General features: G+C 37.1%; 1 long non-coding RNA gene across 1 annotated transcript; it reads left to right on the top strand.

Moving 5' to 3' along the window:
• Window positions 1–70347: 70347 nt before the first annotated feature.
• LOC145526719 (uncharacterized) lies at window positions 70348–136073 on the top strand. The gene is made up of 5 exons (XR_014069120.1): window positions 70348–70444; window positions 84553–84646; window positions 93223–93334; window positions 125810–127254; window positions 135885–136073. It is a non-coding gene; the product is annotated as an uncharacterized LOC145526719 (long non-coding RNA).
• Window positions 136074–144179: the final 8106 nt, after the last annotated feature.

The raw sequence follows: 144179 nt of genomic DNA, 5'->3' as shown, positions 1-144179 counted from the left end.
AATCAGCCATGGGTTTACATGTGTTCCCCTTCCTGGACCCCCCTCCCACATCCCTCCCCATCCCATCCCTCTGGGTCATCCCATTGCGCCGGCCCTGAGCATTTGTCTCATGCATCGAACATGGAATGGTGTTCTGTTTCACATATGATAATATACATGTTTCAATGCTATTCTCCCAGATCGTCCCCCCCCTCACCTTCTCCCTCAGAGTCCATAAGACTGTTCTATGCATCTGTGTCTCTTATTCTGTCTCGCATATAGGGTTATCGTTACCATCTTTCAAATTCCATATATATGCATTAGTATACTGTATTGGTGTTTTTCTTTCTGGCTTACTTCACTCTGTATAATGGGCTCCAGTTTCATCCATCTCAATAGAACTGATTCAAATGTATTTTTTTTAATGGCTGAGTAATATTCCATTGTGTATATGTACCACGGCTTCCTTATCCATTTGTCTGCTGATGGACATCTAGGTTGCTTCCACGTCCTGGCTATTGTAAACAGTGCTGCGATGAACATTGGGGGTACACGCGTCTCTTTCAATTCTGGTTTCCTCAGTGTGTATGTCCAGCAGTGGGATTGCTGGGTCATATGGCAGTTCTATTCCCAGTTTTTTAAGGAATCTCCACACTGTTCTCCATAGTGGCTGTACTGGTTTGCATTCCCACCAACAGTGTACGAGGGTTCCCTTTTCACCACACCCTCTCCAGCATTTATTGCTTGTAGACTTTTGGATAGCAGCCATTCTGACTGGTGTGAAATGATACCTCATTGTGGTTTTGATTTGCATTTCTCTAATAATGAGTGATGTTGAGCATCTTTTCATGTGTTTGTTAGCCATCTGTATGTCTTCTTTGGAGAAATGTCTGTTTAGTTCTTTGGCCCATTTTTTGATTGGGTCGTTTATTTTTCTGGAATTCAGCTGCAGGAGTTGCTTGTCTATTTTTGAGATTAATTGTTTGTCTGTTACTTCGTTTGCTATTATTTTCTCCCATTCTGAAGGCTGTCTTTTCACCTTACTTATAGTTTCCTTTGTTGTGCAAAAGCTTTTAATTTTAATTAGGTCCCATTTGTTTATTTTTGCTTTTATTTCCAATATTCTGGGAGGTGGGTCATGGAGGATTCTGCTGTGATTTATGTCGGAGAGTGTTTTGCCTATGTTTTCCTCTAGGAGTTTTATAGTTTCTGGTTTTACATTTAGATCTTTAATCCATTTTGAGTTTATTTTTGTGTATGGTGTTAGGAAGTGTTCTAGTTTCATTCTTTTACAGGTGGTTGACCAGTTTTCCCAGCACCACTTGTTAAAGAGATTGTCTTTTCTCCATTGTATATTCTTGACTCCTTTGTCGAAGATAAGGTGTCCATAGGTGCGTGGGTTTATCTCTGGGCTTTCTATTTTGTTCCATTGATCTATATTTCTATCTTTGTGCCAGTACCATACTGTCTTGATGACTGTGGCTTTGTAGTAGAGCCTGAAGTCAGGCAGGTTGATTCCTCCAGTTCCATTCTTCTTTCTCAAGATTGCTTTGGCTATTCGAGGTTTCTTATATTTCCATACAAATTGTGAAATGATTTGTTCTAGTTCTGTGAAAAATACTATTGGTAGCTTGATAGGGATTACACTGAATCTATAGACTGCTTTGGGTAGTATACTCATTTTCACTATATTAATTCTTCCAATCCATGAACACAGTATATTTCTCCATCTGTTTGTGTCCTCTTTGATTTCTTTCATCAGTGTTTTATAGTTTTCTATATATAAGTCTTTTGTTTCTTTAGGTAGATATATTCCTAAGTATTTTATTCTTTTTGTTGCAGTGGTGAATGGTATTGCTTCCTTAATTTCTCTTTCTGTTTTCTCATTATTGGAGTATAGGAATGCAAGGGATTTCTGTGTGTTAATTTTATATCCTGCAACTTTACTATATTCATTGATTAGCTCTAGTAATTTTTCTGGTAGAATCTTTAGGGTTTTCTATGTAGAGGATCATGTCATCTGCAAACAGTGAGAGTTTTACTTCTTCTTTTCCTATCTGTATTCCTTTTATTTCTTTTTCAGCTCTGATTGCTATGGCCAAAACTTCCAAAACTATGTTGAATAGTAGTGGTGAAAGTGGGCATCCTTGCCTTGTTCCTGACTTTAGGGGAAATGCTTTCAATTTTTCACCATTGAGGATAATGTTTGCTGTGGGTTTGTCATATACAGCTTTTATTATGTTGAGGTATGTTCCTTCTATTCCTGCTTTCTGGAGGGTTTTTTTTATCATAAATGGATGTTGAATTTTGTCAAAGGCTTTTTCTGCATCTATTGAGATAATCATATGGTTTTTATCTTTCAATTTGTTAATGTGGTGTATTACACTGATTGATTTGCGGATGTTAAAGAAACCTTGCATTTGTGGGATAAAGCCCACTTGGTCATGATGTATGATCTTTTTAATATGATGTTGGATTCTGTTTGCTAGAATTTTATTAAGGATTTTTGCATCTATGTTCATCAGTGATATTGGCCTGTAGTTTTCTTTTTTTGTGGCATCTTTGTCTGGTTTTGGAATTAGGGTGATGGCGGCCTCACAGAATGAGTTTGGAAGTTTACCATCTTCTGCAATTTTCTGGAAGAGTTTGAGTAGGATAGGTGTTAGCTCTTCTCTAAATTTTTGGTAGAATTCCACTGTGAAGCCATCTGGTCCTGGGCTTTTGTTTGCTGGAAGATTTCTGATTACAGTTTCGATTTCCCTGCTTGTGATGGGTCTGTTAAGATCTTCTATTTCTTCATGGTTCAGTTTTGGAAAGTTATACTTTTCTAAGAATTTGTCCATTTCTTCCAAGTCGTCCATTTTATTGGCATATAGCTGTTGGTAGTAGTCTCTTATGATCCTTTGTATTTCTGTGGAGTCTGTTGTGATCTCTCCATTTTCATTTCTAATTTTGTTGATTTGATTCTTCTCCCTTTGTTTCTTGATGAGTCTGGCTAATGGCTTGTCAATTTTGTTTATCTTCTCAAAAAACCAGCTTTTAGTTTTTGTTGATTTTTGCTATGGTCTCTTTTGTTTCTTTTGCATTTATTTCTGCCCTAATTTTTAAGATTTCTTTCCTTCTACTGACCCTGGGGTCTTCATTTCTTCCTTCTCTAGTTGCTTTAGGTGTAGAGTTAGTTTATTTATTTGATTTTTTTCTTGTTTCTTGAGGTACACCTGTATTGCTATGAACCTTCCCCTTAGCATTGCTTTTACAGTGTCCCATAGGTTTTGGGTTGTTGTGTTTTCATTTTCATTCGTTTCTATGCATAATTTGATTTCTTTTTTGATTTCTTCTGTGATTTGTTGGTTATTCAGAAGCGTGTTGTTTAGCCTCCATATGTTGGAATTTTTGATAGTTTTTTTTCCTGTGATTGAGGTCTAATCTTACTGCATTGTGGTCAGAGAAGATGGCTGGGATGATTTCAATTTTTTGGAATTTACCAAGGCTAGATTTATGGCCCAGGATGTGATCTATCCTGGAGAAAGTTCCGTGTGCACTTGAGAAAAAGTTGAAATTGATTGTTTTGGGGTGGAAAGTCCTGTAAATATCAATTAAATCTAATTTGTCTATTGTATCATTTAAAGTTTGTGTTTCCTTGTTAATTTTCTGTTTAGTTGATCTATCCATATGTGTGAGTGGAGTATTAAAGTCTCCCACTATTATTGTGTTATTGTTAATTTCCTCTTTCATACTTGTTAGTATTTGCCTTATATATTGTGGTGCTCCTATGTTGGGTGCATATATATTTATGATTGTTACATCTTCTTCTTGGATTGATCCTTTGATCATTATGTAGTGTCCTTCTTTGTCCCTTTTCACAGCCTTTATTTTAAAGTCTATTTTATCTGAAATGAGTATTGCGACTCCTGCTTTCTTTTGGTCTCCGTTTGCATGAAATATGTTTTTCCATCCCTTCACTTTCAGTCTGTATGTGTCCCTAGTTTTGAGGTGGGTCTCTTGTAGACAGCATATATAGGGGTCTTGTTTTTGTATCCATTCAGCCAGCCTTTGTCTTTTGGTTGGGGCATTCAACCCATTTACATTTAAGGAAATTATTGATAAGTATGATCCTGTTGCCATTTACTTTGTTGTTTTGAGTTCGTGTTTAAACATCCTTTCTGTGTTTCCTGTTTAGAGAAGATCCTTTAGCATTTGTTGGAGAGCTGGTTTGGTGGTGCTGAATTCCCTCAGCTCTTGCTTGTCTGTAAAGCTTTTGAATTCTCCTTCATATCTGAATGAGATCCTTGCTGGGTACAGTAATCTGGGTTGTAGATTATTCTCTTTCATTACTTGAAGTATGTCCTGCCATTCCCTTCTAGCCTGAAGAGTTTCTATTGAAAGATCAGCTGTTATCCTTATGGGGATCCCCTCGTGTGTGTTATTTGTTGCTTTTCCCTTGCTGCTTTTAATATTTGTTCTTTGTGTTTGATCTTTGTTAATTTGATTAATATGTGTCTTGGGGTGTTTCGCCTTGGGTTTATCCTGCTTGGGACTCTCTGAGTTTCTTGGACTTCTGTGACTATTTCTTTCCTCATTTTAGGGAAATTTTCAACTATTATCTCCTCGAGTATTTTTTCATGGCCTTTCCTTTTATCTTCTTCTTCTGGGACTCCTATGATTCGAATGTTGGGGTGTTTCATATTGTCCCAGAAGTCCCTGAGGTTCTCCTCATTTCTTTTGATTCTTTTTTCTTTTTTCCTCTCTGCTTCGTTTATTTCCACCATTCTATCTTCTACCTCACTTATCCTATCTTCTGCCTCCGTTATTCTACTGTTGGTTCCCTCCAGAGTGTCTTTTATCTCCTTTATTTCATTATTCATTCTATATTGACTCCTTTTTATTTCTTCTAGGTCCTTGATAAACATTTCTTGCATCTTCTCAATCCTTGTCTCCAGGCTATTTATCTGTAATTCCATTTTGTTTTCAAGATTTTGGATCATTTTTATTATCATTATTCTAAATTCTTTTTCAGATAGATTCCCTATCTCGTCCTCTTTTGTTTGGTTTGGTGGGCATTTCTCATTTTCCTTTACTTGCTGAGTATTTCTCTGCCTTTTCATCTTGTTTAGATTGCTGTGTTAGGCGTGGCCTTTCTGTATTCTGGTAGTTTGAAGTTCCTCTTTATTGTGGAGGTTCCTCACTGTGGGTGGGGTTGGACGGGTGGCCTGTCAAGGTTTCCTGGTTAAGGGAGCTTGTGTCGGTGTTCTAGTGGGTGGAGCTGGATTTCTTCTCTCTAGAGTGCAATGGAGTGTCCAGTATTGAGTTTTGAGATGTCTATGGATTTGGTGTGCCTCTGGGCAGCCTGTATATTGATGCTCAGGGCTATGTTCCTGCATTGCTGGAGAATTTGTGTGGTATGTCTTGCTCTGGAACTTATTGGCTCTTGGGCGGAGCTTGGTTTCAGTGTATACGTGGAGGCTACTGGATGATCTCTTATTAATTAATGTTTCTCTTGGCTTTCAGTCTTATTCTTGCAGTAGCCTCAAGACTTCTCCATCCATACAGCATCAATAATAAAACTTTTAGGTTAATGGTGAAAAGATTCTTCACAGTGAGGGATACCCAGAAAGGTTCACTGAGTTACATGGAGAGGTGAAGTTGGGGGGGGGGAGTTTGAGGTGACCAGGAGAAGAAGGGGACTCAAACGTGGAGAGAGCAGTCTAGCCAGTAAGCACTTCCCTCTGTGCTCTCCACAGTCTGGAACCCTCAGAGCGCTTCACAGAGATACAAAGACAGTGGGGAGGAAGGTAATAGAGGTGAGCATGAGTAGAAAGGGAGGAATCAAGAGGGGAGAGAGAGATCTGGGCAGTATTCTGTTCCCGAAGTGTTCTCCGGTACCCAGAACACCCTCAGAGATTCACAGAATTGGGTTGAGAAGAGAAGGAGGAAGGTGGGAGATAGAGGTTCCCTGGGGGAGAAGAAAGAGTGTCAATAGGGGGAGAGAGTAATCAAGCCAGTAATCACACTCCTGAGTAAAAATGGGTACTAAAGACTGGATTCTTAAATGAACAAAATTGATATCAAATATGTAAAATAAAGATTAAAAATCTAGAGTAGAGGTTAGACTCTTATAAAACATACAATATAAAAAAAAAGAAAACAGTGTAAAAAGAAAAAAAACAGTAATACAGTAAAAAAAGAAACAGTAAAAAAAAGTAAAACAGGAAAAAAACAGTAAAAAAAAAAGAAAACACAAAAGGTATAAGATATATGTATGCAGTTTGCTTTAAAAATAGGGTTTTTTTTTTGCAAGGTAATAGTGGGTTATGAAAATGAAAATTAAAGATGTAATAGAGGACTTAAAGAAAAAAGAAAGAAAAAAAATTAAAAAAAAATGATAATAGTAAAAATATATATCCCGGACTTTCTCTGGAGCTGTTGTGACCAGTGTGGGGTCTGTTCAGTTTCAGATAGATCCTTGTTCCTGCTTATACTTTTCAAGATCTATAGGCCCCTTTCAATGCAGTCGGTGTTAACTACAGGGATTTTAATCTGTTGGCCTGTCGCTTCCAACGCGCTTCCCTCTGTTTATTTGGCTTCTGTTTGGAGGTCTCTTCAGTGTCTAATTTCCGCCCTGCCACAAAGGGGCGGAGGTGGTCTCTTTAGGTTCACTTGTTCAGTCGTGCTGTGGGGAGGGAGGAACACTGCAAACCTATATCACTGGTGTGTGTGTGGAGAGCTCGCGGTGTCTCGGCCGCACTGGGTTTGCCCTCACTCACGGCGTGTGTGCTTTCCCCGTCTACTCTGCTCAGGCTTCAGGTTACTCAGCCGGGGAGTGGGCCCTGAGATGCGTGCACTTCCCAGGTCTAAGCCGCTCAGGTTCAGGTTCCCGGGTACTCCACAAAGGCGCAGACGCGGCTGTGCCCGCGGTTTGTGCCGTTCCCGGTCGGAGCAGCTCAGGCAGCCAGGAGTTTGGCGAGCGCACTCTGCCCTGTTGGGGCGGTGCGGCTTATCACCTCCCTGGTCCCCGCCTCTGTTTACGGGCGCGCCCGGCTCCGGTGTGCTTTGTGTCGGTTCTGGGGAGCTGGTCTCTGGCTGTGACCCTCCTGGCGGCTGTCGACCCTCCGTGATCTCAGGTAGTCTTTGCTTAGAAACTGGGAGCCTGTTTGCAGTTTGGTAGGGGGTGCCCTCTCAGGGGCCGAGTTTGCCCCTTTCCGGCTCTGGCTGGCCCCGCCTGCCTGCTGTGTCCGGCGGGGGATGGGGCGGTCCGCAGCCGGCTAGCTCTCCTCTGGTATCGCTCAGTCCTTTGTTCTGTGAGCGGGCCGGCAGTGCGTTAGATTTGGGCTTTTCGTGGGATAGTTCTCTCTCTCTGGCTGTCCCACAGTTTAGGTTACTATCTCACGTTAGCTCCCTCAGATCGCCCTCAGGGCGTTCGGGCCCAGTCCTTACCCTAAGCAGTGCCACTCGCTCCTCTCCGTTCAGCCCCCACTTGCTGGTGGCGGATGCGAGCGTCTGGGGTTCTTTGCTGGGAGTTGCCTTTAGGCACGTAATCTGTGGGTTTTATTTATTTTTTATCCCAGTTATGTTGCCCTCCAAGATTCGAAATCTTCCCCCAAACCCGCCGGTGAGAGGGTTTCCTGGTGTTTGGAAATTTCTCCTCTTTTACGACTCCCTCCCCGGGACGGGTCTCCGTCCCTAACTCTTTTGTCTCTCTTTTTATCTTTTATAATTTCTCCTACCTGCTTTCGAAGATAATGCGCTGTATTTCTGGATGCCTGACGTCCTCTGCCAGCGTTCAGAAGTAGTTTTGTGAAGTTTGCTCAGCGTTCAGATGTTCTTTCGATAAATTTGTGGAGGAGAGAGTGGTCTCCCCGTCCTATTCCTCCGCCATCTTAGTCCCGCTCTCTTCTTACCTTTAAAAAATACATTTCCCAACCATCCCTTTTTATCCCAATTTTCACAGATCAATTCCAAATTTTAAATCATTCAAAAGTTAGTTTTATTAAATTTATTCTTAAAAAAGTATTGTGAGAATATTACTCCTCTCTCAGTGAGAAGGTAACCTTGAAGAATATCTGTGCACATGAGTAAGAGGAGCTGAGTTTGAGCAGGTAAGAGTGAAAACCCATGACTTCACTTGTTATTAAAAAATACCTGTCGGCCCAATGTCATGCCACTTTCTCACTTTTCATTTCTTCAAAATGTTTCTTCCAGAAAAATCACAGCAAAAGCTGTTATACTTCTTCTTCATCTATGGTTATTGCTGGATTAATCAAAAAAGAGTGGCACACTATTGATTATAACTGAATTCTGAACTTTTTATGAGCCCAAACTTACATTTACTTTAAAAACTCCATGTCAAATAAAATGAACTAGAAAAAATTATACACTTGACATTATTTGCATGTTGTAGCAAATATAGAACTTGTTATGCCTGGCAAATTGACTAAGCATATTTACATAGAGATGATTTTCAAAGACTTTCAATGTAATGTTGCATACTTTAATTTATATTTCATAAGATATATTCTCTGGTATTTTATCTTTTATAAACATAAGCAACTTTTATATAACTATCCAAGAATGTTCTCATTATCTGATAACAGATATACATAGATGGATAAGTATATATAGGTATCATGATTCGTTTTGTGCATTCTCTAATATAGTTTATAAATCATTTTTTTAAACTGCAACAACAGAATGGAAATAAATTAGCTTTATCTTTTCCAAATGCCAATTTGAAGAGAATTTATGTTTTCCATTATAAAGGCAATGACATTCATTTATGGTTTTTAAAGTAATTCTAATAAACTTGTAAAATCAGTTAATTTTTCTTGAGTTTTACCAAGTTTATCATGCTGAGTACTGAACTATTTCATTAACAAAGCAATAATTATACTAATGTTGAATTATTTTACTTGCATTCATGTATTTCAAAGCACTTAGTAAACATAAAGATATTTCTCCTTTTCATAAAATATGTAGAAATAGGTAAATCTGTTGACTTATTGAGAATAAGACACTGCCTCTGAAAGAGAAAAAGATCACTAAAATGGACTACTCATTCATTTATCCACTGACCTGCTATCTTCACAATAACAAGAGTGATAGCATATAATTGTGCACAAGTACTCATTAAGAAAAATGCTTCATATCCTAAAAGTACATCTGACTATTATACATATCCTGATAGAAGAGATTTCAAAGACTTCTATAAAACTGCCTTGTCACAATAAGTGAAACCATCTTTAAAGTATATTTACCAAATGGTGTGAGGCAAATTGTACCCAGATATGAAAAGTCTCCACCATTTGAAAAGTGTGTCTGGGGCCTTGTAAAGTACAGAACCATAAGAAAAGGTAGCTTACTTTTATTCCTTTGGAAAACTAAGATTGAACTTTAATGAAGGCTGCAGAGAAAAATAGTGAAAGCCTTCATTAACAGTTTCTGCTACCCTGAAGAACATATAATCCTTCCGGAGATGGAGCAAATGACTACAATCAAAATGAATACTTAGAATCAGTTCAAATAGAATCACTAAAAATGAATATTCTCAGATTTTCAATTGAGAAAAAAATGAAAACTGTAGCAAATATTACATGCCTAAAAATAAAGCACAGATTAACCTGTTGCCACAGAAGAAGTTACACATAATCATAAACATTCTCACTATGCTATAAGTTTAAGAGCTTACTAAATGGTAATTATATTCAAGGAGTGTCACATATTATGCATTTTTCAAACATCTAGAACAGAGCAAAAGTAATGCTGTATAAATGAGCAAGAACGTGTATTATTAGCATCATTAATATCAGTGTCAACTATCTGATGCTGCTGCTGCTGCTGCAAAGTCGCTTCAGCTGTGTCCGACTCTGTACGACCCCATAGATGGCAGCCCACCAGGCTCTTCTGTCCCTGGGTTTCTCCAGGCAAGAATACTGGAGTCGGTTGCCATTTCCTTCTCCAATGCATGCATGCATGCTAAGTCGCTTCACTCGTGTCCGACTCTGTGCGACTCTATGGACAACAGCCCACCAGGCTCCTCTGTCCACAGGATTCTCTAGGCAAGAATATTGGAGTGGGTTGCCATTTCCTTCTCCAAGATATACTAGTGTGAAAGAAGCTAATTCATGACATTTACATTCTAGGTAGTCTTTGAACTTATTAGTTATTGCCAAGAGAAAAAAAAATTGTGTTGCAAAACCTAATTTTTTTAAATTTAAAATTTTAAACCTTAAAATGTTGCAAAGCAAACTATAGAGTCTATAAGAAGTGTTAGTATATGCTTCCACATCAATATATTTTGATAATCTGAGTTTGGGAAGGGAAAAAGAGTAAACTGAGAGGCCCTGAAATCTGTCCTCATTCCCACAGCCCACCTTTCTGCAGACCTCAATTATCAGGGAGAGATTATAGAGCAAGTCGACGTGTTTGAATATCTAAACACAAAAAGAATGTACATCTCGCTTCCTTGGGGAGTCCATGGAGTAAGTGTCCAAAGCAATCTTCTCCAAAAAAAGACTACCCAACAACCTCATTGATGTTCTAGGAGTGTACAGACCTTGTGGCATGGAGTGTCTAGATAATGAGATCAAAAATATCCCCTTATGTTTTTGAGGATCCCAGAGTGACATGAGCCAGAATCTAATTATTTCCAAAAATAAATGAAAAACTCAAGACAAAAATGAATCCTTGACATGGGAAAATGATGAGAGCTAAAGTTGTTGCCTTCTTCAGCTTGTGACATGAGAAATGTATGTTCTTTGTGTGTAGTGTGTGTTTTTGTGTGTATTATTAGAAAGCCAAAATGGCTACTGGAAGACAAACACTGAGATATGAACAGTAGTATTCTCTGGGTAGGTGATCATGTATGCTTTTTATCTTCTACTTGTTTATATATACATATGCATATATATAAAAATTATTTTATATGTCTCACAGTGATTATAAATTTATAGGAAGCTTAAGGGAGAGCTGTGAAGATTGCCTGCTTTGTCCCCCTTGTTATTACATATTTCTTTCTTAGTAAATATGAATTTACAATGAAAATTAAGAGGAGAAGCTGCAATTGACATCAAGAATTAAAGGAGAACAAAAGGAATAGTCTTCTTTTCTCATAGTAACTTGCCAGAGCTTAGATAAGACTATTGTTTCTTATGTTGGGGGGGGGGGGGAGTATCTACAGTATGTCTTTAGTTAGAGTTAAGAAGGGAAAGGGTTTCTTTTGTGGGAAAGTTGGAAAGAATCTGCCTGCAATGTGGGAGACCTGGGTTCCATCTCTGGGTTGAGAAGATCCCCTGGAGAAGGAAAAGGCTACTCACTCCAGTATTCTGGCCTGGAGAATTCCATGGGGTCACAAAGAGTCAGACAGGACTGAGTGACTTTCACTTTCAATTTCAAGAAGGAAAAAATGTAGGGAGTTTACCCAATAAACTAACCTGTTCTTTGACGTGGTCTTTAGAAAGTTGTCAATGAATAGATAGTATCTGTTATTCTCTTTTGTTTTTAAATATCTCTTTTAGTTGGGCTTCCCTGGTAGTTCAGCTGGTAAATAACCTGCCTGCAATGCAGAGAACTGGGTTCAATCCCTTGGTTGTGAAGATACCCTGGAGAAGGGAAAGGCTACCCACTCCAGTGTCCTGACCTGAAGAATTCCATGGACTGCATAGTCCATGGGGTCACAAAGAGTAGCATAACTAACTTTCACCTTCATCTTTTTTAGTAATTCCTGAAAAGTTCATGTTTTCACTGAATAAAGAGGTTAATATTCCTCTACATTAAAGTAGGGACCATCAGAAAATCATATGGAACACATAGTTTTTATAAGGCTATTATTGATCAAAAGTAAAAGCATTAAAAAATGCAGAACTCTGTTATTTCACCCTATTATATAGTATCTCTCTTGTGGTTCAGCTGGTAAAGAATCTGCCTGCACTGCAGGAGAGCTGGATTCTATCCCTGGGTTGGGGAGATCCCCTGGAGAAGGAAAAGGCTACTCACTTCAGTATTCTGGCCTGGAGAATTCCATGGACTGTATGGTCCGTGGGGTCGCAAAGAGTCGGACAGAACTGAGTGAGTTTCATTCACTTGCTTTCTATTGCAGTTAAGATATAAAATTGAGTATTCATACACTTTTGGTGGAAATAGTTTAAATTACTTTGTAAAGATAAGCTTGGACATAATAAATAGAGCAAATATAGTATGGAATTTAGGGCTTCACTCTTTATTTTTGTGAAGATAATTTTTCTCTTTCTCAAGCAGATGTAATGTAAATCACAAAAAATGTTGGTGTCCTTAAAGATTCCCTTAGATTTAATACAAAGCAATAAATATGGACAACATAAATAGAAACACACAGATTATTTCTACTAAATGTCCTCTATTCTAAAATGTATAGACCAAGTATGTTGAAACACTGAATGAAACCCACTGAGAGCCAAAAATAGTAATTATCATTAGTTCTCTTTTTAATCAAGTCACTATGCATGTGTTCTTTGCAGAGAAGACATAGAAGGCTGTTCTCAGATTATCCTAAAGTCATAAGGAAATAAGAACCAGAAATCCCACCAGAATGTCTGCTTTATAAGGAAGCTCTGGGGCTCAGTTTTTCTCACTTGGCAGCTTTGTTGTAGATAAGCTTTAACTAAGTTATTCAACATTTTATTTGGCTGCACTGAATTTAACCCAGCCTATAGATTGCTATGTCCTACTTGAAGTTTGTTTATTTAGTAGACAAACTTTAAACAGAATATAGAAAGAAGAATATCAATTAAGAAGCTGTCCAGAATTATTTGTCTCAAGGTAGAATGTGTCCCATATGGCTGTTTTGTTCTGTCTAATATGTTAGGATGGAATCAAATCTTTGTCCAATAAAATAGAAAGTCAAGATAGGCTTGTGAAGAATTATTGTTTGGTGAAGTGTGGGAAAGAATAGTGACAGTCTAAATCACACTTGTTTACTTTTAAGAATAATAATAGAAGACCAACCTGAGATTCTAAGACAAATCAATGTAATGATTTTAATATCATTTTTAATAGTGCCTACTCATGTTTGAAAATTCTTTCCACCCCATGAAAATCACCATTTGCTTCCCAACAGTGTATATAGTTTGAATATAGGAACATATAAAATAAAAAGTGGGTGATAAAACATAGGATAAAATCTCTTACAAGATTAATGTTAGCCATCAAATATCATATAGAAAATTATAATATGATTGTGTGCATCTATTGACAGTAATTAAATAGTTATCTTTACTAGAGACACCATTAGAGATAATGGTGGCTGAAATGAATTCTATTTCACAGACTATGGCTGTCAAACTTTATGAAATTTAGAGATCAAGTCTCTAAATCTCTCAGGAAATACTTATACACATTTCTAAAATGAAAAACTAAATAGAATAATCAGGCAACTGACTACTTTCATGGAAGTGCCTCTGTACTTAACATGAATATAAGTGAAATACATTCTATTTTATGTTAAACCTGGTAGACTAATATGATACTTGGCCAGTAACTAACCCACTGGGACAATTGTTTTCTCTTCTGCCAATTTCATAAGCATACCAATATCCATCTGGTAATCTAGACACATTCCTTAAAGTGAACACATAAAAACTGAACTCCTCGTATTTTACACAAACCTGTATGTGAGAGTTAACCTTATGTATCAGCTTGACAGGCCATGGGATACTCAGATTAAACATCATGTCCATATGAGTCTGTGATGATGTTTCTGGATGAAATAAGCATTTAAATTGATGGGCTCTGTAAAGCAGATTGTCTTTTCCATCTGGTAGGGCATCATCCAACCCACTGAAGAACTGAATAGAACAAAAGGCAGAGAATGAAGGATTTTGCCTCTTTTTTCTGCCTCAGATAGTTGAGCTGAGACATCTTATCACATTTTCTCCAATTCACTGGAGCTTACACTCACCTTCAGTTCCTCTGGTTCTCAAGTCTTCACACTATTATATTTCAGGCATTAGTAATATATTTAATATTATATATATATATACACACATACACACACACACACACACACACACACACACACACATATCTTTATTGGCTCTATTTTTCAGGAAAACCCTCATACACTTTTCCCATATTTTTCTACCTTTCTGCTGATGATCATTGTGTCCTTTAAGATGCCCAGATCAAAAAACCTGGGAGCCATTCTTGACACAGCATTTTGTCTCAGTGAAAGTGAAAGTTTCTCAGCTGTATCTGACTCTTTATGACCTCATGGACAGTAGCCCATCAGGCTCCTCTGTCAGTGGAGATTCTCCAGACAAGAGTACTGGAATGGTTAACCATTCCCTACCCCAGGGAATCTTCCTGGCCCAGGGATCAAACTCTGGTCTCCTACTTTGCAGGCGAGTTCTTTACCATCTGAGCCATCAGGGAAGCCCGTTTTGTCTCAGGCTCTGAATCTAATCTCTCAGGCAGTCCTCTTGTTTCTACTCCCAAAATATATGTAAAATCAGGTGACATGTATATACTCCCGTTGTTAACTATACTTTCACCTGACTCTGCAATAGCATCCTACAGGTCTTCATGTTTAGATCTTACTCCTTTCAGCATGTTCTCCCCACAGCAAGAGTATTTAAAAATACAAAACCTATAAATCCTCTATTTGAGCTTTTCAGTCTTTTCCCATTTCCTTTGAAGTGAAACTAAAGTTTTTAACATGACCTACAAGGCTTCACATGAACCTTATTTCCTATTATATGTTCATATTGTTACAACAATATTGAAATCTTTGGTTCCAGTCCCTTGGATTTACACACTTTCTTATATCTATGACACCCATTTTCACATTTTCAATCATGGCTTCATCCCTGAGCTCTAGACTCCATACTTGGTATTTTTCTTGCAACTATAAGAGATATCCTCAAACCTCAAATATCCAAAACAGTTTTTATTTACTAACTTTCCAATTCATCTCTTCTCCTAGGTTTCACCATCTCAGAAAATGGCATCATCAGCTCCCAAATTTCTCAAGACATGATACTAGGAATCATCTTTGACCAGTCTTTGAATCTCATCCCTATTGATGCATTCCTCATGGCATATCTGTCATCCATGCTTCTTCCTCCATTCCACTACTGTCACACTTTTCTGAACTGTCTTTCACCTCAAATGGATGACGAGTCTTTGCTTTAACACTTACCTCACACAGTCAGTGTGATATAGTCAAAATATGAATCAGGCTGTATTATTATCTCCTACTTAAAATCCTCAAAGGGCTTCCTGTTCCCTGAAAATAAAATCTGAGCTCATCTGTTGTGTTTAGACCCTATATGTCCTGGTCCTGCTGACCACTCTAACCTCATCTCTGGTCATGTTAGCTATGTTTACTTTATTTCAAATTAGCCACACTCACTGTCACTTCAGGGATGGTACAGCCCATGTTATTTGTATGAAACTTATGTCTCCAAATAATCATATGCCTAGTTTCCTTGCACTTGTATATTGCTCAGATCATCCCTGCCATCTCAGTAGAGATTCCTCATCACATATTATGTAGCATTCCTTCCTTCCTTTATTTTATTTCACTTTTCTTTCTTCAGAGCATTTATTGTATTTGTACTTATTCTTTTTTTTAACTCCTGTCTTTACTATTAGTTCCAAGAGAACAGAGTCTGTGTCTTTCTTGCTCACTAATGTGTATCAACACCATATTTGTGCCTGGCACAGAGCAGATGCTTGGTGAATGTTGTTGACATCAAAAAGAAGACCTCAAAATATTGTTTAAATGCCATCATAGCTTGATTTTAAAGGTCTAAACCTTAAACCAGCAGCAACTAATTGCAAATTTGTTGATTCTGAGCATCAAATTTTGTAAGAAGTATTTTAATCTTTTAGTGGGAAAGACATTTGTAGTAGAGCTGACTTATAATGACAAGGTTAATATTTTGTCATTCTTTTAGGTTAAGAGTAACTGAACTTCATGAATACTGGATGAGACAACATAAGTATACTCCCTACAGTGCATGTTTTATTTCTGAAAGCCCGGGGAAGAGCGCTTTGTAGTTAATGATTATTTTGTCCTTCCAATTATACCATCTGTTGTAATTGATAATATAGTACATAAGAGTATGATATTGTGCAGAGCACTGTTGGTCTGGACAGTGCTTTCTATTTGGCTGAAAAATATTGTCTCTTTTAGCTTTTCCCAACAGACTTGTTCCCAACATCATTCTTATATGACTTCAATAACAGCGGGGAAAGCAGCTTGTAGTATTAACTGCTTTCAATTTATCTACTTATTTTAATAAAATTAATTGTTAAAACACAAGATCCTCTTCAACTGCTTTCACATCGTGTGTAGTAGATCTTGCTTAAGACAACTGGCAAAGGTCAACTTTTACGACAACTGAGGGCATGGCTACCTACTCCGGTATTCTTGTCTGGAGAATCTCATCGACAGAGGCGTCTGGTAGTCTACAGTCCATAGGGACACAAGGAATCAGATACAACCGAAGTGACTTAGCATGCACACACACAGCATCGGAAGTCTTTGTTTTACAAGTAAAAATACACATGCAGAAATTTAAATATTATCTATCATAGGTAGGTGGATTAATATCTATAAATTTTGTAAGAATTAGTAGAAATACTTAGCATTAATTTTTATTCCTGTAATATATCAATTCAACAGTTCCTTGGTTTTGCAACTATTCCCATGACCCGATGCTCCCGATGTGCTGCAAATGTAGCTCTATAAGAGATACTTATATTTTCACAAATGTTCATGTACATAAATAGCCAATGATTTTAAAATATAATCTTTTGATTTTATTATTTATGAACCTCAAATAAGACTCTCAAAAGGAGGCATTGAGTTTATATATTTGAATGAAACCCACAGAATATCATTTCAGTACTAATACCTACTAAATTCACAATCTGTTAACACAGATTCAATGTTTTATAGACTAGTATCAGTATATCATGGAGATCCAACCAGTCAATCCTAAAGGAAATCAGTCCTGAATATTCATTGGAAGGACTGATGCTGAAGCTAAAACTCCAATGCTTTGGCCACCTGATGCGAAGAGCTGACTCATTGGAAAAGACCCTGATGCTGGGAAAGATTGAAGGTGGGAGGAGAAGGGGACGACAGAGGATGAGATGGTTGGATGGCATCACCGATGCGATGGACATGAGTTTGAGTAGGCTCCAGGAGTTGGTGATGGGCAGGGAAGCCTGGCGTGCTGCAGTCCATGGGGTCGCAAAGAGTTGGACACGACTGAGCAGCTGAACTGACTGACCAGTATATCATAATAGTGATCATCGTCATTATCATCTTCTTACTTAAAGAGCCCAATTCTTCAAATTGGCATGCAGTTGTAGGCCATTGAAAATACAGCAGTAAAACGTCATGTTATTCATTCAGAACTGGGGACTTCTTAGTGTTTAGAGTTTGTTTGTCCAGGTAAAAGGACTTGGAGTAATGTTTTTAAAAGAAGAATATGGTAGAGGTTTGATTTTCAGACTATTACCGAACCAAAGTTAAGTTTGCTTGCCCATGCACAGTAAAGCCATTCCACTGGCACCTGCTTGTAGAGAGGAAAATTACAGCTTTTACTGTAATGTGGAGCCAAGTAAGGAGAATGGGTAACTTCTGTTCAAAAGACTCAAACTCTCCCATGGCTTTTAGGAAAGGGTTTTTAAACATAAAGTGAGGGAGAGGGTCACCAGTACAGTGATCAGCTCATACACAGTTCTCTGATTGGTTGGTGGTGAGGTAACCATATGAGGTCACTGGGGTCAGCTTTATCAACCCTCAGGCTCCACCCCTCTGGGGGCTAGTCTTCATGGTCATCATGCAGTTAGTTTCTTCCATCTGGTGGGAGTTTTAGTATCTGTAAAACACAAAAATATGGCTCAGGATACTATCTATAATCCTTGAGGAGGAACAAAATGTCCTTGCCTTGCCTTTGTTTTATGGTGTGTGTGCACTCAGTCATGTCCAACTATTTTGTGACCCCATGGACTGTAGCCCGCCAGACTCCTCTGCCCATGGAATTTTCCAGGAAGAATACTGGAGTGGGTTGCTATTTCCTCCTCCAGGGGATCTTCCCAACCCAGGGATTGAACATGTGTTTCTTGCATCTCTTGTATTCCAGACAAATTGTTTACCACTGCTCCACCTGGGAAGCCTTTATTTTATGGTTAAACTATTATTATGTTGTCTTACTGACTGTTTTCCTTTGTTTCTGCTTTTTCTTACTCCTCTGATTAAATTTGTGCTTTGGAACTCGGAAAAGGCCTAGGAGGCTAAAGTTTTCTTTCTTTCTTTCTTTTTTTTTTAAACAAACAAGAGGCAGAGGACATGGAGCAGGGAGTAGATGTGGTGTTTCTATCCCCAGGAAGGCCCCACAGTATCCTGCTTAGTTTCAAGATCATCTCTTCAAAGTCAGAGAAAAGAAGTTCTAATTTGGAATATCAGGTTTTGTTTGCATTAATACATAGACTCATTTTGTAGGATCTGCAATTCCATATTTGTACAAGAATGTTCAGAACCCCCCAGACCTTAAAACACAATAGAAATAAGTTAAACTGGTAGTAATTAAATTGTTGGAAATTGATAAAGATCCATTTGCTTAGAAAGACATTTGCCTGGTATTGTTAGGCCAAAAATAACAAAAAATCACAAAACTGTAAAATAGGGGTTTTTATGTCTTAGATCTATATGAATATGTATATGAATAACATTAATAATGATTATTTCTGAGTGAAGAGATTGTAGCTTTTAGAAATAGATACAGATATAGACATGGATATGCTTAAGCACATTACAGTTTTTCTAAAATGAATATATGTTTGTGTGCATAATTTCAAGACAGAAATTTAAAAAAGGAAATAGCACTGTAAATACATGGAGAGCTAGTTCCCAATTTCTGTCTTCTTTATTGTGCCACTAGTGTAATTATGTTTAAAATTTGCTCAGCTTCTTCCATCAGTCACAAGAATCATGCAGAAGGGACCAGAGTCTAACATTATGACTGAAAGATGACATGGCACTGCTCACTCTTCCTGCTTCTATAAAGGTTCTGCTGTGTTAGATAAGAATAACAGAGCAAGGATTGAAAACAGAGGGGACCTGATGTGCCGTTCTGATATCATATTCTACACAACCCTTACCCGTATAAAATTGCTTTAATCTTTGAAACATAACCACACTGTAAACTGAAAATATAGTGAAATCATTGCATATGTGACAGTAGCTTGAATATTTTTTCTGTTCTTATGGAAACAAATGCTCTTTCAAGCATAGAGAAAGAACATTTGTGTGATTTGGGTTTCTCACTTTGCATGTGTTTGTTTTCATTATTCCCACTTTAATGCTCATATTCCCAGTAAAAACATTTTTAATTTTAAGTAAAAAGTGTTTATAGATCCTCTATGTTTAATCTTTTTTTTTATAATTGTGTGGGTAAAGTTTGAATCTGGAGCAGCTGGTTTACAAATGTCTCTTGAAATGACCCTTAGTAGAATATGTATCAGTTCTGAAATTCTTAGACTCTCTGGAACCACAGTTTCAGTTCCTGGCAAGACTGATATAGCTCCCTAATTTTCTGAGAGATAAGGTACATTCCTTGTAGTTCAGCTTATTTAGGTTTTGGGGAAAAACTTTTTCTATTCCCAAAAATCTGTGTAACCACCTAATTAATGAAGAATTCTCCATAGTATTTTCTCTTAAGAACTGTCTTTTGTAAAATATTAAATCTCATAAGGGCTCAATGATTAAATTTTTTAAAATACTTTAAATGCACAGGAAAGAGTATAACATATCCTTGTGCACCAACAACTACCAATCAACTGATATTACTATTTTGCTATGTTGGCTTCAGTTCCTTTTTTAAATTATTTTTTCAAAAGGCATAAAATATTTGAGATATAACTTAAATCTCATACCCCCTTCACCTATACTAAATCCAGTGTATATTATTTCCAAATATGGATTTAAACTTTGTCTCACATTTATATCTCTAAACTGTATGAATAAAAATGAAAAGAGGAGTTTCTCCCTTTACTTTTTGTTTATAAACAGTTGTTTAGCACAGTTTTAAATTTATATGACTGGAGTCAACACTAGATGAGCCCTTTTGATACTTTTGTTTTAATTCAACAGGCATGTTTTGGAAATGCATTCATATTAATATTTACTGTGCTACTTATATATTATAAACTGTTCTGTTTGCATTAAATTTTTGTTTATATCTTATGTGGTATAGTTATTGAATATGAAGATTCACTTTATTTCATCACTTCAGTCTTACATTTATTCATCATCTCAATCTTTATTCTAATTATTTCCCTTCACTATATTACCCCAATTCTCCTTATTTCCTTATTATGGAAATCTTACTAGACATCTGTTAGACCTTCCTCTCTTATTTCCCATACCTCTCAGCCTCATCTCTTTACTTATCATTATCCTTTTGGTTGTGTACATGGTAATTCTCTCCTCAGCTGTATCTATCTTGCCTTTAAATTCATCATTGTGTTTTTATTATATATATGTACTGGTATGATAGGGCTTCCTAGATGGTGCAGTGGTAAAGAATCTGCCTGCCAAAGCAGGAGATACAAGAGACACAGGTTTGATCCCAGGGTCAGAAAGATCCCATGGAGTAGGAAATGGCTACCTGCTCCCTGTTCCTGCCTGGAAAATGACAGAGGAGCCTGGCAGGCTACAGTCCATGGGGATCTCAAAGAGTCAGACCTGGCTGAGCACACATATTAGTATAATAATGTACTGGTTTTATATGTATTATATCAGTACTTCATTACGTATTTGTATATACATACATTTAATAAATGGCTTCCCTGGTGGCTCAGTGGTAAAGAATCCGCCTGCCACTGACAGAGGCATGGGCTTGATCCCTGGCTGGGGACGATCTCCTGGAGAAGAAAGTGGCAAGCCCCTCCAGTTTTCATGCCTGGGAAATTCCATGAACAGAGGAGCCTCTTATGGGATCACAAAAGAATCGGACACGATTTAACAGCATAGCAACTAAACAGCTTATTTAATAAAATGAATATTTTTACTTTCATTTCCTCTATCTTTTCTATATTTTAATGGTTTTGATTTATTTTTATGCATTTTAAACAAACACTTTATTGTCTCTAGCACTTTGGATTCCCATCAGGGCTCATTTTATTCTTTGCTTCTCCAGCATGGAGTTATAAGAATAATGATAGTGATAATATTAATGAGTGGTATCAGTTTATTTTTATTGGTCACCGGGTCTATGCCAGGTATTCTAAGTAGTTTATATGCATATTCAACCTTTACAACTCCATGTGGTGGCTCCAAAATCCAATTTCACAGATAAGGAACTGGAGTTAAGGAGACCACACAACTGACAAACAGATGTGAAATATATCTTTAAAGTTCAAAGTCCTTACTCTTCATCAGTATGCTATAGCCTCTCTTAATAAACGTATATATGCAGATTGTATTAGATAATTTAATAGCTCTATCTTGGCTTTTAAGGATTGAACCATTGATTAAAAAAAATCATTCAAACCAGATAAAAGTACTGTGTGTGTATGTATAAATTGTATTATATAAATATAAAATTATATCTCTATATACACGTATACAAAAATTATTGTGTGGCATATTATGAAACTATTTTGCTCCATACCTTAGACTTTAAGTTGACTAGGGCTAGAAGAAACATTATGTACACCAAAGACCAAGGTAAAATTATGTGATATTTCTATCCAATTTTTATTCACTATGTAAAACTGTATGTAGACATCAGATATATACAGATTTAGGAACGTAATTTGCATTACACTTCTGCTGAAAATGGCAACGTATCTGTGAATGTCTCTTAGACAAGATGTTTGTACTGACCTAGTAGCAGCAGATATTAACCACATATAAATCGCTATTTTTGTTACAATGTACTTTCTGCTGATGATGACTTTGGGCAGAATCTTAATTGTAATACACATCATTCAGGAAAATTAACCCATAAAACTGTGTCGAAGAGAAAACCTTCACTTTCTTAAATTCATGTGTTAAAGTTATTCTCTTTCACCCCTAAGAGAATAAAATGTAAATAGAAAAATAAATAAAATAGGTTTTGACCCAAGAGGAAACCAGAATAGTACCTTGACTGTCTGAAATTCATTCTTGAGGAAAATCATGGTTAAAAATTTTATAGAAAGAATTAGAAGCTGTAAACATTTAGACCATTTATTTTTTGAGAAATATATGTATGCATACATATGAATATGACTCATTTGCCTATTTTACTAAAAGAGAATGCTCTGAGGCAAGCTCACAGTTTGAAGTTTAGATGACTCCTAAGAAGCTTTATTTTATAGGCAGTGTGGAAGGAATATGACCTAATTCTCTCAGAGAGCACTTTGTGAAATGAATGCAAGTTTGACCCAACATATTCAAGAGTACAGAGACTTGTATGATTGGATTTGCACATCATTCATAGAGACTCAACTGAAGGCAGGTACCAAAATCACATGAATAATTTGAGGACAAGATGAAAAAATTGGATAGTTCCTTCATGCTCACACCATTCATCCAAAGGGAAAGTTGGAAAGTTGAAGTCATGTGTTAAGAATATAGCACATGTTATCACGTTTTCACTTTACACAAACAGATTAAGGATGACACTATGACCATTTGACAGATAAGTTTACCATAGCTAGTTATACAGCTAAGAAATTTGATAGCACCGATCCAAATACTAGTCTGAGTGTTTCTGGCCTATTGGTAGACAATAGTGGATGTCTAACCCACACCCATCCCTAACTTGCTCTTACTGACAGAGTGCCAGTTGTATACAGATGATTCTTCCCCAGACCCTATGTCAGTTTCAGTAATTCTATACTTCTACCTGTGTTTTATTTAGGTATGTTCATGTAACTAGATAATGACCGGTGGAACCAAAAGTTAGTCTGCTGGAAGCTCTTGGGAAATATTTTTTTTTCCCTAATAGAAAGATCCTTGCCCATTCACATCAAATATAAATTAATTTTCTTTGTACCTGGATAAGTTCTGTATAAGTTGCCTTAACTAGTTAAAGTCATTTTGCAACCATATACAGAAATATTATAGACCACTTTGTCTGGATTACATCATTGTGACACAAACATATTCATTTAAGGACCCACCTATACCTGGGTGTATGAATAAATCAATCCATTAGAGTTAAAGCAGTTTACAACTGGATATAGTGTTGTAACAGTCTAAGACAGGAGATAGAAAATTTTTTTCTACTAATTGACATATAGAAAGTATTTTAGGATTTGTGGGCTATATAGTCTCTGTCACAGCTGCTACACTCTGCTATTGTGATGTAGAAGCATGTATAGGCAGTATGTAAATGAATGGGCATGGCAGTGTTTCACTAAAATGTTATGTACAAAAATTAGGCCAGTATATTTGATCTGGGGCCTTTAGTTTGTTGAAACCTGCACATGCTAAACATTACATACAATTTGAAAATATCACCAAATGTCTTCATTTTCCAAATAAAGAATCTGAGTTAAACTATAAATGAATGTTTACAGTTTAAAGCATACCTATAAATGGTGTTGAAGTTATTTCTTAGAATGAAGGTAATCAAGATTACCTGGCCTTAGGCACAGTAAATGAGTCATACCTAACATATTTATGAATGATCAAAAACACAATGGATTTTATCACTAAATATGAACTGTTGTCACTCCCTTATTAAAATGATTGATGGATCCATAGGTATATTAAGACTTTGTATATGTCTCTTTTCCGAAGCTGATTAAGTATCTTCATTGCACTTAGAAAAAAGATACTGTACTCTCTTTGGTTACCAAAGGAAAGGGACAGTTTTCACTGATGCCATCGACTTTGGTTCAAAAGGAGTCAGTAAGTGGAGTTCTGAACTTTTGTTTTGCCACAAGCGTTTTACTGCTCTTTCTCCCATTATAAAAATGGCAAAATGTTCTGAAAATGAAAAATTTTCCTCAGGGACAAATTCATACAGATTTATTATCTTGCCTCCAAGGGACAGGATTGAGCCATTTTTACAGCCAAAAGTTACGGTTATTTTCAGCATTGGAAGTATTTCTCTGCAGTCTTGCAATGTGTAAAAAGATAATTTTTCTAGGCACCTCTGCCACTGAAACAGCCACTAGCAAGCCATCAGTGATATCAACCAAGTGTTTTGGTAGCATTCCTGTGATTCCCAGTCAGAAATATGCATTTGAAATTTATGTGAAACTTTTAAAAATACAGAGCCCTGGGCCTTACTACAGTAATACTGAACTACACTTTGCAGAAGATGGTTTCTAGATTGCTGTATATTTTACACAGCTTTCCAGTGACTCTCATGCACAGCCAGCATGGAGAGTCACTGCTAAAAGAAAGGAAAGCAATTTTCTTGATAACATTCAATTTTAAAAAGTCAGTGTCTAAACGATGGTTATTCATCAGCTTATAAATTATGCTGTAGGCCTAGAAAATATGCAAATATATACACCTTTATAACATTCATTAAACAATCAAAGGCAGCTCTGAAACTGATGGCTTGGTCCTGTCAGATCTCCCATGAGATCTGCCCTTGAATAATTCCCTGATGCTATCTAACCCAGCGCTAAGGTAATCTTGTTCTGGGAAGGCTCCTGTCAAAACACCTTCAGTTTCCCATACTGGGTCAGTTAGGGCTACTCTTAGGAAGGGGAAATTTGAGAAGTTCCAGAAAGTACCTCTACCATACAAGTACACAGTCAGTTCAGTTCGGTTCAGTTCAGTCTCTCAGTAATGTCCGACTCTTTGCGACCCCATGGACTGCAGCATGCCAGGCTTCCCTGTCCATCACCAACTCACAGAGCTTGCTCAAACTCATGTCCATCAAGTCAGTGATGCTACACTAACCAACAATAAATAAAATGCCTTTCCAACCATCTACCATGACTATATTATCATTAGAATATTTTTTGAATGCTGAAGATTATTTGGGCTGTAGGGATTTCTTCATAGAAGGAAAGTATGTATATGAGTGGGTGAAAGTCACTCAGTCGTGTACTACTCCTTATGACCCCATGGAATGTAGCCTTCTAGGTTCCTCTGTCCGTGTGGATTCTCCAGGCAAGAATACTGGAGTGAGTTACCATGCTCTCCTCCAGGGGATCTTCCTCACCCAGGGATCAAACCTGGGTCTCCCTCATTGCAAGGAATTGAATTGCAAGGAATTCAGTCTCCTGCATTGAATTCTTTACCATCTGAGCCATCAGGGAAGTGTTTATATAATATGACTCTTTTAAACCCAAGAAATCCCACATAGAAGGTGCCTAACCCTAGGGTGAGGCTCATATGGAATTTGCCAAGTTACATATAACAGATTTAATAGATGCACATAATAGTTTTTGTTCCACTATATCATCTACCTTGTCTCACATGCACTATAAGGAAACTGCATGAACTGGTAGATGTCAAGTATTTAGCCAATTGCTAGTTGCCATGGCTATATGCCTGAGGGCTATGGATTATCATCCTAACAAATTTAGATAAAATAGTAATCAAAATTGAAGCTGAAAGCAATCATATTAATTCCAATAAAATTATATTACGCACTTAGGAAATGATGAAAGATTATTACTGAAAGAAGCGAATGACTCCATTGGATACCAGTCAGTCCTTATAATATTTGGCCTTTCATTGCATCATTAGGCATTGAAAACTACTTTATTTTAATACTTTCTGAGAACTTGAGCTTCATAGAACCACATACTCCTGTCTTTCTTGTCTACCTCTTTTCACTTCTCTGTCTCCTTTAAAGGAAACTCTTCTCCAAGGAACACTTGAATATTAAACTTCCTCTATACATTAAGCATCCTGGAGGAGGATACGGCAATCCACTCCAGTATTCTTGCCTGGTGAATCCAATGGGTGGAGGAACCAGGCAGGCTGCAATCCAAAGGGTTGCAGAGCTGGACATGACTGAAGAGACTTAGCACACATGCACACATGCACTCAGCAAGGTAGTCTTTTCACTACAAACTCACCAGAGAAACTTACTATTTTTGTAATTTGTTAGTTTTCCTCAATATGCTGATAATCACTAAATCCGCAATGAAACTACACATTTACTGAACTCCAGACTATTATCACCAGGTTCTTACTTCCACTTCACTTATACGTCATGTAAACATCTCAAGCACATGTTATACAGTGAATGTATTGCCTCTTACTCAAAACTACTTCTCTCCCATCATCCCTACACTAACTGCCACCATGGTCCACTTAATTACTCTGGCCTGAATTCTAAGAGTGGCCCTCAAATGCTTCCTCATTTCATCTTCGGTAATCTATTCATAAGTCTTCTATCTTCCACTGTTTCTTCAGTATTGTATTAACATAGTTCAAACTACCATCTTTCCTTCTTGGATTATTGTAATGACCTCCTAACTTTCCCCCTTGTTCCACTCCTGCTCTTCTCTAATCTCTACAGAACAATTGAAGTGTAAATCAGTTGTGCCCACCGCCATTTAAAAGTTTTCAGTGGAATCCCATTTTCAGGATATTCTACATAGTTCAAAAGGAATGGCATTACTTGGTTCCTCCCTTCCTCTAAAGCAGGATTCTCCTGTAGCTGTCTAAGCTGCAGATACCCTTTATTCTTTCAGTACCTCCTCTATTGACTACACAAGCTGTTTGCATGCTGTTTTGTTTTGTTTTTTCCCTACATGGTCCACTGTTTCTTCGATGTTTTCTTTTCCAAACTCTTTATTATTCTTTTTTTTTTCCATTTCAGTCTCATATTCTTCAGGGAAATGTTCCCTGTCTTCCCAGAAAAGCTTATATGCTTCTGTGTTTTCTCTCCCAGAGCATCATTAGTTTCCCTTTTTGCTATTCTACATGTGTAATTATCACTGCATATTCCAAATTTATAAAAGTAGTGGGCCCTGTGAGTGTAGGGAGCATGTTTGTCTTGTTCTTTGCATTATTTCTAGGGTCTGCCATTATCCTTGGCTCAAATTAATATTTTTGACTGGATGAATGAGTGAAGAAATGATCCTTATTAGTGAGTGAATAATGTTTAATATCATTCATGTGCACTACACAAGTATTTATGGCTTTTTGCTCAAAGCTGTTAGAAAGAAAGAAAGCAACATGTGTTCCTTATAGCTGTGAATCACATTGACCCTTATTGGACAGTGCTATCAATAACCTGTACGGTAAGCTTTATACCTTCAGTTCAGTTCAGTCGCTCAGTCGTGTCCAACTCTTTGCGACCCCATGAATCGCAACACGCCAGGCCTCCCTGTCCATCACCAAGTCCTGGAGTTTACCCAAACCCATGTCCATCGAGTCAGTAATGCCATCCAACCATCTTATCCTCTGTCGTCCCCTTCTCCTCCTGCCCTCAATCCTTCCCAGCATTAGGGTCTTTTCCAATGAGTCAACTCTTCGCATGAGGTGGCCAAAGTATTGGAGTCTCAGCTTCAACATCAGTCCTTCCAGTGAACATCCAGGACTGATCTCCTTTAGGATGGACTGGTTGGATCTCCTCACAGTCCAAGAGACTCTCAAGAGTCTTCTCCAACACCACAGTTCAAAAGCATCAATTCTTCAGCACTCAGCTTTCTTCCCTGTCCAACTCTCATATCCGTACATGACCACTGGAAAAACCATAGCCTTGACTAGACAGACATTTGTTGGCAAAGTAATGTCTCTGCTTTTAAATATGCTATCTAGGTTGGTCATAACCTTCCTTCCAAGGAGTAAGCGTCTTTTAATTTCATGGCTGCAGTCACCATCAGCAGTGATTCTGGAGCCCAAAAAAATAAAGTCTGACACTGTTTGCACTGTTTCCCCATCTATTTCCCATGAAGTGATGGGACCAGATGCCATGATCTTAGTTTTCTGAACGTTGAGCTTTAAGTCAACTTTTTCACTCTCCTCTTTCACTTTCATCGAGAGACTCTTTAGTTCCTCTTCACTTTCTGCCATAAGGGTGGTGTCATCCACATATCTGAGATTATTGATATTTCTCCCGGCAATCTTGATTCCAGCTTGTGTTTCTTCCAGCCCAGCGTTTCTCATGATGTACTCTGCATAGAAGTTAAATAAGCAGGGTGACAATATACAGCCTTGACGTACTCCTTTTCCTATTTGAAACCATAGGAGAAATTATTTGTATATGGAGGGTATGGTGAAGAAGGAAGAGCTGAGAGATACTGAAAAGGGAAATAGTAGAGGATAATAGATGAATAACCTACTACATGATTATTTAACAATAGTTATTCTACTCTTCCCAATTCATATTTCAGAATATACACACTGTGTGTGTGTGTGTGTGTGTGTGTGTGTGTGTGTGTGTGTGTGTGTGTGAAATCTACATCAGATGTAACACTGGTCTCATCAGTTACGTTCTTTCTAAACCTGTATACTCTTTTAAAAAATATGGTCTAGCAGCATTACCTAGTCTGTAGGGTTGTTTATTTGCTCAAGTGAAATGATTCACATAAACTGCAAAACATGACGTATGGAAATTGTAAACATTCAAAAGATTTTGTCATGAAAATTAGAATAAAGTTAAAAACAAGAAAAGAGGCTTCAAATAATTCAAAATTTTAATCAATGGTAGTATATTCAATAATAAGCTGCTTTGGAAAATATTCAGAGGAGGCTCTCTTTATAGTGTTTCTATTAGATAATGTAACCAGGAGTCAGAATTTTCCACATAAATCAATGACAGGAAATGATGTTTCATTCACCACGTTTTTGTGGTCTCCACCCACATTTATCAATGATACCCATTGAATTTATTCCCATTCCTTCTAGCTACTCCATGAAGAATGAACATAACAATATCCCTTTAATAAACAGGAACATGTTTTACCAAAGAAAAAATTTTTTATAAAAGGATAGAAAATGTATTGCATATGTGTTCTATGTGTATTAGCAAATTTCGTAGGTACTTACTCTGTCCTCACAAACTTAATTTTAAATCTCTGGTTACACAAAATTCTGGATTTTCCAGAATGGTAGAATACAAACTTCCAAATTAAAGCAAAATGAAGGTTATTATGCCCTCATTTTGTGTGTCTAAATGACAGACAGTCATTTAGACCTAAAATGTGATTCTTAGTAACACAAACCTATTTGGAGTAATATTTTGTGACAACTTGTAAAGAAGTCCTTTGCCCTTTTTTCACACCTAAAACTTTGGATAAAAGGCCCACAGCTTTTCTTAGATCTGTTTTTAAAAGGGGTGAATTGTGGATTTTTCTGCTACCAAATTTATTTATATTCAGACATAAGGATTTAAAATATATCCCTTTATACTACAATTTCTTGTCATCAAAGGACATGGGCTGTCAACACTCCTCTGACTATCAGGACCTATCCATGGAAGCCTTCTTTGGTGCTTCTTCAACTGAGCTAAATAAAAAGATGTGTTGGGTGTTTTTTGAGTCCAAGTGTTAATTGCATCCTAATAAAACCACTAGTTAAACTCTCTGCTCTGTAGTAAAGTGCCACAGAGAAGAAATTTCTAAAAGAAGCCTGTTAAGTTGATCGTGGTCCTAGATAATTAATTGAAATGAAAAAGACCTGAACCAGTAATCCTAAATTTGAACCATAGAAAATCGTAAATGTTTTTGACCTACAAAATAGCAATTTAATGTAGCTATCCTATGATGAAGTCCTAGATTTATTTATAAAAAGTTCATTAATTATAATTTTATTATAACATGATTTTGGAAAAAACTTAAATGCTGAGGGATGATTAATAAATCATTGTATAATTACATAGTAGAAGATAATGCACACATAGGAATTGTGCCTTGAAAAATTAAAGTACAATAAAATGTCATGCATACTTTATAATGGAAATTTGGAAATATAACTTTATTTGTAAGTAAAAATAAAGAAATATAAGGAAATACATCAAGAATATTGACAATATTCTCTCTGAAAATTAGGGTTATAGGTGATTTTATTTTTTTCATTTTTGTATTTTAAAAATGTAATAAGTTTGTATTACTTTTATAATTAAAAAATAATATTATCATGAAAGGAAAGTAAAATGAACCAAGAAAGACAAATATACTCAGATCAAAGGTAAAAAAAAAAAAAAAGAAAAGAAAAGCAAAAAGGAAAGTTCTGTAATGCTGTCTTTTCAGCTCATTTTCATGAGAGTTTATAAGATACAGCAGATAGAGCATTTATCTTCAGTCAAGTGTGTGCTATTGTACTTAATGCAGCAACTATTACCATTGATTAGACCAACTCTTTCCAACCTTCAAGGAGTGGGAGATAAGGTTAAAAGTTACTAAGACATCTTCAAAATATTTACACTAATTAATGACATGACTATAAAAAGTTAAGTATTATCAAGTTTGTTTGTGGTTAATTGTGCCTGTTTCTGTGACTGTTGCATTTTATTTTATTTAGGAGTCCCATTTATATCTGTTAAACTGAAAGTGTTAGTCACTCAGTAGTGTCTGACTCTTTGTGACCTCATGGACTGTAGCCTACCAGATTCCTCTGTCCGTAGAATTCTCCAGGCAAGAATACAGGACTAGGTAGCAGAAGGAGGTTAGATGACCCTCTTTCTCCAGGGGATCTTCCTGATCCGGGGTGGAACCTGGATCTCTTGCCTTGCAGGCAGATTCTTTACCATCTGACACTTTTATATCTATCTTACAGACATTACTTTAGCTTCATATTTATTTTTTGGAAACAGATGACTAATGTACTATTTTTAAAAATACAATGTTACCACATCATCATTGTTTTATACCTTATATAAATTTGCAATGTTCCATATTGATTTTATTTTTTTCCTCTGATATTGTTGTGTGCAGTCACTAAGTTGTGTCTGACTCTTTGGAACCCCATGAATTGCAGCATGCCAGGCTTCCCTGTCCTTCACCGTCTCCAGGAGTTTGCTCAAACTCATGTCCATTGAGTCTATGATGCCATCCAACAGTCTGATCCTGTCATCGCCTTCTCCTCCTGTCCTCAATCTTTCTCACCATCAGGGTCTGTTCTAATGAGTGATCTCTTGGCATCAGGTGGCCAAAGTATTGAAGCTTCAGCTTCAGCATCGGTCCTTCCAGTGAATATTGAGGACTCATTTACTTTAGGATTGACTGGATTAATCTCCTTTCTGTCCAAGTGAATATCAAGAGTCTTCTCCAGCACAATTCAAAAGTATCAGTTCCTCAGCACTCAGTCTTCTTTATGGCCTAACTCTCACATCCATACATGACTACTGGAGAAACCATACCTTTGACTATATGGACCTTTGTCGGCAAAGCAATGTCTCTGTTTTTTTAATATACTGTCTAGGTTGGTCATAGCTTTTCTTCCAAGGAACAAGCACTTTTTAATGTCATGGCTGAAGTTACTGTGGATGTTTTTGAATTGTGGCACTGGAGAAGACTCTTGAGAGTCCCTTGGACTACAAGGATCTCAAACGAGTCATTCTTAAAGGAAGTAAACTGGAAGGACTGATGCTGAAGCTGAAGCTCCAATTCTTTGGTCACCTGATGTGAAGAGCTGACTCATTGGAAAAGACCCTGATTCTGGGAAAGACGGAAAGCAAAATGAGAAGAGGAAGGCAGAGGATGAGATGGTTGGATAGTATCATCAATTCAGTGGACATGAACTTGGCCAAATTCTGAGGAGATAGTGAGGGATGGGGAGTCCTGATGTGCTGCAGTCCATGAGAGTGCAGAGAGTTGGAGAGGACTTAGCAACTGAACAACAAGTCACCACTGTCCATAGTCATTTTGGAGCCCCAGAAAAGAAAATCTATCACTGCTTCCACTTTTTCCCCAACTACTTGCTCTGAGGTGATGGGACGAGATGCCATGATCTAAGTTTTTTGAATGTTGAGTTTAAGCCAGATTTTTCATATTTCTCTTTCAAGCTCATCAAGGGGCTCTTTAGTTACTTCTCACTTTCTGCCTAAAGGGGGTATCATCTGCATATCTGTGGTAGTTGATACTACTCCGAGAAATCCTGATTCCAGCTTAGGATTCATTGAGTTCAGCACTTTGTATGTTGTATTCTCCCTATAAGTTAAATAAACAAGATAACAATATATATCTTTGACGTACTCCTTTCCCAATGTGGAACCAGTCCGTTGTTCCATGTCCAGTTCTAACTGTTGCTTCTTGACCTGCATACAGATTTCTCAGGAGGTAGGTAAGGTGGTCTGCTATTCCCATCTCTTGAAGAATTTTCCACAGTTTGTTGTGATTCACACAGTCAATGGCTTTAGCATAATCAATGAAGCAGAAGTAGATGTTTCTTCTGGAATTCTCTTTTTTAAATCCAGCTTGTACATCTGTAGAGTCAGCAAAAACAAGACTGGGAGCAGACTGTGGCTCAGATCATGAACTGCTTATTACCAAATTGAGACTTAAATTAAAGAAAGTAGGGAAAAGCACTAGTCCATTCAGGTATGACCTAGATCAAATCCCTTATGAGTATACAGTAGTGACATTGTACAGGAGACAGGAATCAAGACAATCCCCATAGAAAAGAAATGCAAAAAAGCAAAATGGCTGTCTGAGGAGGCCTTACGGATAGCTGGGAAGAGAAGAGAAGTGAAAAGCAAAGGAGAAAAGGAAAGATATTCCCATCTGAATGCAGAGTTCCAAAGAATAGCAAGGAGAGATAAGAAAGCCTTCCTCAGCGATCAATGCGAAAAAATAGAGGAAAACAACAGATTGGGAAAGACCAGAGATTTCTTCAAGAAAATTAAAGATACCAAAGGAACATTTCATGCAAAGATAGGCTCGATAAAGGACAGAAATGGTATGGACCTAACAGAAGCAGAAGATATTAAGAAGAGGTGGAAAGAATACCCAGAAGAACTGTACAAAAAAGATCTTCACAACCCAGATAATCACGATGGTGTGATCACTCACCTAGAACCAGACATCCTGGAATGTGAAGTCAAGTGGGCCTTAGAAAGCATCACTAGGAACAAAGCTAGTGGAGGTGATGGAATTCCAGTTGAGCTATTTCAAATCCTGAAAGATGATGCTGTGAAAGTGTTGCACTCGATATGCCAGCAAATTTGGAAAACTCAGCAGTGGCCACAGGACTGGAAAAGGTCAGTTTTCGTTCCAATCCCAAAGAAAGACAATGCCAAAGAATGCTCAAGCTACCACACAGTTGCACTCACCTCACATGCTAGTAAAGTAATGCTCCAAATTCTCCAAGCCAGGCTTCAGCAAAACGTGAACCGTGAACTTCCAGATGTTCAAGCTGGTTTTCGAAAAGGCAGAGGAACCAGAGATCAAATTGCCAATATCCGCTGGATCATCAAAAAAAGCAAGAGAGTTACAGAAAAACATCAATTTCTGCTTTATTGACTATGCCAAAGCCTTTGACTGTGTGGATCACAAGAAACTGTGGAGAATTCTGAAAGAGATGGGAATACCAGACCATCTGACCTGTCTCTTGAGAAACCTGTATGCAGGTCAGGAAGCAACAGTTAGAACTGGACATGGAACAACAGACTGGTTCCAAATAGGAAAAGGAGTACGTCAAGGCTGTATATTATCACCCTGCTTATTTAACTTCTATGCAGAGTACATCATGAGAAACGCTGGGCTGGAAGAAACACAAGCTGGAATCAAGATTGCCGGGAGAAAAATCAATAACCTCAGATATGCAGATGACACCACCCTTATGGCAGAAAGTGAAAAGGTACTAAAGAGCCTCTTGATGAAAGTGAAAGAGAGTGAAAAAGTTGGCTTAAAGCTCAATGTTCAGAAAACTAAGATCATGGCATCTGGTCCCATCACTTCATGGGAAATAGATGGGGAAACAGTGGAAACAGTGGCAGACTTTATTTTCTGGGCTCCAAAATCACTGCTGATGGTGACTGCAGCCATGGAATTAAAAGACGCTTACTCCTTGGAAGGAAGGTTATGACCAACCTATATAGAATATTTAAAAGCAGAGACATTATTTTGCCAACAAAAGTCCATCTAGTCAAGGCTATGGTTTTTCCAGTTGTCATGTATAGATGTGAGAATTGGACGGTGAAGAAAGCTGAGCGCCGAAGAATTGATGCTTTTGAACTGTGGTGTTGAAGAAGACTCTTGAGAGTCCCTTGGACCGCAAGGAGATCTAGTCAATCCATCCTAAAGGAGATCAGTCCTGGGTGTTCACTGGAAGGACTGATGTTGAAACTGAAACTCCAATACTTTGGCCACCTCATGCAAAGAGTTGACTCTTTGGAAAAGACCCTAATGCTGGGTAGGATTGGGGGCAGGAGGAGAAGGGGACGACAGAGGATAAGATGGTTGGATGGCATCACTGACTCGATGGACATGGGTTTGGGTGGACTCCGGGAATTGGTGATGGACAGAGAGGCCTGGCATACTGCAATTCATGGGGTCGCAAAGAGTTGGACACGACTGAGCGACTGAACTGAACTGAACTGTACATCTGGAAGTTCTCAGTACATGTACTGTGTTCACCTAGCTTGCAGAATTGTAACCATACCTTTGCTAGTGTGTGAGATGAGTGCAATTGTGGAGTAGTCTGAACATTCTTTGGCATTGCTTCTTTTGGGGATTGGAATGAAAGCTCACCTTTTCCAGTCCTGTGGCCACTGGTGAGTTTTCCAAATTTGCTGGCATATTGAGTGCAACGCTTTCACAGCATGATCTTTTAGGATTTGAAATAACTCAGCTAGAATTCCATCATCTCCACCAGCTTTGTTCCCAGTGATGCTTCTTGAGGCCCACTTGACTTTGTATTCCAGAATTTCTGGCTCTAGCAGGGTGATCACACCAATGTGGTTATCTGGGTCGTGAAGATCTTTTTTGTATAGTTTTTCTGTGTATTCTTGCCACCTCTTCTTAATATCTTCTGCTTCTGTTAGATCCATAATATTTTTGTCCTTTATTGTGCTGATCTTTGCATGAAATATTCCCTTGGTATGTCTAATTTTCTTGAAGAGATCTCTAGTCTTTCCCATTTTATTGTTTTCCTCTATTTCTTTGTACTGATCACTGAGGAAGGCTTTCTTATCTCTCCTTGCTATTCTTCAGAACTCTGCATTCAAATGATATACCCTTCCTTTTCTCCTTTGTCTTTCACTTTTCTTCTTTCCTCAGCTATTTGTAAGGTCTCCTCAGACAACTAGTTTGCGTTTTTGCATTTGTTCTTCTTTGGGATGGTTTTGATCACCGACTCCTGTACAGGGTTATGATTCCACGTCCATAGTTTTTCAGGCATTCTCTCAGGTCTAATCTCTTGAATCTATTTGTCACTTCCACTGTAAAATCATAAGGGATTTGATTTAATTCATACTTTAATGATCTGGTGGTTTTTCCTACTTTCTTTATGTCTGAATTTTGTAATAAGGAGTTCATGATCTAAGCCACAGTCAGCTCCTGGTCTTGTTTTTGTTGACTACATAGAGCTTCTGCATCTTCGGCGGCAAAGAGTGTAATCAATCTGATTTCAGTGTTAACCGTCTGGTGATGTCCACCTGCGGAGTCATCTCTTGTGTTGTTGGAAGAGAGTGTTTGCTATTGAAGATCATTTCCTCGATTAGCAATAATTTCCCACTACCTTAACCCTTCCTAAAAACATTCATCTATATCAACACAAATATAAGCCTTAATTCATGCTACATGCCATTATATACTTTTAAAACTCATAATCTAACCTAGGTAGAAAAGTCCTACAAATTTGGAATTCCTCCAAAATTCATCCATTGAAGTCATAACTTTCAACATCATGGTATTTGCAGATGGGTCTTTGGGAGATAATTAGGTTTAGATTAGGTCACAAAATGGACCCTCAGTATTGGATTAGTGCCCTTGTAAGAAGAGATTAGTGCCTTTGGAAGAAAGAAAACCACAATCACAGATAACTAACAAATCTGATCACATGGACCACATTAGAGAGGCAATGTCTTCCTAACTCAATGAAACTATGAGCCATGCTGTGTAGGCCCACCCAAGATGGATGGGTCATGGTGGAGAGTCCTGTCAAATCGTGATCCACTGGAGAAGGGAATGGCAAACCACTTCAGTATTCTTGCCTTGAGAACCCCATGAACAGTATGAAAAGGCAAAAAGATAGAACACTGAAAGATGAACTCCCCAGGTCAGTAGGTGACCAATATGCTACTGGAGATCAGTGGAGAACTAACTCCAGAAAGAAAGAAGAGACAGAGAAAGCAAAAACAACACCCAGTTGTGGATGTGACTGGTGATGCAAGTAAAGTCCGATGCTGTAAGAGCAATATTGCATAGGAAAAGGGAATGTTAGGTCCATGAATCAAGGCAAATTGGAAGTGGTCAAACAGGAGATGACAAGAGTGAACATTGACATTCTAGGAATAAGTGAACTAAGATGGACTTGAATTGGTGAATTTAACTCAGATGACCATTATAACTACTACTGTGGGCAGGAAACCCTTAGAAGAAATGGAGTAGCCATCATGGTCAACAAAAGAGTCCGAAATGCAGTACTTGGATGCAATCTCAAAAATGACAGAATGATCTCTGTTCGTTTCCAAGGAAAACCATTTAATATCACAGTAATCCAACTCTATGCCCTAACAAATAATGCTTAAGAAGCTGAAGTTGAACAGTTCAATGAAGACCTACAAGATCTCCTAGAACTAACACCCAAAACGGTCCTTGTCATTATAGGGAACTGTAACGCAAAAGTAGGAAGTCAAGAAACACCTGGAGTAACAGACAAATTCGGCCTTGGAGTACAGAATGAAGCAAGGCAAAGGCTAATAGAATTTTGCCAAGAGAATGCACTGGTCGTTGCAAACACCCTCTTCCAACAACACAAGAGAAGACTCTACGCATGGACATCACCAGATGGTCAGCACCGCAATCAGATTGATTATATTCTTTGCAGCCAAAGATGGAGAAGCTCTATACAGTCAGCAAAAACAAAACTGGGAGCTGACTGTGGCTCAGATCATGAACTCCTTACTGCCAAATTCCACTTAAATTGAAGAAAGTAGGAAAAACCACTAGAACCTTCAGGTATGACCTAAATCAAATCCCTTACGATTATAGAGTGGAAGTGAGAAATTGATTCAAGGGATTAGATCTGATAGACAGAGTGCCTGAAGAACTATGGACGGAGGTTTGTGACATTGTACAAGAGGCAGTGATCAAGACCATCGCCAAGGGGGAAAAAAATGCAGAAAGGTAAAATGGTTGTCTGAGGAGGCCTTACAAATAGCTGAGAAAAGAGGCGAAGTGAAAGGCAAAGGGGAAAAGGAAAGATATACCCATTTGAATACAGAGTTCCAAAGAACAGCAAAGAGAGACAAGAAGCCTTCCTCAGTGATCAATGCAAAGAAATAGAGGAAAACAATAAAATCAGAAAGACTAGAGATCTCTTCAAGAAAATTAGAGATACCAAGGAAACACTTCTTGCAAAGATGGGCACAATAAAGGACAGAAATGGAATGGACCCAACAGAAGCAGAAGATATTAAGAAGAGGTGGCAAGAATACACAGAAGAACTATACAAAAAAGATCTTCATGACCAAGATAACCACAGTGGTTGTTTCACCACAACCACAATCACTTATCTAGAGCCAGATATCCTAGAATGTGAAGTCAAGTGGGCCTTAGAAAGCATCATTGTGAACAGAGCTGGTGGAGGTGATGAAATTACAGTTGAGCTATTTCAAATCCTAAAAGATGATGCTGTGAAAGTACTGCACTCAGTATGCCAGCAAAATTGGAAAAATCAGCAGTGGCCACAGGACTGGAAAAGGCGAGCTTTCATTCCAATCTCAAAAAGAGGCAATGCCGAAGAATGCTCAAACTACCGCACGATTGCACTCATCTCACATGCTAGCAAAGTAACGCTCAAAATTCTCCAAACCAGGCTTCAACAGTACATCAACTGTGAACTTCCAGATGTTCAAGCTGGATTTAGAAAAGGCAGAGGAACCATAGATCAAATTGCCAACATCCACTGGATCATCGAAAAAGCAAGAGAGTTCCAGAAAAACATCTACTTCTGCTTTATTGGCTATGCCAAAGCCTTTGACTGTGTGGATCACAACAAACTGTGGAATATCCTTAAAGAGATGGGAATACCAGACCATCTGACCTGTCTCTTGCGAAATCTCTATGCAGGTCAAGAAGCAACAGTTAGAACTGGACATGAAACAACAGACTTGTTCCAAATCAGAAAAGGAGTCCGTCAAGGCCGGATATTGTCATCCTGCTTATTTTAGTTACATGCAGAGTACATCATGAGAAATGCTGGACTGAATGAAGCACAAGCTGGAATCAATATTGCCGGGAGAAATATCTATAACTTCAGATATGCAGATGACACCGCCCTTATGGCAGAAAACAAAGAAGAATGAAAGGGTTTCTTGATGCAAGTGAAAGAGGAGAGTGAAAAAGTTGGCTTAAAACTCAACATTCAGGAAACTAAGATCATGGCATCTGGTCCCATCATTTCATGGGAAATAGATGGAGTAACAATGGAAACAGTGGCTGACGTTATTTTTCTGGGCTCCAAAATCACTGCAGATGGTGACTGCTTCCATGAAATTAAAAGACGCTCCTTGGAAGAAAAGTTATGACCAACCTAGACAGCATATTAAAAAGCAGAGACATCACTTTGCCAACAAAGGTCCATCTAGTCAAGGCTATGGTTTTTCCAGTAGTCATATATGGATGTGAGAGTTGGAATATAAAGAAAGCTGAAAGCTGAAGAATTGATGCTTTTGAAATGTGGTGTTGGAAAAGACTCTTGAGAATCCCTTGGACAGCTAGGAGATCCAACTAGTCCATCCTAAATCAGTCCTGAATATTCATCGGAAGGTCTGATACTGACGCTGAAACTCCAGTACTTTGGCCACCTGATGCAAAGAACTCCCTCATTTGAAAAGACCCTGATGCTGGGCAAGATTGTAGGCAGGAGGAGAAGAGGATGACAGAAGGTGAGATGGTTGGATGGCGTCACCAACTCAGTGGACAGGTTGGCTTTCTCAACCCTGGGAGCTGGTGATAGACAGGGAAGCCTGGCATGTTGCAGTCCATGGGGTTGCAAAGATTCAGACACGACTGAGTGACTGAAATGAACTGAACTGAAGAAGACACTCAGACTGCTTGCTTGCTCACTCCATCTCTTTGTTTCTGCCATGTGAGGTCACCGGGAGAAGGCAGTGCCTGGCAAACCAGGAAGAGAGCTCTTGTCAGAACCCGGTTATCCTGACATTCTGATCTCGAACTTCTAGCCTCCAAAACAGTGGAAAAGTAAACATTGTTTAAATCACTGAGTCCATGGTATTGTTTTGGCAGGCTAATATAGAAAAGCATTACCTTCAATAGGATTATTTAAACAGTGAGAAAGAAAACTTAAAGGTAAATTATACATGCATTTCTCCCTTACTTTGATTCTTACTACATCCATCATCTCAATTGGATGAAAAATATATACATACATGTTACAAACATACATACACATACAGATGGATAGAGGATTGATAGATTAAAGCATGATTTAAAATGCTTTCAGATCTAAGTATGGATTTAATATATATAGCTTAATCTGCTATCATTTTGGTTGGTCACTCACCATTTTTTGAAAAACTGCTATTTACTTTTAATGAAATTTTCTGCATAATCTTTTACATAATGCTATTTTAGTAAATTTCAGTATACTCTTCAATTGTAATCTTGACTTATTACCTTAGTCCACACTAAGCAAGCCTTGGATAATTGTTCTTAATAACGTCACTCAAAAGTGGCTCTTGATGTAAAACATAGCCCCAGAGCTGTTACATATATATTAAGTAACTTTCTCAGAAGCCTAAATTAACAAATTTCCAGGTTGAAAAGTCTAGACTTTCCTTCAAAATGTGAACAATGGAAAGCTTTTATCTTTTTGCAGACTGTTTCCATGTCTGCAAAATGCAGATGGATTTACTTTCTTCTCTACCTATCACCCTTCTAGAAGATCACATTTGACTCTGCACACAAATCAATCTTGAGAATGTGTTTGAAAGTTTGCCAGGCTATAATCCCATTAGGAGAGAAAAGTATGTGTTATCTTTTTTGCATCCCCAGTCTGACCCATAATTGGTACTTAATTAATATGTTAGGAAATACAGCCAGTTCACAGTTATCTAAAATAGCCTTAAATGTAGGCTATGAGAAAGCCAAATGAGAGCTATTAGATTATGCCTGTCTTCTCTTGGTCCTACTTCCTTTGCCTAATTTTTTGGAAACACAGACATTCATTTTGATGGCTCTCTGAAGAGCTTATTACTTTGCAGCTATTATCTACTTTAGGTCTGGAAAATAACGCAATGACACTCCAGTTTCTAATTTCAAGATGAGAAACTTGGACATACAATAGATCAAAAATGCTTGTACAGTTATACAGTCAGTGAGCAGGGATGAGATGGGCTGTACTTTGCTTTAACAGCAAATGTCATCACTTTTCCATTAGTGATAATATCATTCTTAAATTCAATACCTCTACTCCAGTTGTATAAGACATTAACATGAAGGGAAGTTTGGTAAGGGGTGTATGAGGAAACAACTATTTTTGCAAGTTTTCCATGAGTCTAAACTTATTTCAAAATAGAAATTTAAAAAAGAAAATTAAATGATAATAGCAAACATTTAGATAATATTCAACAGGTCTTAAGGTCACTTTTCAAGTGCTATACCTATATTAACTAATCATACAGAGATAAGTCTTATATTCAAAGATTCAAAATCTAAGGTGATTTAAGATTTCACCATTACTGAAACATAAAATAGTGCCTTTTAAACATCCTCATACGCAAAGATAATATCTGTGGTCAATTTGTACCAAAGTAAAACTATTCACACATATACAGCAATTCACATATATATATATAAAGCTGTTTATAGATGTCAAAAGTTATTTTTATGTATAAAAAGTTAAATATATGCAATATATAAATTTCTGAGTTTCAAAATTTGAAAAAAAAATGCCTCTGAAGTATCTTTTTTTTTTTTTAAGTCTCTCAGTCGTGTCCGACTCTTTGTGACCCCAAGGACTATACAGTCTATGGAATTCTCCAGGCCAGAATGCTGGAGTGGGTAGTTTGAAAAAAATGCCTCTGAAGTATAATGAGAGAATTATGAGATTAACAGTTGTATAAGAAAAATATTAAATATCAAAACCACCAGATTATACATGCCAATGCAGTCCAATTTTTCCCTCCTCAAGGATACAAAAGTATCAATATCTTCAGGAAATGGAGTACGGAAAAACTATGGACATGACTAAAGCGACTTAGCACTAGTACTAGCACTATATTAAATTTAAGAGATGCTTCACCTTTTTAGCATTATCCTCCTTGACTGACATTTCTATGAATTTGGAACTCCTCCAATCCTCCAATGTTTGTACCTTCACAAACTCATGAACATATAGGGAAAGTCTGTTCTAAATTTAAACTGCTATATATAGCTATCTCCTAGACTGGTCAAACAATTAATAGATTGATCTGATCTATCTTTCATTGAACCATGTGCAGTTATGTATAAATGCACATAGACAACAGGGCACTCTGAAGCATGACTCAATTTGAAAGTATTTATTTCTTAAAAATCTTTTCACTTTGAGGGGACTAGCTTATTGAAAGGGAAGCTGGCATGATACTGAAGCCCAAGTAAGCATCTGAAAGTAATGACCACTTAGTTACTTAAAGAACAGTAAGCAGGTATTTCATTGGAACAACAAAACACTTTGATCAGAAATCAATTCTTATAGCAATTCATTGGCATATCATGTACCCAATTATGCACAGTTTTTGATTTGCATTTGACAAAGTTATTTATGTGAGAAATAGGTATTTCTTTTCAGTAATCCAGTTTAAGATCTGATCACTCAATCCATAGGGTTGCAATCTTAACCATTCTTTATTTTATTTTTGTTTTGTTCCCTTTTCTTGGGTTATATCAGTGATTCAGAATCCTAAGCAACACCAAGGCAGAGGAAAGGATAGACCTAAGTGGATCTGGGGCTCTCTGAATGTTGAGATCATCTAGCTGTTAACATATTTTACTACAAGATATCCACTGTCCCTGAATCAGGAATATTCAGGGCCTTTGTGATTGTATTTTCATGAATGCAAAAGCATCTATGATCCAGTTTCCTTAGGCCATGACTATGTAGCCATCCCTTTCAACCTCTTCCTGGGGAACAACACTGGAGCTGTCTTAAATTATCTCAGGTGTTACACATCTCTTTTTATTCTGCAAAGCCACAGTAAATCTCGTTTTAGCTTCATAGGGAATCCTTCTTTCCATGTGGCTTTTGTTGATGTAGCTCCTTCCACACATACTCTCTCACTTCTATCTTATCAATCAATCATATAAATTTTACTAAGAGCTTAGATTTTGGGAACGGCATGTGTTGTATGTTCAGGAGAGTAGTAACAATTTCAGGGTTTTGAACAGTGCTTTTGGCCTTGCTTCATGTATTCTTGAGACCCAGACCCCAACATATACCTTTCCTGAGGCAAAAAATATCTCAAAATATAGAGAGACTAAAAGCTTGCAAGTTCATATTTTAAAATATTATGCAGCTACATATAGCATTTCAAACACTGAAAAATATCATCCACTTGTATTTACCAAATACAATACTTTTATTTGAAACAAACTGTACCTAAACAAGGGGCTTCCCAGATTCCACTAGTGGTAAAGAACTTGCCTACCAATGCTGGAGACATAAAAGATGTGGGTTCGATCCATGGGTTAGAAAGATGCTCTGGAGGAGGACATGGCAACCCACTCCAGTATTCTTGCCTGGAGAATCCCATGGACAGAGGAACCTAGCAGGCTACAATCCATAGGGTTACAAAGAGTTGAACAAGACTGGAGTGATTTAGCACATGTTCACACCCAACCAAGAGAGCAGGCATCCTTGGTGGCTTAGATGGTAAAGAATCTTTCAAACTGTGTTGCTGGAGAAGACCCCTGAGAGTCCTTTGGACAGCAAGGATATCAAAGCAGTCAAACCTAGAGAAAATTAACATTGAATATTCATTAGAAGGACTGATGCTGGAGCTAAAGCTCCAATACTTTGGCTACCTGATGCGAAGAGCTGACTCTTCATAAGACCCTGATGATGGGAAAGGTTGAGAGCAAGAGGAGAAGGAGGCAGAAGAGGATGAGATGGTTCGATGGCATCACAGGCTCAATGAACATGAGTTTGAGCAAGCTCCAGGAGGTAGTGAAGGACAGGGAAGCCTGGCATGCTGCAATTCATGGTATCGCAAAGAGTCCAGCACAACTTAGTGACTAAAAAACAACGAAACAAGAGCAAGTTAGTACTGGTATGGAAAGGGTTAACCAAGTACACTAAGGCTAAATCCCTCTTTATTGTTAAAATATATTACATATGCAGATACCTGAGAAAACTGCTTCAGTAATTATAATAATCCCTTCTTGCTTGGGGGTAGAACTAAGTCAGCACAGACATTATTTCCTGTTGCTATGAGCTACCTCAAGAGACTTTTCAGGCAGCCTTTGCTTTCTCTTTATCCTTCAGTTCTGTATTTTCAATATGCAATAGCCAGCCCTCGTCTCTCTTTCTAATGTCATGAAGAGCGGTATCAACTATCCCTATGTTGAAATTGCCTATACTTTTTCTTTCCCTTTATATTATACAATTTTATGATCCCTTTGGAACAAAAACCTCAAGGTTTACAAGCTTGAGATTTGAAATGTTCAGAATAGAATGTAAAGTGCTCAGATATTGTTGTTTATGTTTGTGAGGACTTCAGAGCTATTTGTTCAGTAAAATAGTTTGTGAGCCAATGGTTATGATTTTGAGAAGCTTGATGGTTAAGTTTATCTCCCCAAAACAACACGGCTCCCAAGACTCTGGAAAGAATGATGGGTACAATTAGATTGCTATCATAAAATATCTAGTTTTAAATTTAGATAAAAAACTTTCAAGATTTGTGATTTTGAAATAAGCGTAGTAGACAATATGCTGAAGGAAGTTTTGGTGAACTATTTCTAGCTTGGAAGAGAAAGACAGAGAGAGAATCCCTCCATGCTAATACTCTCTTTTCTTAAGAGTACTGTGGAATTCAGAAGCAAAATTTCTTTGACACCAATTTTCAGGTTATTCTTTTAACCTAAGAAGTTATACATACTGGAATAAAGGTGAAACAGTTTCTTAATATGAATTATAATTAGAATCATGGTTCAATACCATCAGTTTTTAAAAATTAATCAAGTAAATAAATAAATTTTACCTCTAGGCCACCAAAGAAATTCAGGGACTCCCTCCTTCTGCTTTGTATTACTGTGAAATAAAATCAGTTACCCTTTGGAACTTCTCTCATGGAGCAGTAACTTCAACAAACTGGAAAAATGCTGCTCTTGACAGATTGTTAGCTAGCATAATGACAGTATAAGGAGAAATGCCAAGACAAAAATAAATGATCCAAATAAGTAAAAAAAAAAAAAAAAAAAAAAAAAAAAATATATATATATATATATAGTGAAATAAGGAAAGAATTGATTGTTTGGGTCACTTACCAGAAAGCAAAAGAAATAGAAATATCTCCTGAGAGGTTAAGACAGCACATCTGCTTTAGAAAGCATTAGGTAAAGGATTGCCAGCTACAAGCGTTTATTGTGTCAAATCAAATAGCAATTTTGACTTAGAACAAGGTAATAAATGCTCTGGAAAAGAAAAAAGTACATAACATTTTCTAATTTAGAGTTGTGTTATAGCAACACATGTTTGAGGACCAGGTGACAAGAAATCATTATAAATCAATAATTAATTATGGTAAGTATTGGTGGATTTTCTACCAAAGTAGAAGAAATTTCAATAGAAACTCAGTGCAAGGTTATTTAAATAGTCTTCTAAATTAAATAACTTAGTTCATTTATTGTTTTTTACCAATAGCATCTGTTAAAACTAAATGACTAAGAGTGTTTTATGTGTTCCATATTGATTAAAATATTCAGTGTAAACCTGTGTTCATTTCTTGGCATAGTATCAAGCAGCAACTTTTTGATATTTTTTTAAATTAAAAAAAAATAGCTAGGATAGCAGAAATATGTGATTATTTCATTATTAGATTAACTTCACCACCCAATAAATTAGTAAAACAAAAAGAAAATATAATGATAAAGTAAACACTTTAAAGAAGCAGATTAGAATACACTTTCAGTTAAGGGCATCAGTTCAGTTCAGTTCAGTCGCTCAGTCATGTCTGACTCTTTGCGACCCCATGAATCGCAGCACGCCAGGCCTCCCTGTCCATCACCAACTCCTGGAGTTTACCCAAACCCATGTCCATCGAGTCGGTGATGCCATCCAGCCATCTCATCCTCTGTCGTCCCCTTCTTCTCCTGCCCCCAATTCTTCCCAGCATTAGGGTCTTTTCCAATGAGTCAACTCTTCGCATCAGGTGGCCAAAGTATTGGAGTTTCAGCTTCAACATCAGTCCTTCCAATGAACACCCAGGACTGATCTCCTTTAGGATGGACTGGTTGGATCTTCTTGCAGCCCAAGAGACTCTAAGAGTCTTCTCCAACACCAAATTTCGAAAGCATCAATTCTTCGGCGCTCAGCTTTCTTCACCGTCCAACTCTCACATCCATACGTGACCACTGGAAAAACCATAGCCTTGACTAGACAGACCTTTGTTGGCAAAGTAATGTCTCTGCTTTTAAATATGCTATCTAGGTTGGTCATAACCTTCCTTCTAAGGAGTAAGCGTCTTTTAATTTCATGGCTGCAATCACCATCAGCAGCGATTTTGGAGCCCAAAAAAATAAAGCCTGACACTGTTTCCACTGTTTCCCCATCTATTTCCCATGAAGTGATGGGACCAGATGCCATGATCTTAGTTTTCTGAACGTGGAGCTTTAAGCCAACTTTTTCACTCTCCTCTTTCACTTTCATCAATAGTCTCTATAGTTCTTCTTCACTTTCTGACATAAGGGTGGTGTCATCTGCATATCTGAGGTTTTTGATATTTCTCCAGGCAATCTTGATTCCAGTTTGTGTTTCTTCCAGCCCAGCATTTCTCATGATGTACTCTGCATATAAGTTAAATAAGCAGGGTGATAATATACAGCCTTGATGTACTCCTTTTCCTATTTGGAACCAGTCTGTTGTTCCATTTCCAGTTCTAACTGTTGCTTCCTGACCTGCATACAGGTTTCTCAAGAAACAGGTCAGGTTGTCTAGTATTCCAATCTCTTTCAGAATTTTCCACAGTTTATGTGATCTACACAGTCAAAGGCTTTGGCATAGTCAATAATGCAGAAATAGATGTTTTTCTGGAACTCTCTTGTTTTTTCAATGATCCAGTGGATATTGGCAATTTGATCTCTGGTTCCTCTGCCCTTTCTAAAACCAGCTTGAACATCTGGCACTTAAGGGTATAGAAATTTGCTAAAAGTATTAATTCCAACCTAACAACGACAAGAAGTCAGACAAAATAGAAACTTAAAATTTTATTAAAATCCATCATGGAACTGAGGAGAAAGAAACTTGAATGAAGTAAAATTCAAAAGCCTATAATTACCACCCTAGAAAAGACCTGATCCACTTCATCCTTGGTGAAGCAGTGAGAGGAAGAGAAAGTCGTCATGATGGAGGTAAGAAGAAATGAGAAATTTTTAAAGGCCACGTGATGTTTCAAAATTCCAAGAAGCCTCATAAGAAAAGATAGTTTATATCCACCTTTCTAACCCTTTGTCATGGGCTATTATTCTGTTTTCTAGCAGAAGAATGAAAACAGAGGAGGGGAATTGAGAGAAATGTTGCTTAACTGAGGCAGATATCCAGGGATGGCTAAGGACTAACAGTAGGTCAAAAATCTAGTTTTAACTCTTTGAAGCTTTCTGGTCTCTCATTGAGTACTAGGGGGAAGATTGCTTAGAGAGGGCCCCTTGAAACATAAGTGTGCAGAACTTGAAGAGATCTGTGTGCAGAGCCCTCTGAGGCATTGAGGCCCTTACTACACCCAGTCTCCATTCTGAATCTGAGGAAAGGGCAAAAGAGGTAATGAGATTTTCTACGAGACAAAACGAAAAAAGCAGATAAGGAGCATTGACAAGGGTGTGGGAAACAGGAACCTTCATAGAATGCCAACAGGAGTATAAATGATGTTGGGTTCCTCACAGAGTTAAACCCGATCACCACAGGGCCGGCAACTGAGTGGGAGAGCATAAGTGCACACCCATGTTCCCAGCAACACCACTCACAACAGCCAAAGGTGGAAGCAACCCAACCGTCCAGATAAAGCGTGGTGTATACATGCAATTGGAGAAGGAAATGGCAACCCACTCTAGTACTCTTGCCTGGAAAATCCCGTGGACGGAGGAGCCTGGCGGGCTGCAGCCCATGGGGTCGCAAAGAGTTGGACACGACTGAGCGAGTTCACACACAAGAGACATACCAACACGGCAGGTCCAGAGGGCACAGACTCTTCACCAGCCCCAAATCCCCCCAAGCTGGCATCCAGACTGTAAAGTAGAGTGAGGATCCCCATGTTCCTGAATACACGTGACTGGAATATCTTATGTCTTGCTGGACTCAGATCCCAAGTTCTGCTGAAGGGAGATCTTGATCCAGTGCTAAAATTACTTGAATGCTCTGGTGAGTGATTCTAGTTAAATAAATAACAAAGCTCAGACCCAGCTAATTACAGAATAAGATTATCTTTCTCATCCTGGAGGATTGAGAGAAAGGTGCACTCTTCTAGGTGATAATATAATTTATTTTTATCTTTGCATTTTTATACTTAATATTTATAGTACAACCATGGAACACATAGAGAAGAAAAAAAACATGTGTCTCAAGAAAGAAAACCATCCAAATAAATAAACAAACTAGGAGATTGGCCAGATGTACAAATAGCTTTCAAAAATGGACTTAAAAAATAACTATAATGATGGACTTGGAGGGCATTATTCTAGGTATAGCAAGTCAGATGGAAAGACAAATACTGTCTGATATCACTTATATGTGGAATTTAAAAAATATAATAAACAAGAAGCAAACATGGAGAACAACCTGGTGTTCCCCAGTGGGGAGAGGGAAGGAGGAGGGGCAATACAGGGGCAGAGAACAAAGAGGTACAAATTTAATAATTTAATAATATAAAATGATTTAATAATATAAAATAAGCTACAAGAAAAGCTTATGACACAGATAGCATATGATAGCGTATGACATGGGGGATGTAGCAAATATTTTATAATAACTATAAATGGAATATAACTTTTAAAAATTGTGAATCACTACATTGTACATCTTAAACTTACATAATACTGTACGGCAACTAGGAAACAACTGTGATGATATGTAGGGGGAAAATGGTTAATATCTGTTTTCAACAGCAAGAAGAAATCTATTAAAATGATCCAAATTAGCATGCTATAAATAAAAATACAATATAAGAAATAAAATCCTTTGATGGATTAGCAGACTAGACATTGAGGAGGAAATGATCTGTGAACTGAGGATGTACATGCTGGTGATAAGTTGCTTCAGTCGTGTTCAACTCTTTGCAACCCTATGGACCATAACCCTCCAGGCTCCTCTGTCAATGGGATCTCCAGGCAAGAATACTGGAGTGGGTTGCTGTGCCCTCCTCCAGAGGATCTTCTCAACCCAAGGATTGAACCCACCCAAGGCTCCTGCATCTCCTGCATTGGCAGGTGGATTCTTTATCATTGAGTCACCTGGGAAGCCCTTAAAAATAAGGCAGACAGGTAAATAGTAAAAGGTAGAAAAATATATATCCTAAAACACCAAATTTAAACATGCTATGTAACTATTTTAATATACAGCAAAATAGAGATACAGAAAAAGAAGCACATTAGAGTATATGCTCTGAGCTGAACATTATCCATCTTCTAAATACTTAATTACTAACTTCAAATTTTCCTTAAAAAGTAACTATATAAAATTCTCTTATTCCAAGTTGGATATTTTAAAATCCCAAACTTTAAAGAAAATACCTAAAATCTTTGTATATTGCAAGCCCTAAATCATCTGTTAATAATCAGTTAAAAGAAAGAATATATTATATGGGCCATTACATTATTCAGATACAATACATAATTTACGTATTGATTTTGCTTGTCTTTTTTTTTAGAGGGATTCACTCAATTGTGTTGATATATCTTCAGATTAGCTTCTGTTTATCAAAATGTAAACAAACATTCTTCTATTAATAGCACCAAATTTACTGGCCTTAAGATTTATGATAAATACAGTGACCACCCAAAAATGAAATACAAAACAAGCAAAAGTTTTTCCTTAACATTTAAATCCACAGGAGAGGCATCCATGTAATAAGAATTCTATATGAACTTCAGAATCATATAAAATAAAAATATTTTTAGTATTGACTAATTATATGCCACATAGGAAACCTTGAATCCTTTTACTGGTGAAGAGTCATAGAATTTTATGATGTGTGTATAAAGTGGCGGTGGTATGGAGTTCTGAATATATTTCTGAATGGCTAAGGGCATTTAGAGATACCAAGGAAATATTTCATGCAAAGATGGGCTCAATAAAGGATAGAAATGGTATAGACCTAACAGAAGCAGAAGATATTAAGAAAAGGTGGCAAGAATACACAGAAGAACTGTACAAAAAAGATCTTCATGACCCAGATAATCACGATGGTGTGATCACTCACCCAGAGCCAGACATCATGAAATGTGAAGTCAAATGGGCTTAGAAAACATCACTACAAACAAAGCTAGTGGAGGTGATGGAATTCCAGTTGAGCTATTTCAAATCCTCAAAGATGATGCTGTGAAAGTGCTGCATTCAATATTCCAGCAAATCTGGAAAACTCAGCAGTGGCGACAGGACTGGAAAAGGTCAGTTTTCATTCCAATCCCAAAGAAAGGCAATGCCAAAGAATGCTCAAACTACCGCACAATTGCACTCATCTCACACGCTAGTAAAGTAATGCTCCAAATTCTCCAAGCCAGGCTTCAGCAATATGTGAACCATGAACTTCCAGATGTTCAAGCTGGTTTTAGAAAAGGCAGAGGAACCAGAGATCAAATTGCCAACATCTGCTGGATCGTCGAAAAAGCAAGAGAGTTCCAGAAAAACATCTATTTCTGCATCATTGACTATGCCAAAGCCTTTGACTGTGTGTATCACAATAAACTGTGGAAAATTCTGAAAGAGATGGGAATACCAGACCACCTGACCTGTCTCTTGAGAAACCGGTACACAGGTCAGGAAGCAACAGTTAGAACTGGAAATGGAACAACAGACTGGTTCCAAATAGAAAAAGAAGTACGTCAAGGCTGTATATTGTCACTGTGCTTATTTAACTTATATTCAGAGTACATCATGAGAAATGCTGGACTGGAAGAAACACAAGCTGGAACAAGATTGCTGAGAGAAATATCAATAATCTCAGATATGCAGATGACACCACCCTTATGTCAGAAAGTGAAGAAGAACTAAAGAGCCTCTTGATGAAGGTGATAGAGGAGAGTGAAAAAGTTGGCTTAATGCTCAACATTCAGAAAACTAAGATCATGGCATCTGGTCCCATCACTTCATTGGAAATAGATGGGGAAACAGTGGAAACAGTGTCAGACTTTATTTTTGGGGGCTCCAAAATCACTGCAGATGGTGAGTGCAGCCATGAAACTAACAGACGTTTACTCCTTGGAAGGAAGGTTATGACCAACCTAGATAGCATATTTAAAAGCAGAGACATTACTTTGCCAACAGAAGTCTGTCTACTCAAGGCTATGGTTTTTCCAGGAGTCATGTATGGATGTGAGAGTTGGACGGTGAAGAAAGCTGAGCACCGAAGAATTGATGCTTTCGAAATTTGGTGTTGGAGAAGACTCTTGAGAGTCCCTTGGATTGCAAGGAGATCCCACCAGTCCATCCTAAAGGAGATCAGTCCTGTGTGTTCATTGGAAGGACTGATGTTGAAGCTGAAACTTCAATACCTTGGCCACCTTATGCAAAGAGTTGATTCATTGGAAAAGACCCTAATGCTGGGAAGAATTGGGGGCAGGAGAAGAAGGGGACGACAGAGGATGAGATGGCTGGATGGCATCACCGACTCGATGGACATGGGTTTGGGTAAACTCCAGGAGTTGGTGATGGACAGGGAGGCCTGGTGTGCTGCGATTCATGGGGTCGCAAAGAGTCGGACACAACTGAGCGACTGAACTGAACTGAACTGAAGGGCGTTTATGTAGTTTTCAGATATAGAAGGTTTCTAGAACTATCTACCATTATTTACAAAATTAATTCTGGTTTGTATATTAGGGTAGCCTTCTGTTCTATTTTCCATTTCTATAAGACATAAAATTATTATATGTTTACAAAATATATTACATATAGGCATGTTAATAAATGGATATCAGTATGATACTTAGTAGAAATCAAAAAAGAATCATATTTTTAAAAAGTTGAAATGTAGGAGAAATGTTTCTCTTTTTTTAATTAAAAATATTTTATGATTTGTGTTGGTTTCTGCTGTACAACACAAATTGGCCATAATTATACACATAACCCCTTCCTTTTGAGCCTCCCTCCCCATCCCACCCCTCTAGAGAAGCTGCTGTATAAGACAGGGAACCCCCGTCTGGTACTCTGGGATGACCTTGAGGGGAAATGTGTCTCTTTATAAAGTTTATAATATTTTCCAGTATTCCACAAATACAAATGTCCACTGTGATTTTGGAAAAAAACCTGGTCATATTTTCGCTGGCCAACTAAAGCTTATATAAATTTAGCAGATTTCCCCCAAGAGGCAAAGATTAGTGAGTTCTGTCAGAATACTTGATATACACCCCTTTGACAACAATCTTCTGTAAGTCTACTATAGGGAACTGTTATTATAAAATGAAAGAACACTCCGTGTAACATCATGCAATTTTTCCTTACCTGTAGGCATGATCTCTTAAGGTCCAGGACAACAAATATCTTTTTAAAGGAATATATATGTGTAAATTTAGATGTAAACTAGAAGTAGTGTTGTCCACATTATATATGGACATGAATTAATCTCAGAAAGTTTTGAAGGAACCATTCTTTTTATGATACCTCTTATTTATAAAGGAATGTCTCAGTTCAGTTCAGTTCAGTTGCTCAGTCGTGTCTGATGCTTTGCGACCCCATGGACTGCAACACGCCAGGCCTCCCTGTCCATTAACAACTCCTGGAGTTTACTCAAACTCATGTCCATATATACGGTGATGCCATCAAACCATCTGATCCTCCATTATCCCCTTCTCCTCCCACCTTCAATCTTTCCAAGCATCAGGGTCTTTTCAAATGAGTCAGCTCTTCACATCAGGTGGCCAAAGTATTGAAATTTCAGCTTCAGTATAAGTCCTTCCAATGAATATTCAGGACTGATTTCCTTTAGGATGGACTGGTTGGATTTCCTTGCATTCCAAGGGACTATCAAGAGTCTTCTCCAACACCACAGTTCAAAAGCATCTATTCTTCAGTGCTCAGCTTTCTTTATAGTCCAACTCTCACACTCATACATGACTACAGGAAAAACAATAGCCTTGACTAGATGGACCTTTGCTGTCCAAGTAATGTCTCTGTTTTTTAATATGCTATCTAGGTTGGTCATAACTTCTCTTCCAAGGAGCAAGTGTCTTTTAATTTCATGGCTGCAGTCACCATCTGCAGTTATTTTGGAGCCCAACAAAATAAAAGCTGTCACTGTTTCCACTGTTTCTCCATCTATTTGCCATAAAGTGATGGGACCAGATGCCATGACCTTTGTTTTCTGAATGTTGAGCTTTAAACCAGCTTTTTCACTCTCCTCTTTCACTTTCATCAAGAGACTCTTTAGTTCTTCTTCACTTTCTGCCATAAGGGTGGTGTCATTTGCATATCTGAGGTTATTGATATTTCCCCTGGCAATCTTGATTCAAGCTTGTGTTTCATCCAGTCCAGCATTTCCCATGATGTGCTCTGTATATAATTTAAATAAGCAGGGTGACAATATACAGTCTTGACGTACTCCTTTTCCTATTTGGAACCAGTCTGTTTGATGTGCAGTTCTAACTGTTGCTTCCTGACCTGCATACAGATTTCTCAAGAGGCAGGTCTGGTGGTCTGGTATTCCCATCTCTTGAAGAATTTTCCGCAGTTTGTTGTGATCCACATAGTCAAAGGCTTCGGCATAGCCAATAAAGCGAAAGTAGATGTTTTTCTGGAACTCTCTTGCTTTTTCGATGAGTCAGTGGATATTGGCAATTTGATCTATGATTCTTCTGCCATTTCTAAAACTAATTTGAACATCTGGAAGTTCAGGGTTTACATACTGTAGAAGCCCGGCTTGGATAATTTTGAGCATTGCTTTGCTAGTGTGTGAGATGAGTGCAATTGTGCCATAGTTTGAATGTTCTTTGGCATTGCTCTTCTTTGAGATTGGAATGAAAACTGAACTTTTCCAGTCCTGTGGCCACTGCTGAGTTTTCCAGATTTGCTGGCATATTGAATGCAGCACTTTCACAGCATCTTCTTTAAGGATTTGAAATAGCTCAACTGGAATTCCATTGCCTCCACCAGCTTTGTTCATAGTGATTCTTCCTAAGGCTGACTTGATTTCACATTCCAGGATGCCTGGCTCTAGGTGAATGATAACACCATTGTAGTTATCTGGGTCTTGAAGACCTTTTTTGAATAGTTCTTCCTTGTATTCTTGCCACCTCTTCTTAATATTTTCTGCTTCTGTTTGATCTTTTCCATTTCTGTCCTTTATTGTGCCTATTTTTGCATGAAATGTTCCCTTGGTACCCCTAATTTTCTTGAAGAGCTCTCTAGTCTTTCCCATTCTATTGTTTTACTCTATTTCTTTGCACTGATCCTAAAGAAGGCTTTCTTATCTCTCTTTGCTATTTTATGGAACTCTGCATTCAAATGGGTATATCTTTCCTTTTCTCCTTTGCTTTTCACTTCTCTTCTTTTCTCAGCTATTTGTAAGGCCTCCTCAGACAAACATTTTGCCTTTTTGCATTTTTTTCGTGGGGATGGTCTTGATCACTGCCTCCTGTACAATGTCATGAACCTCTGCCATAGTTCTTCAGGCACTCTATCAGATCTAATTCTTTGGATCTATTTGTCACTTCCACTGTATAATCATAAGGGATTTGATTTAGGCCATACCTGAATGGTCTTGTGGTTTTTCCTACTTTCTTCAATTTAAGTCTGAATTTGGCAATAAAGAGTTCATGATCTGAGCCACAGTCAGCTGTTTTTGCTAACTGTATAGAGCTTCTCCATCTTTTGCTGCAAAGAATATAATCAGTCTGATTTTGGTATTGACCATCTGGTGATGTCCATATGTGGAGAGTTCTCTTGTGTTGTTGAAAGAGGGTGTTTGCTATGACCAGTGCGTTCTCTTGGCAAAATTCTTGTTAGCCTTTTACCTACTTCATTTTGTACTTCAAGGCCAAATTTGCCTGTTACTCCAGGTATCTATTGACTTACTACTTTTGCATTCCAGTCCCCTATAATGAAAAGGACATGTTTTTTAAAGGACATATATATTTTTTTAATTATATACAAATTTAAATTATGGTAAATATTACTAATGTCGCCATAAGAATTCTGATCCCCTCTTCTCCCAGGCACATGCTCTTTGAGTTATATCCTGTCACTAATTTTGAACAATGACATATAAACAGGAACTGTATGAGTTACTTCTAAGAGGATGAGTTACCTAACCAGTACACAATTCTCCATTGTTCTTCTAGTTTATAGCGAATGGAGCAGTATGTTTATATGAAGATAATATCTAAGCTTCTTGGGAGACTGAGCTAATCAATTGAAAAGAGGGTAGTCTTGGGGACAGAAAGGGGGAGTGCATATGTTTATTTTATTTATTCAACAAAATGTTATTGAGACTCTACTATCTGCCATCATTTTAGGTACAATGGTAAATAAGGCCTTACCCATGAGAAATAAACATTTTCTGTTTTAGGCCACTGATATCTTAAGCTTATTTGTTATCTTACCATAAACTAATCTATTATGACTAAAACCATACTAAAAATTTAATCAATGAAGTTTGAATTAATGTGGTTCAATAATGACTCGTTTTTCAGGTGTAGATATACCAAATAGGTGACCAGTTCAGAAAAAGTTTAATGTTACACTTTTAATACAAAACAAATGCAAGAACACTATAGAAAAAAAATGGAAATAAAGAGTAACACAAAGAAGAAAAGTCATCTATAATTTCATCATCAAATATAACCATTCAAATTGTTCTTTTATATTCTTCATATAAAAATATATCAAAAAATTAGTTTGAAGTGATCATAAACTCATTGAATTTATCTTTCCTATAAGGTGATCCATCAGTTGAATATTTCAAAAATTTATAAAGTAAATCTGTCATATCTGCTACTGGGTAGAACATGACTTTCCCAGAATTTGACTTCAGTATAGATTTTGACATAACCTTATTATATGGTGGCTCAGATGGTAAAGAATCTGCCCACAACGTGGGAGACTGGGGTTCGATCCCTGGGTCAGGAAGATCCCCTGGAGGAAAAAATGACAACCCACTCCAGTATTCTTTCTTGGAGAATTCCGTGGGCAGAGGAAACTGGTGGGCTACAGTCCATGGGGTCACAAAGAATCTGACATGACTGAGTGACTAACACTTTTACTTTTCACTTATATTACTAAACCAACATCCATTATTCTGCCTGTAAATAAGTCTATCTGAATTGAAATACACCTGTCTCCACAACATCAACCCTATTAGAATTTGTATTCACCCCTTTATTTTGTCAATACTACAGTTTTATTACTTTTTCGGTGATTAAGAAAGTCATCACTTCTATTTTATTTGCATTACTATAAAGTCAAGATAATCTTTGAATAGTAATTTGTATTTAATCAAAATAATAAAAACTGAAGGAGGACAGAAAAATGTTTTTCTAAGCTAATCTAATTTACCAATAAATTGAATTATGTCAAATGAGCGTTGAAAGTCTGTTAAAATCCAAGCCATGCTTCACTCACCATCAAAGTATGCATAGCTCTATTCTCCTTAACAAAAACTCAGTTTTAAAACTGTTCTTAGTTTCTTGAGAATTCTGTTGTCAAGTTCTCCTATAAAACATTAGCAAACTTCTACGACTTCCCATACATGGCATGGAGCACTCTTTTGTTCTCCAAAGAATAAAAAATGTAAGGTCACTGTGACCCACATTGAAGATAAAAATAAAGATTTCTTTTAAAAAATGCTTCATTTTAAAGGTTGAATAGAAAGCTGAAAAAAAAATGCGCTTAGCTAAAATTAAATTTCCACTTAAAATGATCATGTGGAATATGCTTTGTTTTGGTATCTTCACAGCGTTAGTTGATGTGGAAAAGGTACCTTTCCATTCCCTTTGAACTCTGGTTCAACATTTTCTACCGATGCAATTGGCAAACAACCATCAATTGTTTAGTTTATAGTTGTTTGAAAATGGAGTTCTTTATATTAACTATAATTGTAATAATATTGTTGCTTATGAAACATATCTCAACATTCTCTGTTACATCTTCAGAAGAGACAGTCTTTCATAAAATTTCCACTTTGATTTGGACCTTCTTTCCCTGTCTGTCTTGCACTCTTCAAATTTTCCTTCTAATCTTCACAGAGATAGACTGTTTTTCTGGGGCTCATGAGTTGGGTTGCTATACAGAAACAAATGTTGTGATTTCATGCTGAAGCTCTCCATGCCTGAGGAATAGGCCATTAGTTCCTCACACTTCACTGAATGTTATGTGTATGTTTTCCTCCAAGAAAGCTGAGTGGGCTGGGGTTCTGTTTCTTTCTAGCAGGCTTATTTGCTTGCATTTTCTGGGTGCTGATTTTTGTACCCTGCTTTTCTCTGTATTTTTCCTGAATCTTCTGTTCATCTCAGCTCTGTGTTTTCATTCTCTGCTTTTGTTTTTTTTTATCTTGGGCTTCATGCTTCTCTCTCAATCACTTGTTAAGCCAGGCATCAAATATTCTATCTTAGAGCCATTTGGAAATAGTCTCCCACTCAGAATTTTACAAAGAGTAGTTAAAAAGAGAGGGCATTATGAGATGCAGAAGGTTTGTAACCTACTGTCTAATAACATAAAAATCTGTTTTGGAAATAAAGATGTCTGGGACTCAGTTTAAATACTATAAATGTTAATATGTGCCCTTGAGTCAGCCCTTGATTTTAGCTATTTTGCATCAATAATCTTCCCTCTGGTCACCATGTCACTGGAGTAAACTTAACTTTGAGATCCTACTTATCAAACTGCTTTTTTGATGTTTGCTCACTTCATGCCTTCTCCCTTCTCATGCTTTCTCTCATCTTTCTGCTTTAGCTCCTGCTGTCCTGCTGAGTAATCAAACAAATCTCTAGACATTGTGGTCTTGCTGCTCATCTTAGTAAAGGAAAAAAAAAAAAATAACAGCTGCTGAAATTGTGAACCTTCCTTCCTGGCTGTCAAACTTAGTGAAAACAGATGCCTCAAGGAGTCGTTTGTAATTCAAGCAGGCAGAGGAGAAAAAGAAACCCCTTATTTGCTGAAACCCGAGAAGTTTTGCTAGGTCAACCCAACTCCCATATTCACCCTGAAAGAAATAGCACATCCTGACAGTCTTGCAACTGCCCGACACTACCTCTCTAAACTAAGGTCATTATTTATACTGATGATGCATAGAAAGGTGCCCAGGAAAAGTGTATGACCTGGAACAAAAATGATTAAAGCTGACTCTAATAAAATGAATTAAATGCTTTAAGATATTAAGCATTCTTCCAGTGAGGCAGAGAACCATTTCTATAAGATTGGACAAGAACCTGAATACCTGAGCCACTAGAAAGAATACTGAAACTGCTGAAAGATGTGAGATCTGGTTAAGGAACTTCTACAAGTCATTTATACTTCTAAACTTTATTTTTCTGCAAGGCTTAAATGAAGGGCATTAAGTCCAATGACACATAAAGTCCCTTACATCACTAAGGTTTCATGAGTCAGTGAATTGAATGCCACTGTTAATATTTTGCTATCAAATTACTGCCAAAATAATACAGTCATTCTAGTCAGGCCAAAATTTGCCAATATGTATTAATAGAAAATGTTATTCAATTTATCCCGAGATTGCCTTTGCCCAGATTTTAACAACAAATCACTACATCTGTAGTGATTTTATGGCTAACTTAGTCTCTCAACCTATTAGAACAAGGAAAAAGAAAAAACAAACAAACAAACAAACAAAAACTAGACATCTACTCTTTGATTGGTCCTTTAAGGATAGGAACAAGAACTCTAAGTGTATTTGTGCCTATTAAAGAATTATAAAGAAGCTACATGGGACCTTACAGTGTGAGGAAGTGGGAGAACAGAAGGGGATGGTGATGCATCCTCTGGGATCTCAGGAAGATCAAAATTGCTGAGAAATGAAGCAAGCTGAGATTGAGTGAACCCTGAGAGAAAAGCAGTTCTGCACTGGGCAGGGGGTGGGGGGAGGACTTAAAATGATGAAAAGTGGGGAAAGGATAAATGAGAAAAGAATGGGGCTAACTCTGAACTACAAGCAAACAGGATTAATTCATTTGTCTTAATTCATATGCAATTTGTTGAATGCTGGAGGAAGCAAGTCACTCTAGACTACCCCTCATACCAAATTCCCGTAACAGGCTCCAAGAATTAGTAAGATTGGTACAGAAAGTCATAATCAATGACATTTATTTCTTTATTTGACTGTGTCAGATCTTAGTTTCAGCCTGTGGGATCTTGGTTGCATCAGGTGGGAGCTTTCATTGTGTTGCATGGACTCTTCAAAGAGCTTAGTTGTTTCACAGCATGTGAGATCTTAGTTCCCTGTCCCTGCATGAAACCCATGTCCCCTGCATTGAAAGGTGACTTCTTAACCACTGGACCACCAGGGAAGTCCTTAAGGACATCATTGAATTATATTGCTAGAAATTGAGGTTTAAGTGTCAGTTAAAACCTTGTGCTTCCATGGTGGTGTTTTTTCATGGGATCTTGTCTTTTTTTTTAAATTCCAGATGTTAAGGTTTAACATTTTGGGAGTTCTAGCTTCTTAGAAAGCTACATATAACGACATGGGCTCTTAGATTGTCCTTATTCCAAAAGAAACACCTCCTCCATCTCACTTTCCACACAAACATAATAAAACTTAGTAAGAATCAAGGTGAGCAACAGGATAAATAAAGTTACATGGACTTCTGTTGCCTTAAGAAAAAAATCTCAGTTTGTATCAGTTTTCCTTTGAATGCTTCTCTTAGTATTACCTATTATCACCATTTACATTAAGCCAAATAAGAATAGCAAAGAAGCTATTTTCTTTACATTTGGAAAATATTTTACTTAGCAAAGGCATGTATTTTTTTTTTTATACCTCCAAGTTTTCTCCCTAGATTACCAAAAGATTCTATTATAGATGGAGTCAAAAAGCAACCAAGCAAACATGAAACAAACCTCTTATAATAATAAAAAAGATTGTTTTTTCCTAAAGTATCATATTTCACTCAGAAATCTGTGGTAGTAATAGATAGCTATTTGAAGACTTCATTCAGGGATCCTAAATGACAACCAAATGTCATCCTTCTATAACTATTAGCTTTGGAAGGAAATAAATATTTCTCTCTGTGCTTGCAGGCTTGTGTGCTTGCTCAGTCATGTCCAACTCTGCTATCCCATGGACTGTAGCCTGCTATACTCCTCTGTCCATGGAATTTTCCAGGCAAGAATACTGGAGTGGGTTGCCATTTTCTTCTCCAGGACATCTTCCCGACCCAAGGATTGAACCTGTGTCTCCTGCATTGACAGGCAGATTCTTTAGCACTGAGCTACCTGGGAAGCCATTTCTCACTGTAACCTCTCCTTTACCTTACCTAAAATTTATCCAAATTCTTAAAGATAAGAAGGCAAGCCCAACGTTTGAAAATGCAACCCTACTCCTATTAGACTTTTGCCCACAAAACTCCATTGAAGCAGCTACTGAGGAGATAACTTATTGGACTGCAGTTTTCTAAATCTACTGGTCAGTTTTCAGTTCTCGTATTATAAACCCTATCTGCAATATTTGGTAGAATTGACCACTCTCTATTCCTGGAAAAAAACTCATTTTTTCGCTTGGATTCCAGGAAACCACCAGTGCTTGGTTTCCCTCCTACATTGACCTCACTAATATCCCTTTCTGTCTTGTTTTCTAGTGATTTTCACTTTCCTCCCAACTTCTTAGCACTGAAGCCCCACAGCTAAGTCCTTGGATCTCTGATCTATTTACACTCACTCTTTAAATAATATTATTTAAAGCTTATAATGCCCAGAGTCATGTCTCTGTCCTAGATCACTACTTTTACTACCAGAATTTTACATTCAACTACCAATTCAAATCATTATTGGGTATTTCATATGCATCTCAAATTTAATCTCAGATTTAATATCTCCAAAACTGAACCCTTGATCTTAATTTTCAAACCTCTTCTGCTTGTAGTCTTTTACATCTCACTTAAAATCAACTCCATTCTTCCTGCTGTTTAGGCCAAAACAGCAACAACTCTAAGAGACATCATTGATTCAACTTATTTTTTTCACATACTACATCCAGACTGTCAAGAAATGCTGTGGTTTTCATATTCTAATCTCTTGTCAGTACCTCACTGCTATCACTTTGGACCAAACCACATTATCTATCTGGATTCTTACAATAGTCTCTAAAATTAATTCTCTCTTCATCTTCTTTCCCCTCTCTGGAACCTTTTCTTAACATTGCTTAAGCAGCCAAAGTAATCTCTTAAAATATTTATCATATTATGCTCTCCTCTGTTCAGAACCGTCCAAACATTTTATCTCACTGAAAATGAATGGCAAAATCCTTATGATGGCCTGTAGGGTTCTATACTATTTACTTTCCTAGTATTTTTCGGACTTTATTTCATCTATTCAATTTATTTTTTTTTAATTGATAGACAGTTGATATATAATATTATGTTAGTTTCAGGTATACTACATAGTGATTTGATATTTACATACATTATGAAATGATCACCACAATAATTCTAGTAACCATCTGTCTCTATATAAAGTTATTACTATATTATAGACCGTATTCCTTATGCTGTATATTACATTCTTATAGTTTATTTTATAATTACAGATTTGTACCTCTTAATGCTCTACAACTATTTTGCTTACCCTCCCATCACCCTCTTTCTGTCAACTACCCATTTGTTCCCTGTATCAATGAGTCTACTTTTGTTTTGTTTTGTTTTGTTTTACATTCCACATATAAGAGAGATTATGAAGCAGTTGTCTTTCTCTGTCTGACTTATTTCACGTAGTGTAATGTTCTCTAGATCCATTTATGTTGTCACAAATGGCAATATTTTTATGACTGAGCAATATTCCATTACATGTGTACCATATACCACATCTTCATTATCCATTTGTCTAACAAGAAACACTTAGGATGCTTCCATATCTTGGCTATTGTAAATAAGGTTTCAGTGGACATTAAAGCACATGTATTTTTTAAATTTAGTGTTTTCATTTTCTTCAGGTAAGTATGAGAAGCAAAACTACTGAATCATATAGCAGTCTTAATTTTAAATTTGAAGAACCCCCATACTGTTTTCCATAGTGGCTGCATCGATTTAAAATCCCATCACCAGTGTATAAGTGTTTCCTATTGTTCACATGCTTAACAATACTTGTTATTTGTTGTCATTTTGAGGATAGTCATTCCAACAGGCGTGAGGAGGTGTCTCATTGTGGTTTTGATTTGAATTTCCTTGGTAATGCTGCACATCTTCTCACACGTCTATTGGTCATCTGTATGCCTTCTTTGGAAAAATGTCTATTTGAGGCTTCTGCCCATTTTTTAGCGGGGTTGTTTTTTGATGTTGAATTCTGAGCTTTTAATATATTTTGAATATGAAGCCCTTATTGGATATGTCATTTGCAAATATCTTCTCCCATTCAGTAGGCTGCTTTTTGTTTTGTTGATGTTTCCTTTTGCTATATAAACTTTTTAGTTTGATGTGGTCCATTGTTTCATTTTTGCTTCTGTTTCCCTCCTTTAAAGAAACATATTGAAAAATGTTGTTAACACTAGTGTTAAAGAGTTTCCTATCTGTTTTCATTTAGTAGTTTTATAGTTCTTAGTTTTAAAGCCAAGTTCCTTTACCTATTTTCTTAATCTCTCTTTCTGAAATCCTTATCTATATATCTGCATGACCGACTCCTTCGTGTACTTTAAAAATTTGTTTACCTCCTTAGGAGAGCATCCTTGACCAATCTATTTACAGTTGAAATCCCTTTGATACACCCTTGGTTTATTCCTCTCCAAAGACAAATGAAATTACTTTCCAATATACAAAAATAAATTTTTATATTGATTACATTTATTTCCTGACATTGCATATGAGGGTACAGATTATATCTAGAAGGAGATATAATCTTCTTATACACGCCAGTATGCTTACCTGGAAAATCTTATGCACAGAGGAACCTGGCAGGCTATAGTCCTTGCGGTCAAAAAGAGTTGGACATGACTGAGAATATACAAGGTTACAATGCCCAACAGAAAATAGGTACTTAAAAGAACAAAAAAATAAACAAATAAAACAAGTGTAGAATCTACAAATGAACTAACCAAATATCTGTTCTGACAACATTGACCTGAGGAAGAAAAACAGAAATTAACTCCAGGGAGAGTGGCCTATCAAAATCCCAATGTGCTCCCATCAGATTCAGCAAGTAGTAGGGTTAGTAGAATAATTTTTTTGCAATTCAGCTGGGCTGGATGAATCACAAGCTGGAATCAAGATTGCCAGGAAAAATAGCAATAACCTCAGATACGCAGATGACACCACCCTTGTGCAGAAATCACATAGGAAATAAAGAGCTTCTAGGTGAAGGTAAAGGAGGAAAGTGAAAAAGCTGGCTTAAAACTCAACATTCAAAAAACAAAGATCATGGCATCCAGTTCCATCACTTCATTGGCATATAGATGGAGAAACAATGGAAACAGTGAAAGACTATTCTTGGGCTCCAAAGTCAATACGGATGGTAACTGCAGGCATGAAATTAAAAGACACTTGCTCCTTGGAAGAAAAGGTATGACAAACCTAGACAGTGTATTAAAAACCAGAGACATTAGTTTGCCAACAAAGGTACATATAGTCAAAGTTATGGTTTTTCCAGTAATCATGTATGGATGTGAGAGTTGGACCATAAAGAAAGCTGAGTGCCAAAGAATTGATGCTTTCGAACTCGTGTTGGAGAAGATTCTTGAGAGTCCCTTGGACTGCAAGGAGATGAAAGCAGTCAATCCTAAAGGAAATCAACCCTGAATATTCATTGGAAGTACTGATGCTAAAGCTGAAGCTCCAATACTTTGGCCACTTGATGTGAAGAGCCTGATGCTGGGAAAGATAGAAGACAGGAGGAGAAGGGGATGACAGAGGATGAGATAGTTGGATGGCATCACCTCAATGGACATGGGTTTGAGCAAGCTCTGGGAGATGACAAGGAAGCCTGGCATGCTGCAGTCCATGGGGTCACAAAGAGTCAGACATGACTAAGCTACTAAACACACCAAAACAAAGCTGTTTATTTACTCCCTTTGATGCAGTCTGTTTCCTGTCATTCACACATTTATTCCATCATTTGTTTTCTTCCTTGGTACAAATTTTGGCTAACATCCATTTCTCCTGTAACCCAGTCTGTCTCAGACTTCTGCTATATTATTTTCCTTAGCTCAGTCCCCTAACTTAAACTAATGTTTTCAATTTTATCTCAATCTCTGCTTGGTATTTCATCCCAGACTGTTTTATTTATTTCTGATTACTTTCAAGCCAAAAGAATTTCCTTAAATTTCTGATTCTATTTAATGTATCTATACATTGAATGCACGAGCCCATTTGAATGCAGAATTCCAAAGAATAGCAAGGAGAGATAAGAAAGCTTTCCTCAGCAATCAATGCAAAGAAATAGAGGAAAACAATAGAATGGGAAAGACTAGAGATCTCTTCAAGAAAATTAGAGATACCAAGGGAACATTTCATGCAAAAATGGCCTCAATAAAGGACAGAGATGGTAGGGACCTAATAGAAGCAGAAGATATTAAGTAGAGGTGGCAAGAATACACAGAAGAACTGTACAAAAAAGATCTTCATGACGCAGATAATCATGATGGTGTGATCACTCACCTAGAGCCAGACATCCTAGAATGTGAAGTCAAGTGGGCCTTAGGAAGCATCACTACGAACAAAGCTAGTGGAGGTAATGGAATTCCAGTTAAGCTATTTCAAATCCTGAAAGATGACGCTGTGAAATTGCTGCACTCAATATGCCAACAAATCTGGAAAACTCAGCAGTGGCCAAAGGACCGGAAAAGGTCAGTTTTCATCCTAATCCCAAAGAAAGGCAATGCTAAAGAAAACTCAAACTACCGCACAATTGCTCTCATCTCACACGCTAGTAAAGTAATGCTCCAAATTCTCCAAGCCAGGCTTTAACAATACGTGAACCATGAACTTCCAGATGTTCAAGCTGGTTTTAGAAAAGACAGAGGAACCAGAGATCAAATTGCCAACATCCGCTGGATCATCAAAAAAGCAAGAGAGTTCCAGAAAAACATCTATTTCTGCTTTATTGACTATGCCAAAGCCTTTGACTGTGTGGATCACAATAAACTGTGGAAAATTCTGAAAGAGATTGGAATACTAGACCACCTGACCTGTTTCTTGAGAAACCTGTATGCAGGTCAGGAAGCAACAGTTAGAACTGGACATGGAACAACAGACTGGTTCCAAATAGGAAAAGGAGTATATTAAGGCTGTATATTGTCACCGTGCTTATTTAACTTATATGCAGAGTACATGAGAAACGCTGGGCTGGATGAAGCATAAGCTGGAATCAAGATTGCTGGGAGAAATACCAATAACCTCAGATGTGCAGATGACACCACCCTTTTGGCAAAGACTGAAGAAGAACTAAAGACCCTCTTGATGAAAGTGAAAGAGGAGAGTCAAAAAGTTGGCTTAAAGCTCAACATTCAGAAAACTAAGATCATGGCATCTGGTCCCATCACTTCCTGGGAAGTAGATGGGGAAACATTGGAAACAGTGTCAGACTTTATTTTTTTGGGCTCCAAAATCACTGCTTATGGTGATTGCAGCCATGAAATTAAAAGATGCTTACTCGTTGGAAGGAAAGTTATGACCAATCTAGAGAGCATATTAAAAAGCAGAGACATGACTTTGCCAACAAAGGTCCGTCTAGTCAAAGCTATGGTTTTTCCAGTGGTCATGTATGGATGTGAGAGTTGGACTATAAAGAAAGCTGAGCACCAAAAAATTGATGCTTTTGAACTGTGGTGTTGGAGAAGACTCTTGAGAGTCCCTTGGACTGCAAGGAGATCCAACCAGTCCATCCTAAAGGAGATCAGACCTGGGAGTTCATTGGAAGGACTGATGTTGAAGCTGAAACTCCAGTACTTTGGCCAGCTGATGCGAAGAGCTAACTCATTTGAAAAGACCCTGATGCTGGGAAAGATTGAAGGCAGGAGAAGGGGACGACAGAGGATGAGATGATTGGATGGCATCACCGACACAATGGACATGGGTTTGGGCGGACTCCGGGATTTGGCGATGGACAGGGAGGCCTAGCGTGCTGCAGTTCATGGGGTCGCAAATAGTCGGACACGACTGAGCGACTGAAGTGAACTGATACATTGAAACTTCTATATTCTCCTGATCCAGTTGTGAAACTGAGAGAAAAAAAGAAAAAAACAGTAAAAATAAACAGTGATTCTTCAAGTGGCATCTACACTATAGCTTGAATAATAGAATTACCATTTTCTAGGTGAGAAAACTGAGATCCAGATTTTAATAGACTTTTCTAATCTTAGTTGTCTTGTATGCAGTGCATGTATGCCTTAAGAATCACTGCTCATTGTAAAATGTTACCTTGCCTCTGTAATCCAGAGGTCCTAACTCACAGCCCCCTGCTTTTCCCATTATGTATGCAAGCTTCCCTCAGGTTTTAGAAACATACTGTTTTTTTGTCTCTTCGTCCTTAGAAATTCAATAATCATTTATTCCTTACACTTCACTTGAAACTCTATTTTATATGCAACACATACATTATTCATTCAACTATCTGCCAATAAAATATGTGAATTTTTGCTAGTGTTAAAAACAGCCACTCTTCCATAGACACTTTTATTATTATTATTAAAGTTACTTAACAGCCCAAACATAATCATACTAACAGGTTGACTCTTGTTTTCACCTATTTTTTGTTACTTTTTAAAAAAGTTAAATTAAATATTCAGTTGTCAGTATAGTAAGTATAACACAGACACTTAAATCAAGATAATGTTTGGGCTTCCAAAATAAGATTAGAAGATTCCCAAATGGAAAGTCATGTATTTTCTTCCTTTGGCCTCAAAGGAAAAGAAAAATAGGCCAAAGCTTCGGATATTCATACTGTTCTTATAAAAAGTAGGATAAATTCTGAATGGGAACAAAAATCATATTTTCCTTTACATGTAAATTAAGGGAGAAAAGCTCTCTTGATGTCTTTTAATCTTTTCTCTGAAATGAATATTGGTGATTGTACTTTAATTTTTTACAATATCCAATTGCTAATTTCTTAGAGCTTTTGAATCTGTAAGAAGGTGAAATGGAGAAGGGATGAAAACCTAACATTTTCTACATGTTTTTCCACTCCACTGCCATATGATGAATCCAAACCAAATGATTTGTTTAGAGTGAAGCTAATTAAGTCCAGAACTTTCTGAAGTCTTGAAAACTTCAAGCCAATTCTGCAACTTTTTATTTTCTTTTCTTAAAATATTTTTTATTAAAGGATAATTTATTTACAATATTGTGTTACTTTCTGCTGCACAGCAAAGTGAATCAGTTATATATATAGATATATCCACTCTTTTTAAGATTCTTTCCCCATATATGTCATTACCAAGTATTGAGTACAGTTCTCTGTGTTATACAGTAGGTCCTTATTAGTTATCTATTTTATATATAGTACTGTGTATATGTGAATCCCAATCTCCCAATTTATCCCTCCTCCTCTTTACCACCTGGTAACTACAAAGTTGTTTTCTACATCTGTGAGTCTACTTCTGTTTTGTAAATAAATTCATTTGTGCTATTTTGTTGGGTTTGGTTTTTTTTTTTTAGATTCCACATTTAAACAATGTCATCCATATTTATCCTAATCTATCTGATTTATTTCACTCAGTATGACAGTCTCAGGGTCTACCCATGGTACTGCAAATGGCATTATTTCATTATTTTTTATGACTGAGTAATATTCCACTGTATATATGTACCATATCTGCTTTATTCATTCCTCTGTTGGGGGACATTTAGATTGCTCCTATGTCCTGGCTATTATAAATAGGTCTGCAGTGAATATTGAAGTTCATATATATTTTTGAAGCTTCAATTTAGAAACTGTATTATCCTCATTGTCCTCATGATAGCTCAGTATAACTAAGTGAAAATGAAAGTGTTATTTGCTCAGTTGTGTATGACTCTTTGTGACCCCATGGACTGTAGCCTGACAGGCTTCTCTGTCCATGGAATTCTCCAGGCCAGAATTCTGGAGTGGGTAGCCATTCCCTTCTCTAGGGAATCTTCCCAACCCAGGGATCCAACCTAGGTCTCCTGCATTGCAGGCAGATTCTTTACTATCTGAGCCACCAGGGAAGCTCCATTAATACACTGATTTTAAAATGTAATCAATAAATATATTTTGTTGCCAACCAAATTATATGTTTAGTTTTTAATTTGATTTTTAAAGGAAACTAAAATATATGGTCTCTATTCACAAAGAAAAGTAATCAAGATGAATCACAGGGATAAAGTAGTTAGAAATGATCCTGTGAAAGAAATAGGCGTCATGAGAGAAATAAGGGAAAATTTATATTAGGAATGAGAAAAGTAAAAACTACTAGGAACAAGAATAAGCATAGATCAATTCCATTGTTTTAATCAAATATGTAAAATAAAAGTAGTGTTTGAGGAAGATGAATTAATAATATGATCAAGAAAAAGAATAAAATTTGCTGAAACAGAAGACATTAGTATAGAATGAGAAGTTCAAGGTTGGAGTAAAGAGAATGAAATTTAATTTGAAGGAAAAAATCTATAGAATACAAAAATAAACTTGATTAGGAATATTATGAATACATATGAATAATGTAAGCAACTTACTCAAGAAAGTCTGTGGGTCCAGATTTGGAAGAGCAGTACAGGAGTTCAAAGCCACAGCACAGAGTGGGATGCATAATAAAACTAAAGCATCAATCAAAATGGGATTTAGGCTTTAGATTTATATCATTTCTTCTAAAATTTGGTATAAGGATGATTTTCATTTTAAAATATTCTGTTTTTACCTAATAACGATAATGTTAGCTAACATATCAGGAAGTTAGGCAAAGAACATAAAATTAAAATGACAGAAAATGGGAACAAAGAAAATAATAAAAGAAAAAATAAATAAAATATAAACAAACATAATAGAGAAAATTTTTAAACATTTATTTTTACATGATCAAGAAAAAAGAAAAGATTCTAATATCAGAAATGAAAAATGGACATTTCTATAGATTGTACAAGCATTATATAGATAACATAAGGATCTTATAAGTGGCTTAATGATAATAAATTTTTTAAATGAAATAAAATGAATTTTGGAGGAAAAACAGATGGAAAAGTAGAAATTCTGAATAATCATATATCTATTAAATTACACTTGTTAAAAAAGAGCTTATTGGTGAATTTTTTAAAATCATAAGAATATAAAAGCCTTTGAATATGTGGATTACAACAAACAACTGTTGAAAATTCTTCAAGAGTTGGGAATACCAGGCCATCTGACCGGCCTACTGAGAAATCTGTATGCAGGTCAAGGAGCAACAGTTAGAACTGGACATGGAAAAACAGACTGGTTTCAAATTGGGAAAGGAGTACATCAAAGCTGTATATTGTCACCCTGCCTATTTAAGTTATATGCAGAGTACATTATGAGAAATGCTGGACTGGATGAAGCACAAGCTAGAATCAAGATTGCTAGGAGAAATACCAATAACCTCAGATATGCAGATAACACCACCCTTATGGCAGAAAGCAAAAATCTAAAGAGCCTCTTGAGGAGAGTGAAAAAGTTGGCTTAAAGCTCCACATTCAGAAAACTAAGATCATAGCATCAGGTCCCATCACTTCAAGTCAAATAGATGGGGAAACAGTGGAAACAGTAGCTGACTTTATTTTGTTGGGCTCCAAAATCACTGCAGATGGTGATTGCAGCCATGAAATTAAAAGACGCTTACTCATGGGAAGGAAGGTTATGACCAACCTAGACAGCATATTACAAAGCAGAGACATTACTTTGCCAACAAAGGTCCATCTAGTTAAAGTTATGGTTTTTCCAGTAGTCATTTATACACGTGAGAGTTGGACTATAAAGAAAGCTGAGTGCCGAAGAACTGATGCTTTTGAACTGTGGTGTTGGGGAAGACTCTTAAGAGTCCCTTGGATTGCAAGGAGATCCAAGCAGTCCATTCTAAAGGAGATCAGTCCTGAATATTCATTGGAAGGACTGATGCTGAAGCTGAAACTCCAATACTTTGGCCACCTGATGCAAAGAAAAGACCCTGATGCTGGGAAAGATTGAAGCCGGGAGGAGAAGGGGATGACAGAAGATGAGATGGTTGGATGGCATCACCGATTCATTGGACATAAATTTGAGTAAAATCCGGGAGTTGGTGATGGACAGGGAGGCCTGTTGTGGTGCAGTCCATGGGGTCGCAATGAGTCGGACACTACTGAGTGACTTTTCTGAACTGAACTGAATCAGTATAAAATATTTCAGGAATAGAAAAGGAAGAAGCAGTTTCCCAACACATTTTATGAAGCCAGTATATTATTAATATCAAAACCTGACAAGCTATAGTAAGGAATACAATCTATGTTTGTAAGATGAAAAAAATTCTGAACATCTTATAAAAGTAAATCTATCAGGATGCAATTCACCTCTTTTGAGTTGACTCTAAAATGGGGAGATTAACTGGATGAGCCTTACCAAATCACATGAACTTTCTAAATCCGGATTTAGAGGTCAGAAACCAGGAAAGATTGGAATTCAAAGTATGAGGATTTGGCATGCTAGCCAGATGTTGACTTAAAGATGGAGGGAACGGTTTGGCAAAGAATACAGGCAGCTTCGAGGAGCTCAGAGTCATCCCCAGCTGACAGCTGGCAAGGATTGGATTGTGACAACACAAAACAAAGCTTCAGAGCAGGTTTTTCCTTAGAGCCTCCAGATGAAATTTCAGCTTGGTGGGGACACCATGATTTCAACCTTGTGATAATCTGAGCAGAAAATCCTTGACTTCTGACCTGTAGAACTGTGAGCTAATAGATATTATATTAAGCCATTAAGTTTGTGCTAACTTGTTATGTATAAAGAGGAAATATCCAGGAATAGGTAAATGATAACTATTAAAAAAAATACTGAAAACATCATCAATAATGAGATTAACTAAAAGTGTTTGTCTTGAACTTAGAAATGAGACAAGGATGTTGTTACCTATGCTCTTTAACATTGTCCTGGAGTCCCAGCCAGGGTAATAGGCAAGAAGAGCAACTGAGATGTATAAGGAATGGAAATAAAAAATTAACTTGTCATTTTGCATATTACATAATTGTACATGTAGAAATCCAAAATAATTCACAGGAAAATTATTAGGGTTAATAAGTGAATTTAAATAGCAACTGGATGCCAAGTCAACACCTGCAATTCTGTATGCAAGGAACAAATTAGAAAATAAAAATTTTAGCATAAAATTCTAAGAACATAAAAATATAAAACACTTAGGAAGGAATGAAATGGTCCCTTCATCTATCATTGAGCTAACATTAGTCTGTGTTAATACAGTTAAACTTCTATCTTGTGTAAATCTTCCCACTTTATTCCTTTCCCATATTCTCTTAGTTATTTTTTGTTCCTTTGTGTATGTATGTCTTTGTGGCATCTGTGTGTATGTAGTCCAGATTCAGCTGATCTATTTCCACCAAAAAAATAAGATTGAATTTTTATTGTGATTAATCAATTTGGAGATTATCTTAAAAATATTGTCTTCCAGTGATTCCCTGAACTTTATCTCCAGAAACAAGGTAGCACATATATAAATTTCTAATTTATCAATAGGTCAGCATTGAGAACAAAGCAATAAAAAAGAAATCTTAACAATAAATGATATTGATTTATCCATAGAGAAGAAAAGAAATACCTTTAACCATTCACAAAAGGCAGTAATAGAGAGACCTCAAGTCTGTTATAGGTTGAATTGTATCCCCTCAAAATTAATTTGTTGAAGTTCTAACTCCTCAGTTAGGCTTAGTACCTCAGAATTTGACCTTGTTTGGAAACAGAGCCATTGCAGATGTAGTTAGTTAAAAAGAGGTGATACTGGAGAAATCAGTCAGTTAGTCATGTCCAACTCTTTGCGGTCCTTAAGGCTGTAGCCCACCAGGTTCCTTTGTCCACAGGATTTTTCAGGCAAAATATACTGAAGTGGGTTGCCATTTCCTTCTCCAGGGCTTATCATTCCCAGCCCAGGGATTGAACCTGCATATCCTCCCCAGAAAGATCAAAAATTGCCAGGAAACCTCCAGAAGCTATAGACATGCATAGAACTGATTCTTCCTCACTGCTCTCAAAAGGAACCAACCTTGTCCACATCTTGGGCTCAGATTTCTGGCTTCCTGAACATTTAGAAAATAAAATTCTGTGTTTATGTGATCCAGTTTATGAAGATTTGTTATAGCAGCCCTAGATAATTAATACAAAATCTAAATATATAACATATTACCAAGTGTCTATAGATTTAAAAACCTTAAAAGTTAATATTCAATCAGATATCAACACACAGTGACGAAAATGATTTAAATGAAAATGAATAAAAATAACAGTTTTGGTCAATATATGCAACAACTGCATTTCTCGTACACTACTTGTCAGTCAGTCAGTCAGTTTAGTTTCTCAGTCATGTCTGACTCTTTGCAACTCCATGGACTGCAGCACACCAGGCTTACCTGTCCATCACCAGCTCCTGGAGCTTGCTCAAACTCATGTCCATTTAATCGCTGATGCCATCCAACCATCCATCTTATCCTCTGTCATCCCCTTCTCCTCCTGCCCTCAATCTTTCCCAGCATCAGGGTCTTTTCCGAGGAGTCAGTTCTTCACATCAGATGGCCAAAGTATTGGAGTTTCAGCTTCAACATCAGTCCTTCCAATGAATACTCAGGACTGATCTCCTTTAGGATGGACTGCTTGGATCTCCTTGCAGTCCAAGGGACTCTCAAGAGTCTTCTCCAATACCACAGTTAAAAAGCATCAATTCTTCGGTGCTCAGCTTTCTTTAGAGTCCAACTCTCACATCCATACATGACTACTGGAAAAACATAACTTTGACTAGATGGACCTTTGTCGGCAAAGTAATGTCTCTGCTTTTTAATATGCTGTCTAGGTTGTAATTTCATAAAAATGCTATCTACTAATTGAACATACACATTCCCAGGAATTTCATGCTTAAAAATACACATACATGTGCTCCAAGACAATATGTACAAAGAAGTTCATAGTTACATGATACATAAGAGCCAAAATCTGTAAACAACTTAAATGCCCACCAATAGTAGCACAAATAAATGAATTGTTATATATTCATATTCTTCCATGTTTCATCCTTTCTCCTGGTCATCTATATTCTTGCTGCAGCATAGCCTCCATGACATCAAAGAAAATCTGTATTTGGGATGCACAATGAAACCTGATATGCTTGGAAATACTTCATCTCACCCTGCAATTTTAATGAGAAGTTGCCTGGATATAAAATTAAAATTCATAGTTATTTTTTAAAAGTATTTTAGAAAAACTGTATCATTGTTTCCACACATCCAACAACAATGTTTGGAAGACCAGTGTCAATATGGTTTTTGTTCTTAAGAGTGACAGATTTGATTTTTTTTTCAATGTTATAGTCTTTAAAATACTTGTCTGATTTTAACATCTTTGAATTTTGGCTACATCGAGTCTAGGTAGGAATCATTTTCTTAGATGTCCTGTATAGTCTTCTATGTATCCTTTGAATCTAAGGTCTTGTATACTTTTTTGCTGAAAAAAAAAAAAACTTGTTTAGTATATTTCATTTTTTCAAAGATATCATTTTCACTGATTTTTATTCTTTTTCCCCTTGGGATCCATGTTGGTTGATGTTGCAAATTCTATCCCTGTCTCCCATATCCCTTAACAATTCCCATATTCTATCTTATTACCCTTCCTAATATTCCTTAACCCAATTTTAAAAATTCATTCTTTTCCATATTTTTCTCATTTGTTATTCAATTCTTCCAATGAGCTATTCCAACAATTATATTTTGGTGTCATTATTTTAATTTTATTGCTCATTATTTCTTGTTCATACTTCATGTTTCCTATATGCTTTACCTCTCTAAAAATATTTGGAAACTAGTTTTTTTATAAAATAGTGATCTGGTTCTTTCATTTTCAATGATACTTGTAGATTCTTTCCCGTCTCCCTCTTTTCCTTTCTCCTTCCCTTCCCTCCCTCCCTCCTTACTTTCTTTCTTTTCTTTCGTTTCACGAGAGTACCTCATTAGTTCATCATATACCTTTGTGCTCTTAGCTTACTTGTCCATTAATGTCTAGGATAAAGGATATTGATGGAAGACTAGGTCATAGTTTGTATCTCTACAGATGAGTACAGGTTCTGTGGTACTAGTTTTATTCTTCTTGTTTCCTGTACCCCATCATCAAGTGTCCTCTGCTCACTCTCTCAAATTACTGGTATCATCAGAGGAAATTCTCTCTGTGGAATTTGCTCAGCATGTGAAGTGACGGTGGTTCAGGGCCTAAGAAATAGGACTGGAATTGTAGTTATCATTGCTATTGTTCTTCACCTATAACAGATTCCAGGGCCGCTAGATATTACTTTATCCTCAGGACACTGGAGTGGTACTGCTCCTATCTTTCTTATCAGAAAGAAAGAGCTGATAATGATCTCTCTAAGATCAATGGGGGATAATGATGATGACAATTTTTAAAAAGACCTCCCTTTATCCATCCCCTATGTCAGACCTGTATATTTACTACTTTAGGCATCTAAGTATATATCTTAGTTCATGAAATTTCCACAGTGACAAATCTTGCCACCTTGTGTGTCCATATGAGTTTCTCATAAATTTCTGAGTTGTAAAGCACAACTTTAAAGTTCACCAAATTCTTCTCTGTGAGTTACATAGCATCTTTAGGTTTGTATTGTCATTTTTGCTGAACAAGGTTTCCAGGATATCTTTTATCATTTTATATTTATAACTTTCAAAATTAATTTTTAAATATCTATCTCTCCATTAGACTAAAACTCATAATGGAGGGCATTTGTTTTACATATCCTACATTTAGCACTACGATTAGACCTTTTTAGGAATTTAATAAATATTTACTGAACACATAATTTATCCATGTTTATATGGGCTGGAAGAAGCACAAACTGGAATCAAGATTGCTGGGAGAAATATCAATAACCTCAGATACGCAGATGACACCACCCTTATGGCAGAAAGTGAAGAAGAACAAAAGACCCTCTTGATGAAAGTGAAAGAGGAGAGTGAAAAAGTTTGCTTAAAGCTCAACATTCAGAAAACTAAGATCATGGCATCCGGTCCCATCACTTCATGGCAAATAGATGGGGAAACAGTGGAAATAGTGGCTGGCTTTATTTTTCTGGACTCCAAAATCACTGCAGATGGTGATTGCAGCCATGAAATTAAAAGATGCTTACTCCTTGGAAGGAAAGTTATGACCAACCTAGACAGCATATTAAAAAGCAGACACATGACTTTGCCAACAAAGGTCCGTCTAGTCAACGCTATGGTCTTTCCAGTAGTCATGTATGGATGTGAGAGTTGGACTATAAAGAAAGCTGAGCACTGAAGAATTGATGCTTTTGAACTGTGGTGTTGGAGAAGACTCTTGAGAGTCCCTTGGACTGCAAGGAGATCCAACCAGTCCATCCTAAAGGAAATCAGTCCTGATTTTTCACTGGAAGGACTGATGCTAAAGCTGAAACTCCAATACTTTGGCCACCTGATGCAAAGAACTGACTCATTTGAAAAGACCCTGATGCTGGGAAAGATTGAAGGCAGGAGGAGAAGGGGACGACAGAGGATGAGATGGTTGGATGGCATCATCGAACCAATGGACATGAGTTTGGGTGGACTCGGGAGTTGGTGATGTACAGGGAGGCCTGGCGTGCTGCAGTTCATGGGGCCGCAAAGAGTTGGACACGACTGAGCAACTGAACTGAACTGAACTGATATGGAAAAGGTTACTAAGAGTAAAAAAGAATAAAAGAATAAAATAAGAAAACACATCTTCTAAGCTATTGACTGACATATTCTAAAATTGTTCTATAACAAGGACACCTTTATATGAATAACGCAGATCAATTCCCACCAAGTACTCGCTGTTTCCTAAAAGTTTCTCATATTACTAACATATCTTGTAGACATATCTAAAATTACTCAGAAAAATTATGATTTTGGTTTTCTCTTTTTAACAAATGAAATAGGAAATTGTGTAGATGGCACTCTATCTTCAGATTTAGTTTAACAGCAAATAACAACATTTAACAAGAATTTCTGAGAAATTCGTACAAATTTTAGGAAATACTACAATTATCTAAAAAAAAATTGGTTACTTTAATCAATGAGGGAAGGTAATGGAAATCACTCTAATGTAAATAAATCAAGGTAATGGGGAATTTCAGTTTATTCCTTATCCATATGATTTAAAAAGAATAAAGGATGTATGCTGCTAAGTCGCTTCAGTCGTGTCTGACTCTGTGCGACCCCATAGACGGTAGCCTACCAGGCTCCCCTGTCCCTGGGATTCTCCAGGCAAGAACACTGGAGTGGGTTGCCATTTAACGGATGTATAGATGTACAAATACTTTTGAAAATGCCATAGATGTATTATTAAATTAAAAAAAGAATACTCAAGTAACAATAATGTTTATGGTATAATATCATTGCATGAATTGTTTCTACATTTTCACACATATGTGTTCAGATGCATTTAAAAAGTCTAGAAAAAAATACCCCAAACTTTTAATAATGCATACCTGAAAGGAATAGAACTGTGAAAGCAGAGATGTGAGGATATGTCTTTAAATATATATTTTCTATGTTTTCTGTTTGAATAAATATGTGACAACACATGCATATTAGTTAAAATTACATAAAATTTCAAGTTATATTGAAATTCAAGAGTTACAGAATATGAAGAGGCAGAGATAATTATTGACTGTGCTGAGTTATTGATGCTGTCCCCTATCTAGCCTCCCTCACCCTACTTGTTATCTGGAGTTACAAACCTATGCCAGATAACATTTTGGAGAGAAAACAGCTATTATTTCACAATAACAGTAAAATCCTCTCACCAACATTGCCTTGTTCTTAGCGGAATTGAAGGTCCCTTATTTTTCTTTACCAAGGAATGGAATCTTTGCTATACTTAGAAGTATTTTAGAATGAGAGCAGAAAGAATGAAGGTGGCAGGTTGGCAGTGTTTACTTCCACTAAAAAAAGAGAAAAGCTCACAACTTAGGAACTAAAGGGAATCCTGCCCTTGCTTCTTTCCCAGGCTCAGGGTCCTCTGGGAAAATGGCTCTTTGGGAGAAACCCGAAGTGGCAGCAACCCAAGCTCACTGCTCTGTAGACGAAAGGAATGGGCAAAGTGCCCTGGTAGACCTACCCAGAGAAAATGATGGCTTAGGGGAAAAACTCTCCCCACCCCCATCCAGCAAATCACAAGCCCTCAGGAAGTATTCCTCCTGGGATAAATGCCAGGACTGAAGAAGAAGAAACCTCTGCTTAAGATTCAACTGAAAGTAATGTTCCATTCAAATATGTAAAAAATGGAAAAGGCAAGTTTATTGGAATGTGAAGAAAGGGGAAAAAAATATTGAGGCAAGCAGAAACAGAGTGACAGGCAGGATCCCTTAAGACTAGGTTTATGAAAACTTTCTGCAATGACTAATAGTATTGTAAGGAGCTACAGGCGATAAGAGAATTGTGCTTCTTTAGAGAGAAAAAAGATTCGTATTCTATTCTTTGTTAGTGATGGTATTTCCTGGATATCCGCAAGTTTTTTTCCTTTCACATTCCAAGGAGAGATTTTTCATTTCAATTTGTTTTGCATTTTGAGTCAGCTATATTTGGAAACAAACTTTCACACATTATTTATTTATGTGATAGTCCCTTGAGACACCCATCATTATCATGTATTGGTTCTAATATTCTGAAAATTCTAATTTCCTGGAATGATAATCAAGTGACCTTTGTATTCCATGCCCCTACCCCCTACCCCTGCCAAACACAGGCACAAACACATCCCACTTCACTCCTCTCTGTGGACAAGTCACAGCCCTTTAAGGAAAAAAAAAGAGCATTCTTTAGAATAGAATGAAATATTTAGTGACTTACTGATGGAAAATTTATAGGGAGGAGTTCTCTAGAAAAGAATCTACAGTTCCATTTCTTCGGACAGGCAAAGTGTTCATTTTAGTCCCCTTTCTACTCTAGTAATGCCCAGTTTGCTTTCAGCTATCATAGCTTTATTGCAAAATATCTGAACAGCAAAAGAGGGAGGCAAGTAAGAGAGATGAATTTGAAGTGAATGCTTAATTGTTGATGGGAGCTTACAACATCAAGAAAATTTGCCTGGCTTCTTCACTTAAAAGATAATGGAAAGTATATATTGCATTTGGACTCTCTTGAGTCTGATACTAGGTTGCATCCTCTGACTTCAAAGAATTAGTTCACTCCTTTTATCTGACCACACATGAAGTCTCTGAGCCTGATGAGAAATCACTTTATGAGGAAAAGGCAGTTTCTCAGGTGTTTCCTGCACAAAGCATATGAGAATAAATTGCACTATCATGGAGAAATTAAGGGGCTTATAATTTGCTGCTTATTTTTCTTCTCAGAATCTCAAGTTATTTCTCTAGCCTTAATGAGATAGTGGTGGTGCACCTACTTAAAGGGAACAGAAAAAGAATAAATGACAGGCTCAAATAAATAACAAATTGATGGCAGAAACAGTGTCTGATCCAGGAAGTGTTAGGCACCAGGCCACTGCACATATCCAAGATATGTTCTTTATTATCACACACCAATGACCACATGTGGAAATGCTTGTGACTGTGTAGATAGATGGTTCTGCAGTAACACTGGAAGTTCTTATCTTATTTATTTTTAATTACCTTATCCAGATTTGTGCTCTAATAGCTTCTCCCCAAATGAGGTTTTTTGTTTGTTTTCTGTTTTCTTATGGGGGGGGCAGCGGTGGCGTGTGGCAGAACCCCTTGGGATTTACAGCAGTAGCAAGAAACAGTGCAGAGAAAACAATATTGGAGTGATGAGAGTTTAAAGTACAGTAGTTATAATTAGCAATGGGGTAATGACATTTGAAAAAAAAGTCAAAGGATCATGTGACACTGAAGGTACCAGAGTATGCTGTGCCCAAATATTCTTTCAAATAATCATTAAAACTATAGCTCTGGAACTCTGCTTCTGAGATTCAAATCATTTACAATTATACAAAACTTAACTCACTGGAAAAAAACATTTGCAGAGCAGAAAGATTGTTTGTGTTAACATCATGCTAAGATGAGAAAGGTCTGCAAAAAAAGCTCTAGGGCCCACAATACCTCCTATTACCCATGGCTGTTGTTTGCCAACCACCATAAGTTCTATTTCAGTCTTGAAATATAAATACCATGGAAACTGTTGTGGCTCCAGAATTTCTCCATAAAAGGTGTCTAAGAGCTACAAATTGCTTGGAAATGGAGTTGCACATGGTGATGAAAATATGACTTACACTAGCTTCTCTTTATTTGTATGATATAAATCAGCAAATATAGCTGTTAGTAAAGATGGGAAATAAAAAAATAATTTCAAAAATATAAAAATTATTCTTTTGATTGGCTAGCAGATGACATCAACAAGGAAACAATTATTTTATTTTAAACTGTAACATATTTAAATGTAACATTTAGTTGTAATTTCTATAATCAGAATACAGAGGGTTTTTTTTTCCTTCCTAATAGCTAATTACTCTAGTGACAATTTAAATAGCTTCTTTTATGTCCATATTAAGCTATAGAATCAGTCAGTCTAAGGACTTCATACAAAAAATTTGGCAGCTTTTAACTCAATGATCATTATTGCTATTATCCTCATTATTTTCTTTTATTTGAGATGGCTTGGGTTCTTCCACTACATGCAAAGATATCCCATATAGCTACAAGTTATGTAAATTTTATTATCAACAAAAGGGCCATCTCTGAACTAAAGATGCTTATAAAATAGAATGTTGGCCATTCTGACAGCAAAGGATCAATTAAACTGACATAAATGACTGTTTTTCTATATTGCTGAAATCTTTAAACTGAAAAGAGATTCAAACTTGAAAGGAAGAATATACAAATCATCACTAAAAGAAGGGTCAGAAAGAAGATCTGGGGTAGTAGGGAAACCTGGTCAGAGTCACCTGTTAGGGGATTAAAGAGAAAGGCTACAACCTACATCATCAACCACCAGCTTAGGCCAGATAGACAGAGGTCAACAACAGTTATAATTTTATAAGTATATAATATTCCAATGTGTGTTTACATTATTATTAACCATCAATTTATTTGAAGAAATTAGTATTCAAAGTCTTAGGTCTAAATATTAATGTGTTTATTTTTAAGGGAGGCAGGATTAAGTAAATATGGAAAGAATACATATTTCCCCACACAGATATGTTCGGTGTATAAAGAAGGACTCTTAATGCTAGCATTGAAGGAATAACTAAGGAAGAATTGGAAAGCAGTCCCTGGGGCTTGCTCTTTGATGGTGTTAAGTGTGATTGGGATGTTGCTGTTGGAGCAGTTCTATCCAAGTTCTATCCAACAATTTCAAGGCAATTGTTACATCTTAAAAGAAAATTCAAATAAAAGTTGACTATTCTTTTTCTTGTCTTCCTTTGAAGAATTTTGCTTCTTTTAGATGTCTTGACACTTGGAGTGATTTTTTAAAAATACATTTATTGAGCTTTAGCTACTAGCAGCACACAGTTAGATACTCACAGTTTTATATTTCATTTTCTCTCAGAGGAACATGGAGAAGTCAGAATTATCCTTTATTTACAGAGGGAAAAATAGAAAAGTAGAACTGAATTATAGCCAAGATTGCATGGAGTGGAGGAATTTGGATTTACATGTGTAGTTATTGATGCCAAAGTTTGTACTAACCCCATTAAATCATCCTGAATCAAAAGCAAGTGTCATGGAAAAATGACTAAATTTAAGACGTATAAGATGAAAGGGATGAGAATTTTTTTCTTACTCAGTGACTGATTGATTGATCTATTTGTTCATTCAATTATTTTTTCATTCATTTATCCATTCATTGCACAAATGTGTAATCCTGCAGAATGCCAGACATCTATTTGAGATATAGGAAAATAAAATACATATTAAATACAGGGAAAAACTTAGGAACACAATATTTTAATTGTGTGCTTCTTGAAAACAAAGTTAAAACTCCTTTACTATATATTTCCATGCATAGTCAATGAGAAATTAATATTCATTAGCATTATCAACCTGATAATGAGTATTGTCAGAATTCTAAGCAATGTACCGCATAGGCCAGAAAAGAAAATACTATTTCAACCCCAAAAGTTTACAGGTTTGGGCAAGTACCATCTAAGCAGCACAGAAAGCATAGCAGTAATAATAATAATTGTTATTATTAACACATGTCCACTAGAGACATTCCTACTACAGACTGTATTTTCTTGGAATTCCTATTTTTTTTTTTTTTGGTCTTACTGAGTATAATACAAAGAGGCTTTAACAAAACAAGTTACTTAATTTGTGAAATGTAGTACACTGGGAAGAGAAGGAAGAAGTTTTGAACTAGAAGATGTTCTTTAGTCTTTTTCTTGTATTGAAGGCACATGCTCTTCAATGAACTCCAAAAGACACCAAAATCTCTAAAAGTTTTACTTTTCAAACCCTATGAATCTACGTTTATATCACTTTGGAGTCAATAAAAAATCCTCTTAACTAAAACAACTAAAAGTTAACTATTCCATGTATAAAGTGAAATACAAATCTATTTCTTTTAAAGTTTTTCTTATTCACATTTCATACATTGTAAATACCTGACAACAGTTTTCCTAGCCCTTGCAATGTGTATTAGTAGATTATAATAGTTTATTGACAAACTGCTGGTTTCAAGTCTAATTATTCAGCATTTCCACTTCTTGTTAGTGATTAAGAGCCACCACACCTACTGCTCCTTGGAAGAAAAGCTATGACCAACCTAGACAGAATACTAAAACACATCATCATTTTGCCAACAAAGGACCATATAGTCAAAGTTAATGTTTGTTTTTTCCCAGTAATCATGTACAGATGTGACAGTTGGACCATAAATAAGGTTGAAGGCCAAAGAATTGATGCTTTCAAACTGTGGTTCTGGAGAAGACTCTTGAGAGTCACTTGGACAGCAAGGAAATCAAACCAGTCAATCCTAAAGGAAATCCACCCTGAATATTCATGGGAAGGACTGATGTTGAAGCTGAAGTTCCAATACTTTTGGCCTCCTGAGGCTAAGAGCTGACTCACTGGGAAAGACCCTGATTCCGGGAAAGATTGAAGGCAGGAAGAGAAGGTAACAACAGAGGATGAGATGGTTGGATGGCATTATTGACTCAATGGACATGAATTTGAGCAAACTCAGGGAGAGAATAAAGGACAGGGAAGCCTGGAGTACTGCAGTCCATGGGATTGCAAAGAAATGGACAAAGCTGAGCAACTAAACAACAACACATCTATTAGACTCTCTGAGAACTCTGCATCCAGTCGAAGGGGTGCTCTTAACAAAGCCTGGTATTGCCATTCTCCATCAATAAGTACTAAAAGTCACTTGTAAAAATTTTCTTATGCCCATTTCCAAAGAGTAATGTCTGTTATTACTGTCAGGCAGTCTGCAACTCAGGGAGCTATTTCCCCAGAGTTTAGACAGCACTTTTTCTACTTAAAATTTAATAGATCGTTTTATCAGATGCACACAACAGAAAAAAAAAAAAATGGGAAGAAAAGATGGTCATTATCATCTCCATCTAAAAGATAAGAGATTCAATAAGATCAAGTGACTTATCTACATTCATAGCTGATACGGCCTCACAGGCATTTCTAAAACCTGGGCACGTTGGCGGCATAATATACCTATTATGCTAGGGGCATAATATACCTGCAACAGGCCTGGGAATTTGACCTTCCATCAGCCCTGAGGAGCATGCAGAGCCCACCTGCTAAGAGTTTACATAACTACAGAGAGAAGCCTGGAGGAAAATAAAGAAATAAGGAAAATGTGAGGATGCCAAAAAGAACCTTCCCAGGAACCTGAGTGGAACTATGGGCAGTCCTAGAAACATGTAGGACTCTGATGGATCAGGGAAATACAGAGAAGCCTCCCCAGTGTGTGGGAAGGAATGATCAAATTGTAAACGTAACCAATATCCTTTTCCAAAACCAAAACTGAGACAGATGATATAATAGTTGGAGTGGTGGAAACATATATCTTCCTGTCCACTTCTTTATTTTACAGATAAAGCACAAGAGTCTAAATAGTCAGCAAAACTTACAAAGCAAGCTAATGGCAGAGCTCAGATTGGAAGCCCGTTTGCACGCATGCTGTCACTTCAGTCGTGTCTGACTCTTTGTGACCCCATGCACGCACCAGGCTCCTCTGTTCATGGGTATTCTTCAAGCAAGAATACTGAAGTGGGTTGCCATGCCCGACTCCAGGGGATCTTCCCGAAACACAGATCAAGTCCCGCATCTATTTTGTCTCTCTGCACTGGCAGGCGAGTTCTTTATCACTAGCGCCACCTAGGAAGCCTGTTTATCTGAGTCCTAATCCAGCGGTCGGAGAAGGCGATGGCACCCCCACTCCAGTGCTCCTGCCTGGAGAATCCCATGGACGGAGGAGCCTGGTAGGCTACAGTCCATGGGGTCGCAAAGAGTCAGACACGACTGAGCGACTTCACTTTCACTTGTCCCTTTCATGCATTGGAGAAGGAAATGGCAACCCACTCCAGTGGTCTTGTCTGGAGAGTCCCAGGGACGGGGGAGCCTGGTGAGCTGCCGTCTATGGGGTCGCATAGAGTCGGACACGACTGAAGCGACTTAGCAGCAGCAGCAGCAATCCAGTGGTCTTCCTACCGCACAATCCTATCTTCCCGCTAGTTCAAGAAGGCAAAGACTTCTAGAAATTCTCCTTTATTATGGTCCGGTTTAGCTTTAGAGATACTGCAGGACATACTTTGGCTTTTTTTTTTTTTTTTTTAAATAGTAAAAGTAGAAAAGGTTTGCATTGATGTGCAAAATAGCCATTATCCTCATATATGTGAGATATGTCAAACTCAGATCTCTGGTTTATTCATGGCTTAGATCAAAAGAATAAAGTTCTTACAAAGCCTCTTCACAAGAGAGAGTACTTGTCCAGAAAATTCTCTCTTCTTCTCACTGACTAATCAGGTAAAGCGTCTCTGAGTAAGTGCTTCAGGGAGGTGTGCTTTCTTTGGCACAAATGCTGTGGAGCTGGCAGCCATGTGGAATTTCAGGGGTTTTCCCAGTACCAAAATGAATAGTGCCTTTCTTAATAGAAAGAGAGGAATGGCAGGTATTTTTTGTGAATTTTATCCTAATTTATTTAGTACTTTTCAGTTAGAAGATCAGATCTAAAAGAAAAACTGAGGTGCCACAGAAATTGCTGTTGACAATCATTTACTCAGTGTGCTTTGATAGCACACATAAACATTATAGAAAATACATATTTTAAATGCTCTATGTTCTTCTTGAGGAAAGAAATTTGACAATTTAACTTAATTGATGCCCTGAGAACATAGCTGGAATGTGAAATGAAAGCCAAGGACCCCCCACCAACAAATCAACTCAGAAATACATCTTACAAAAAGAAGCTTTGAAATGGAAACTAAAACATAGTGATCTATAGAGACAAGTTATGCTATATAATCAGAAAGTAGGTAAAATTTGGCATAAAGAGGCATTTTGAACTTAGTGTTGAGCACTTGGTGGGTGCTCAATAAATATTTTTTAAATAAGCTTTAGCTATTTTGAATTTACTACAACAATAGGAATATATAGAGATAGATATGAAACTAGATAGATGTGCATATTTACTACATATTTTGAGGTGTTTAGTCTGTGCTAGTAATATGCAAAAAGTTTTAAATATACTGTCTCATTGCAAATCCATGAGGTAAGTCCTGATTGTTAAACTAATTTTATAGCTGAAGAAATGAAGTCTCCAAGAAAGTAAATGACTTGCCAAAATTTCCCCATATAGGCTATGTTAAAATTGGAAAGCAACTCCAGATCTCCTGATGACCAACAACTTAGTCACTAAGCTGTACGAACTTCCTTTCTTCTCATTTTTTTAGGTAAGCAATTTGAAATCAATGATTCCGAGTTAGCAGTATCAAAAGAAAGAATTCTTGCTATTTTTATCTAATCACATATGCAGACAATTGTCCTCTGTTTTGACAAGCTTACCTTCCAGGAATACCACATTCAAATTCACCAGGGATAAGACCTGAAAAAAATAAATAAATAAGGGAGAGAAAACTGTGCACAGCCAAACCAGTCTATAGTTCCTCAAATACATAAAACTATGTAATTCATTATGTCTGACTATCCCGTTATTAGGCATATTAAAAAGATGGATAGTCCAAGTTAAGTGTGTGCTCCCGGGGTATGTTGTCTCTTATTCAGTCTCAAGTTATAGTACACCAAATGATTCATAGTATAGACCTTCAGAGAAGCTGAATGTAACTTAACATGCAATTGGCTTGGCATATTAAACTAATAAGCTTTGGTTAAGTGCCCTTTCCGCTGCAGACAACAGCCATTCAGCAGTTGCCCTGGTGTCTTCACTCTCTGACAAGATTCCATCACATAGTTTCATCTTCAGCTTTTGCAGGGATCATTTCCCTCTTGGAATAATGTCCTGTACAGTTAATGTAAATCATAGTAAGGTACTCTCTGGGTTATCTTGAGGTTCTGTTACTGTTGTCCAGATTTAAACAGAATTGTTTTTTTAGTGCATTATTGCATGTTGACAAAATTTAAAGTAAAAATATGAAATAAAAACCAGTGTTTTGACTGTACTGTAAGAAAATATCTAAAGTTTCATTGGCCTTAAGAAACTTCTGGGAATTTGCATTAAATTCATCCATTAAAGAAATTCTGCCCAGGACTTAACTGATTTTCAAATCCATGCAAAGCACTAAGCTGGACTTTAAAGGTGTTTTGTTCTACTGGTCACTTTTTGTTTCTTTTTTCCTTTAGATATCAAAATTAAAATTAATTCATTACTAAAACATTTGAAATATATAGTAACATCCTAGGAAAATAATTTTAAAATTCATATTACCTCATAACTCAGAAAAGTAATATTGACCATTTTATCTATATTTTCCCAATTTTTTTTAACATATCTGTTTATATGTGGGATGGTTGTATTTATACCTAAACCTAGATGATACTTTATGTTTTTGTTAGATTGTGTTTTCTCAGTCATTCGTGTAGCAAGATCAGTTTTGCATGTTTATTAGTTATCTAAAATTACTCCAGAATTTAGCAGCTTTAGACAACCCACATTTTTTTTATCTCATAGTGTCTGTGAATGAGGAATCCAGGTATAGCTAATTGAATCCTCCAGGTCAAAAGACCATATAAGACTGAAATAAAGATATCAGCCTGGGCAAGATTCAATTCTAAGCTCTCTCAGGGCTTGTTGGCAGGACTTCATTCCTCATGAGTTGTTGTACATAAGGCTTTAGTTTATTGCTGCTGGTTGATTGAAAGCTGCTTTCTGTTCCTCAGCATGTGGGTCTCTTCATGAGGCAGCTCAAAACATGGCAGCTTGTCACCAAGCCACATAGTGAGAAGACTCAAAGGAAGACTATGAGCAAGATGGAAGTCAGAGTTTTTCAGCACCTAATTTCATACCATCATTTTTGCTTTCTTCTTTTCATTAGAAGTAAATCCCTATATATAGCCCATAATCAAGCAGAAGGGTTACTAAGGGTGTGAATACCAGCAGGTGGAAATTTTTAGGGGCCTTTTTAATGGCTAAGTACAATCATAAAATTATATATATATATGCTTTATATATAATATAATCAGAAATATATATTTGTATTATATTAAATTTTATTTATAAATATATATTTAAGTGGTTCAGATGGTAAAGAATCTACCTGAAATGTATGAGACCTGTATTCAATCCCTGGGTTGGGAAGATCCCTTGGAGAAGGGAATGGCAACCCACTCCAGGATTCTGGCCTGGAGAATTCCATGGACAGCGTTGCCTGGCAGGCTACAGTCTTATCAGGTCACCAAGAGTCAAACACGGCTGAGCAAGTAGCACACAGGAATTGATTACTGTTCCCTTTTGATACATACTGACAAGGAGAATCATTTGCTGAGAAGGAGTAGAAATTTTAACACTTCTGAAGCATTCTTCCAAATATCACACCAGAATTATTTTGCTAACATAGAATCCCAGTAGCGGTATATGAGAAAAAAATTCCATATCCTGAAACTCTTACTAACAGTTATTACCATAGTTTAAATCACTTAAGTATTTTTATGAAAACCAAGATTTCATGTTTTACTTGTCATCTCTTTGATAACTTATGAAACTGAATGCTCTTTTATATGTTTATGAGCCCTTTGAGTTTCCTCATTATGAATTGTTCATATTCTTTCTGTATTTTCCTATTGGGTTAGTGTTTGTTGATTGAAAACAATTGATGATATATTAATAAAATTATACATTCTTCTATTTTTTGTAGAGTTAACACTGATACAAAGTTTCTCATTTGCATTTTAAATAAATAAAATTATTCCCTACATATTAACATTATACATATTTTCCTCTTTGAGCCCCACTAACATTCCAATGACCCTGTTTCTTATAATAACAGCAAAACAAACAAACAAACAAACAGACATTCAGAACTAGAAGCATTCAGGGACTTCCCTGGTGGTCCAGTGGCTAAGGCTCCATTGTAGCTGGCCTGGGTAGGATCACTGGTCAAGGAACTAGATCCCACATGTGGCAACTAAAAAACAAACAAAAAAAAATCTCTCTTGCCACAAGAAAGATCTACAATTCTGTGTGCTGCAACTAACTCAACATAGTGAAATAAATATATATATATTTTTAAAAAAAGAATGAAGAATTGGAAGCAGTTAGTACTTTTCAAGTGCCCATCTAAGTAGAGAGGCTGAGTTGAGAGAGGGAACTTTGCAACTAAAAACAGCCTAGCCTGAAGATGAGGAATTTATATTAATAGAAAGAGAGGGTGGTTGTACAAGTACCATGGATATGAAACATTGGAAAGATATAAGAAAAAAGAGCAGTAATAATACCCTTATTATCGTCACCCTAGATAAAATCTACAAAAGCAAATCTACATTTTTTAGTAAAGATACTAGTGTGAGACCTGAGTTTCTTTTTGATTCAATATAGAATATGGCCAGAAGTGGTTTCATGCTTTTCAGATTAAGTGAAAGTGAGTGAAATCACTCAGTCACGTCCAACTCTTTGCAACCCCATGGACTGTATAGTTCATGGAATTGTCCAGGCCGGAATACTGAAGTGGGCAGTCATTCCCTTCTCCAGGGAGTCTTCCCAACTCAAGAATCAAACCCAGGTCTCCCACATTGCAGGCAGATTCTTTACCATCTGAGCCACGAGGGAAGCCCATTTCAGTTTAAAGGAGACTTTAAATAAGAATACCAATCTGTCTATCATATTTGTTACAAATACTGGCTCAATTATACTAGACAATGTTGAAGGATACCATTTATTCTTATAATTAAAGTTCTAATTAACCAATTTGATTCATGAATTGAATTTCATTAATGGAGTGTATTAGTAATTAACCAAACGGATAAACTCTTTCCTTTAAAAATTGTAAACACATTAGTAAACATGTGCCATTATTCTCATTATTCCTAATACTTACAGAGAGACTCTGCTTTTTAAATGTTAGTCAAGGCACAGTTTAAGTACTATCAGTTCAGTTCAGTTCAGTTGCTCAGTCGTGTCCGATTCTTTACAATGCCATAAACCTCAGCACACCAGACCTCCCTGTCCATCACCAACTCCCGGAGTCCAACCAAACTGATGTCCATTGAGTCGGTGATGCCATCCAACCATCTCATCCTCTGTTGTCCCCTTCTCCTCCTGCCTTCAAACTTTCCCAACATCGGAGTCTTTTCAAATGAGTCAGCACTGCGCATCAGGTGGCCAAAGTATTGGAGTTTCAGCTTCAACATCAGTACTTCTAATGAATACCCAGGACAGATTTCCTTTAGGATGGACTGGCTGTATCTCCTTACAGTCCAAGGGACTCTCAAGAGTCTTCTTCAACACCATAGTTCAAAAGCATCAATTCCTCGGTGCTCAGCTTTCTTTATAGTCCAACTCTCACATCCAGACATGACTACTGGAGAAACCATAGCCTTGACTAGATGGACCTTTGTTGATAAAGTAATGTCTCTGGTTTTTAATATGCTGTCTAGGTGGGTCACAATTTTCATTCCAAAGAGCAAGCATCTTTTAATTTCATGGCTGCAATCACCATCTGCAGTGATTTTGGAGCCCCACAAAAATAAAGTCAGCCACTGTTTACACTGTTTCCCTAAATATTTGCCATGAAGTGATGAGACCAGATGTCATGATTTAAGTTTTCTGAATGTTGAGCTTTAAGCCAACGTTTTCACTCTCCCCTTTCACCTTCATCAAGAGACTCTTTAGTTCTTCTTCACTTTCTGCCATAAGGATGATGTCATCTGCATAGCTGAGGTTATAGATATTTCTCCTAACAATCTTGATTCCAGCTTGTGCTTCATCCAGCCCAGCATTTCTCATGATGTACTCTGCATATAAGTTAAATAAGCAGGGTGACGTACTCCTTTTCCTATTTGGAACCAGTCTGTTGTTCCATTTCTAGTTCCAACTGTTGCTTCCTGACCTGCATACAGGTTTCTCAAGAGGCAGGTCAGGTGGTCTGGTATTTCCATCATTTTAAGGATTTTCCACAATTTATTGTGATCCACACAGTCAAAGGCTTTGGCCGAGACAATAAAACAGAAATAGATGTTTTTCTGGAACTCTCTTGCTTTTTCAATGATCCAGTGAATGTTGGTAATTTGATCTCTGGTTCCTCTGTCTTTTCTAAAACCAGCTTGAACATCTGGAAGTTCATGGTTCACGTATTGCTGAAGCCTGGCTTGGAGAATTTTGAGCATTATTTTACTAACGTGTGAGATGAGTGTAATTGTGCGGTAGTTCGAGCATTCTTTGGCACTGCCTTTCTTTGGGATTGGAATGAAAACTGACCTTTTCCAGTCCTGTGGCCACTGCTGAGTTTTCCAAATTTGCTGACATATTGAGTGCAGCACTTTCACAGCATCATCTTTTAGGATTTGAAATAGCTCCACTAGAATTCCATCACCTCCACTAGCTTTGTTCGTAGTGATACTTCCTAAGGCCCACTTGACTTCACATTCCAGGTTTTCTGGCTATAGGTGAGTGATCACACCATCGTGATTATCTGGGTCATGAAGATCTTTTTTGTACAGTTCTTCTGTGTATTCTTGCCACCTCTTCTTAATAACTTCTGCTTCTGTTAGGTCCATATCATTTCTGTCCTTTATTGAGCCCATCTTTGCATGAAATGTTTGTTCCCTTGGTATCTCTAATTTTCTAGACGAGACCTCTAGTCTTTTCTATTGTATTGTTTTCCCCTATTTTTTTGCACTGATCGCTGAGGAAGGCTTTTTTATCTCTCCTTGCTATTCTTTGGAAATCTGCATTCAAGTGAGTATATATTTCCTTTTCTACTTTGCCTAAATCTCTTCTTTTCACAGCTGTTGGTAAGGTCTTCTGAGACAGCCATTTTGCTTTTTTCCATTTATTTTTCTTGGGGATGGTCTTGATTCCTGTCTCCTGTACAATGTCATGAACTTCCATCCATAATTCATCAGGCACTCTATCAGATCTAGTCCCTTAAATCCATTCCTCACTTCCACTGTTTAATCATAAGGGATTTGATTTAGGTCATATTTATACAATTGCTCCTAATCTTATACTACTAGGTCAGAAAAATCTCTGAATTAAGACATTCAGTTTGTATTTCACTCTTTAATTCAGATTAAGTTTATTGCCATTTTTAATTATGTTAGTACTGTTTAAATTGGTCTTTATTAATATTAGTTTGAGGTTTCCCTCGTGGCTCATCTGGTAAAGAATCCGCCTCCAGTGCGGGAGACCTGGGTTCAATCCCTGGGTGGGGAAGATCCCCTGGAGAAGGGAAGGGCTACCCACTCCAGTATTCTGGCCTGGAGAATTTCATGAACTGTATAGTCCACGGGGTTGCAAAAAGTCGGACACGACTGAGCAACTTTCACTTTCACTTTAAATATTAATTTGAACTATATGTTCAAACTTGATTTCAAGGATATCCAATATACTACAGAAGATACCAAATTAAAGAACTGCAACCTAAGCTGATGCCAATGTGACACATTCAGATAAAGATGGCAGACTGAGCACATGTTTTCCTCTTTACTCCCTTTCAAACTGTTGGAATGAATTGTGGTGTAACCACACAATGGAGTGCTAAACATCTGTCAAAAGGAAACTGGCTATGTTTTATGAAATGCTATGCAATAATTTATGGGATATAATAAGTTATATAAAACAAAGGAAAAAGAAACATGAATAATATGATATTTAAGACAGGAAGGCATACAGTTGATACATATTTATTTTATTTAAAAAATAGAAAAGTGAAACAAAACTAACAAAAAATAATTAGCAGAGAGGATAGAGAAAACAGAATGAACAAAGAAGCTACTATAAATTATTGATATATACCTAATTTATAGGTTTGCCTTTAGAACCACAAAAATATTTTATATAAATATAAAAAACAAATTTTTAAAAATCTTAAAATCAAAGCAAAATGAAACATAAACACTGAGTAACAAATTTGTGCCATTACAACACAGAGATTTATATGTATGTATGAATTTATATATAATTTCCATATATGAATACTTATATATGAGTATCTTCATATATGAATTAATTTATATATGATATATCTTATTTATAATTTATATTTTAAATATACAGTTGAAATTTGTATATATATATATATATATGATTGAATGATTATATGTGTTAATATGGATAGGAAACAAGATATCCATTTTAAGAGAAAAGAGATACAAAGAAGAGAGCAAGTTTTTAAAGTAAATAAAATTTAAAAATATAGTAATTCTAAATTTGAATTGGATTCAGTAGGAACTTAAGACTGTACCAACTGGTTCCTAGCACAGATATGGATAGATCCTACAACTAAAAAAGTCTTAATAGCTTGCTTACAATTCACTTCCAAGAAGCTATTTCCCCTAAGTATAAAACCACCTACTTTTCAAAATTGATGATATTGCTTGTAACAGCAAACTTAAAGATAATATCAATTGTCCAATAATAAGAGAGGTGTTGAAAACAGTAACAGCAAAACCATGATAAACCTGCGTGAGTGGTTTTACCCTTTAAGGGACGTTTGGCCATGTTAATGAAACTTTTTGTTTGTCAAGACAAAGAGAAGTGTTGCTGCTGGCCTTTAGTCAGTACAGGACAGGTTGCTAAACTATTCCATTGCATAAGAATCCCCTCATAATAAACAAGGATGTGGTCCAAAATAACAAGGTTAAGGCGGAAACCCTAAAGTACATGGAGTCTTATGCATCCATAATGAAGAATGAAAAAAGAAAATTTCCTTGTGTTAATACAACAAGATCTACAGATTAGGGTAAGGAGAAAAATTAAAGCATAGAACATTACATGTAAAAACTAACGTTAGATAGGATGTGGGATAATAAGAATCTTTTTTTTTTTAATCTACACACACAGAGATGGAAACATATGTTTTTATTTGCAAGAAGTAACAATAAAATGATAAAGATGACTACATATGGGATGGGGAAAGAAAACAGGCTAGAGAAGGCAGGAGGGAAGTGAGACATTTCTGTATATATCATTTCAGTTCCTGAGGAGTTCTGACTTTTGAATAAGGCAAATGCAATACTTGGTCAAACTTACCTAGATTTCAAAATAAGAAATAAAAGCCAAATGTAGAATAAGACAGCCAAAATAAAATACTATTGAAGTAATTACAAGATAAAATCAAGAAGATCAAGTAGTTGAACTCAAAATATGAATGAAAGTATAGAAAGAACAAGAAAGGAGTTATTTTTAAAGGAGTTGCAGAAAATAAAATGAAACAGGAGGAAATTTAAAGATATATTCTTAAATATTTCCTTGAATTAAAGAATTAAACCTCTAAAGAGAAAGGACTTTCTGATTATCTGTTATAATGAATGATAAATGCTCACATCAAAAGCCCATCATTGTAAAATCGTAACACCAATGAGAAAAAGAAGCACCAAGTGCTTTGAGAGATTTATTTAAGAAGCAAAACAAAAACACAACCCTATAGAAAGGATTAGCTATCCACAAAGGATCAGGGCTGTTGAGAACAATATTAGCTGCTAAATGTCATTACACATCTAAATACCATAGAAACATTAGTACCCAGGCAAACTGTCAATCAAATGAGAACGTGATACTTTAAACAAGCCTCAATAAGCATGTCACCGAATATACGCTTAAGTATCAGCTAAGGAAAGTGTTCCATTGAAATGAAAACATAAAGAGATGATATGGCAGAGCCAATAGTATGTGTGCATCAAAACAGATTATTTTTTCTTCTGAAAACACAGAAAGATATTTCCCAGCCTTCTGTGTAGTTTGCTGTAGCCAGGTGACCAAGTTCAACCAATGGAGTGAAGTAGGGCATGCCACTTCCAGGTCTAGACCTCACTCCTTTTGTGATTTCTCCAGGTTTATCCTTTTTTTGACTATCAGGCAGAAGCAGATGCTGTGGAGGATCTAACTGTTGGCAGAGTCACACGGTGAAGTGAATGTTTTCATCAGGATTTTGGAGCTGAGTCCTAACACTGGCCAAATCAGACACGAGGTGAGTATGAAACAACAGTTTATTAGGTGAAGCCACTAAAATCATTGAGTGGTTTATTTTAGCAGTTAGCATATCCTGACTGATAATACAGGTTTCAGATAACAAGATCATACACAGGGGAGAGGTGAAGGGAAGTCAAAGAATGAAAGTAGTTAAATAGACTGAAAAAACAACAATCCTGCTGAACAATCCAGGAGGGAAGGTCCCTGTAGGGAAAATGATAGACTGATAGGTTTGTCTGGAAATTTGTTTTGAGAGTCTGTTGGAGAAAGTGGGAAGAAAATTCAGAATTCTTTTCTTTTAGTGAGGAAATATTAACTCCAGGAAAAACATAAACACAGTCTACTACTTAGATCAGCAGTGACTAACATGAATGTAGTCATAAATCTGTGATTGAGAATAGAAAGTCCATTGTTGTTGTTCAGGTGCTAAGTCATGTTCAACTCTGTGTGATGCCATGGACTGCAGCATGCCAAGCTTCCCTGGCCTTCACTATCTCTCGGAGCTTGCTCAAACTCTTGACCATTGAGCTGGTGATGCCATCCAACTATCTTATCCTCTGTTGCCTCCTTCTCCTCCTGCCTTCAATCTTTCCCAGCATCCGGGTCTTTTCCAATGAATCAATTCTTCACATCAGGTGGCCAAAGTATTGGAGTTTAAGCTTCAGCATCAGTCGTTCCAATGAATATTAGGACTGAAATGCTGAAATGTGAAAATTCTGCCCCAGATAAATTCAAATGATTCCAAACTGTTAGAAAGTTTGCTTCAGGTGGCCAAAATATTGAAACTTCAGCTTTAGCATCAGTCCTTCCAATGAATATTCACATTTGATTTCCTTTAGGGTTGACTGTTTTGATCTCCTTGCTGTCCAAGGGACTCGCAAGAGTCTTCTCCAGCACCACAGTTCAAAAGCATCAGTTCTTCGAAAGCTGATTTTAAACTAGATTAATAAAAATCATACATACATACTAATCAGAAAGATTAGTATCAAAAGAATATCAAAAAAACAGTTAAAATAATTTAAAACACATACTTCTAGGGAGCAGGTTTGTATGATGTGGAGGGAAGAATCAGGAAGGTGTTGCTTCTCTCTATACACTAATTTATATTATCTAATGTGTATGTATATGTATGTGTGGATATATGTGCACATGAATTCATGGATAAATATATATATAATTTTATTAAATTACTACACTTATCTTGTGTAAATAAAATTAATATTGAAAAGGCAGAATAAAATTCAAAGCAATATTTATAAGATAATGTAGAGTAAGAGCAGTCATTTTTGTGTTCATAATCCTAATTTATTGTTCAATCTTCTGTCAACTGTGCATATCTGGATGATATCTTTTATTGCCCTGTTAATATATTTTGCTTCATTGCCCCTTTTTTCACACCAATAACTTTTCTTGGAATGCCCTCTTTTTTCCTCTACTCTATTAACTTATATTTGTTTTCAAAACACAACTACATTCCCAACTCCTACAAAAAGATTTCCCCAAGTCTAAAAGCTGATATGCTTAGTATAATTTCCTATAGGTTTTATTCATATATTTTGGCATTTAACTATATAATATTTGAAAATAATTTTATCATGAAGTATTTACTCAGTAAGAGTTTAAACTACATGAGAGAAGAGACCATTATTGCCTCCCAGTAGACACTCAGTGGGAGAAGGAAATGGCAACCCACTCCAGTATTTTTGTCTAAAGAATCCTGTGGACAGAGGAGCCTGGTGAGCTGCCGTCTATGGGGTCGCACAGAGTCGGACATGACTGAAGCGACTTAACACGCATGCATGCATTGGAGAAGGAAATGGCAACCCTCTCCAGTATTCCTGCCTGGAGAATCCAGGAACAGAGGAGCCTGGTGGGCTGCCATCTATGGGATTGCACAGAGTTGGACACGACTGAAGCGATGAAGCAGCAGACACTCAATGAATGCTGGTTGAAATTATATTAAATTAAATGGTGTATTTGTGTTCCATTCAGCATCCGGAACATTTTTTGGCACAAACTTTAAAAATATTAGAAATTAAATTTGAGCTCAAATAAACTAGGAGCAAACTGTACAGGGGAAAGAAGAAAAACTGTCAGAAAGCTGAAAATCTCCCTCTGCCTGTCAGGTTTGGATACAGGTTTTGTATGATGGCACTGATAACTCTCATGATCACTTCTCCTGATCCCTATCTTATTTGTCAACTCTTTTCAAAGAGGTTAAAATTTTAAGTATTTTGCAAAGGAGAAAAGTCAATCTGGAATGAAAGAAAATGAAGTAGCATTTCAAGAAGAAACTATTTTGGTCTTTGGCAAAATTCCCCTAATAACAAACAACTACAAACACAAGAAGTGTTACCACTTATAATTTACGTTCAAATGTTCTGTTTCTTAAGATATTAACTCGCCTTGAAGTACCTTCAAGTGAGACCTCTGTCACTAATGCTAAATATATCCAACTCCAAGAACCAAACAATATGTTTTCTCTCATTGAAGTTCATAGTCTTTAGTTTAACTAATTTCAGACAAATTTATTTCTCTAAAATTAGTGCCACAACACAGGCACTTTACCCACTACCAATGGAAAAAAAATGAGCTGTCAACGTCAATTTCAGTTTTAAAATAGGAAGCGTGGTCTGTGTTTGAATACAGATGTTGAAGCTCCAAACACACAAATACTTTCTCTTAGCTAAGGCTTTATTTTTCCTAAGAAGGACAACTGTGTTAGCAACTTGTTTATAAGAAAAAAATCCAAATGTAGAAACACATAACAGCATGTGGGCTAAATCTGACAGCATGAGTGCTACATAAAGGAACAATTACAAAATTTAATAGATGCTGCCACATCTTGCACAAGAAATGTAAGTCATTTTCCCAGGTTCTTATCAGTTACAGCATCCTTGATTCTATCAACCCAGGTAAGGGGAGTCTGCAAGTATCTTATTGTTGCAGTAAACCCACTGGGGGAGACCAAAGCATGATTTAATAGGACATTCCTGTCACTCACAAGAAATGAGCAGAAAATAAATTTAAATGATATTATTTAATGATCACAGGCTAAAAAAAAAAAATTTAAGTATGAGTTTTATGTCCTTACCCTGAGGTTGAACTCAGCCTGGTATGCTAATTGGAAATTATTGCATCATTAAGAACCCAAAATTACAAAATCAAGATGAGATCAGAATTGGTCACTAGGGTACAGGCACATTTTTATTGATTACTCATTATGTGTCCTGATCTATGCTTAGCGCTCTACATAAGTTATGACTGCCTGGTGATTAATTTCCAACAAATCTCAAATGTCAACAAAGTCAAACTGTTGAAACAATGAGGCCAGCAGTTGTCTGCTCTGTAACCACAGGAGAGTAATCTAAAGATAAAACAGAAATACCAGCAGTCAGTCACGAAGCCTGTGCCCATGTAATAAGAGAGAGAACTGGTAAAGAAGCACTTCTATCATTGGGAAATTAAGAGAAAATGTAGTCATCAGTGGAAAAGGTGGGTTGCTAGTATTACAAATGTCCCTAGAATGTCACTAATCAATCATTTCACTCTCATTTAGGGATCTTAACCCTGTTTGGGCTGTTTTTCCAAGTACAGGTACAGAGAGGGACTTCACCTATTGCTACCCTGTTAGATGTCCCTTAGAGACATCTAAAAGAAAACTGTTAACACATCCCACTCTTCCTCAATAGTCCACACAGGATAGACACACAGAAACACCCTTGTTGCGATGGTGTCTGTCATTCTTGCTGTTCAACCAGCAGGTAACATGGAGCATAGGTAACCAAGTGCTCTCATATATTCACTTGAGGAATCATTGAGCTAACACATGGTACAAGGCTGAGAGTTTCATGCCTGAGTGAGCTGGGTGGCCTGGGATACTCCACTCCCGTGTGCCCCCAGGACATTCAAATAAATTATTTTATAGTCATCCAAGCCTAGGTCAAAACACCCATCTCTTTCTGGGAATTAAAAAATTAGTTCCCAGATCCCCAAAGTGCCTTTGTTTGCACTTTTCTCCCTGCAGTTGCTCTCACAAAAATTTATTATTCTTCCACAGCCTACTCTTCCTCAATGTCCAACAAATACTTCAAATCTTATTTTCTTCAAATAGTATTTTTTTTCACTTTAAACATTACTGCCTATTCAAACAGGAGCAGGGATGAGATTTGTCTTCAAATATTCCCAGGAGGTAAAATGAAGTATTTATGTTTCATTTTTTAAGCACATCAGAATAACAGAATACAAAACGGAACTAAATAGTTCTTTTCCTGTCAAAACCGGTTGTCCATTTATAACCTGTCACACTAATAATATGTTTTAATAACTGGTAGGTTCTTGGATACATTATGTCTAATTCTGAAAAATGATAAAGCTCCACAGTGAATATTATTAGATACAGCCTAGAGATTAGGAAACCAAGGCTCAGTGGAGTTAATAGATCCAAGTCTCAGTAAGAAATGCAACAAGCTTGAGATCATCAGTGTAGGGTAAGGGAGTTAGAGAAGGCGAGGTTTGGACAAAGAACGAGACCGGCGCTTTACAGGAACTAATCACCTTTAATGAGGGGAGAAGGGGCAGCAGTCAGATTAGTGAGCTGATGCATTAACCCAAGAAAAAAGTACGTATAGGCATATATATGGAAATCTACTGTCTTAAGGGGGCCTGTTCTTCTCCAAGGTTGTTCGGAGTAGCTATCTCTTAAATGTCTGGGGCAAGGAATTCTGGAGATCGGCCAGAGGGTGGACTGGCTGGGAGCTAGGTGTAATCAACTTTAATGTCCTTTTTTTTTTTTCCTTTGGGTGAGAGAGTTCTTTGTTTTGCATAGAATGGTGGGGAAGACCTGGAGGGGAGTTTAACTCCAGGTTATTTTGAGCCATTTAACTTTCCTTCAATCAGTAGGTTCTGAATCCAATTTTCTTTTCACTAAACTTATCCGTTATAGAAGCCTTCCCAAGGGGCATTAGTGATAAAGAACCAGTCTGCCAATGCAGGAGATGTGAGAGATGCAGGTTTGATCCCTAGGTTGGGAAGATCCTATGGAGGAGGGCATGGCAACCCACTCTAGTATTCTTGCCTGGAGAATCTCATGGACAGAGGAGCCTGGTGAGCTACAGTCTGTAGGGTCACAGACACAACTGAAGTGACTTACCACGCATGCCCGCACACTTTTACGTACAAGAAAGAAGAAGAAGCTCATATAATTTCATATAACTTCAAAATATGAACATTTTAATAGCAGAAATAGAGGCAGTCCTAAAAGTAATAGTAGAGAATGATTTTTTTGTAGTAATGGTAGCAAAACTTGTATGATTCTCATCAAATACTGAGAAAACGTAGATATATGCAAAATGCCTCCAAGAAATAAATAAGAACTGCAGAAGAAGCCAAACTCAATCAGAGACTCAGCAGAGCTATGGAGCTCCTAATAACTTCCCTGCAAAAATTGACAGTTCATAGAGACATACTTACACATATGTAAATATTACTTCATGCAGCTGTGATGATTTACCTAGTTATTTTCAATATTACATTTTCTTCTTAAACATACTTTATACTTTTTCTCAAGTGAAAGATCATAATGTAGCATGCATATGATATAACCATAATACTAACCTATTGAACTATACAGAGAGTGAGTGCTAAGTTGATCATGATCAAGACATTTTTAACACTATTTGCTCATGAGTTAGGATGATAAAAACAAAATCATCTAGCTCTCCAGAGAAATGATTGCATAGATCAGTAACATCTGAAGCAAGCTGTCCTTAAGCAGAGGCAGCCTCTGATTTGAGAAAATAAATGGAATAATAAATATTTAAAATTTAAACTAAATTCTCAAGTCCACTTTTCACCTCATTATTATTCCTAAAAATAAACATGAGACCGGACACCATTTCATTGATTTAATTGGTCATTTTCAGAGGGACAAGAATAGTCTTTATCAAATAAGAGTTAATATGATCCTTGATGAGATTATCTCCACAGTGACTCAAGAAGATTGTTTCCTAAATCAGTCACTAAAATTAACATGTCCATCACTCCAAAGATACAAAACAATTTCTTGCAGCTAAAACTTTACATATTAAAGGAGTGACTTGATGAATAATTTGAATACTGAAGTGCTGTTCTCACTATCATCTATTATTTAATTGAGAATGTTGAGTAAAAAGCCAAAATAACACTTTCCTGAGAAGTTCACATGTAGTCTCAGTTTTCTCAGAAGGTCTTTGTAAAAGCAAGAGATGGACAATGATAGAATTATTATTCACACAATAGTCATCTGTATATATCCTTGTGCTTCTGAAATGTGTGAGAATGGTTCACAGAAATATATAGTAGTCACTTTCCTGTTTGCCTCCATTCAACCAAATTATTACTACTCTTTTAATTCAGATTGCTCTTATTCCACCAGGAAACTGAGAGACATGTCTTATAGCAAGGAACAGTTTGATAGCATTCTAGAAACATAGGGCTTTAGCACTCCAATAAGAATAATCAGTTACCATTATTAATTTTTGTGTATGGGAAGGTTGTTAAAAGTGTTATCTTTAAAAAAACTATGTATTATGTTATACAATAGATGAACGCAGTCAATAAATATATGTAAGGAAGTCTACCTAATACATATGGGCTTCCTGAGTAGCTCAGAGATAAACAGAATCTTCTTGCAATTCAGGAGATATGGGTTTGATCCCTGGGTGGGAAAGATCCCATGGAGGAGGGCATGGCAACCCACTCCAGTATTCTTGCCTGGAGAATTCCATGGATAGAGGAGCCTGGTGGCTATAGTCTATGGTGTCTCAAAAAAGTCAGACATGACAGCAACTGAACAACAACAACAAAACCTGACATATATACATAGCACTCTCTCTCTCACACACACACACACAAGTATAGTCCAAGTGGGAAAACAAAAAGTCATGTTAGCAGACTAGAATGACAGTCTCTGGAGAAAAAATTATAAGGCAAAAATATTTTTAACAATTTTTCCCTTTGGAAAAAATACACATTAACTTATAGTGATCATTTATGTTCTTACTGTCCAAAAAATTACCAATGCACATGGTTTCCAGGATAAAGGCTCATTTAATCTTCACTACAGTTGCTTAATTAATTGAGAGCTTGGAAGTTTAAGGTGGGATGAAATATTACATCGACCTAAACAGTAACTGTATCTCAAAGTTACAGCTATTAGTGAACACCATAGTCCTGAGACCTGTAAACTAAGTGTAAAATTGTCATCTATATTTTTAATTCAGATATAAAATTTGAGGCAGTATCAGGAAATGTGTTGTTAGGAACATATGGACAGAGAATATCTACATCATGCAAGTATACCTTTATTTGGGGCAGTACTTGAGACTCTCAAGTGAAACTGACTTTCTCTTCTTGTTGCAGACTGTTCTGGTTTCAATTTACATGTTATCTTTCTCACTCTTTAATCTGGCATTATATATCACTAAGGATTCAAATAAGTCAAATTGAAAATTATTGCATTTCAGAGCAATGGTTAAATCTTGTTATATAATTCCTGATTTATTTCAAATGATGTAATCTATATATGTAGAGGGAGAAACATCAACAACCTCAGATATGTGCATGATACCACCCTAATGGCAGAAAGTGAAGAGGACTAAAGAGCCTCTTGATGAGGGTGAAGGAGGAGAGTGAAAAAGCCAGCTTAAAACTAAACATTAAAATAACTAAGATCATGGCATCCGGCCCCATTACTGCATGGCGAATAGAAGCGGAAAATGTGGAGGTAGTGACAGATTTCCTCTTCTTGGGCTCTAAAATCACTGCGGATGTTGACTGCAGTCATGAAAACAGAAGACAATTGCTTCTTGGCAGGAAAGCTATCACAAACCTAGACAGCGCTTTGAAAAGCAGAGACATTACTCTACCAACTAAGTCCATATAGTCAAGTCTATGGTCTTCCCAGTGGTCACATACAGCTGTGAGAGCTGAACCATAAATAAGGCAGAGCTCCGAAGAATTGATGCCTTCAAACTGCGGTTCTGGATAAGGTTCATTAGTCTTTTGAACAGCAAGGAGATCAAACCAGTCAATCTTCAGGGAAATCAACCCTGAGTACTCATTGGAAGGACTGATGTTGAAGCTGAAGCTCCAATAGTTTGGTCACCTGATGCAAACAGCCAACTCATTGGAAAAGTCCCTGATGCTTGGAAATATTGAGGGCAGAAGGAGAGGAGGATGTCAGAGGATAGATAACTGGATGGCATCACCGATGCAATGAACATGAACTTGGACAAACTTCAAGAGATGATAAGGGACAGGGAGGCCTGAGGTGCTGCAGTCCATGGGGTTGGAAAGAGTTAGACATGGCTAGGCAGCTGAACAATGAACAACAAAATGTAGAGGACTTCACTGAAAACTACTTCCATAGGCATTGACCTAGATTTTCAACCTCTACTTCTGAAATTTAAGAAGAATATTTCCTACTTTCATTAGACAGGTGATCCCTCCCTGTGTAATGATTGAAAGTTTAATATGTTCCTTTTTAAGTCAAAACAGTTTCCAGTTACTTTTTTCTTGGTAGGAATAGGAAAAAAGAAACACATGAGCTCAAGAATCTTGTAGGGCAATATTGATGTAGGAGGCAGAAAAATGGTCCTCCAAAGGATATATAAAATCCCTGGAACGAGTGAGAGTTACCTTATTAGGGAAAAGGGTTGTTTCAGATGTAATTAAGTTAAGGATTTTGAGATGAGATCACCCTGGATTACCAGGATGGGCTTTAAATCCAAGGACAAGTGTCCTTATAAGAAGCACACAGGGCAGATTTGACAGACAGAAGAGGAGGAGGCAGGGTGGCTATGGAAACAGAGATTGCAGTCCTGTAGTCAACAGACAACAGAAGCTGGAAGAATGGAATCTAGCCTGGAGCTTCTGGAGGGAGCAGGGTCCTGCTGATATCTCGAGTTCAGGTTTCTGGCCTCTAAAACTGGCGGAGTGTACATTTCTGTTTTAAGTTATCCAGTTTGTGGCAATGTGTTACGCCAACCTCAAGAAATTAATAGAATAGGGCACACAAGTATACGACTGAAGTCTTAAAATGATGATTAATAAAACTACTAAAACTGTAGGATGGGAGACCAGGGAAGAATATAATATATAAGGGAAACAGGCATAATCAATTACTATGCTATAATGTGAGGGAGTAAAAAAATGAATTCTAAGTGAATAAGGAGATGTGTGTTTCGTGTGTGTGTGTGTGTGTGTGTGTGTGTGTGTGTGTATGTTTCTGTGTGTAAGAATGTTCTGTTTAGGAAAGACATTCAAACAGTGGGGCAAATTGAAAAAGGCGGCAGGTAACCTAAGAGATACTGTAATTTAGCCAGCAGATATTAAGAGGTAAAATAAATGGGCTGTACAAATGACATTGAGCTTGCCAGGAGACACAGTGGGAAAGAATCTGCCTGCCAAAACAGGAGATATTGGAGATACGGGTTTGATCCCTGGATTGGGAAGATCCACTAGGGTAGGAAATGGCAACCCATTCCAGTATTCTTGGTTGGAAAATTCCAAGGACAGAAGAGCCTGCCAAGCTGTTGGCCGTGGGGTCTCAAAGAGTAGGACATGACTGAGCGCACACACACACACATGCACAAATGATGCTATATCTAAAGATGAGCTTTTCTCTGAGTACTGGTGTTGGAAGACCAGGAGTTCTCAAATTCGGCCATTCATGAATTTTATTTATCTGTGTATTATTTTTGACAACATCCAGGAACCAAAGACAAATAATTCCAGGACTTCACAAATTTCAGTAGCAAAGTCCAATTTTTACTTTCTATTCACCAATTAACACTTCCAGTAGAGACCAATATATGATAGAAGCTCTGCTCTTCCATTCTTCATTATCCTTAGGGACTCTGACTTCCAATCTGATTCAGTCACTTAGCATGTACCACAGTAGCTTTTAGAGTCCAAGACCAAGAAACAAATTAAAAAGGCAAGGGTGATGAGCTGTGCTATAAATACACCAAATGTCTCCTCTAAACATTATTTTCTCACGTTTAAAATAGGATGATGGGAGACGGTTAACATTAAAAGAAATGAACAAGAAATTCACCAAAATAATATAATTCCATTTTATCAATCCTAAAATAAGCTAGAAATACATACAATATACTTAAAATGCATTGACAGATCATTTTAAGGTGAAATTAGTAGTATCCAAGGCCCAAAATTCAAAAAGAAACATTGAAGTTTCAAACACCGGCATTACCCTTTTCAGATATCCAGCTCATGCAGAGACAATGACAGCTACTGTCTCTTTCACTAGCCACATATCAGAGCAGCTTTTGTGTCTGCCTCAGTTAAAGGAAGAGGAAATTGAGAGCAAATGTTAAAAGTTGTATGATTAAAGGTCATTTTATACAAGGTTTTGGAGGGAGGAATTGTCCTCATGACACAGGAATTGGTTGACCAAAATTGGACAATAATTTTTCATTGAATCCCTGTGGATGAATTCAACCCCATTTAATAGTATATGTATATTAGGCACTAATTTATGTACATTAGCATTTAGCATGCATGCCACATAAAAGGACAACAGTCACATCATAGACTTGTGATTGGTACTCATAGTTAACAAGCTATAGATATCAAGACATATGATTGAAAACTGAGAGCCAACTTTGGAAACTGGCCAGGATAAAAAAGAAAGAAGAAATTCTTGCTCCTTTTCATTGAAAAGCTGAGGTTTGTTTTAATATGCTGAATAAAGAGATAGTCTACATTTTTTTTTTAAGCTATTTAAGTGTCCAGATCTTTTCATTCAGATGAATTATGACATCCAGAATTTAAGGCCCTTTCCTCACATTTGGTCAAGAAAAAAAAGTTTCTTCAAAATAAAGGTTTTCTGGATGAAAATGCTTCATGACATATAGAATGAATTAAAAAATCAAAATGCATGACACCTTCTTGGGTGGCCAGATGAACAAAAATTATTGCTTTAATTGGAATGTGACACATGTTCTAAGGTACAATGTTCTAGTAATTTATTGTATGCTGTATTAAAATAGTGTTTGGCAAATTAAACATTCTTCAGTAAAAAGTTGCATGTGAGTGCATAGGGGGATGGCAAAGTAGAAATGAAATATATTTCCCCATCTCTGTTGAAAAACAGAATAGATAGCAAAAATAACAAAACTTTTCACATAATGATAAAGATGTCGTTTGAGAAACTCAAAACTTGTACTGAGGAGGATCTGCATTTTAATATATCAGACAATTTGCTGTAAAAGCAAATTCTTACTTGTTAAAATACTAACAAATCCATAAATTGTATTTAAAGGGGAGTATACCCCTGTTAGTCTTAAAGAATTATCTTAGGACATTTTTATGAACATTTCAAATATATATGTTGGTGTCCTAATTAAGTAAGAACTAATGATTCTCTGAAATTTCTCTGTGTGTTTTTAGCGAAATAAAATGTCCTCGACTACTTTAAAATGTATGAAATACCTAAATGCATGTGCCTTTAACCATGAACTCTCATGGCCATAATTTGATTGTCACCAATTCACCAACATATCTACATATTTTAGTGGAATGCAGATTGTTTTTTTAAATATAAAGTAAGTATACTTGAAAGAAATGCTTTATGAAATGAAAAGTGTATCCAACAGAGTAAGCTCAAATTGCAAAGGGAGTGTCTTGGGTCAAAGGAGGTGGTTGTTCTGCGTTCAGGGCACAGATGCATTAGATTCCACTCAGAGTCAGTGTTTCCACTAACCCCTTCCCCAATCCCCTACACAGAGACCCTACATACTTCGAGAAAAATGGGAGATTCAGTGTTCAACAGGAGAGGATAATAAAGCATTGCAATCAGGATCAAGTGTCTGAAGGCATTTGAGGTCACAGATAAGTCATTGCCACCATCTGTGGTGCCTTAGTGGAGCCTAAAACATCAACAATAGCTGTAGTAATGAATAACAGCAATTACATGCCGGAGCCACAGACACTGAGGGTCTCAAAGAAACAGTAGGGAAGAGGAGCTGCAGGCAGTTGCTGAGAAAAGAGATGCAGTAAGGACTAGGATACTTCGTTTGCAGGGCTGTTGGCTGGAGAAGTGAATGCAGCCTTTCCTAGAACATACAAGATCATGAGGTTGAAGGACACTCAGATTTTACATGCTCTGAATTTGCCCTAAGTCTGAATTATTATTCCTTTATCTGCAAGCAAGCTATCCCATTTTTTTGAAATTATATTGAAACCAAATCAATGAAAACCTAAATGAGGACAATTTGAATATATAGACCAAGTAAGTGATTTATAAATATGTTCTTAAAATATGTATTGCAGCAATTATATACAAGACATAATTCTAGGTGCTATGAGAAATTCAAAGATAGCATCTATTTTGTGCCAAGTCCTCTCTCTCTCTTTGATTTTTGTTTGTCTGCTGGTGGCATTAGTGATAGGCTATGTGATTAAGTGAAGACATAGAGAAAGAGAAAAGCACTGCTCAGGGACACCACACAAAGCTATTTCTGTGACTAAAATATCACACAGAAACATATCAAAAGTATATCACTAGTTCCTTTTGTAAAGAAAAGCATAACTTAACCTGTAAACATACAGATGTGTGCATGCATGTTCAGTCGCTTCAGTTGTGTCCAACTCTGTAAAACCCCATGGACTGTAGCCCGCCAGGCTCCTCTGTCTATGGGATTCTCCAGGCAAGAATACTGGAGCGGTAACTATGCCCTCCTCCAGGGGATCTTCCCGACCCAGGGATCGAACCCGCATCTCTTATGTCTCCTACATTGGCAGGCAGGTTCTTACGACTAGTGCCACATGGAAAACCCAAACATAAGGATAACTAAATGGCAACCCACTTCAGTATTCTTGCCTGGAGAATTCCATGGACAGAGGAGCCTGATGGGCTACCGTCCATGGGGTCATAAAGAGTCAGACATGACTAAGTGTCTAACACACAAACACATACAATAACTAAGATTTACTTAAAGCATTTTTTAATACCCTGTGGAGAAGCAAAGATCATATTAATAGTAACAGAATATACTATATTCACATCTACAGGGCAAATAGGAAAGAATGTATACAAATTGTGGATACAAGAAAGGAATTAAAAGCAGGAGGTAGGGTTTGGTATGGAAACTCAATTCACTTGAACAGCGCTAATTACGTGATTTTACTACTTTCATGTCTCTAATATATAACATATATATGACATTAAAATTAATCACGACATAAATCTTTCAAACTATGCTTTGATTTTCTATTGCTGTGTGGCAAATTACCACAGACTTAGCTTAAAACAACAGCTATCTTATTACCTCACAACTCTGTAGGTCATTTTAAGTAAGTTCAGCTGGACCAGAAATGGTTCTTATCTAGAAGTTCTGAAAGGAAACTACTTCCAAATCAAGTTTTTGACAGAATCAAGTTCTTTGCAGAGGCTGAACTGAGATCTCTGTTTCTGGCTGGATGCCAGGGGCCTCTTTCTGCTCCTAAAGGCTACTTACATGTCTTCTCATGTGACTCCCTCCATCTCTAACAAGCAAGAGTGTGTTGAGTCCTTCTCAGACTTCATATCTCTCTGACATTTGCTTCTGCTACCAGCCAAATAAAGCTCTGTTTAAAAAGCTTATGTGATTACATAGGGCCTTCATGGATAATCCCAGACAATCTCCTTACTTTAAGGTAAATCATGCCATACCATATAACACGACAGTCATAAGCATGATATCATATCTCAGGTTCTAGGGATTAGAACTGGACATTTAAAAACACCTGCTTACTACAGCTATAGAATTGCGTTCCAAGAAGTACAAAACACAATGATCAAGCTGATTTATTCTTTTCTACTCCCTCAAAAACGGAGAAGGCAATGGTAACCCACTCCAGTACTATTGCCTGGAAAATCCCATGGACAGAGGAGCCTGGTAGGCTACAGTCCATGGGGTCGCGAAGAGTCAGACACGACTGAGCGACTTCACTTTCACTTTTCACTTTCATGTATTGGAGAAGGAAATGGCAACCCACTCCACTGTTCTTGCCTGGAAAATCCCAGGGACGGCAGAACCTGGTGGGCTGCCGTCAATGGGGTCGCACAGAGTCGGACATGACTAAAGCGACTTAGCAGCAGCAGCAACAACTCCCTCAAAAAAAGAACTTCAATCACAGTAGTAGCATACAGAAGCTATCCATCTAACTGTTGCTTTCTCCAGAAATGAAGAATAAAGATGTAATCATGATCGTCGGGCACTGATGCATCATTTGGCCTCCCTGGGAACATTGCTAAGATCAATGACTTCTTCCTTCATGTCTTCCACACTCAGATTCATAATCCTTCTAAATTATCAAGATTTCTAATATATTTCTTGGGTACATGAATTTAAGCTTACATATTTAATGGGCTTAAGAGATCAATGTATGGATGTTTCATGATCATGAAGAGTTTCTTTTTTAACCCTGAAATTACAGTTCTTTACTGAAACTTATAACCTTTTGAAACTGAGCTGGTTAACTCTCAGCCCAGTCTCTTTGCCTGTATATTCCAAACTATGGTCATCACACACCTATGAATAACTTTTAAAAGAGACAGAGATACAACAATGTAAACTCATGTTTTTAAAAGAAAAAGTCAGCTGAATGAAGTCTTCAAAAACATGTTTTCAAACATTCTAAGTGTTTTATCTACTACTTAGAAAAATGTCTTGGAGAAGAAAGCATCATAAAACAGAAAATTTATATTCTCTTCTACTTTATAAGTCATTAATCTAACATATGTGCAAAGGAGCACCACAAAACTTCTAGTATTCAGCATTTTAGGTCATTTAATTATCTAGCACATGTAATCGCAAAACTGCATGTATGTGTGTGTACGTGTATTATATGTATATATATTGTAGATATCATCACATTACTTGATTCATAATTTTACATTTGCATAATTATCTGACTCAGAAATATTTAGGCTGCCTATTGTAGTTTCCAAAAGATAACTTTTTTAGACTATGTGTATTTAAAAAAAAATCGTTGTGTTTGTAAACACATGTTATTAGATGTGATAAAGGACATGTACCCATTTAAAATAGATTATTATTCAAACTGATTACATGGTGTTGAAATAATTATATATCAGTTCAGTTCAGTTCAGTCGCTCAGTCGTGTCCGACTCTTTGCGACCCCATGAATTGCAGCACGCCAGGCCTCTCTGTCCATCACCAACTCCCGGAGTCTACCCAAACCCATGTTCATCGAGTCGGTGATGCCATCCAACCATCTCATCCTATGTCGTCCCCTTCTCCTCCTGCCCCCAATCCTACCCAGCATTAGGGTCTTTTCCAATGAGTCAACCCTTCGCATGAGGTGGCCAAAGTATTGGAGTTTCAGCTTCAACATCAGACCTTCCAATGAACACCCAGGATTGATCTCTTTTAGGATGGATTGATTGGATCTCCTTGCAGTCCAAGGGACTCTCAAGAGTCTTCTCCAACACCACAGTTCAAAAGCATCAATTCTGCGGCGCTCAGCTTTCTTCACCATCCAACTCTCACATCCATACATGACCACTGGAAAAACCATAGTCTTGACTAGATGGACTTTTGTTGGCAAAGTAATGTCTCTGCTTTTAAATATGCTATCTAGGTTGGCCATAACCTTCCTTCCAAGGAGTAAGCGTCTTTTAATTTCATGGCTGCAGTCACCATCAGCAGTGATTCTGGAGCCCAAAAAAATAAAGTCAGCCACTGTTTCCACTGTTTCCCCATCTATTTCCCATGGAGTGATGGGACCAGATGCCATGATCTTAGTTTTCTGAACGTTGAGCTTTAAGCCAACTTTTTCACTCTCCTCCTTCACCTTCACCAAGAGGCTCTTTAGTTCTTCTTCACTCTCTGCCATAAGGGTGGTGTCATCCACGTATCTGAGGTTATTGATATTTCTCCTGGCAATCTTGATTCCAGCTTGTGTTTCTTCCAGCCCAGCATTTCTCATGATGTACTCTGCATATAAGTTAAATAAGCAGGGTGACAATATACAGCCTTGACGTACTCCTTTTCCTATTTGTAACCAGTCTGTTGTTCCATGTCCAGTTCTAACTGTTGCTTCCTGACCTGCATACAGGTTTCTCAAGAGACAGGTCAGATGGTCTGGTATTCCCATCTCTTTCAGAATTTTCCACAGTTTATTGTGATCCACACAATCAAAGGCTTTGGCATAGTCAATAAAGCAGAAATAGATGTTTTTCTGGAACTCTCTTGCTTTTTCGATTATCCAGCCTGATGAACTATGGACAGAGGTTTGTGACATTGTACAAGAGACAGGGATCAAGAAAATCTCCATGGAAAAGAAATGCAAAAAAGCAAAATGTTTGTCTGAGGAGGCCTTACAGATAGCTGGGAAAAGAAGAGAAGCAAAAAGCAAAGGAGAAAAGGAAAGATATTCCCATCTGAATGCAGAGTTCCAAAGAATAGCAAGGAGAGATAAGAAAGCCTTCCTCAGTGATCAGTGCAAAGAAATGGAGGAAAACAACAGATTGGGAAAGGCTAGAGATCTCTTCAAGAAAATTAGAGATACCAAAGGAACATTTCATGCAAAGATGGGCTTGATAAAGGACAGAAATGGTATGGACCTAACAGAAGCAGAAGATATTAAGAAGAGGTGGCAAGAATACACAGAAGAACTGTACAAAAAAGATCTTCATGACCCAGATAATCACGATGGTGCGATCACTCACCTAGAGCCAGACAACCTGGAATGTGAAGTCAAGTGGGCCTTAGAAAGCATCACTACGAACAAAGCTAGTTGAGGTGATGGAATTCCAGTTGAGCTGTTTCAAATCCTCAAAGGTGATGCTGTGAAAGTGCAATTAAATATAATTTCCTAAAAAATAAAAATATTACCTTGCATACATACATATAAATTCAATTCTTTTCAAATGTTATTCAAATTACCTAACAATAAACACTACTCATGTTTCTTTGTAATTTCCAAAAATGACCTGGTTTTGATTAATTCACTAAATCATGTCTTTTTCATTAGACATTTAAGCAATTTCCAGTTTAGGTGCATTTTTTGTATGTTTTTCTGGTTCATCACAATTATTATGTCATAGAAAATTTAAAGAATTTCCTTTAGGTTGCATTGCAAAGTATCTGCTTGAAATTAATATTTTCTATATTTCATATTTTTATTTCTCTTTTTGGTTCTTTTTCTGCTTCTCTCTACTTCATTATCAGCCCAGCTGATTCCAGCAAAAGCTTCTTGCTTCCAGAACACAGAATCACACACTGTTACCTGGAAGTGTTTCTCAATGTGAGGTCAGTCTGTCACTTCCTGGCTCAGCATACTCAGGGGCTTGTGGACATGGAAAAAACCCTGGCTCCACCCCAGGTTTATTCCATCAAAATCTCTATGCTGAGGATGAGGGTTACAAAGCCCTGGGATCCTTATTTAAAAATATTTTTCTATCCATTCTAATTTACTGATACAGTGTCTTTAGGAATTGTTAATTTTCAAAGACAGTGTAATCATCAAAGATCATTATTGTTCACTGCAGTGTACATTTTCTAAAATGGTCTTCTCTAAAATCTCCATTTATAATTAGAACTAGTATTTATCAAATCATTACAATAAAACCAGTCTATATTTTCCCTCCAAGGCTGAATTTGCTGGCTAATTTTCTTTGTTTTTAAGTGCAAAACTGACTCTCAAGGGGACTTTTCTCAGTGTTTCAACATCTGCTCTAGCTGAATCTGGAATCGTATCTGAAATTCATTTGGTTTGAGAATTATTAAACTGTTCTATCTTTTACAAGAGCATGTACAATCCAGATTTTGTTTCTAAAAACCTACTTCTAAAAAATACAAAGCATGTGTAGTTTGTCTTAATGGGGCAATATCCAATAAACTATTAACCTTATCCAAGTTCCCATTCAACCTAATAGCTGGAGTTGAAGTTGTACAGAGTGTGAGTTCAGGATGCCTCCAAAATCTTGCTCAAGAACTCAAAGTTATTAATACTTCTATCATCACAATTATAACAAAAATAATAGTATTGCAAATATAAGTTTTACCAATCACTATTATAATCATTTTAAAAATATTAACTCAGTAAAAAACAATCTTATGATAAATAGTTTTAACCTCAAATTCCAATTATACAGATGATAATAGTGAAGCATGACAGGTTAAATCAATTACTCAAGGTGCCAGAGCTAGTAAGTGCATGGTCAGGATTCGATTTCTGCAGTAAGATTTCAACCAATGCTCTTAATCATTAAGATGTCACCAGCTGGGCTGAGTTGGTGATTAAAATCTTTCTCTTCCTTGTTGGCTGAGATGGTAAAGAATCCACCTGCAATGTGCAAGACCTGGGCTAGATCCCTGGGTTAGGAAAATCCCTTGGAGGAAGGAACAGCAACCCACTCCTGCATTCTTGCCTGGAGAATGCCCATGGACAGAGGAGCCTGGTGGGCTACAGTCAATGGGATCAAAAAGAGTCGGACATGACTGAGCGACTAAGCACAGCACAACCAATGAAGAAAGTAAAAGTGTTAGTGGTTCAGCTGTTTCTGACTGTTCGTGACCCCATGGACAGTAGGCCACCAGGTTCCTCTGTCCATGGAATTCTCCAGGCAAGAATACTGGAGTCGGTTGCCATTCCCTTCTCCAGGGGCTATTCCCCACCCAGGAATGGAATTTGGGTCTCCAGCATTGCAGGCAGATTTTTTTGCCATCTGAGCTACCAGGGAAACCCTCTTTAACCAATACTTTTTCCTAAATATGATATGGATTTTCCCCTAAACATTATAACTTCGTATTATGTTTTCCACCTCACTCCAAAAGTTAGTTGAGTTTTGAAATTAAGTAGATAACAAGCAACAGTTGTATTCTATCTTTGTCATTTGTAGCCAATTATTTAAAAAGAGATTTAATTTATATTTTTGTTGATTTGAATTTCACACATCATTGTATGATCGTGAAGAATAAAGACTACAAATTACACCATTTTAAACTCTCTCAAGCAGCAAGGCCACTGTTTTGTGCATAGTAAGTGTTAAGAAAATAATGTGACTCAGGTAAAAGTTATTAATTTTATTGAAATTCAAATATTAAAAACAAAGTTTAAAAGTAACTTTTGTAATGTTGGTCAAATGGCTTAAATTATATTTTTAGGAATGATTTTATGAGCAATTTATTTGAATGAATTGTATATGTCAAAGTGATTTGTACATAGTTACAAATTTGCCACAAAGAAATATTTGTACTAATTGTTGATGTCACAGCAAAGCACTTTCTACATGAATTCAATTAAATTTTGTGAAAAGTATTTTCTTTGTGCAGAAAACGGAATCCGTATTTACTATAAAAAGTTTCATGAAATATAAAGGTATAAACAAATAATGGGGAAATTATCCATAAAACAACTATTTAAATTTAAGTACCTTCAAAACATTGTAATACACATTTAAATTCATAATAAGCTTATTGTTACCAGGGGGAACTGGGGAGATAGATAAATTGAGGGATTTGGATTGACATATACACACTACTAAATACAAAATAGATAACTAATAAGGACCTACTATATAGCACAGGGAACTCTTCTCAGTACGCTCTTATGACCTGTATGGGAAAAAAGTTTGAAAAAAAAGTTGCTGTTATTGTTTAGTCACTAAGTCATGTAAAACTGTTTGCAACCCCATAGACTTCAGCTTGCCAGGCTTCTCTGTCCTTCACTGTCTCCTGGAGCTTACACAAACTCATGTCCGTTGAGTCAGCTTTGACATCCACCCATCTTATTCTCTGTCGCCCCCTTCTCCTCCTGGCCTCAATCTTTCCCAGCATCAACCCTGAATATTCATTGGAAGGACTAATGCTGAAGCTGAAGTTGCAATACTTTGGCCACTTAATGGGAAGAGACAACTTGTTGAAAAAGACCCTTATGCTGGGAAAGACTTGAAGGCAAAAGGAAAGGGGGTGGCAGAGGATGAGATGATTAGATAGCATCACCGACTCAATGGACAAGAATTTGAGCAAACTCTGGGAAATAGTGAAGGACAGGGAAGCATGGCCTGCTGCAGTCCATGGGGTTGCAAAGAATCAGACACAACAGCTACTAAACAACTAAACTATGCTATCATAACAAGAATAAAGAATATATCAAAAGAAGGTAATGTAAATCTCAAACATGTACTCACTGCTATATTTTAAATAGATAACCAACAAAGAATTACCATGCCAAACAGGGAACTGTGCTCAATATTCTGTAATAACCTGAATGGGAAAAAATTTGAAAAAGTGTAGATACAAATATATATACAACAAATCACTTTGCTGTACACCTGAAACACAACACTGTTAATCAACTATACTCAAATATAAAATAAAATAAAAAAGAAAACAAAAATAAAAAATATATGACAGGTTCTACTAAAAATCTACTTAATTCTGTCAAAAGTCTATTAAAAATTCTAATAAAAAACAGAATGTAACATCAAGAAACATTCTAGCCTGTAGAAGAACTTACATGAATAAAAAGTGACATTAAAAGTCAGTATTTTATTTTCAAGTCACCATTTCTGAAATATATATGAAGATAATTTTATTTTCTGTTTTTTATATTTTTCAACCTCTAACTATATGTTTTCTTTTACCTTTTGCCCAGAATTTAATTGCATTTTCTTTATGCCTATATATGATGATTGTTGTAATAATTTCATCAGTCTTTAACACAAATTAATAATATCAGTTATTTTAACATCCATTCTATCCTTAATTTGGTACTTGAATTTTTGATCTGGTAAGGCTAAGAGAATTTTAGTAAAGTCACAAATACATGTTCATGTATCTCAGTGCCATACTGTTCAGCCAGAAATGATTTATAACATTCAGGTCTTTGTTGTGAACTTACTTGCAACAATGCAAATGCCTGAGTTCTGTGCAGGTTGATTTTGGTTTTGTTTGTTTGTTTATTATTTACTTATAGGAAGTTTAAGTGAACTTGTGTGATACATGGTCATAGGCATTAAGGAAAATATGAAATATGAAATAAAATTTTCTAAATTTTGTCAATTTTGTATGAAAGCAAAAATTTATTATCTTATATTTTTGTAAGATCCAGAAGGCTAGCATTGTCATATCTACAGGACCAAGTTCCTTTCTGAGGCTGTAAGGGAGAATATTTTCCTGCATTTCTCATTCCTAAGAGCTGGCTACGTTCTTTGACTTGCAACCTTTTCCTCCATTGTTAATGTTGACCATGATCTTTCTTCCACTGTCACATCTCTGACCACAGCCTAGAAAAGTTGACATCTTCTAAGAACTCTAATTATACTGGGCCAGCATAATCTCCCTATCTAAAAATCCATTATCTTAATAACATCTGTGAAGTCCCTTCATATAAATTAATATATTCATAGAATCTGGGATTTAGAATATAGACCTCTCTGGGCTGCCAATTTTCCCCCAAACAGTATTATTTACTCACAATAGTTTCTCTTCATAATTCCACAGCATTATCTCTCATATCAAACCTATTCTTATAGAGGAGATGACTGAGTCTAATCAGATATTTGGCTATTTGCAGTTAAATTGTTGTTGATGTTCTTTTTCTTATTGAGTTTGTGCAGAAATGTTTGGTTCGCCTAGACATTTAGAACATTTTAAAACATGATTGTGTACACTTTGTTTGTATTCTTTCGTTTCTAATTCTTCATTTGTAAAACAAATTCCCTGTGTCTGTGAAACTGCCTCTCCTTTCTGTAAACATTTTTTGCATTCTTTTACTATAATCCCCATTAGCTTGACTATTTCACCTTTGTTTTCTCCATCACTAACATAATATTCTTGGGAAAACAGAGCTAGTGAAGGGCATGTTTATGTCATGGAAATTTACACAGAGCTGTTTGTACAAAAACATTCCAGAAGAAACCTGGAGTGTGATTTGAAGGAGGGTGCACAGGTTTCGAGTGAGCATATTCTCTCAGCTCCACAAACTTCATATTATATGAAAAGGGTTGACAAGAGGTGGGGCTGTCCACAGTGTAATAATGATCATAAGGGAACCGTACTTCCCAGGTCCAAGCAAGGAGGTGAATTTTTCAAGCAATAAAGAGATAAATGACATTTGGATCCAGAAGAATACAGAGATAACTGAATACTTGAGATAACTGGTTTTCCCTTATATTGGATATCCAGTCTTTAGTACCTGGAAAAAATCAATTATGTCATCATGGGAATAGGATTGTCTATACCGAAGAACTGGATGTCCTCAATCTGGTTGTTCCCTTTAAGTCCCTGTTATTTCCAAGTTTTTTGAGATATGTAGTTCATATCCTTGTTGTTGTTCAGTCACCCAGTTTTGTCCGACTCTTTGCGACCCCATGGACTGCAGCATGCCAGGTTTCCCTGTCCTTCACTATCTCCTGGAGTTTGCTCAAACTCCATTGAGTTGGTGATACCATCCAATCATCTCATCCTCTGTCCTCCCCTTCTCTTCCTGCCCTCAATCTTCCCAAGCATCAGGGGCTTTTTCCAATGAATTGGCCCTTTGCTTCAGGTGGCCAAAGTATTGGAGCTTCAGCTTCAGCATCAGTCCAATATTCCAATGAATATTCAGGGTTGAGTTCATTTATAATTGACTGATTTGATCTCCTTGCTGTCCAAGGGACTCTCAAGAGTCTCCTCCAACACCACAGTTCAAAAGCATCAGTTCTTCAGTGCTCAGCCTTCTTCATGGTCCAATTCGCACATCTGTACATATCCTTAGGTCCATGAAATATAGGATACTCCTCTACTTGATTAATGGGAACAGGGATGAGTGAGTTTGTGAGACAAGGATCAATTGTATCCTCTTTATCAGTTGAGTAGGTATCTGTCAAACAGTGATAATGGTTCTGTTTAAGCCAGGTATTCATGACACATTGTCTGCCCTGAAATATCATATACACAACCATTTATCTGATGTTGTTCCTTCTCTGTAAGTTTCATCTGGAACACGTATAGCTATGGGTTGCTTACTCCATGCTGCCTCTGAATAGTATTCATTCAGTACTAACTACTGAAAAGTAGTCAGAGTCTAAGATTTCACTCAAATATCACCAATTTGGTAAGGCATGAAGTTTTGACCAGCTGAGCTGATTTATTAGGCTGTACTCCACTAAGAATGCCAAAAAGTGTTTTTAGCTATTGCTGCCATGGGCATAAGTCCTCAATATATCACCACACTAGCCTTTCACCTAATAGAGTTGTTTATTTCAAATATTTTTTTTTTATTATGCTCAGCAGGCGTATTACTAACTATTCCGTTTTGGGCAACATGTAATGCTAATGTGCCTCTCCCGGGCAGTAAATAGAAGTAGGGAGGGACAGGCTGGAATATTTAGAACATTCAAAAGTTCAATGACACACAGGTCCTAGATTGCTCATTTTCCTTTAGCAATTATTTTGGCCAGTAATAAAGACTAACAGCCTTGGTGGGAATAATTACCCAGGGGTAAATCCCACTTGCTGCAAGACTGTTACTGACTTGAAAAATTGCAGCAAGGCCACAATAAAATTGCTTACTATCATGTTAGCCTAAGGGCACTCTAAAAGTTATTGCTTGACTTCTGATTTCAAAGTTCAACAATTCACATAACTCCTGAAGTCAGAAAGTTAAAACCTCAGAAGAAAAATTATTTTTAAAGTGTTTGTCAGATCCCGTTTTCAATAACTGATTATTTTTTACACAAGTGTTGGATCAGTTTATTTGCTATCTACAAAATACCACATCGATTACTAAAACACATATGCACTTACTTTTAATAAGGTAGTTGCATTCTTATCAGTGTCTGTCTCATTGTCAGTCATAGTAACCAAGACTACATAGTTCTATTTGAGCTGAGTAGAGAAAACTCTTTGCTGAGAAGTTCCTTTTTCACTTGGTGCCAATGTGATGGCAGTTCTATCTCTCAAGGATAAGTTTGTTGGCTAGAGCAGTGCTCTCCCTTGTTACATTCCTTCAGATGAAAATATCCCTCACTGGCAAACACTTCAGGTCACTGACACTTTCGTGTTACATATTTCTCTTCTCTTCTCATCTTGGTGGCAGGGAAGCTGGCATCACCAGAATCATGAGCAGAGCCATAAGGAAAAAGAAAGTGAGAGGTAACTGACAGGAGAGAGGCTGGGAAAATTCATAAGAGTCTTTATTAATTATTTGAATATATTCAAGCCTTGATCCGCCATAGCTATCAATAGCACCGTGCTCCCTTAATCTCTCTTGCTGAAGAGTGGGTCGCAATACCTCCTAGAATTTCCCATAACCCTGTTGGTAGTAAGCTGTAATATTTCACCAAAATTTTTCTTAAGGGCTCTTACTTTTCAGAAGGCAGTTGAAACACAGAGGTTAACCTCATAATTCTGATGGCCAGATATGCCGTATTCTCGGTAGTCAGGGGCCCCATCTCATTTTCTTAAATCTTGAATGTGTTTCTATTTTGGAAGTTATAAACTTTTAACATCCTTCTTTTTCTATATGACTGTCACTGACTATACAGTAAATGGGTAGAAAAATCTTGGATATTATGATTTAGCTGACTTCTCTATTCCAGTATAACATTTGTTAAGAAGCTGTTCCAAGGTAAGTTCCCTAGTGATACCAGTTCAGTTCAATCGCTCAGTCATGTCCGACTCTTTGCGAACCCACAGAGTGCAGTAGGCCAGGCTTCCCTGTCCATCACCAACTCTCAGAGCTTACTCAGACTCATGTCCATTGAGGCCATGATGCCATCCAACCATCTCATCCTCTGTTGTCTGCGTCTCCTTCCGCCTTCAATCTTTGCCAGCGATAGGGTCTTTTCAAATGAGTCAGCTCTTTGAATCAGGTGGCCAAAGAATTGGAGTTTCAGCTTCAGCATCAGTCCTTCCAATGAATATTCAGGACTGGTTTCCATTAGGATGGACTGGTTGAGTCTCCTTGCAGTCCAAGGAACTCTCAAGAGTCTTCTCCAACACCACAGTTCAAAAGCAACAATTCTTCAGCACTCAGCTTTCCTTATAGTCCAATTTTCATATCCATACATGACTACTGGGAAAACCATAGCCTTGACTAGGCAGACCTTTGCTGACAAAGTTATGTCTCTGCTTTTTAATACGCTATCTACACTGGTCATACCTTTTTTTCCAAGGAGCAAGTGTCTTTTATTTCTTGGATGCAGTCACCATATGCAGTGATTTTGGAGCCCAAGAAAATAAAACCTGTCACTGTTTGCATTGTTTCCCCATCTATTTGCCGTGAAGTGATGGGACCAGATGCCATGCTCTTAGTTTTCTGAATGTTGAGTTTTAAGCCAACTTTTTCACTCTCTTCTTTCACTTTCATCAAGAGGCACTTTAGTTCTGCTTCACTTTCTGCCATAAGAGTGGTGTCATCTGAATATCTGAGGTTACTGATATTTTTCCTGGCAATCTTGATTCCAACTTGTACTATATCCTAGTGGTATAGTGATCAAGATTCCATGCTTCTACTGCAGTGGCCCAGGTTCAACCCCTGGTCAGGGAATTGATATCCAACAAGCCACGTGCCAACAAGCACCCACCAAAGAAAAAAGAAATCAAATGTGCTGTAATAAAACACACAGTGGATTTTGAAGACTTAGTAAGAAAAAAAAAGAAAGAAAAGAAGCAGTTTCAAGATAATGCCGTGTATCTTATGTATAGCAATATTGAAATGAAAAATTAAAGATAGTTATATATTATTCAGATAGGCTCAATAAAGGACAGAAATGGTATGGACCTAACAGAAGCATAAGATATTAAGAAGAGGTGGAAAGAATACACAGAAGAACTGTACAAAAAAGATCTTCATGACCCAGATAATCACAATGTTGTGATTACTCACCTATAGCCAGATATCCTGGAATGTGAAGTCAAGTGGACCTTAGGAAGCATAACTATGAACACAGCTAGTGGAGGTGACGGAATTAGAGTTGAGTTATTTCAAATCCTAAAAGATGATGCTTTGAAAGTGCTGCATTCAATATGCTGGCAAATCTGGAAAACTCAGCAGTGGCTACAAAACTGGAAAAGTTTAGTTTTCATTTCAATCCCAAAGAAAAGCAATGCCAAAGAATGCTAAAACTACAGCACAATTGCACTCATCTCTCACACCAGCAAAGTAATGCTCAAAATTCTCCAAGCCAGGCTTCAACAATACATGAACCGTGAACTTCCAGATGTTCAGGCCGGTTTTAGAAAAGGTAGAGGAACCAGAGATCAAATTACTAACCTCTGTGGGATCATCAAAACAGCAAGAGAAGTCTAGAAAAACATCTATTTTTGCTTTATTGACTATGCCAAAGCCTTTGACTGTGTGGATCACAATAAACTGTGGAAAATTCTGAAAGAGATGGGAATACCAAACCACCTGACCTCCCTCTTGAGAAACCTGTTTGCAGGTCAGGAAGCAACAGTTAGAACTGGACATGGAACAACACACTGGTTCCAAATAGGAAAAAGAGTACATCAAGGCTGTATATTGTCACCCTGCTTATTTAATCAATATGCAGAGTATGTCATGAGAAACACTGGGCTGGAGGAAGCACAAGCTAGAATTAAGATTGCCGGGAGAAAAATCAATAACCTCAGATATGCAGATGACACCACCCTTACGGCAGAAAGTGAAGAAGACCTAAAGAGCCTCTTGATGCAAGTGAAAGAGGAGAGTGAAAAAGCTGCCTTAAGGCTCAACATTCAGGAAACAAAGATCATGGCACCTGATCCCATCACTTCATGGCTAATAGATGGAGAAACAGTGGAAACAGTGGCAGACTTTATTTTTTGGGGCTCCAAAATCACTGCAGATCGTGACTTCAGCCACGAAATTAAAAGATGCTTACTCCTTGGAAGAAAAGTTATGACCAACCGAGGCAGCATATTAAAAAGCAGAGACATTCCTTTGCCAACAAAGGTCCGATTACTCAAGGCTATGGTTTTTCCAGTAGTCATTTATGAATGTGAGAGTTGGACTATAGAAAGCTGAGCACCGAAGAATGGATGCTTGTGAACTGTGGTGTTGGAGAAGACTCTTGAGAGTCCCTTGGATCTCAAGGAGATCCAACCTATCCATCCTAAAGGAAACCTGTCCTGAATGTTCATTGGAAGGACTGATGCTAAAGCTGAAACTCCAATACTTTGGCCACCTGATGCGAAGAACTGACTCATTTGAAAATACCCTGATGCTGGGAAAGTTTGAAGTCAGGAGAAAGGGACGACAGAGGATGAGATGGTTGAATGGCATCACCGATTCAGTGGACATGAGTTTGAGTAAACTCTGGGAGTTGGTGATGGACAGGGAGGCCTGGCGTGCTGCAGTCCATGTGGTCGCAAAGAGTCAGACACGACTTAGTGACTGAACTGAATATATCATTCACACAAACGCAAAAATGTTCTTAGAGTTGAGGCACATGTTACAGCGGAGGGTAAAGAAGACAGAAATATTCTGGAATGGTACCTTTTGCTATTCTTGATAATGTAGTTGAATCATAAATTTCTAAAATGAAAAATATACTTCTTCAAAGTTACAATTTTCATCCATCAAGAACACAGTTCTTTCTGTGTGGAGGTCAATGAAGTTCAGGTATTAGAGCATCTGCAATACAATTTCGAATTTCCATCGTGGTCGCAATTGGAAACAATGAAAACCAACAGCTAAATAAATATTTCCCTGCATTAGTTCTATCTGGATTCTGTTTATTAATCTTTTGAAACCCCTGCCTTTCTTCTTTCTCCTCTTAGCTTCTGAGGACATTATACTTCAGGGCTTTCTGATGAGAGGAAATAGGCTTTTAAAGAAGGAATCATTCAATGAGATGTTTAAAATGCCTTAGGGGCTTTCCTTTGCCTTTGGTCCTTGACTGAAGCCACAGGTTGAAGCTGGAAGAAATGAGTGAAATTATTCATTCTGGATTCAGAGGTCGAGACCTGTCTGCTATATCCTTTTTTAAATTTTTTTCTATAAAGTAATTTTATTTTTCTTTTACTTATTTATTGGCCACACCCCATGACATGTGGGATCTCAGTTCCCTGACCAAGGATCGAACCCTCTCCCCCTGCATTGGAAGCATGGAGTTTTACCCACTGAACCGCCAAAGAAGTCCCAGAATTCTTGATGTTAAGTACCAATTTTACCCCACTGGTAAAGCCATCAGAGATTATTGAAACCATAAACAAGCCAACATTGTTCTTTTAGCCATAAGTGATGTGCTGACCTTTTTGTTGTTGTTGTTCTAAGTTCACTTCCTTATTACTGATTTGTAGTACTAACTAACAGTCTGGAATGTCATCTAAGGTCTTACTATTGACCAAAATAAAGCCTGTATATATATATACATATATATTTGGAATATATAAATTATACATATATTTGTATATAAATATATATATATAAATAAATATATAATTTATATATATATATATATATATATTTGGAATCTTTCCTATTTATTTCCACCTCCCCTTACCTGAATGCTTGCCCCCACCCCATTGCTTTACATAACAAGACAAGCGTCACATAAATGGCTTCTGTTATCATGAACTCTTCAACACAATGCCACTGTTGATTAAAAGAGTCCCAGGCCAGTGACTCTAATATCAGTCTCACTAGCAGGCAGGGATGGGCAAGTAAACTTTCCATACGGAATCAGACACTCTACCTAAATAAGTTTACTTCAGTTTTTTTCATTTTGGTAAACTATGTTTTTCTGTCCATATCTGACCATCTCTCCCAGCCCTTCTAAATCCATTCTTAGTAGGACATTCAGTGCAGTTCATTGCAATTATGAGATTTCCAGCATTAATAATATACAAAATGTGACATGATAGCCCTTACATTTACAGATGGAAAAACTGAGATACAGAAAGTAAGTTTAGGTAATGCATAAAATAATCATTAACTCTGAAGAAGAAAAGAAATAAAGACAGGAAAGGAAGAAAGAGAGAGTCATACTGCAGAGAATTGGCTTCTGAGACACCTAATTGAAAGCTTAATTAAGTGTGGGAGTTTGCTAGAAAACAGTCTAAAAAATAGTTCGTTGATTTTCTGGAAGGAGCTCTGACTTATTCCAACATTTTTTCCTCACGTTTGTCTTTGGACCCTGAGTACACTTCATTCTAAAACTGAACACGTTAAAATCCAACAAAGAGAAAGAAAAGATCAGGAAAAAAACAAAAGAGTAGGTGATGGAAATAACTAGGAAGTCTGTAAAATGGGACAAACACAGAATTGTGCAGGTATTCAAGTCTCAGTCATCCTGGTTATTGATTGTATAATAACTAACTACAAAGACATTTGCTTTCCTGAGTCTCAATGTTTACCTGTAAAATTAGTATAATAATGACATATACCCAGTCTTTCATAAATATTTTTTGAATATTTACCCTGCACAAGGCTCAGTGTTTTACCCCTGGGATACAATGGCAGGCAAAAATGGTCAAATTTTCAGCAGTCAAGAAATTTACAAAAGAGTAAGGGATTAAATGGTTTCCCTGGTGGCTCGGGGTAAAGAATCCACCTGCTAATGCAGGAGACTTGGGTTCGATCCCCAGTCAGGTAAGATCCCCTGGAGAAGGAAATGGAAACGCACTCCAGTATTCTTGCCTGGGAAATTCCATGGACAAAGGAGCCCGGTGGGCTCACAAAGGTCCATGGGGTCGCAAAGAGTCTGATAACGACTGAGCACACATGCACACACAGACACATTTATCTGTTTTGAGATAACATGCATCCCCAACAGAGGGAACATTGATTTTATCATGGGAAGGACTATGTTTTTTTCAAGAAATAGAAAATTATGAGCATAATGTAGGAAAAGATGGAAGAAGATGAGAGCCAAATTATCAAGGCCATTTACTTCATGCATGCATCATTGCTACAAGGCATGAAAGAATGCTTGTCTAAATGTTTGAAAACTTAGCTCCTATATATACATTTGATATTTTTGAAGTGTTAATCAAGGAAGTTTAACTTCACTCCAGGAACGTTGAGATTGCAGTTTAGGAAGAGAGAACTTATGAGCCGGTAGACTGAGATACCATTCATTGCGATATATGTCTTTGGTAGACCTAAACCAAATTTCATATTCACATTGAAATATATAGCTTTTGCTACTGAAGAATTACACAACTGATGTCTTGACCTGAGTTGGTACATTATGTTTAATGGAACTGAGAAGGAAAACAGTAAACTCTGAAAAATACATGCAACAATTATAATAACAATTATAATGGATCTATAATTAATATAGCTTTAATTTATAAAGAATACTTACAAATCATTTTTCAAAGATGGGGTTTCTAACAGAAAAATATGATAAGAACATATATACATTATTATCCCAAGAATAAATCTAAGTGGCAAATAAGTACAGAAAAGATTTCTCTCTCAATCATTTTATAGATAAGATAATTAAAATAATTTATATGAAGTAATTATAGCATATTTATTTTATTATAAAATGTAATTATATGTTTTATATTTATATTTTATGTTGATTATAGTACAAAGTATATATTTTATTTTATATATAATTTACATACATAATATTATAATAGAATCAATAATAAATATGTTACACATCACTGCATATAACTGATATAGTATTATTAAATACATATTATTTAATTTTCTTATCTGTGAAGATTGGTGAAATGGAAATATTTTCCATATTTATTTGTTATTCAGATTTATTTTAGGGATAATAACCAATGCTTGTTCTTAGAAGGTATATATTAAATAATATAATATATATGTGTATAATCAAATCAAATATATAAAACAATATATACTTTTGTTATTATTAATAAAAATCTTTGTTGATTAAATTAACAAATTACACAAAGTAAAAACTTTACAGAAACAGAATAGGAAGTGGTAATGTATGTGTGAATGCCTGCTCACATTCCCCTAGTAGAAGTATAAATGGCAAAAATCTTTCTTGAAGGCAGTTTTGCAATATATATTAAAGCAATTCTTGCCTTTTGTCCCAGAAATCCCCCTTTTAGTAATGTATGCTAAGAAAATTACAGGAAAGTAAAGAAAGATACATTCAAACACAAGAACAATCTCATATACATTCACATGAAAATGTCTATATGCATATAGATATGTCAAATATCAAACCTTGGAAATGAAATAAATGTTCTGCAATAAGAGATTAGCTAAATTATTGTACAGTTATACATGAGAAATCATTCATTGACCAAAGTTGATGATGTGAGTATTCTTTGCATTGCATACTAATAAATACTTCCTGGATGGTGTGGGAATTCTCTTACCTAACTTTGAAAAATTCTTCACCCTGTCTCCCTTCTTGAAGATTCACCATGCACATTAGCACATTTATAGCACCAAGTCTCACCTTTTTAACATTGTTTAATACAGACTTTAAAAAAAATATTTATCACAGAGCTTCATTTTTCACATGGCATCTGGAAGACACTCTTTGAGATGCACCAGTCAATTGCCATATGCCTTGCTTTCTCTTTTAACCAAAACATTTTTTTAAAAGTAGAATCTTCAGTAGTTAAATTTTTAGGGAGACTATAAGAAAGCTATATAGAATAATATATTTTTATATGTATGATTTATGGGCATAGAGAAATAAAGTAAATAACTAAGTACTGGAATAGAATATTTATGGGTAATACTACTTTTCTTTATCCTAACACTAACCCAGGGAAAAATAATTTCATCTTTTATGCAGTTGTAGAAACAACTTTTTTGAAGGTATTTCTGAGAACTAGATGGGTAACCTAAGGAAATTACTAAGTGAGTCCTGGCATATGCTGCTGCTGCTGCTAAGTCGCTTCAGTCATGTCCGACTCTGTGTGACTCCATAGGACAGACACTTAAATATTAGTTGCCTCCTCCTTCACTGACCCTACAGTACACAAAAATCTTGCACTCTCTATCTTTGACCCATGAATAGTGCTTTTTTTTTGCTTCTTCAAACAAGTCATTAAACATTTTTTTTTTTTTTAAGTTCCTTCCTTATTTAAATAAACACTTCCAGGGTCAAACAGCCTAATGGAAAGAAATCAGTCAATGCTTTATGGCCCGTGGATGAACAGTTGTTATTTCAAGGCTCAGAAGACTAGAAGGTAGGCAACCCTGAACCAGCACAGTGACCATTTTCTCATCCTATTTTTGTTTTAAAGGGGATGTTTATTTCTCATTTATCCTCACAGTTTCAGAAAAGGGCAAAGTTTTTGTGGAAAAAAATCTTAAAATCGTCGGATGGATGATAATGTTAGTTGAAGTTAGTTTCACATTAACATTGGAGAATGATTTAAATGGTTTAAATATCTTGTTTTATTAAAAACACCTGAACTACAAGATAGAAAAAATTTGACCAATTTCGAGTGACAGACTCTTGGAAAAGAAAGATTTAAATTTTAAAATATTAATGTTACATGCTCTTTTTCAGAGTGCTTCTGTGAGGACAAGAAATCCCTCAAAGAGAAATGTATTTTCAGTTTAGTAGAAAAGACTTTGAGAAAGATGTTCAAACAAAGGACAATATTGACTGTGGACTCGAGAGATAAAGGAAAATGTATAGATGTTGTGATAACAGCTGATGAAGAAAAAACAGAGAACTCAAAATAATGTGGAAATACTTCTAAAAGAAAGACCTGTTGCTTAGACAGTCAAGTCATGATTCTATCTGATATCTTTTCCCCTGGCGTGCAGACAGACACCAAGAACAAATCATTTTAGCACCTAGTTCCAATAAGGTCTACGCTTGTTTTCCATTTTACCATCTCAGTCAGCCCGCATACCTGACAATTCCAAGTCAGTTGGTGGGGCAGCCTCCAGACTCTCGTCGCACATCAACAGGATCACATATACGGCACAGCGTTGTTGCCCCAGTGTCTTCTGTGCTCAGAATCCCTCAAGAGCTGACCTTTGCCTTCAGGATAATCACAAATCATTTAATGACATCTAAAGCCTTTCTCCACTGACATATTATCTTTTATATGCTATAAAGAAGAAAATTTAAACTAACTTCAGAAGAAGAGTGAGTATAAGAAAAAAGAAAACCACTGGCAAGTTTCAAAGTAATTGCCTCAGTGCCTTGCGAGTAGTATGCATTTGATAAAATGTTTGCTAATTAAATTTAACTGAGCTTTCTTATTTCTTACTGCATAAATATTCTTTAGCTGCATACATTTCAGGGTACTCTCTGAAGGGTACACAGCCTTTACTGTGAAACAGGCATATTCTTTACTGTTTCCCCTGCCCCCACTCCAGCTGTGGAACCATCTGTGGAAACTATCCCAAGGGGCCTCTGGATATGTTTCTCAGAAGCCTAACCACTGATCCTCTACAAAAGAGGACTGAAAGGGATGAGAACAGGGGAGATCAGTGACTTAGCTGATTTCAGGAGGAAAGAAGAGGAAACAGGAAGTACTTCAAGCTGTGGCTGACTCTTCCTAGGATCTTTAAAATCATATCAAATACATCTGTTATTGAGATAGGTTAATTTTTTTTCTAAAAAACCAATTGTGTTATTCTGAATATAAGAAACTATATATCCTTCTGGACTTCCCTGGTGGTACAGTAGATAAGAATCTGCCCGCCAATGAAGGAGACCCTGGTTCGATCCCTGGTCCAGGAAGATTCCACATGCCGTGGAACAGCTAAGCCCATGTGCTCACAGCAACTGGAGAAAGTCTGCACACAGCAACAAAGACCTAGAAATTGTATATCCTTTTATTGAGCTTCCCTGGTGGTTCAGATGGTAAAGAATCTGCCTGAAACGTGGGAGACCCAAGTTTGATCCCTGGGTAGGGAAGATCCCCTGGAGATGGGAATGGCTATCGACTCCTGCATTTTTACCTGAAGAATTTTTTGGACAAAGGAACATGGAGGGTCAGTTACAGTTTTTTTGTTGTTTTTTAACTACTGTTTTTAGAGTAGTTGTAGGTTTATGACAAAATTGAAAGTATAGTTTTCCCATAGACCCCATATCCCCACACATGCATAGTTTCCCCCAATGTCAACATCAGTCACAAGAATGATACATTTTTACAAAGTATTAATCTATAAAATACCTAGTTTACATTAAAATTCTCTCTTTCGGTTGTACCTTCTATGAGTTTGGGCAAATGTATAATGTATATCGGTCATAATAATGTCATACGAGTATTTTCATTGCCCTAAAATCCCTTTGTCTTCAGTCCCTACCCCCACCCCCACCCAAAGGATTTTGCTATTGTATCTACAGTTATGTCTTTCCCAGAAAAGCATATGGTTGAAGTCATACAGTATGCTTTCTTCTCAGATTGACTTTTTTCACTTAGATGTTTCCTCCATTTATTTTCATGGCATGCTAACTCATTTATTTTTAGCATTGCATAATATTCCACTGTCTGTATGTATCAGAATTTACTTATCTATCCACCTACTTAAGGATATCTTGGTTGCTTCCAAAATTTGGCTATTATGAATAAAGCAGCTATAAACTCCCACATGCAGGTTTTTGTGTGAACATAAGTTTTCAGTTCCTTTGGGTAAATACAAAGGAGCACAATTTCTGAATCATATGGTAAGAGTACACTTGGTTTTATAAGAAACTGTCAAATTGTCTTGTGAATTGGCTGTACCATTTCGCATTCCCTTCAGCAATGTATGAGAGTGTCTGTTACTCCACATACCTGCCAGTATTTGGTGTTACCAGTGTTCTAGATTTTGGCCATTTTATTAGATGTGTAGTATAGGCATCTTATCGTCCTTTCAATTTGCATTTCTTTGATGACATACGATGTAGATTATTTTTATATGCTTATTTGCTACCTGTTTATTGTCAACTGGAAACACATAGACTGCTAAATATTCTTCCAGTAAAGATGAGTTTATTTAAAATCAGCAGAGAATTGCAGTTTGGGGGTCTGCAACCATGGCAGCCACATGCAAGTCCTTTAACCATACTGCTGCTGCTGCTAAGTCACCTCAGTTGTGTCCAACTGTGTGCGACCCTATGGACAGCAGCCCACCAGGCTCCTCCATCCACAAGATTCTGCAGGCAAGAATACTGGAGTGGGCTGCCATTTCCTTCTCCACTTTAACCATAAGGGAAAGAAAAAATTTTTATAGAGAGTAGGAGGAAGTTGAGAGGGCTTCAGCAAACAGAATACACAGCTTTTCATTGGCTGAATACCTGCCAGGAAAGAAGAGAAGTCTTTCTTCTTGCACTTGGGCTCTGCTATCATTGCAGGGCATGAGAGCTTCCCTATGGTCATCTGACTCTATTTAATTGAGGTTTCTGTTTATTAAGTTTTTTTTATAAAATCTTCTTTGGTGAGATATCTTTAAGGCTTTGACCTATTTTTTTTCTTATTAATTCTCTTATTGTTGAATCTTATTAAGAACAGAATGCTCAGGCTAATTTCAAAAAGATACTTTTTCCCATACCCCTGCTGGAATCATGCGGGAATTTTTTTCAAACATTTACTGTGGGAATCTAGTCAAGTTCCTGGGGGTAAATTTACAGTGTTATGGGTGTTCTCCTATGACTGGGTCTCCCTGGGGTTATTAACTCTCAGAATTGTCTTCACCGAGCCTCCATTTATCAATTATAGTTCAGGTTTTCCATCCAGGCACTGGTTCCCACAGTGGTTTCCTCTCTGCAAACTTCTTCTGGTCCAGTAAGTGTCTTCTCTTAGTATTTGTGTGTCTGTCTCTCCAATCTCAGATGCAGAGGTTTGCCTTATATACTCCTCTCTCTCTCGTGGATCCAAGTTGAAATGTCCAATTTGTTCAGTCTGTTCAACATTTTTTACTTGTTCGGATCCAGTGGTGACTTCTAAGTCCTCATAATCCTTAAGAACTTTCCACTGCTGTTGTCATACTAACAAAATATGTGCCCTAATTCTTAGTTAAATTACACATCACACACATACACACACATAGAAATTTTGAGTTTTCTTGTTCATGAAGAATCTGTGATTTCCTTGTTCATGAAGAATCTGTGGTGTGGATGGGTGCTCCATTTCACCCCACAAATATGAATGATGTGCTATGAGATGGGGACTAAGCTAGCCCTCATGGTAGTGACAGAGAGGAGCAGAAAAGAAATAGCAGTTTTAGGAAAGCCCACTAACAGATGAGGCAATCACTTCTGTCTACACAGCCCCTGAGATAGAGAAAGCACCTTGGGTGCTGAAGACCTGCAAATTTTGTTTTCCTTTTCTATTTTTAATTGATCTTTGCTCCTTGTAAGCTAGACCTCTAACAATATTGTTCTGACTTCCCCTCATCCAAATATTCAATATGCATCTCCATCTCTACTCCTTCTTTAGTGCCTTTTCTTGGTCCAGGGTTTCATTTTTTTTTCTATCCCATTGTTATTTCAAAGATGAAATGAAATACCACTACTTCTGAGAAGCCTTCCCCAGCATCTGAAATCCTAAGAGACCAATCTCTCCCTAAACTCTTCTGACACTTTTGTATATTCTACCCACTTTGCACTTGATATCTACTGCTTCATTTTATACAATTTTGTCTGTGAACATCCATCCATTCACACCTAATTGAAACCTCTCAATGGATTTTCCAGGTATTAAGCCTGTTTCTGGGACTTCCCCAGGGGCTCAGCAGTAAAGAATCTGCCTGCAAATCAGGAGACACAAGAGACATGGGTTTGATCCCTGGGTTGGGAAGATCCCCTGGAGGAGGGCATGGCAACTCACTCCAGTATTCCTTCCTGGAGAGTCCATGAACAGAGGAACCCGAAGGGCTACAGGCCATAAGGTCGCAGAGTAGGACACGCTGAAGTGACTGAGCACACACGCATGTACAGGCATGTTTCTATATCCAATGTCAACTTCAGCGCTCTCAATTTCTTGAAGTTTCATAAGACTTAGTTGCTTATGAACATGATAAGGAGCTATGGAAGACTAAGGAAAAGCCATAGGCATCTCAAGTGATTTTTGTGGCAGTGAAATTTTCAGAAGACCTGAATTAATAACTCCTGGAAATATGTGAAAATGCAGACATCTTGGTTCTTTCTTTGACCTTTTAAAACAATATCTGAAGGAGTAGCACAAAATCTACGTTTTAGCAAGCATCTTTATTTAATTCATATGTACCCATTGCTTCATTGATTGACTACTTAGCCATAGAATTCTACAACAAGAAAAAACCATAAGTGTTCTGTAACTGAACCTCTAAACAAAGCTAGTAGAGGTGATGGAACTCCAGCTGAGCTACTTCAAATCCTAAAAGATGATGTAGTTAAAGTTCTGAACTCAATAGCCCAGCAAATTTGGAAAACTCAGCAGTGGCAACAGGACTGGAAAGGTCAGTTTTCATTCCAATCCCAAAGAAAGCCAGTGCCAAAGAATGTTCGATCTACTGCATATTGCACTCATTTCACATGCTAGCAAAGTAATGCTCAAAATTCTCCAAGCTAGTCTTCAACAGAGCATGAACCGAGAACTTCGAGATGTTCAAGTTGGATTTAGATAAGGCAGAGGAGCCAGAGATCAAATTGCCAACATCCATTGGATCATAGAAAAAGCAAGACAATTCCAGAAAAACATCTACTTCTGCTTCATTGACTATGCTAAAGCCTTTGTGTGGATCACAACAAACTGTGGAAAATTCTTAAAAAGATGGGAATACCAGATCACTTTACCTGCTTCCTGTGAAACTTGCATTTAGGTCAAGAAGCAGTAGTTAGAACCGGATATGGAAAAACAGACTGGTTCAAAGTTGGGAAAGAAATATGTCAAGGCTGTATATTGTCAACCTGCTTATTTAACTTACATGCAGAGTACATCATACAAAACGCCAGGCTGCATGGAGCACAAGCTGGAATCAAGATTACTAGGAGAAATATCAATAACCTCAGATATCCAGATAACACCACCTTTATGGCATAAAATGAATAGGAACTAAAGAACCTCTTGAAGGTGAAAGAGGAGAGTGAAAAAATTGGCTTAAAACTCAACATTCAAAAAATGAATATCATGACATCTGGTCCCATCACTTCATGGCAAATAGATGGGGAAACAATAGAAACAGTGACAGACTTTATTTTCATGGGCTCCAAAATCACTGCAGATGGTGACTGCAGCCATGAAATTAAAAGACACTTGCTCCTTGGGAGAAAAGCTATGACCAACCCAGACAGCATGTTAGAAAGCAGAGACATTACTTTACAACAAAGATCTGTATACTGACAGCTCTGGTTTTTCCAGTAGTCATGTATGGATGTGAGAGTCGGACCATCAAGAAGGCTGAGCGTTGAACAATTGACACTTTTGACCTGTGGTGTTGGAGAAGATTCTTAAGAGTCCCTTGGACAGAAAGGAGATCAAAGCAGTCATTCCTAAAGGATATCAGTCCTGAATATTCATTGAAAGGGCTGATGCTGAAACTGAATACTTTGGCCACCTGTTATGAAGAGCTGACTCATTGGAAAAGACCCTGATCCTAGGAAAGATTGAGGGCAGGAGGAGAAGGGGATGACAGAGGAAGATATGATTGGATGGCATCACTGACTCTATGGAGATGAGTTTGAGCAAGCTCTGGGAAATGGTGAGGGACAGGAAAATCTGGCATGCTACGGTCCATGGGGTGGTGAAGAGACAGACATGACTGGGCTACTGAAAAGCAGTAATTGAACCTCTTCCAAAAAGCAGAGTGAAAATGGTAAGCATACATGTATTGCATTAGTGAGATAGAGGAGAATGAATACTTGGTCACATTGGCCTTCCGGATACCTCACATCATACTGTGTTAGTATCTCATTCCCCTTCCACTAAAAAGCTGAAACTTCATATACCATACATATGGGTGAAACTACTAGTTTCAGGCAACTTCCTAGGAGAATTTTGGACAAAGAGAAATTTATTGATTTTCAGTATCCCTGTATTTTGCTTACAAGGGTGTCTCTAGAATTATTTCAAGTATTGGAAACACATGAGATTAATACAGTTTTCTAGGAAGTGTAAGTCTTCATAGAAACAACAAGAAATTTCTGATGAACATTTCTGATGTTCTGATGCGCTTTAGCAAACATAGCCAACGGAGCCACATTTTCACCTCAGATACCTCATTTCAATTATTTTGCCCATTGTTACATGGTGTTCTCATTCACATGCTACAGATGAATCAATTTCTACAATTAGTGATGGTGCTGTACATCAGCCAGTAAGGAACAAAAAAAGGATAAAACAAACCACCAGCCAGAGAAAGTGGCAGATGATGGGTACACAGAGAAGCCAGTTACACCAGGCTGTTATTTGGACAATTAACTTATTCTGCTTAAATTTTCCATTTTCACTTGAACTCGAGTAAACAGGCACTGATCTCTCTCTCTGAATTGTCAGGCAGATGTTGATATAAAGCTAGTTTGACAGGTATAAAAATATGCTGAATTACCCACCAACTAATTGCAGGAATTGGCTGGAGCAAAGGTCACCTCTGAGTGGCCAACCAGCCAGTCACACAGTCTATCATTCTAGAGAAGAAAACAAAGGACAATATTGTCAACTGATGAAAAAGAGAAGTCCACTGTGGTACATTAAAAAACTATACAAATTACACAATTTGGATAAAAGAGAAATTTAGAGGTGTTTCCAGCACCCATTTAATTTATCAATGTCCCTACTGAAACCGTTGGCAGGTTGCATTTGCTGCTATTGTCATTTTTTTTTTCCCTACATGTGCTTAATTTGCAAGAAGTTTAGCATCTGTGAAGCTGCTCATATGACAGCCCCAGAAACTAAAGTCTATTTATTGGCAGAGGAGAGAAGCCAAGACAGCCCAAAAGTCTAAGCTAATATTATTACCTTTGCCATGCATGTTTTTCCTCAATCTGGAGACTAGTGAGCTGAGAAAAAGAAGTCTGTGAAAACTGTTAGACAATGACTATTCCCATCTTTAAATGTGCTTTTTGGGCTAGGCATGATAAAATAAAATAAATCAAAATCTGTGTTTATTCCAAGACGTTTTCTCTTGGAAAGGTCTTTTTAAAGCCACAATAGTCAGAAATCAAGGGTTTGATGTCTGTTGCTGGAACATGTTGATTTAGACTCATGAGTCTCAAAAGTTTCATAATTTTCTGGCCAAAGCTTGCTTTTGCTAGAGAGGCAAAGAAGAGGATACTGTCACTGCTTCCAAGGTTGACCATGGTTTTGCCAAGTTTTTTCACCTTTCTGTGCCTTACTTCTTTTTCCTCTAAATGAGAATATAATAACTGGTACCTACATGATAAGATTTTGTGAGGATTAAATGAATGAATACATGTACAGCCTTAAAATAATGCTTGGCACAAGGAAGAAGACATTGCTATATTAGCTAATATTGTTATTCTCACGCAACAAAACTAATTGTTATTCTAAGAGTTGCTTTTCCTTAAAGTGAATCTTTTTTTGTGACATAAATGTGTAATTTTTCTGTGGTCATTGTTGAATATTTATGGGGAAGTAAGTTTATTCTGGCTTGCTCTCTATTTCTATTTCTCTCTTTCTCATTTAAATCTCAAGTACATTAATGTGGAATTCTAAAATTTTGAGCCCCTTTGGCTTATTCCTTTCCACTACTTTGTGAATCCGTGGAATGAGTTGTCATTTGTGGCTGGGAATGGTCCCACCTGATTCTACTGCAGTTTTAGTCTCTGTTTTACATCCACTGGTGCTGAGCAGACTTTATTTCTAGCTGAATATGCAGGCACCTGCCTAGCATTACTTCCTCAATCTTCCATTTGTTCTTGCTTAAAAGATGTCTGAATAATTGATTTTGAACAAGATCAGCTACATAATTTGTGGGGCCAAGCAAAAAGTAAGAATGTGGGTTCTTTCTTTAAAATTATTAACAATTTTAATACAGTGACAACAGGGCATTAAACCAAGTACAGTCACTTCTCAGTGCAGGCCAGACCACAGGACTGTGAGGCCAACCCTGATTTGAGGTGTTTGGTATTTTTATTCAGAATAAAACTAACCATGTGCTTGCCTGGTGGCTCAGATGGTAAATAATCTGCCTGGAATGTGAGAGACCCAGGTTCGATTCCTGGGTGGGAAAGATCCGCTGGAGAAGGAAATGGCAACCCATTCCAGTATTCATGCCTGGAAAATTCTGTAGAAAGAGGAGCCTGCAAGACTACAGTCCACAGAGTTGCAAAGAGTCAGACAGGACTGAGTGACTAACACTTTCAATTTCAAACTAATAAAAGTTATCTGTAGTACTTGCATTAGGGTCTTAACAATAAAAGTTATATTTTTCTGGTATGTGGACATAGTATCTTATTTATAGATATTTTCACAAGCTTGAAATTGCAAAGTAAATATCTTATTTTTTAATAACCTGTGAATGTCTCTGACTTTTCAGGAGCTTCCCTGAATATTTTAGAAAAAGAAAATACAAAAAAGAGCATAGACTTCACACTTAAGACACTTTGATCTCAATTCTGAAAGGGAACTCCTGGTTGCCTGGTTGAGGGAAGGAGAATTTAGCAGCAAAAAAAAGGAAAGAAATAAAAAATGATGTCTGAGGAGCTACAAATTCACTTATTCAACACCTGTTTATATCACATTAATATTTTTGTCAATTAATCCTATGATTTTATTACCTAACAACATTTACTAATGTATTGCCTTACTTCTTTTGATTCTTGTGACAGAAAGATCAAAATATGTTTTTGTGGCATACCCTTAATTTTTTATTTTTACTCCTCCTTTCTTTCTATCTGAGGAGGGGCTTTTACATAAAAACAGATTTTTAAGAGATGATATCATTAACTGTTCATCAGTTCAATTTATAATGCTCAGCTTGAAACATTGTAATCACTTCCAGGAAAAATAAATTGTAATACTGCACAGCAGAACATCATGAATTAAAGTAGGAAAACCAGAAAAAATTATAATGATAACCAAAAAATAAATAAATAAATAATGGCCTAAGATTTCTACGTACCAATTCACAGAACATTAGTAACACAGGAGAGCAGCTGTGTTTTAATACAAAGACATAAATGCAGCCTTTCAGATATTCTTGCTCTTGATATCGTATATCATAGTACTTAAGTTATGGATATATCACCTTAAACTTTGTAAGGGACATTATATACATTTTATATACATATGCAAGAGTCCTGTGAAGTATCATTATTTTGCCCCACTTTATAGAAGATGAAGATTGAAGAAGTTCACTGATATTGTCCAATGTCACACAGTTAATAGCAAAATGCCCTTTGAGCTCTTATAAGAGAGGGTATTAGAATGAACTTATGCTCATAAGTGACATCATTGTAGTGGTTTACAGAAAGTTACTTAGAGAGTTGGAGAAAATACACGAATGATTCACGAAGCATAAAAGAAAACTGCCGCAAGCCTATTCTCTGATTAATTCATGTTTGCATTCATTCATACATTTGTTCAAACATTCTTTTCTTTAATAAATGCACATTGATGAAAACCACAACCAGCACAGATGGTTGTCTTATTCAACTAAAAGTACTGACTTGAATATATTCTTGACTTCTTTTTTGACAGTTTCATCATTGTGAGGCTCTGAAGCAATGAGAAAACTGTTGCCCTCAATGGAATTCTGCCAAGGAGAAAGAATATTTGCTGAAGTGGAAGCTATGAAGATCTTGTGAAGAAGAGGAGGAGTGGTATCAGGCTTTACAGAAGGCAGATTGAAAATCTTTAAAATATTTTTTCTTCAGCTTTGGTAGCAAATAAGAATAATCTGAGAAGGTTGTTTTTTTAAAAATGTATTCAAGGGCCTCTTTTCCAGAGATTCTGATTTAATCAATCTTGAGTAAGTCTAAGGTGAATGTGTGTATGTGTGTGTGTGTGTGTGTGTGTGTGTGTGTGTGTGTGCATGGGGTCACAAGCACCCTTTGATTAGCAAAACGAAATTCAAGAAGGGTAAACCAGAAGCTGCTAAAAACGGTATCCAAATGGGAAAAAGCAGGAGAAGGAATAAGTCTGGGAATAAGGGCACTGAGAAAACACTTTGAGTTTTGACATGTGAAACATGTTAATGTTTTGTATACTTTAAAAATAAAATTAAATGAAAAAGAAAAGACGAACTTGAAGAGTAAAATTAAACAGAAACTAGTGAGAACAGAATTCAAACTGCAGATTTAGTAGCTATACTCTAAGAACAAAAAATAGTGCAAAGATATCATACCTAATGTGGTATGTGACTGTAGATTACCTCCTGCAGAGGAAAATGTCTTAAAAAGTATAAAGGAAATTTGTGCAGTAAATAAAGTAACTAAAATATAAAATAAATGTCATTTATATTCTATTCAGGTCAGTTCAGTTCAGTTGCTCAGTCGTGTCCGACCCTTTGCGAACCCATGAACCTCAGCACGCCAGGCCTCCCTGTACATCACCAACTTCCGGAGACCACCCAAACCCATGTCCATTGAGTCGGTGATGTCATCCTACCATCCCATACTCTGTCGTCCCCTTCTCCTTCTCCCCTCAATCTTTCCCAGCATTAGGGTCTTTTCCAATGAGTCAGCTCTTTGCATCAGGTGGCCAAAGTATTGGAGTTTCAGCTTCAACATCAGTCCTTCCAAAGAACACCCAGGACTGATCTCCTTTAGGATAAACTGGATGGTCTGTCTACAGACCTTTGTTGACAAAGTAATGTCTCTGCTTTTTAATATGCTGTCTGGGTTGGTCATACCTTTTCTTCCAAGGAGTAAGCATCTTTTAATTTCATGGCTGCCGTCACCATCTGCAGTGATTTTGGAGACCAGAAAAATAAAGTCTGACACTGTTTCCACTGTTTTCCCATCTATTTGCCATGAAGTGATGGGGCTGTATGCCATGATATTAGTTTTCTGAATGTTGAGCTTTAAGCCAACTTTTTCACTCTCCTCTTTCATTTTCAACAAAGAGGCTCTTCAGTCTTCCTCAGTTTCTGCCATAAGGGTGGTGTCATCTGCATATCTGAGGTTATTGATATTTCTCCCGACAATCTTGATTCCAACTTGTGCTTCCTCCAGCCCAGCGTTTTTCATGATGTACTCTGCATACAAGTTAAATAAGCAGTGTGACAAGATACAGCCTTGATGTACTCCTTTTCCTATTTGGAACCAGTCTGTTGTTCCATGTCCAGTTCTACCTGTGGCTTCCTGAGCTGCATACAGGTTTCTCAAGAGGTAGGTCATGTAGTCTGGTATTCCTATCTCTTTAAGGATTTTCCACAGTTTATTGTGATCCACACAGTCAAAGGCTTTGGCCGAGTCAATAAAGCAGAAATAGATGTTTTTCTGAAACTCTCTTGCTTTTTTGATGATCCAGCAGATGTTGACAATTTGATCTCTGGTTCCTCTGCCTTCTCTAAAACCAGCTTGACCATATGGAAGTTCATGGTTCACATATTGCTGAAGCCTGGCTTGGAGAATTTTGAGCATTACTTACTAGCGTGTGAGATGAGTGCAATTGTGTGGTAGTTTGAGCATTCTTTGGCATTGCCTTTCTTTGAGATTGGAATGAAAACTGACCTTTTCCAGTCCTGTGGCCACTGCTGAGTTTTCCAGATTTGCTGGCATATTGAGTGCAGCATTTTCACAGCATCATCTTTCAGGATTTGAAATAGCTCAACTGCAATTCCATCACCTCCATTAGCTTTGTTCATAGTGATGCTTCCTAAGGCCCATTTGATTTCACATTCCAGGATGTCTGGCTCTAGGTGAGTGTGAGTGATCACACAGTTGTGATTATCTGGGTCGTGAAGATCTTTTTTGTACAGTTCTTCTGTGTATTCTTGCCACCTCTTCTTAATATCTTCTGCTTCTGTTAGGACCATATCATTTCTGTCCTTTATTCAGCCCATCTTTACATGAAATGTTCCGTTGGTATCTCTAATTTTCTTGAAGAGATCTGTAGCCTTTCCCATTCTATTGTTTTCCTCTATTTCTTTGCATTGATCGCTGAGGAAGGCTTTCTTATCTCTCCTTGCTATTCTTTGAAACTCTGCATTCCTTTGCCTAAAGCTTCTCTTCTTTTCACAGCTATTTGTAAGGACTCCTCAGACAGCCATTTTGCTTTTTTGCATTTCTTTCCCTTGGGGTTGTCTTGATTTCTGTTTCCTGTACAATGTCATGAACCTCTGTCCATAGTTCATCAGGCACTCTATCAGATCTAGTCCCTTAAATCTATTTCTATGTCAGTGTTAAGTCTTGGACATGGTAATGATATTCTGTTATGGAAAAGAATGCCCTTGTTCTTAGACATATGCTGAAATATTTAGAGTTGAAAATACTAAAGTTCCTTGTGTGTGTGTGTGTGTGTGTGTAGAGGCAGGTGAAGACAGAAAGAGAAAGAGAGGAAATAAATGCAGTAAATGTTTAAAATTGATGAGTCAAGGCAAAAGGTATTTATGTGTTCATTGTACTGTTAGTTCACTTTTCTGTAATTATAAAAATATTCAAAAATATTTGGAAAAATAGTCACTTCTGAAACCAGTAGAAAAAAGTAAACAGGTAATCAAAAAGAAAAATTAATATATTTACTCCACTAAAATAGTAAATCATCACACACAAAATTTAAAAACAAAAGAAAAACAAAGGGTGTGACAAAAAGCAACTTAAATATATTTAAAGGCCCTTACTAATCAATCTGAAAGATAAGCATCCCCCTAAAAATAGCCTATGGAAATAAATAGAAATTTAATTTGAAAATCAATATAATTTTTCATTTAACATAGGAAGAAATCAACCCCTTACCAGTAATTAAAAAAGTAGTTAATGCACATATCATACCCACTGGTAAAGAGCTTTCAATAAAATTACTACCCCTATAAAATCTTTCTGGAAGAAAACTTGGCAAACACTTGTGTAAAGCCTTAATAATGTATACTTTTTCTTTCAGTTTATACATGAGCATGGAAATTCCATTTTGAGAATAATGAATTGAGGATATCTTTAAGAGGTAAGCACAAAGATATTCATGATATCTTTGCTTAAAATTATGACAAATTAAATATAGCCTAAGTTGAAAAACTAAAGACTTGGATAAGTAATTCATGTTATTTCTAGGAAACTAAATATCATGTGGTCATTTAAATATATGTAGTACAATTATGTTCATTAATGTGAAAAAATGTTGTGATATAAAAGAACAAAAGATGGTTATAAATCAGTATTTTTTTTAAAAAAAGGAAATGTGTGTTTTTTATATATATAAAGCATATTATGAATATATATGCATATAAACAAATGGAAGGAAATTTAATAATGTGTTTGTGTAGCTATCTTCAATGAGACTGAGGAGTTTTTGTCCTTATTTCATGTTTTTGAATTTTGTAAATTTTTATGAAAATGAAGGGGACTACAGAGGAGAAGATAATTGGATAGCATCACTGACTGAATGGACTTGAGTTTGAGCAAACTCCTGGGAGATAGTGAAGGACAGGCAAGTCTGGCCATACTGCATTCTATGGGGTCCTGAAGAGTCAGACACGACCTAGCGACTAAACAACAACTGTGCATATTGTTTGAAAGATATGAAAAAAGAGAAGTTTAGATGGCTGAAACATGAGCTCTAAAAATAACTTAGATTTTATAAAACTACTCAAGTGAAATGGAGTGGGTAGCCTTTGCCTTACCCAGGGGATCTTCCCAACCCAGGAATCGAACCCAGATCTCAGGCAGCAGGCAGATTCTTGACCATCTGAGCCTCCAGACAAGCCCAAGAATACTGGAGAGGGTAGCTTATCCCTTCTCGAACAGATCTTCCAAACTAGGAATCCAACCAGGGTCTCCTGCATTGAGAGAGGATTCTTTACCAGCTGGGGGACCAAAAAAGTCCTTCAAAAGTATCAGCAGGTCATATTAAGGGCAGCATCAGAGAATCAAGGTCATGATGAGTTTAGAGTAACAGGAAATAAAAACAATGAAAGGGGATCGTGCTTTTCTGTTAAGAGCAGGAAGAGAAAGGAGGAGAAGAGCTAGAGAAGGAGAAGAAAAGGAAAAGGGAGAGGTGAAAAATAACATCCCCTTATGGTATTTTTACTTTCAGGAAAAGTGATCTTTACATTATTAAGGGCAGAAACAAACTGCTAAGAGGGCATCAGCATCCCCAACTGGTTAAAAAAAAAAAAAAAAAAGACTGTAAGAAATCACATAGACTCTCTAATCATGTCTGTTACTTGGCCCAGGGAAAAAAAAAAAAAAGATTATTCCCCAAGGAACTAAAAAGAGGAAAAAGTATATATAACTTTGAGAAAAATTCTGTTAGGTAAGAAAAGACTGATAATAATTGAAAATTGATAGTAACTGGAGACCTGTGGTGAATAGAAAAGTTGTTGAGAAACTGAGTCAGGTAACTACACACTCTCAATAAAAAGGGAATTATGTCATTCTTTAGTATGAAAATTTTCAAGGTATCTCTCAATATGCTAATTTTAAAAAGTCAATTCACCAATAGCTTGATGTGCAGAACAGTCAGTTTATGAAAACTGTTTAGCAAATACTTTCTACATTTTATAGGACAATCTGTTGCAGCTGACTACTCACCAGAAACTGAGGCAGAGGGACTAGGGAAGGGTGGGCTAGGAAGGCAGGAGCATGAGTTTAGAAAGAAAGACATGCAATACAAGGGGCAGAGGTGGTCCTGGCAGGGACAAGGGAAGGGAAACAGGGATGGGCAGAAATAGTTTGGCAAAAATAAAGACAGGAGATGGATTGTAGGGAAAGCCTACCATTGGTGAGAACTATAATGGGAATTCCGGAATACAAGACCATTGAGATATTAAATCCAGCTGCTTTACAAAGGAGCTGCCTTAAACAGCTACAAAGAAAGAAAGCAACTCAATACATAGACTATATCTTCAAAAAAGTTCTCTATAGTTTAACAAGCTAGTGGTGTAATGAATTGATTTTCAAGCAATCTGGCCTTCTCTCTTTCAGGTCTTCACAGGAAGATCATTTATTAAAACAAGAATAATCAGCAAATAAATCATGACTAATTGCTAAAACATTACCAATACATTATGAATTACTAGATATAATAATACAGGGTAATATATAATGTATACTGGTGATGATGATGGTCAGTTTCTCAGTCGCGTCTGATTCTTTGTTACCACGTGGATTACAGCCTGCCAGGCTTTGTAGCCTTTAGTTCTGTCCATGCAATTTTCCAGACAAGAATACTGGAGTGAGTTGCCATTTCCTACTCCAGGGGATCTTCTTGACCCAGGGATTAAACCCACATTTCTTGGGTCTCCTGCATTGGCAGGCAGATTCTTTACCACTGTGCCATCTGGGAAGTCCAAACGTATACTACCTTGCAATTATTCCCTGTATTTATTGAGTGCTTATTTTGTAACAGAAGCTCAGGAGGCATGCTTTATTTACATCATTGAATTCTCACAGCAACACCATGAAGTGCAGTAATGTTCTCCATTTTACAGATTTTAAAAACCTATAAATTAATTAATCCAGTGAGAACAGATATAGACATACATCAAAATGTCTTTGAAAATTGATACCCAATTTCCATACCATCTTAGAAAACTGTTTTGTGTTTGTTCTGTATTTCTGTCCTACACTCCTGTTGTGGAGGATAAGCCATGTCCAGGAGCAATAAAGAGCTCACCAGCATCGCTGTGAGATTCACCTTCAACTGTCTTGCCAGGAATTCAGGTTGAGATTTGGTCTCTGATGGTGATAACAAGGCATTTGCTTCATCTCTCCAGTGGTGCTAGTGGTAAAGAGCCCAGCTGCCAATGCAGGAGACATAAGAGACTCGGATTCGATCCCTGAGTCTGGAATATCCCCTGGAGGAGGGCACGACAACCCACTCCAGTATTCTTGCCTGGAGAATCCCATGTACAGAGGAGCCTGGTGGGCTATAGTCCATTGTGTTGCAGAGTCAGACATGACTGAAGCGACTTAGCATGCACTCACTCCATTTTGTTAACCAGTCTCAAACATTTAGGACTTCCCTGGTGGCTCAGATGGTAAAGCGTCTGCCTACAATGTGGGAGACCTGGGTTCAATCCCTGTGTCGGGAAGATCCCCTGGAGAAGGAAATGGCAACCCACTCCAGTACTCTTGCCTGGAAACTCCCATGGATGGAGGAGCCTGGTTAGCTACAGTCCATGGGGTCGAAAACAGTTGGACACGACTGAGCGACTGCACTTTCACTTTCTTTTCTCAAACATTTAGGACATACATTACTTCGCTTTTATTAGCCAAATCATCTCTACTTTAGGCTGGATTCCAGGGCCTGAATCTTAACCCAGAGACCAAGATCCACTAGAAGACTTGAGACTTTACAGGTGCGAATTTCAATTTTCGTCTATATTTTTAACCATTTTCTGTTCCAGATCATTCAGCACTATTCGGTGCTCCTTGGTCTGATATTCTAGCAGCACAGGGAGTGTTTTATTGTTGACTATACTACTGAAAGTAAACAATCTCATGTAGATTCCCAGTTACATGCTAGGTACGGTGGTGATTTTAAGATACAATATAAACATGATATGCTTCTAGCATTCAACTGACTCAATCTGCAGTAGCTTTGCCCTGGACAGTCTCAAATTTAGGATCATGTTCTGAGTACTTAGAATATATTTACTTACTTTCCCTACTATACAGAATATTGCCTTTCTATGAACACAAAACATGATATATTAACTTTAAAAAAAAAAAGACTCTTACATTTGTAAGTATTGAATAAGAATATTTCCCAGAAGTCATCTAATTTAACAGGTCTCAAAGAAAAATGCAGAAATGTAGGAACTTGACTACTCAGAGATGTAATATTTATAGATAAATGTAAGTCAGTTTCAGATAAATTTTCCTTCCTAAACTTTTACATATGGGGAAATATAGATAAAATATTTTTAGTGGTAGCTTTTCATGCATTAATAGAGAATTCAGATTTCTCTTATACATGATTAGAAAGAGCTCACCACACTCACTCTGTTCTGGGCTTCCCAGGTGGCGCTAATGGTAAAGAACCTGCCTGCCGGTGCAGGAGACAGACAGTCCCTGGGTTGGGAAGATCCCCTGGGGAAGAGTATGGCAACCCACTCCAGTATTCTTGCCTGGAAAATCCTATGGACAGAGGAACCTGGTAGGCTATGGTCCATAGGGCCACAAAGAGTTGGACACAACTGAAGTGACAGCACACACACACCACACTCGTTCCAGAAATCTTATTATGCCATCGTTTTGAAGGTCAGAACCCAATGTCTCACACATTTTTTAGATTAGTTCAAAGCTATAGGAACGGAAGACTTCTGTTGGATTTCCAGAATCCAGGAACTCAGTTCATTTGTTAATCAACGTAGGTTTTTCCGTATTGATTTTTCCTCAGTAATTAAAGGTCTTCCCGTGGGTTCCTTCAGACTTCCCAGGTGGCACAGTGGTAACGAATCTACCTGCCAATGCAGGAGACACAGGAGACCTGAGTTTGATCAGTAAGATGGGAAGATTCCCTGGAGCAGGAAACTGCAACCCACTCTGGTATTCTTGGGGCTTCCCTGGTAGCTCAGCTGGTAAAGAATCCACCTGCAATGCAGGAGACCCTGGTTTGATTCCTGGGTTGGGAAGATCCCCTGGAGAAGGGATAGACTACCTACTCCAGTATTGTTGGGCTTCCCTGGTGGTTCAGATGTTAGAGAATCCACCTGCAAATCCAGAGACCTGGGTTTGATCCCGGGGTTGGGAAGAACCCCTAGAGGAGGGCATGGCAACCCACTCTAGTATTCTAGTCTTCCCCAGTGGCTCAGACAGTAAAGAGCCTGCCTGCAATGCAAGAGACTCGGGTTGGATCCTTGAGTCAGAAAGATTCCTTGGAGAAGGGAAT

The sequence above is a fragment of the Giraffa tippelskirchi genome, chromosome 2, assembly GCF_054371585.1.
Source record: "Giraffa tippelskirchi isolate mGirTip1 chromosome 2, T2T-mGirTip1v1.2.pri, whole genome shotgun sequence".
Lineage (NCBI taxonomy): Eukaryota > Metazoa > Chordata > Mammalia > Artiodactyla > Giraffidae > Giraffa > Giraffa tippelskirchi.
Note: the sequence above shows the minus strand (reverse complement) of the source record. Positions and strands in the feature narration are given on the sequence as shown.